Source organism: Uranotaenia lowii, chromosome 3 (assembly GCF_029784155.1).
Source record: "Uranotaenia lowii strain MFRU-FL chromosome 3, ASM2978415v1, whole genome shotgun sequence".
In the NCBI taxonomy this organism is placed as follows: domain Eukaryota; kingdom Metazoa; phylum Arthropoda; class Insecta; order Diptera; family Culicidae; genus Uranotaenia; species Uranotaenia lowii.
The window spans coordinates 106,949,850-107,094,028 of NC_073693.1; the positions used below are offsets into that span (position 1 = coordinate 106,949,850).

The 144,179-nt window shown below is 37.6% G+C and overlaps 5 protein-coding genes across 5 annotated transcripts; 3 read left to right on the forward strand and 2 right to left on the reverse strand.

Moving 5' to 3' along the window:
• The first annotated feature begins 587 nt into the window (after nt 1–587).
• LOC129752497 (probable cytochrome P450 305a1) lies at nt 588–9,951 on the forward strand. Its single transcript, XM_055748270.1, has 3 exons — nt 588–708; nt 8,473–8,722; nt 8,781–9,951. Exons 1-3 carry the CDS (start codon nt 624–626, stop codon nt 9,949–9,951), a joined length of 1,506 nt encoding a protein of 501 aa, XP_055604245.1. The 5' UTR covers nt 588–623.
• Nucleotides 9,952–20,909: 10,958 nt separating this feature from the next.
• Nucleotides 20,910–30,217, reverse strand: LOC129755583 (probable cytochrome P450 305a1). Its single transcript, XM_055752146.1, has 4 exons — nt 30,175–30,217; nt 30,045–30,101; nt 22,284–22,533; nt 20,910–22,162 (listed from the first exon to the last, which is right to left on the reverse strand). The coding sequence occupies exons 2-4, from the start codon at nt 30,082–30,084 to the stop codon at nt 21,019–21,021; spliced, it is 1,434 nt and encodes a 477-aa protein (XP_055608121.1). The 5' UTR covers nt 30,085–30,101; nt 30,175–30,217; the 3' UTR covers nt 20,910–21,018.
• A 612-nt stretch (nt 30,218–30,829) lies between these two features.
• On the forward strand, nt 30,830–61,423 carry LOC129756434 (methyl farnesoate epoxidase-like). Its single transcript, XM_055753310.1, has 5 exons — nt 30,830–30,996; nt 41,937–42,420; nt 42,485–42,665; nt 60,635–61,181; nt 61,238–61,423. Exons 1-5 carry the CDS (start codon nt 30,912–30,914, stop codon nt 61,420–61,422), a joined length of 1,482 nt encoding a protein of 493 aa, XP_055609285.1. The 5' UTR covers nt 30,830–30,911; the 3' UTR covers nt 61,423.
• Nucleotides 61,424–61,750: 327 nt separating this feature from the next.
• On the forward strand, nt 61,751–73,644 carry LOC129756433 (probable cytochrome P450 305a1). Its single transcript, XM_055753309.1, has 3 exons — nt 61,751–62,117; nt 72,006–72,255; nt 72,320–73,644. Exons 1-3 carry the CDS (start codon nt 62,027–62,029, stop codon nt 73,470–73,472), a joined length of 1,494 nt encoding a protein of 497 aa, XP_055609284.1. The 5' UTR covers nt 61,751–62,026; the 3' UTR covers nt 73,473–73,644.
• A 123-nt stretch (nt 73,645–73,767) lies between these two features.
• On the reverse strand, nt 73,768–110,822 carry LOC129751050 (basic helix-loop-helix ARNT-like protein 1). Its single transcript, XM_055746315.1, has 11 exons — nt 110,575–110,822; nt 106,604–107,015; nt 92,991–93,260; nt 81,831–81,902; nt 81,349–81,679; nt 81,167–81,284; nt 80,932–81,105; nt 79,702–80,502; nt 79,407–79,523; nt 74,245–74,487; nt 73,768–74,177 (listed from the first exon to the last, which is right to left on the reverse strand). Exons 2-11 carry the CDS (start codon nt 106,903–106,905, stop codon nt 74,041–74,043), a joined length of 2,565 nt encoding a protein of 854 aa, XP_055602290.1. The 5' UTR covers nt 106,906–107,015; nt 110,575–110,822; the 3' UTR covers nt 73,768–74,040.
• Nucleotides 110,823–144,179: the final 33,357 nt, after the last annotated feature.

Genomic DNA, 144,179 nt, shown 5'->3' on the forward strand with positions numbered 1-144,179 from the left:
TCGAACAAAACTAGATACAACTCTTTCACGAAAAAACAACTCTCGGCGGTAAGATAATTGGTCGATGAAATTTAATAATCATACATCGCGAAAACAGCACAAACAACGTGCTACCAATTAACACCGATTATCTACATATGTGTATAGGTTCTTCTGATTTTCCGATATGTTCAACATTCTGGTAACATCGGTGCGATTTGTTCGATTGAAGAATTCCGTGGCAAAAAATTGAACAGCTTTGAACAACTTCTCTTCGATTATGTTGTTGGATTTCTTGCGAGTTATAAATTATATCTTTCGTTTGAAAAAAATTAAACATTTTTGAAACTTTCCAATTAGGATTAAATTTTAGAATATAAAAACATTGAAAAAGTTTAAAGCTACTGTTTAAAACTTTTTTCACAGTATGTACACTTTTGATTTAGGCAAGTTCCTATGAGTGGATAAAGTTCCACTAAAATTGTTGAGGGTTAATTAAATCTGTTCGATTTCTTCGTGAGTTCACCGGTCGCCGGATCAAAAGCGGACTGAAATTGTATATATTAATGCAATTGTGGTGAACAAATCTAGTGCTAGTCTATTGCAAAATCCATAGGCACGAATTTCGCTTGCAATTTGTCAAAATGTGGCTTGCATTTTGTCTACTAATTGTGGTGCTAGTGCTATGGATCTGGAACAGTGCTCAGCGGCCCAGAAACTTCCCCCCAGGTATGCTATATTCTGGAGTTTATTCTCGATTCTAAATACTGAATTTTTTGAATTTTAGATTTTGAATACTGAATTCTGGATCCTCAAAGTGAAAGCTGAGTTGTGAATTCTAAATTCTGAATTAAGCATTCTGAATGCAGAATTTTTTAATTAATTTATCGGTCTTATCGGTGAAAGTGATATCCTTATGAGTAAGAACATTTCAAGATTATGACATTTTATAGATGGATAGAAAGCTAGAAGAAATGAAATATGTTAAAAATGAGCGAGTAGAGTTTTATTTAGAATCATTTTCATCACATACCAAATTTTTGTTCATCACGGGTCAACTTCTATAAAGTAGTACACAGCAAAAGAAATGTTTCGATGGACGATGTAATTTCTGGAGATGATGATACAGTGAGCGAAATAAGAATAGAACCACTATGTGATTTGCTTGTTAAAATATGAATGATTGAAAATCACCAAAATTTTCTTCTATAGTTTGTTTTGAATTGTTTCACGGATAAATCAAGCATAATTTTCCTTTTTTTGGCCGTAGCAATTGGCGTTGAGGACCAACAATGTGAAAAAGGGTGCGAAATAAGAATAGTACCACAAGTAGTTTGGTAAAGAATTACAGCTCAAATGCTAAATTCTTTAACGCTAGACGAACATCTCTTAAAAGCCCCTTTTAATACCGTTGAAAACCTTTGGAATTCTAGAAAACTGCTTAAAATGCAAATGTTATCTATTCAAATAATTCGTAGAAGCATTATTCACTTTTTCACAGTAAATTTTTAGAAATAATCTTGTCTTTTTTGAAAAAACTCAAGTGGTACTATTCTTATTTTGCACCCTTCTTTTTTCATATATTTGGTCCTTAAATTAACATATACAATTCCAAACAAACTACAGAAGAAAATTTTCGTGATTTTCAATCATTCATATTTTAACAAGCAAAACACATTCTTATTTCGCTCACTGTATTAGGGATTTCTGTTGCGATAATACATCTAAACGATGTACATAATTGTAGAGATAAGATGCAGGATATGCAGAAAATAAATCAAATTTAATAAAAAATAAATTAAAATAATAGCTGTATTCGGCAACACTGAAGATAAGTACAATAAAATTAAATTAATGTCTTTGGCAACGTTTGTTGATTTGGCAACACTAGGCAAAACAAATAAAAAAAAGTCAGTCATTAATCTATTCTGGTGATTAAAAGACGTGTCTGAGTGAATAAGAATCGTGAAATCACGACAATGGCGTGGTTGGTAGAATAAGGACAAAGAGCACAGATTTGTCCTCCGGTAGAAAGACGGATTGGTACAGAGAGCAAAGATTTTCGAGGCTGCTGCTACGAAAAAAAAGTTTTTAATTCGGCCTCCGGTAGAAAGACGGGTTGGTACAGGAAGCTCAGATTTTTAAGGCAGCTGCTACGAACAAAATTGTTTCTGATTCGGCTACTGAAAAAAGACGAAATGGCTTTGGAAGTGCAGATTTTGAAGGCTGCTGCTACTGATTTTTTATTTTAATTTGGCTTTCCGGTGAAAAAAGAAAATGGCTAAAGAAGCGCAGTTTTCTAAGGCTGCTGCTGTTGATTGTTTTGATTTTGCCTTCCGGTGGATAAAGACGGAATGGCTTAAGAAGCGCAGATTTTTGGTACTGTTGCGGCTAATCGTTTGCCTTGATTTGACCATTCGGTGAAAAAAGACGGAATTGGCTTAGGAAATGAAGATTTATTTTATGAAAGTTTAATGGCATTGCGGTGAACTTGATACTACGAAAATTCTTGATAGAAGAATTAAAGATTGAAATTAAATGACGGATAGACAAAGCAGATGCTTAATAGAAGAAAATTGAAAGATGTTGAAAATGAGCCAAGAGCATATTTTATGGAAAGCTTCAAAGGTGCGTTCTAGACCCTTTGTCCCACATCAATTGAATGGCTGAGAGAAGTAATAGCGAGAGGTGCAATTACGTTCACCCATACATCCAACCCGATGGATTGGATGTATGGGTGACGCACCTTTGAAGCTTTCCATAAAATATGCTCTTGGCTCATTTTCAACATCTTTCAATTTTCTTCTATTAAGCATCTGCTTTGTCTATCCGTCATTTAATTTCAATCTTTAATTCTTCTATCAAGAATTTTCGTAGTATCAAGTTCACCGCAATGCCATTAAACTTTCATAGAATAATAATCAACGGTGACTATTCGTTAAAAAGAAATGAAGATTTCAACGGGTGCTGCTCCCATTGGTTTGTTTTGGTTTGGCTTCCCGGCGGAAACAGGCGGATTGGATTTGGAAGCGCAGATATTCAGGCAGCTTCTGCTGATTGTTTATGTACTTTGATTTGGCCTACCGGTGGAAAAAGGTGAAATTGGTTAAAGAAGCGCAGATTTTTAAGGCTGCTGCTGCTGGTTGTTTGTTTTGGTTTGGCTTTCCGGTGGAAAAAAAACGAAATTGGCTAAAGAGGCGCAGATTTTTAGGACTTTTGTGACTGACTGTCTGCTTTGATTTGGCCATCCGGTGGAAAAAAGACGAAATTGGCTTAGAAAGTGCGGATTTTTAAGGCTGCTGGCTGTTTGTTTTGGTTTGGCTTTCCGGTGGAAAAAAAACGGAATAGCTTTGGAAGCTCAGATTTTTCAGACTGTGGCTGTTGTTTGTTTGTTTTAATTTGACTTTCCAGTGGAAAAAGACGCAATGGATTTGGAAGCGCAGATTTCCAGGCAGCTTCTGCTGATTGTTTATTTTGATTTGGCCTACCAGTGGAAAAAGACAGAATTGGCTAAGGAAGCGCAGATTTTTAAGGCTGCTGCTGCTGGTTGTTTTTTTTTGTTTTGCTTTCCGGTGAAAAAAAACGGAATTGGCTGAAGAAGCGCAGATTTTTAGGACTTTTGTGGCTGATTGTCTGCTTTGATTTGGCCATGGAAGAAGACGGAATTGGCTTAGCAAGTGCAGATTTTTAAGGCTGGTGCTGCTAATTGTTTGTTATAATTTTGCTTTCAGGTAGAAAAAGCCGAAATGGCTTTGAAAGCGCAGATTTTTCAGACTGTGGCTGGTGTTTGTTTGTTTTGGTTTGGCTTTCCGGTATGAATGGACGAAATGGATTTGGAAACGCAGATTTTCAGGCAGCTCCTGCTGATTGTTTACTCTGATTTGGCCTTCCGGCGGAAAAAGGCGGAATTGGCTTAGAAAGTGCAGAATTTTAAGGCTGCTATTGCTGATTGTTTGCTTTGATTTGGCTTTCCGGTGGAAAAAGACGGTCTGCTTTGATTTGGTCTTCCGGTGAAAAAAATAAAATGGAATTGGCTTAGGAGGTACAGATTTTTAAGGCTGATGTTGCTGATTGTTTGTTTTGATTTGGCCTTCTGGTGGAAAATACAGAATTGGTTTAGGAAGCGCAGATTTTTAAAGCTGCTGCTTCTGATTTTTATTTTTATGTAGATTTTTAAGGCTGTTGATTGTTTGTTTCGGCCTTCTGGTTCAGAAGGGTGTATCTAAGAATACTATTAAATTATTCCGGCTCTCATAAACAGAGGCAGAGTGACAAAAAAGTACAGTTTTAGAAAGCTGTTGCGAAGAACGTTTGCGGATTGTTCCGGCTCTGGTAAACCATAAAAGAGCGACAGGAAAAGCACAATTTGGGAAGGCTTTTGTGAAGAATATTTCTGGATTGGATGAAGAATATGCAGAAAAGTCAGTCATTGATCGATTCTTGTGAGCAAAAGACGTGTCTAAGTGAATCTCTGAATTGAGATTCGTAAGAATCGTGAAATCACGACAACAATGTGGATACGTCGTGTGGTGTAATATCACAACTTTCTATGTGATATCGCATCAAGTAGTCAGTGATTTCCTCAAATGACGTTCAAATTTTATTCATTTCAAAAAGTAAGAACGGATCTCAGCTGTTATTGTTTGGCTCGTAAGTACTACCAAAGTTAAATATAAATGAAAGCAAATCTATAGCTTCCAATATGATTTCCATATTTATCATTTTTAGGAAATTCGGTCCATTTGTACCAGCAATAAAGAAAATATTAACTGGTTTCGGCTATTTGAAACATACATCGAGACGATGAAATATCAAGTTATGTGCAGTTATTTGATGTTATGATGTAAAAATGAAATGTGTAGATACAGATAGAGTTGAATGCTTCTTAATGAAATTCTACACGTTCATTTTCCTCATCTTTATGTTCTTGAATTCTGAATGTTGAATTCGGAATTCTGAATTTGAATTTCTGAATTCTGAATTGTTAATTTATTTTGATTTTGGATATCGATAATCTGAATTCTAAATTACAATTTCGGAGCTCTGATTCTTTATTCAGATAGAATTATTTGTTAAATCTAAGCAACTGAAAATCAGTCGCTCGCAAAATTGCCAAAAAGAAATTGTGTGTTGTTGACAATAAACAGTAACTCTGTGATTTGCATATATCGGAGTCAGCAATCTAAATTCAAAAGTCAGATCAAAATCTATATATATAAAAAGCAATTATCTGTATGTTTGTTTGTTTGTTTGTTTGTTTGTCTTCTATAGACTCAGCCGTCTTACGAGCTAGAGATCTGAAATTTGGCATGGATGCTCATTAGGACTAGGAATGATGAAAAATGTTATAGATTTTTGGATGACCCCTTCCGAAGGGGGTCGTCCATACAAGATAAATATTGTTTTCGCGTTATTGACGTTATTTTCCGTCGGATTGTGATGAAAATTTGCACATGAGTGTTTTGAGAGACGAACAATCGATTACAGTTATTAAATTTAGGGTCATGGGTCGGCCAAAGGGGTCGTCCATATTCATGATTAATGTTTTTGCGATATTGGCGTTATTATACATCGGATTGTGATGAAAATTTGCACATGTGCGTTTTGAGAGACGAGCAATCGATTACAGTTATCAAATTTAGGGTCAGGGGTCGGCAAAAGGGGTCGTCCATATCCACTGATTAATGTTTTTGCGATATTTGCTTTATTTTACATTGGTTTGTGATGAACATTTGCACATGAGTGTTTTGAGAGACGAGCAATCGATTACAGTTATCAAATTTAGGGTCAGGGGTCAGCCAAAGGGGTCGTCCATATTCACTGATTAATGTTTTTGCGATATTGGCGTTATTATACACCGGATTGCGATGAAAATGTGCACATGAGTCTTTTGAGAGACGAACATTCGGTTACAGTTATCAAATTTAGGGTCAGGGGTCGGCCAAATGGGTCGTCCATATTCACTGATTAATGTTTTTGCGATATTGGCGTTATTATAGATCGTATTGTGATGAAAATTAGCACATGAGTGTTTTGAAGGACGAGCAATCGATTTCAAGTTTCGAATTGCGGATCAGAAGTCGGCTGAAGGAGTCGTCCATACCCAACTTTAATGTTTTTGCGATTTTGACGTTATTCTACATTGGATTCAGATGAAAATTTCCGCATAGGAGTTTTGAGGGACGCTCTTTTGCTTTCAGGTTTCAAATCTTGACTCAGGGGTCGGCAAAAGGGGTTATTATCTGTTCACTGTTTTTACGATATTTTCTTGATTGAGCATAGAATTGTAATGAAAATTGACACATGGGAGTTTAACAGAAAAGATAATCGATTTCAAGTGTCAAGTTTTGAATCGTGGTAAAAAAAAAGGCCATCCATGTTAGTTGCTCACTGTTTTCGCGATATTGTCGTGATCATGCATCGGATTGAGATGAAAATGTTCAGATGAGGGTTATAAACTATGAGCAATTGACTCCAGGTAGCATGTTCCGTGACAAGGGTCGGCGAAAGGGGCGTCTATATTCACTGTTCACTGTTTTCAAGTTCCTGACGTTAATTTACATATAATTTGAAAAGAAAAAATAGCACAAGGAAGTTTTGAGGAACGTAAAATTGGTTTCAATTATCGAATTTCGGGCCATGGGAAAGAAAAAGAGGGTTTCATTGAAAGTTCAGTGTTTCGTGCAATAATTTTTTTTATTGATACCAGTTTAAGTGTGAAGGTCAAGCAAAAGAGTCGTGCACATAAACAAATAGCACATGTTTCTGCCATATTGTCTAGATTTTGCAACCGATCGAGAAGAAAACACTCTCACATAAATTTTAATAAAAAGCCAATCAACCGTTTAATTTGAATTTCAAGCAATAGTAATAGTAGCGACTTTAAACACTGTTGAATTTTTCCCCCAAAATTGTCGAAAGAATGTTTCGAATTCATTTTCTAAACTCATTTTGACGTACCAATGATTTAAAACGAAACGAAGTTCGTACGGGATCAGCTAGTTTTTCATATTTTGAAATTGTATTTGAAAATTTTTCAAATTCTGTAAAATGAAATATAGAATTGTGTGATGATATTTGCTCAAAATTGTCTGGAGTTTTTAAATATTTTCCAGTGAATCTTGAGAATCTGATAATTGTTATGAATATTCATATTCATTTTGACTTTTAAAAAGCGCTTGAAGAAGTTTGTAACTTGAGACAATTGAACATGTAACCTAAGACCTCATGTCTCAATCTCATATCTCAATTCTCATGATTTCACGTTTCACGTCTTATTTCTCTCTATTCACGTCTCAAGTTTTTCTTCTTACAACTCATTTCTTACATCTTACGCCCTACTTCTCACTTCTCTTGTCTCATGTCTCATGTTTCATGTCTCATGTCTCATGTTTCATGTCTCATGTCTCATGTCTCATGTCTCATGTCTCATGTCTCATGTCTCATGTCTCATGTCTCATGTCGCATGTCTCATGCCTCATGTCTTATGTCTCATGTTTCACGTCTCATGTCTCTTGTCTCATTTTTTATGTCTTATGTCTCATGTCTTATGTCTCATGTCATATGTCTGATGTCTCATGCAAGGTGGCCGAAAAATTCTGAATTTCTGTGATTTTACCCAAAAACTCTGTGATGGTTTTCTGTGATGCCATTTCGTTAAATTTCATTGAAAATTCATGATAAATTGAGTATTTTTTACATTCAAGTTGATAAGAATTACCAATCTTATCATACTTTTTTAATTAAAAAAATAAAATCTAAATTTTATATTGGTAAAAAAAAATATAATTTTGGTTGATTATCTCAGGTCTCACCTTCCAAGCTTGAGAGCTTAGATTCTCTAATTAACACATTAAAGACCGCGAAAAAAATCATGCCAAGAAGCACCGAAAATCAGCATTTTATATCTCAGAAACCTCTGAACAAAATTCTACAAATTCAGCGTCTTAGAGCTACGGCAAATAGTGTGTTCAATTTTGTCCAATATAGTTTAACAAATTGATAAGTACATTTGAGTTATGCTTCACAGTGTAGTACACTGTTGGCGAACGAAGAAACGAGATATCTCGTGTTTGGTCCGCAATATGTAAACATATTTCCAAGTGTTTTCCATTAAAAGAACTTTTTTATATTTACTAACAGATACTGTGCAAAAAAAACGTGAATAAAAACCTTGAAAGACCCGTTTTAAAAGATACCTTGGTGTGCTACGGTTTTAGTTAAAGATTTTCAATAATAACTAGATGGAATTCAAAGCTTGTGTTAAAATGACACATCATACTTTTTTTATTTCATAATCCTCGTGAAAAAATCAGCATTGTAACGAAATTCAGCTGAGAAGAATTTGAATTGAAAAAATTGTATTTTCATAAACTTTGCATAAGCGATTTTATACAAAATTCTTCAATCAGAAATCAGAAGATCTCAGGAATAATGCTGCAATAATCTAACTCAAGATTTCTTAAATTTTTTTCCACTATTCTTCAATCGAAGGTCCCTTCTGGTTCCCCTGGTTCGGGACCACGCTGCAGGCACGCCGTCTGGGCCGGAAGTACGGCGGGCTTCACGGCGTTTACCGGGTCCTTTCTGAGCGATACCGATCCCCGGTCATCGGCTTACGACAAGGCTCGGAAAACATTGTGGCCGTGTATGGCTACCCGGTGGCCAAGGAAGCCCTCACCAACGATCTGCTCTCCGGTAGACCGGATAACACTTTTACGAGGTTGCGGACGTTGGGTGAACGGTGAGTATCCGGAGTTAGATTTGAAGAGGAACGTTCAAATTCTTCTGGTATCTTTCAGGTTGGGAATCGCATTTACGGACGGTCAACATTGGGAGGAGCACCGAAGTTTTGTTGTGCGAACGTTGAAAGAGGTCGGTTTGGGCAAGAGTTCCATGGAGGAATCAATCCAGCGGGAACTCCAGGAGCTAATCGATGTTATAAAGTCAGATGGTCAGGGAATGTTCCCTCGAAAGATGTTTCAGGTGAGTGTTTTGAACGTGCTATGGACTTTCGCCAGTGGTAAACGAATCGGAAAAGGCAACATGCATCTGAACGATTTGCTGGACACCTTGAAGAAACGTTTGGAAATGTTTGACATCGCTGGAGGTTTGCTGAACCAAGTTCCCTGGCTGCAATACATCGCCCCGGAATGGAGTGGATACAACATAGTGAAGCGATTCTCCTATAAATTGATTGATTTTTTCACCGACACAATCAGCGAACATAAAGCTAATTTCAGAGAAGATAAAGCAGCCACCGATCTTATCTATGCCTACATGAGAGAAATCAAGGCTCGAGAACATGACCCCAACTCCACTTTCACGGAAACTCAAATGATCATGGCAATTCTGGATCTGTTCATTGCTGGGGCAACGACCACAGCCCTTGTGGTAGAACTTGGACTACTGATAATGATCTCCAGACCAGACATCAACGCTAAAGTCAACGCTGAAATAGATGCCTACCAGGAACCGATAACCTGGGAGAGTAGACACTCGCTTCCCTACATCCAGGCTCTCCTAGCGGAACTTCAGCGTTATTTCCATTCAGCCGCCATCAGTGGACCACGTCGAGCTCTACAAGACACCACCCTAGGTGGCTACAGCATCCCCAAGGACACCTCAGTGTTCGTTGATTTGAGAAGCGTTCACATGGATCCCGAGTACTGGGGGGATCCGGAAACGTTCCGACCAGAGCGTTTCATCGATGAGCAAGGAAATTTCGTCCAGAACGAACGGCTCATCCCGTTCAGTTTGGGAAAGCGTCGATGTCTCGGAGATTCTTTGGCCCGAGTTTGTTTCTTTGTTTACTTTGCAGGGTTGATGCAACGATTCCAGGTTTATCTTCCCAATGGAGTGAGCGAGTATCCTTCGATGAAACTCATGCCCGGAATTACCTATATGCCGAAGGAGTTTCAAGTCTCTTTCAAGGAGAAAACTACGAAAAATGTAATAGAATTGTTTAAATAAAACTCCCATGAACTCGAGACACGTTAGTTGTTATACATATCTAAATATATCACAGAAAAAATACCAAATATATTCGTAGAAAAAAAAATACCGAAAGTTCCGTTTCATTCCCAATAACAAGTGACCTTTGCAGATTGTTCAGCGAAACTTTTTTGTCGCACTGCCACTTCGCAAGATTGCAGTCTCAAATTTGAATTGTTAGATAGGCTCAAATAAAAATGAAAACTTCATTTTTTGGCTCTCTTTTATTGACATTTACACCATAAAGATAATAATTGGTCACTTAGAATTGTATATTGGTTGAAAAGTGATGTTTTTCTGATTATAAAACTTTAAAACATGTATCCGAACTCGTCCGAACTCGGTAGAAATAACGAGTTTGAAATGCCCATTCTTGTTAAGTATTTTCAAGATAGCTCGTTACTAGTTACTAGCAAAGGGACAAACTAAAACTGTACCCAGACATTAAAGCTCTATTGTTGTCTTGTTGTTTTATTGTCGTGATTTTACGATTCTTATTAATCTCAACTCAGAGAGACATTCAAACAGGTCTGTCGATCAATGACTGCCCAACTAACACTTTTTGCTGCATAAACGTTGAAAAAATGTTGTGGTTCAATTTTTAATCAGCAATCTGGCTGAAAGAAGGCCTCAAAAATTCACTAATTTACGTGTCTTCAGCCTTTAATCATCTTGATCTGGAGAAGTTATTCAGCAAACGTCATTAAACGTCAATTGACGGATCGACAAAAAAAACAAAAAATATTGACCAATGTCTGTCAGATGTTTGGCACCCACTTTTCCCCCTCTGTGTGGTTTTTTTCGTTTCGTTTGCCCCAAACCTTAAATCTCCGGCTTGTTGGTCGCATGTCGCAATACGCAGAACCAATCATAAAGTTTGCGACGGGATGATAATTTGTCGATCTTAAGCGACCAAAATGCCTCTCAACCGAAGATTTTTTTTAAGTATGTGTGAGAGAAATTATCTTTTTTGACAGTTTTGGGGACCAAGAATCAAATTTTTGAGAAAATCTACTCTTCATTTCAAAATAAGGCCGGAACAAATTTCAAATCCTTCTTTTGTCACTTGGAGTTGGAACATCGCGAGGGGGGAATAAAAAATGTTGCATAAACTGATCAATTGGAATTAATTGCACAAAATCTTGTATGCAACAATATTGCATAATATATCATTGAACAAAACCTAAATCAAGTAATTTTCCATCGAAAAATTCAATAAAATCAAGAACAAAAGAAGAAATGGAACTTTGTTCCGGCCTAAAACTGAATAAGAAATAATAAAAAAATGTCATTGAATAAGGAAAACAAAAATTTCTCTCTCATTCTAATCAAGCCGTCATCATGCAGGGCAGTTTTACCACAGTTCACAGTCTGTCGAATTCCAATGGTAGTGAATGGTTGAACAAAGGCTGAAAAAGTGTTATGGAAGCAGCTCTTCATTGGCTGCACTGACTTCTTTAAACGCTGAAACATGGTTACAGTTTGTCTTTATTCAACCAGTAAGCTAAAGCAGCAATTACGCCTTAGCTCAGCTTTTGTTCAGCAAATTGCCGTTCTTAAGCAGCCAAAATGTTTATTGGGTGGCCTGTGATTTTGTTTACACATTTCATCTTCTCTTCCATTGTTGCCACATTTTATTTAAATTTATTTTTATACCTTTTTTATGTTGTAAACACTGTTAAGTTAATTTTTTCTAAATTTTAATGTCGGCGTATCGGTGATTATGGATTTTTCCCTGAAATTTGAATCTTTTTGGATGATTCATCTCTAAAACATTACGGGAAATTCCTTTAGGCGCACCGACAGAATTTTCGCGAAAGGAAACAACTTTTAAGCAGCCTATGTTTTGAGTGACAAAAATTATGCAAATTTTCAATAAACTGAAACAAATTGAGCACAATCTTGTATGCAACAACCTTGTTACTAGTTGAATGTTAGAAAAAAAAATGAAGACAGAATCCAATCCAAGTTTCTACACTTTCGCTCTTTCAATTGTTTGAATTTTCGAAGAATTTATCAATTTATTCAATAAAATGCTTAATTTATTCCTCGCTTCGTAATTTTCGAAAAACATCTAATGTGTAGGGGGGAGGGTGGTTTAATGTGGGGTAGACGAAAGAAGAATTTAACGTTTGTTCCGGCCTTATGATTATTTTGAAAACCTTTGAAATGGTTTAATCATCATATATTAATCCAGCTGATAATAAACTTCCCAAATGTGTGTCTACTGTGTATGATCTTTAAAAAATAATAGGGTAAAAAGGTTTTTGGAATGAAATTGTGATAGTGTTGCTGTGGAACAAGCTTTAAATCGATACCTTTGCCTTCTTCTGCAAGATTTCTTTAAAGTCATCACTTGAGCCTTTCAATTCATAATAGTTTTGCCACAATAATTTGACGTAATGATCGAGACCATAAATTTGAAAAATAATAAGATAGAAGAGATGCTAAAATTTTCCTCCTCCACAGTAATCATTAAAAACACTTATTTCATTGCAGTCATGACATTATAAATGAATTTTATCTTCTAGATACTGAATTAAATATCATGAATTCAGCAAATTATTTGGAAATGATTATTTTCAAACTATCATAAAAACGATGTCATAGTTAAGTAGCTAATATCATTGAGTGATTCTTTTAACATGAATATTTCTATGTTTTTAATCTTATCTTTTTCCAGATACTCAATTGAAATTTTCAAGTTTCGCGTTGTTTCTTCAGTTGCTGAAGTTCAGTTTCATGGTTTTTCTGAATTTTGAGAACTCAGGATCATTGTTCAACATACTAAACACATTTGGATTTTTTTACTGAATTTTTCCAATCATAATTGAATCTGTGTTTTAAACGTTTAATTTCTATTCTGAATTTTTTCCAATCGATCATTTTTGTACTTATATCCCTTTGGCTTTGAGGGCATCTAACGAAACTTTTGTCACATTTAGAATCATAATTTGATAACCACTTTTTTGTCTGATGAGAATTATATTCATAAACATCTCATAACATATTCATGACATTGTGTTTCAAAGATATTAAATTGAAATACGCATTTGATGCAATTCCTGCTTAGGCTCTGATTGTAACTTTGAATCTAATTTTTTAATTTTATTTGTATTTTGGAGAGATGTACCGAATAGTGGTATTCGATCGAATATTCTGTTGGGTTTTTAATAAAAATTCAAAAGTGATCATTTCAATTTTGTTCTATTTCTTCCTTCTTAATGCCCCTCATGTTTTTAAGTTGGTTGTTTTTTCAACCAGATGATCTTTTTCAAGTAATCTCTCTGATTTAAAACATGTCACCAATAACTGAAAGAACATCAGATGACTTGACGCTTCTAGGGCCTTTATCACCAAAGAGAATGAGTTCCTGTGAAATCTGGGCTAAACACGCTGAAACAGGTTATTTGATATCGAATTACATGAAAGTCGAGTTTGAGCAAGACATCTTCAAAATGGTTGTAAAAAAGAACGATTATCTTTAACCTTAAGCATACCATACTTTAAACCGCACGTTCGAGCAGTTCGGGACGTTTTTTTTAATTTGAAAAAAAGTGTAAATCTGAGCCAAATTTAGGCAAAAATCATACAAGTTAAATAACTTGAATTTTTAAGTTTTCATTGGATAATAGCAGCAGTATTAAAATAGTATCTAGGGATTAAAGCTTGGGTAGTAAAGGATGTTCGGGCCAAAAAGGGATCAACTTGAATTCGCCGTATTTTTTCTAACCATTTATATATAAAAAAAAACCTCAACCCCTCATATTGTATGTGCATGTGTGAAATTATGCTTCTAATTGGACATTAGATATTCAGTTACGTAAATGGCTTCCAAGCAAGAGAAGCTACGAATCAAAATTTTGTACATGCTTCGTGAAAATCACATGTACGCTTAAATAGCAAAGTCGTCGTATGTGGCCAAATCAATCGTTACCAAAGTAATAAAAGTGATCAGCGAACATTTGTCGAAAACTAAGAAGGCTGGATCTCTGGGAAATCGGAAGTTAGTAGCAGCAGTGACGAACAAAAGAGTGGTAGCGCTTTCAAGTGCAACCCCAACCTCGCCGTTCGAGATGTTGCAAATAAGTTGAAAATATCGTCTACAACCGTTCATTAAGCTAAAAACGATCCGGACTATCGACTTATAATAAGGTAGTGCAACCAAATCCCAACTATTATCAAAATCTTACGGCAAAAACTATCCATCTAGTGAACCTCGGTGTATGCAGCATTATTTTACGCGCGCAAAGCTTATTGCCTTGTACGCTGTTCGAAGATAGCAATGACGTCACTTGTTGTCTACTCGTCGTAGTAGCCTACCCCTTTGACGGAAAAGAGTAGTAGGACCACTAGAAAAATTAGTAGGAATTCTACTTGCCGCCAACTAGCCGTCCCATTGTTTTCTAGTGGAAAATGGCCCAACCGATACAGTAGAAATGACATTCCCGATTTAGAATGACAGCTCTCGTTGACATCTGCTATGGTTTTATTGTATTGGTGTGTTATAGCTCAGTGCTTATGTGTGAGTGTGTTGACATTGATTGCATATGTGTGCGTGCTTACTAGGTATGGCTAGGGTGTTTCGAATTTCAAAATATTATTAAAATTTATGGAAAATAAATTTTATTATTCCTATTAACATCAGCTTAAAATTATACACTTTTAATAATACACTTTTCATCATACACTTTTCACCATCGGCTGCACTCGCGAGGATAGCGTACGTTCTCGACCATCGAACTCATAGCACTATTTAATTTCTCCAGCGTTTCGAGCGGCCTCGACTTTTTCTCACTGGTGATGGAAATCTGGAATTAGTAAAAAAACCTCATTAAAACTTTCAGTGAAAGGAACACCGGTCGCATTCGTAAGGTTTGCTGCTGAAATTCTTACCGTAGTTGATGATCCGATGCTTCTGGTGTAAGGCGCCCGATGCCTTTTGCTCATAGATGCCGATTGCACCAGATTTTGTTGGCAAGTTTTTTTTAAGTGCTGCTGAAATGAATCGCTAATTAATATTAAACAAATAACCAAAAAATCAAAAACTTACCATTTCACGAAGCTGCAGCTAACAAGGATTGAAACGTAATGGCCGTTGAAAACCCAGATTTTTTCCAGGCCTACTTAGAGCACTAATACTCACAAGCAAAAAGTCGTTAAAACGACCATTCGATATTGTGCAGGCGAGTTGTTTATTTTTATTTGTATAATATACACATGTTGGTAATTGTATATGTGCAATCGGTGCAATCAGCTGACTGGACTTAGAGCACCTGCAACGGTTCAGGCGTAAATATTGGTTTTAAGTATACCAGTTTTAGCAAAATTTGAAATTTTAGAATCGGCTTAAACACCCACTCCCCACCGGTGTAGGAGCAAATTTAAAACGGAAACACTTTCATTGCAGACACTCAATAATTGAGAAGAAAAAACCCATTTTATTAGAAAAACTGCATAAGTTTTGAGTTTCACGGTTAATTATCTTAAAATTAATTCTACAAATATTCTTTTTGACAGATTCTACCAGGATTCCATTGATTTAAAAGCAAAAATGACTACACAACGAGGAAAACAAGGTCAATTGAAACAATTCTTCAGTTAATTCAATCAAATTGCTTTGAATGGAATGGAATGGAATGGAATAAAGTTTTGTTAAAATGAAATGAAAAAGCTTTTTTTCAAGTTATTGTAGACAGTGATAAGGAAATGAGAAATGTTTATCCCAAAGTCAAAGGAAATTTTCCCTTGATTTGTCGACATTTTTGTTTCACAAAAACTTGTTTCACTATTTGCAAATTTATGTCGCTTTAGTTACGCTGACTGGATTAACTAATTCGTCGAGCCCTAATGAAAAGCTTCTTATTTATTTATAAAATCGAGGATAATGTGACATCTATTATTTAGACTTGATATGGTTTTTATTAACATCTATTCTCAATTTATGTTACGTATAGGATGGTTGAAGCGAAAAATAGTATCTCAAAAAGAAATTATTATCACACCCAATGTTACCCAAACATGTGTGAAAGAAATCATTGTTGATTAAAATTTTCTCACCGTGAACTAAATCGGTCTGTCGTTTATTTTGAAAATCTGTTTCAAATTTGCATGAATTTGGAACAAAGGCGTATAACTGTTGGGAAATTTGAAATCGATAACTGTGCTACACGCTCATTTTGTTATAACCATTTATGGTTCTTAAATAACCATTTTATGATATTTACTTCAGAACAGTCAATATGGTTATTTTGCAACAATTTTTCTAGAAAGAATTTTAACCATTTTGGCAGTTTTCGAGTATTAACCAGAAAATGGTTGAATAATTTGATATCGCCATTTTGAAAGCGGTAATTGTAGTCGGACGACCATAAAGCAAATTTTTTTCTTCCGCGGAACAGCATCCAGTTTCCAGAAAAATTGGTTCTGGAAATCGTGGAAACTTCGGATTTGTAGGAGATGGAGAAAGGTAAGTGATATCTTCCAATTATTTGTCGATCCCAACATTATAAACAAAAAAAAAAATTCAGGATCGGTATCCGGTGATGACGCCGGTTTAGGCACGACAGATACACCAACAACATTCAATAGGACGAGGACTTACTCACCGGTCCATCGTTACCAGCCACAGCTAATGGAAGTACAACAGGAATTGTGTTTCACACCATCCGGAAGGAACTGGAACGGGTCGGAATGTATGGAAACCTTCACCAGTGAGTCAAAAATTATTCGCCAGACTCCACCCTCACCCCGTTAAGGATAGCAGACTAGTGAATAATGGATTGGCCATTCCGCAAGAGCTCGTTTCCACCCATCCCGGTAGCACTCGTGGGGGAATTTTACTTTTGCTACCAGGTGATTCGGCTACTGTTAGCGTTTGCTTTAATTAAAAGGCTATCAAACTATTATAATGGGCCATAGTTTATAAGTATTATCATAATGTATAAGAAATAAAATTACTATCCTGATGACTCTTGTTTTTCTTAATTCCTTCGACAATTGTTATCAATTTTACAAATTGCATAAAACAGCTCTTGCGGTTGAAAAATAATCATTTTTCAATTTCTACGGTAATCTTTCTAACGGATAAAAAATAACCATATTTCTACTTCTCCCCGAAAAGTCATTTTATGGGTTCTCATGAAGAACTCATAAAATGACATTTCCCGGGAAAAGGTCAAAAATGGTTATTTTTGAAACATATATGGTTTAATAGTTTCTAGCGTGTAAAACAGCAATTTACGCCACCGGTGCCAGCCGAAATGTTTTAGCGTGGTCGAAAACCGTGTTTTGCATCTACCGTTGGGACAGCCCTTATGCACGTTAAGAGTCTTTAAGAGTTGTCTTTTTTTGCCGTGCGTAAGGGGCCGTCCATAAATGATGTCACGTTTTCCTAGACCCCCTCCCCCTCCGCCACTCATGGAGTAAAATTTTCAACCCTTTAGAAATTTGAATAAAAATGTTGCTTTTTTAAATTCATCAGTTTTATTCAAAGAATTGAAAAAAGGTTGATAACTTTTAACAAGCCTTCAACAATTGCTTAAAACACATTTCAATCATGAGTCCCGTGATTATGTTGATGACTTTCCATATCAATGACCGGGAATTCGAGGCAGTAGCTGCAGCATCAGCGACGAAGTCGAAACCATCCAAATCTAGTTCCTCTTCTTCAATCCATTCGCAATCCAAATCTTCTTCACAGGTTAGAATAGCCAAGCAATCCTGTCACGTTTTACCACAATTTTAGTGGGACGGACTTTCCTGAGTGTTGCAGTGGAAGTGTTGTTGTGAACTTTCTTATGCTCATAAAATTTACCAAAAGTGATTACGTGAGTTTTATTGTTCATGAAATGAATGGTGCAAGCACTGACCATACTGACTGGACACTCGATTTCGTTTTCTGGATAATTTTTCCAACAGTACGCAATATCGATTCCAGAGTGCGCATCGATCGATTTGAAGAAATGCTATCCCAGTTAGGAAATGCCACCCAACTTTAGAAAAAAACAGGCAATTTCTACAATAAAATCGGGCTGAACAGATACATTTTTCCTACAGGGCATTTTTTGTCACATTTTTCAGGTTCACCACCTGCCGTCGGTATTGCGAACCTACAAAATCTGACAAAATAAATACACCCTGGTTGACGTTAACCAGGAAATTTACGTGAAAGCGTGTCTTCAAAGCGTTTGCTGCATTTCCTGAAGATAAATGACTTGTCTGTGCTATTTTGGCCGGATTTGACATCTTGCATTATGGAAAAAGGCGATGGAGTGATATGCCGCTAACAACATTTAGGTTGTGCCCAAGTGTAAGAACCCTCCCAATACACCAAAACTTCGTCCCATTAAAAATGTTGGTTGATAGCGGATCCAATAGGCTTCCCTGAAATTTTGGCGACATCACACTAGCGCCAACTAAGGGTTAAAGGGTTGGGGTTCAACCTCTAATTCAAACACTTTTTACGCACACTCGGGCACCAGTGCAATTTACATTACCATCAGACCTCTGCAATGGTACAGGGTTTGTCTATGTTGGTCACCCGGTCACATGTATTTGCTAAGTATAAGTGAATCTCGTTTTTAAGCTTTTTTCACAGAGAACAGACGTACAAGCTCGAACAAAAAATCTTCAGAAAAGTGTGTGAAAATTCAAAAGCTATCAGCAGAAAAATACGTTAAAAATTGACTGGAAACAGTGCCATCTGTTGCGCCGTTCAAAAGTTACAAATCAACTTTAAAGTGCTCAGTTTTCGAAACGGCGTAATCGTATATCAACTCATGAATAAATGAACCAATATCTCAGTTAAACGAACGGCTTCAATTTATTGCTTGATAAATGTGATTATTATGAGCTACTTTTAACTTGGCAAAATTTAACTTTCTTATTTTAGTACTACTGCGGCACAAATAACTGACAAATTTTGGATCAAGCTTTCGCATTTCTTGAACGATTATCGAAGTCAGAGGAGGCATCGGCTATGCCCAGTCAAATAAGAGCAATCTTGACGATCATTCTCACCCAGCAGTACTGATTCTAGGCATCTCAAGCGGGTTTCATACACATATCACATTTGCATCCCATTGCTCAACATTTAGTACTTCTTGCAAGTTTGAAGAAAATAGCGAATAAACTTTAGGATACATTTTTTATGCAACATGACGAATGTGTTACGAAGCTCCAACAGCAATTTTCTTGAGACATTCCAAGTAGCTCATACGACCTGTTTAAAACTGACTCAAATTTTGTTATTTTTTCTCAGTTTTGTTTTGACAGTTCTCTTTGGTGTGTTTGGAGACATCTGGTGTCCCAGCCAAAAAACAAACATTGGTTTAAAAAGGAGGTTGGAATTTTTACACAAGTTCCGTAGGCTAGCTTGTACGTCTGTTCTCTGTGCTTTTTTTTCCTCAGATTTAAGATGTGCTTCACACGGATTCTATAACATTGCAGCCTTATGATTACCATATACCTAAACAATATAAACACAATCATGGTGTGAGTGAAGCTACTTTCGATATTCAATGTTTTAGTGCGATGATGAGCTTTTACTAAAAGCTTGAATGCAAAGCTTTTATGCTTGAGAAGAAAGCTGCAAAGCTTAGATCCCATCTTGCTGAATATTCGTATGAATATTGAAAGAATTTCATAAGACTCTTATGAAAATTTTGTTTAGACGCAAAAAAGCGGTTCATAATTCAGCGGTTCATGTATTTTATGAAATTTGTAATAAGATGTCCTCTGAGTGTATATGCACTGATATTTTTAATAAACAAATATTCGATTTACAGGCAATTTAGTTGGACCAATCCGAACATCCTTTAGTTAGCCTATAATTCTTTAGAGGAAACTAAAGAGAAAACGCTACTCTCAGAAAAATCCTATTATGTAGGCCATAAGACTCTCTTATGAAGTGGCGCCATAAGAAAGGGCAATGAAATTCATAAGTTTGTCTTATGATGGAATGAACTCAAATGATGAACACCGGTTTCAATGAGGGGCTATTGCTTTTCATAAGATATTCTTATGGAAAAAGGAAATATCGCATAAAATTAAAATAATTCAAGATTATTTTACATTTCATTTTATTTTCTGCTTAATTCGTTAGAAAAAATACATGGTGACAATTTCAACACCCGATTGCATAATTAAATTTTATTGCACCTCGGACCTTTAACTTCGCGCTTATTGCCGGTAATCAAGCTGGAAAGTAAATAAAACAAAATGTACCTAGTGAGTTTACAAATATTTTTAACTACAAATAGATTTCAACTCATAATTACCATTTAGAAGATAAAAATCACATCAAAATTTTTAGTAAAAGTAGTAACTTTACAACTTGTGAGTGCTTCTGACGACGATGAAATACATGACTGATAGAATTAATGTGTTCATCATTTTTTCGCAATGCCGCTTCTCCTATTTTTCATAAGAACTTCGAATGAGAATTGGAAGAATTTCATAAGACTCTTATAAAAAACAATTTTACACTCTAAAAAGCGATTCATAAGAAGCATCTTATGAAAATCATAATAAGAATTTGCCTGAGTGTATGTATATTAGACAAAAAGGTGAGCATAACATTTAACTTAAAAGCTTACTATTTCTTGAAAAAAAAAAGTTTACATAAATTAGGCTTAAGAAAATGATATTAAAAATAAATCGATCGTTCTAGGAATAATTTTTTGATGAAAACCAACTTTTCATGTTTCTTGTAATCCAAATCTCATTCAAACGTTAGATTCGTTTTGTGACACTTTCGGACCGATCGGACAAAAAAAGGCTGCATGTTACTTTCTGGTGGCCAAAGATAATTTTTAGCTTGGAACGCTCACTATTTATCACGTCCTTAGAGTTAGATATGCCTGGATAAGATAACAACAGCAACAGTGGAAAGAATAAATATGTATCAGCATTACAAAAAAAATTTTTTTGAGATTTTATTTTGACTCAAGAGTTGCTTGCAGTACAATTCGTTTTTTTTTTTTTCAAACAAAAGAGCTTTTTTATAAACCTGAAAAATTTCTAAGTACATAACACCAAGCACAACTAAACTCGCGTCCTTTCCTTGAAAGACACCAGATAGTCCTTCGGTGTATGAGTTATGCCGGGGATCAGTTCCACAGTTCGCGATGCCCCCTCCGGCAGCATTATTTCGAAACGTTCCATCACTCCAACGAAGAAACTGAAAATACTAGCCTTCGCCAGGGTGTCCCCGAGACACTTGCGCTTGCCCAAACTGTACGGGATGAGTCGCTCCGAATGCACCAGGTTGCCGTTCTGATCGAAGAACCGTTCCGGGTTGAACTCTTCCGGTTTCTGCCAGTACTCGGGATCCATGTGGACACTTTTCAGATCAACAAAAACGGTGGTGTTCTTGGGAATAGTGTAGCCACCCATTTTTATGTCTCGTGTAGCTCTCCGGGGTCCACTGATGGCTGCCACCGGGAAGAATCTCTGGACTTCCATTGTAACAGCTTCGGAATAGGGAAGAGACGATCTGTTGGACCATGTGAGCTGATTTTGCATATTGTCAAGTTCTACGTGAACTTTTGTCTGTATTTCTGGATTGATTGCCATCATCAGTAGAGACAACTCTATGACAAGACCTGTAGTCTGAGATCCAGCTATGAAAAGATCCAGTATGGTCATGATCATTTGGGCGTCAGTGAATGTGCTGTTAGGATCATCTTTGCGAGCTTTGATTTCTCGGATGTAAGCGTAGATCAAATCGTCGGATGAGTTCTCTTCATCGTATGTTGCGTAATGCTCTTCGATTGTTTCCGAGAAAAAGTCCTTCAGCTGATTGGACAAATCCTTAAGCAGGTTGTAGCCAGTGCGATTTGGTGCGATGAATCTTAACCACGGTAGTTGATTCAAGATTCCTCCGGTGATATCGAACTGCTTGGAACGCTTCAACATGGTGTCCAACAACTTTTGCAGACGTCCGTCATCTTTTTCCATTCGTTTACCAGTAGCCAGAGTCCACAAAACATTCAATACACTCAACTGGATTAACTTTCCTGGATTGATCGCTTGATCGGTAACTTGTAGCTCTCGAATCAATTCATGAAGTTCCTGTTGCATCAAAGATTCCATGGGCTTTCGACCAAAACCAACTTCTTTCAGTGCACGCACTACAAAAGCCCGATGTTCCTCCCAATAACTACCGTCAGTAAATGTTATACCCATCCTAAAATGAAACATTTTTTTTCAATTTTGATTTTTTTTTTATTCCAAAATTTTGAAACAATGTACTAAGAGGTCTCCACCAGCCAAAAGCGGTTAATATTCGCCGATCTAGGAATAATTACCGTTGGCCCATGGTTCGAAGTCGGGTGAAGAAATTGTCCGGCCGCCCGTTCAGATCCTCATTGGTCAGAGCTTCTCTGGCCAAGGGATAGCCGAGGATGGCCACCACCCGTTCACTGCCCAGCCGCAGCCCAATCATCTTGGACCGGAACTGCTCCGACAGCTGCTGGTAGACACCGTGAAGTCCGCCAAACTGTTGGCTCAGCTTGCGCACCAGCAAACTGTTGCCCACAAATGGCAGCCCGAGTGGTCCTGAAAAGCAGGGATACATAGTTTGTTATTTATTTAGAATCTTCTAGTGTTCGGCACAAAAAGGCTCATCCGCTAAACGCTAGTTGGTGGGGTGAATTTTGTTAGCGGTTTAATTTTGCCGCTAAATTTTTATTGATCTAACGAATTACAAAGTTCCACTATTTTTTGGTTCCGCTAATTGAAGACCGCTAACTTCCATATATTTGTTTCGAACTCACAGATTATTAATGATAGAAGTACACATACATTAAAGTATTATTGGATATCATTCTGGCTTCAATGCGCTCTAGGCGAAAATTGCCACTTCGATTGTTCTCAATGGAGGAGTGCGTACTGGAATCAGTTTAAAAATAAGATAAAATAGCTATAGAATAAACCAAGCAATCATAACATCGCAATAAAAATGATAACTCAAGCCCTTAATAACGTTACTACGAATCACAATTCCTACAAAATAAGTAAAAGGTCGTAAAAATGTTTACTTGAAGACGGTTTAAATGGATAAAATCGGGTATGATAAAAGGTCTGCCATGTTTGCAGATTTTTAAGACAATTTTGCTCAATTTTTTCTCTCGCGTGGCGATCTGAGAAGAGTTGTCCTATGAGCGAAGAAGCAAATATACAGTGAGGGGCAAAATAAAGTGTCCAAATAACTTTTTTATCATTTCTTTTAAACACATCGTAATCATTTTTAAGATATTGTTTATGATGTTCATTTCAATTTTTGTTAATGTTGTGCTGGTAAAAAAAGAAAGTTTTTCTAATAGAAAAAAAAACAGTTAATATTCCAAAAAAAAAAAACAGGGGCAAAATAAAGTGTCCAGATCAGTACAGCATCAAATAATTCAAACTGAAGGCAAACAAGAACGATTTATTAATGGGTATGGCCTCCTTCAGCCTTCAACACCTCCTGCAAGCGCTTCGGCATACTTTCAACAAGGTTGTGCAAGTATTGTGGGTCGAGTTCTTCCCACGCATGCCCCAGGGCATCAAAATAAGTATTTTTATTTGTCACACCAGTCTTATCAATCACAGCATCGAGGATGGCCCACAGATTTTCGATGGGGTTCAGATTAGGACTTTGTGGGGACCATTCAAGGGGATTGATGCGGCAGGAACGGAAAAATTACTTCGTCAGATTGGCCGTATGCTTCGGATCGTTATCCTGCTGTAAAACGAAGCGCTCTTTGAGGCCCGCCTTGATGAGGGATATCTCGAGGTTTTCCCGCAGGATATTGCAATATGACTCAGCTGTCATGATTCCGTCAATTTTTACCAAATTGCCCACCCCACCCCAATAAAAGCACCCCCACACCATCACGTTACCTCCTCCGTGCTTGACTGTTCCTTGGATATGGCGATCTTGGAGCTCCTCACCCGACTTGCGCCACATATGATCCCGCTTCTTCCGGTTGAATAGCTCGAATTTGGATTCGTCGGCCCACAACAATGTTTTCCAGTACTCGAGCCGTTTATCGGCGTGTTCCTTGACGAACTTGAGCCGCTTAGCCTTGTTCACCTGGCTGATGAAAGGCCTTCTCACTGCGATCTTGCTATGGTAATCCTTTGCATGGATGCGGCGACGGACAGTACGACGCATTACCGAAAATTAGAGCTCTTCCTGTATCTGCCGGACCGTTATTATTGCGTTTTTCTTCACTTCAAGAATGATTTTCTTGTCCGTTCTGGCATCTGTCTTGGGCTTCAGTCCTCTGCCCGGGCGATCCACCACCGACCCGAACGTTTTCATCTTCTTCATGTTTTTTGATACCGCTGCCTTGCTGATTTCGTAGAGCTTGGCCACTTCCCGGTTCGTTTGACCGTTATTCACATCACGAACAACTAGTTTCCGGATGGACAACGGAATGGAACCAGAAATTTTTGCGTTCTCCATATTTTACAACTTATTCGAATGTAGACACCTGTTTGAATACTCCAGACCAAGCCAGTTGTTTATTAAACGTCAAAATACACAAAACAAACAAATTCGAGGGGCCTCGCGATGGAAACTTATCGAAATTATATTGATTTTTGAGTTGGACACTTTATTTTGCCAATTTTTTTTTGGAATATTAACTTTTTTCTATCAGAAATACTTTCTTTTTTTTACCAGCGCAACATTAAAAAAATTGAAAAGAACATAATAAACAATGTTTAAAAAATGATTACGATGTATTTTCATTGAATTTTAACCAGAAAAATAAAAAAATGATAAAAAAATAATTTGGACACTTTATTTTGCCCCTCACTGTAGTAGTTGGCAACGGTTTGCATGCGCTGAAAGCAAAAACTTGTGCTCTCTTGCATTCTTTCAGTATGTACGAATAAGGAATCGAATATCGTTCAATTCGTATAGTTGTTATTGCTTTAGCCTGAAGTTGAAAATATGTATGTGTATTGCCTCCATCTTGGTAGGTAAATGCTGTTTTTTTCGAGTGTTATACGATCATTCTGTAATGTGTATAGAACGTTTAACAAATTTGTTGAGAAATATACGTTCAAAAATGTTAGCTGGGAATTGAAATTTTAGACTGGTCATTCAGCTTTCGTTTGAATTTTGTATTTTTATCAAGCATGTTTGAAAACTGCTTAAAAATTTGGCATTGCACTGGAAACAATAAAAATTGAACTATGTTTGTACAGCATTTGAAGCAAATAATTGACATATGTAAATACAATCACAATCTCTGCTAAAAATAAGGCCGGAATAAATTTGAAACCTTTCTTCTGTTACTTACAGGTGAGATATCAAGAGGAGTAGGAAGGTTGAGAGAGGGTTGTCGATAATAAGAAAAAAATCAAATTTTCTATAAATTGGAATAAATTGAACCAAAACAACTACCTGATTTTATAAAAATAAATGTTTAGATTAAGGAAATTTCAATTTTGACAAACGCGTGATACAAAACAATCATAATCCAGCAAATGGAAACGAAATTTACAAGGTGTCTCTTCGTTTTGCATTTTGTTGCATCTGACCCCAGACAGGTAATGAATTATAAAAATATTAATTTAAAAACATTTGGTGATTGCTCGAAAAATATTTTTACACCAACAGTGTTGGTACATGATGAGTAAACCAGAAAAAAAGTTTGCAGGTGATTTCATTAAGCCAATCCGTCATACTGCGGAAAGTTTTTTAAGGCATCGAAAAATGTTAAAATTTGTACATTAAATGGAATTTTTTTTAACTTTTGAATGAAAATGAAAAACTTTAAAATACTAACTTAAGATATGAGAACTTATGTGATCATCATTTTGTAGTCATTAAAAGATAACTTGATTACATCATATAACATTAAAAATTGTTGTATCTAACCCCGCCTGTTGCATGACGGTACTTTATTACAAATTTTTCAAGAAATATAACGAATAGTTATAACCCGAAAACTTTCCCGATTTAGCCCATTTCACGGTACTGGACTTGATTCTTTTCAAAAAAGCTGACATGATGATTTCAAATTCTTGGATTGATCAACGATAAGTTTGTATTTAAATTCAAGAAATTTTTTCAGCACAGGGTCTCTAGCTACTCCAAAGACGGTAAAATCCTTTCTATTTCAAGATGACCTAAGTAGGAGAAAGGCTAGTTATTTAAACTAGTTACCAAGGTTTTTGAATTCATAACGGGAGAGATGGAATTATGCCAACCCCAAAAACGAACCCCTTTTACACAGACTGACAATTTCGAATTTTTCAAAACCTGAGATCTTAAACGGTTTTTATTAATTAAAAACTCATCCATGATTTTTTTTGGCAGAATTTAACATTAACATGAGTAAATTTTAACTTAAAGATTTGTAAATATATGGAAATTTAATATTTTGTTCTGTAAAATCAACATCACTCATGTTTTTTCTGTGAAACGGAACCTACTAATGGTTTTTTGTGTTGATTTATAAATTTCAAAGAAAATTTTTTACTGAACAACTTGGATCGTATCTTATAGATAAGGCAAAAAGGTTATTCTCTGTTGAAAACAGAATAACTTGCCTTTCGGAATTGGAAAAAATCAAATCAACTGACATCACTGCTGGTGTCTATCGAGGTATCGGTTGAAAATTTGTCATGCAGTATCTTGCTAAGCCCAAGCAGTGATGTCAGTTAAAATGATCCATTTTCAATGCCAAAAGACATAACCTTTTTCATCATCTAATATCAAACTGTGTTGCCTAATAAAAATCAAGGAGCTACAATCTTCAACAAAGTTGTTCAGTGAAAAAATTCATTAAAAGAATTTATAAATTGGCACATACAACCATTAGTAGGTTCGGTTCCGTAGAAGAAACCTAAGCGATGTTGATTTTTCAGAACCAAATTTTAATTTTCCCGTACAAACCTAAAAGTTTAAATTTACTCATGAGCTAATGAAATTGACTTATACGTTGCTTAAAAATTCTGCAAAAAATCTTTAATGAGTTTGAACCAAAACGAAGCATTCGGAACCCAGGGTTTGAGAAAATCAAAATAACCTCAAACTAACCAGAAAATCATTGAAGTCACCACTAGAAAATGAGAGCTAATCGGAATCGGACCAATGTTTCAAAAGGAAAACTAACAATTTCCTCCTTAAGCCTGGTTTACACTTCTCGTGAAAATGAACGTGAAAAGATCTGATATTGTCAATATCTCAAAAACGCGATACAACAAGTGTGTGTAACATAATGAAATCGATGGGAAATGGTTGAAAGATGAAAGTTTAACAGGTCTAGGTTTTTTAAACCTCCTAGAAATGTTTTTATCCGATTTCCCCGTTTTTCACCGCGGAATTTTCATCTTGGCGGGGGAATTGGAATAAAAACAGATCTTGTAGGTTTTAAACAACAAGACCAGTTGGATTTACATCTTTCAACCAATCAGTGCCCATCGATTCCAGCATGTAACAAAATAAAGCTTAGTCGCGTTGTTGCGCGTTGTTGAGTTATTGACGAAATAAGAATTTTCACGTTCATTTTCACGTGAAGAGTGAAAGGGCCTTTATGCATAGGTATTAAAATGATACACTGTATCAAACTTTTGCATTCAAAATGCTTTACTTTCATTGGCGGACAGCTATTGAAAAACTTATCCAGTTCAACTCTGTGTTCGATGTTTACTCCTGGGCTCGAACTCACGGACATCGGCTCAAAAGGCTACTGCTTTTCGAGCTGAGCTACTTTTATCACAAGCACAGAATTAATAATGTTTAGTTCGAATTGAAAGTCAATTTAATGATGCTCAAACACACCATCTGTTTTGGGAAAATGTAACTTAACATTATAACTATACAAGCTACAAAGTTTTCTCAAGTCCATCGTTCGCTCCTTTGGACATTTCGTTCCATATTTATACGAATGATTAAAGTTTTATATGTAGTCAACATAGGTTTCTTGTATTTGGTTGTATTCCTAAACAATTAATTCATGAAACTCAGATTTGGAGGACTGGGGACCATTTATTTTAGCTTTCAATCTCCACAATGTGGCACAATTCTATCCCCCACCATTTTGATGAGCTTTGTGTTGAAACCTAGCTGGCATGCAACGATCTTTTTTCTGAAATTTTGCAAACACTAAGAAATAAGAGTTCGTGTGATACAAGTTTAGGTATTCTGTATTCGCTTAATAAGCTGGAAGGCGAGGTTCATTTAGGTAAAAAAAAACAGTATAATTTTCTTTTATCAGTAGGTAGGTACTTGTGATGTTAGAAAATCCGATAAAAAATGAACACTTAATTAAAAAAAGCTCTTTAACACCATGAATACTTTTTCTGATGCCATAACAAAATTTCTGTAAGTAATATTTCTCGCGTGAGCTTTCGTTACGTCGTATGAAACAAAATGTAAACAAACAGTAGGCCCGTGAGGAACAAAACGATAAAATGTGATGAAAAGTTTTTCAAATTACAATTACCCTTCCGTTCATTTTCAACATCTTTCATCTTATTCTATTCTTCTATCCGTCTATATTCTTTCAATTCTTAAATATTCTTTCTCAAAGAATATAAAAATTTCACCGATATAGCCGATAAAATAATTTCATTAAACAAACAGTTTTATTACGAAAAAATACAAAAACTTACATAAACTAGTCGCAGCTTCATTCCATTTAGAATATGTGTAGCCTGGACAGCATTCTATTTGAAAAATACAAATTTTAACATTGTTTTGATAACTTTTGCAATAGTTTTCTGTGAATTCATAACATGTTTCATACGACGTAATGAAAGCTCACGCGAGATTTGATCTATGTGCTTCAGCTTTACCAAAACAGCTAGTTAAAAAGTTACTTGAACTAAATGAGCACTTTGCATGTCATCTGAAATGTACATTAACATTTTTCCAATTACGGAATTTAACTAAAACACTCTTTTACCTTGACTAACAATCTTAAGTTTAACAAATTTACCGCTTACGTTCACCCGATTTCTTACCTGGGGGAAAGTTCCAAGGACGCCTGACCGTCTTCCAGACGAAAGCGGTAACGGTAAGAAGTCCCAAGAAGGTAAACATTGCTACTGATTTTGGTTACAGCTTACCAGCAACTCACCCCAGTAAACTAACTTCAAACATATGTTGGAGCTGTTGTTTTATAGTATGATCTACGGAAGTCAAAAGATCCCGCTGATCATCTGTTGTTGGAATTTACTATAAGGAACAAAAAATCCGCCACATAATGATACGAAATAAAGAAATCAACAACGAACCCAGGCTTATGGTGTGAATAAAACAAACAAGCGTGGAATCAAATGAAGATAAAAAATTTATCATATGTGAATCAAATGGTACAATGTAGGCCAACTTTAACTGATACTAAGTATGCATCGTTAACTTCTGCGCTTAGCGTTTATGAGGTGTAAATGGCATGAGGTTTATTCAGGCGGTCGTATGGTATTAATCGATTCATCTGAGCACTGATTTGATTATTGACTTTCATATAATCCGTTTCGATTTTTTAATTGAAAGGTAAGTCGGAGCGTATTTTAGATACTTAAAGGACAAAACTGACAATTCTCGCCAGGTAATTCTAAGTTATCTTTGAAGTGTCACTGAACATGTGTTTTTTCCAAACTGACACACATGATAGCTACCATGACAAAGCAACTTAACCTGATACTTTTAAAATAGGTCGGAACAAATGTCAACATTTTTCCACAGATTTTTCTTTTGTCACCCGACATTTGTAAAATATTCGAAGGGGGAAATAAATGAATTTTCAAGAGTTTATGAAAAATTCAATTCAATGTTCAATAAGAAAATTCAAGCAAGTCCAAGAGCAAAAAAAATCAACCTTTCGTATTCGTAATTTTATCAAATTTTTATCTAAAATAACTCTATTTTTTCTATTGTGTTCAAAGGGGATTGTATGCAATTTCATTACATACAAGGTTTTGTCCCACTTTTTTCCATTTAATTGTGTTTTTGGGATTATTTTTATTATTACCTATTCTCACCTCGTTATGTTTCATCTCCAAGTGACACAAGAAGGATTTGAAATTTGTTCCGGCCTTATTTTACCAACTATACAACTTACCTGGAGGAAAAGAATTGTTCCGAAAGTTACTAATATACATTGCACATGAAACAAATGCTGAGAAAAACAACATAAAAAATGTAAGAAAGTCCAGCATCTTAATACAAGCGATCCCTATCGTTTGACTCACGAGTTGTAACTGATGTCGTTAGTTTGATTGACAACACATCTAGCTCTAGTAATTATTTGTACAATTATGGCGGTCTAGTCTAGACGCATTTGAACTTGAATCGAAAATCATTAACCGAACTGAAACTGTAGGTGCTACCTATAAATAAATATATAGCTACAAAAATGTATCACAGCTAAGTTTATCATTATCTAGGTGAGTTAATAACATATTTGGAATAATCGAGACTTTCTTTGATGAATTTTCAAAAAATGGTTGAGGCAGACAAAAAACAAATTTTAGATGAAAATTGGTTCTGAATTTGAAAACATCAAATACGTAAGCAAATTTCCCAATTCACGATGCAGACTTGAACAAAAAGTAAAGTATTGTATTCCACTTTCAACATCCCCTAGAAGTTAGAATGATCACCAAAAAAAAAGTCAGGCATTTCTTTCTCCAGTAGGAAATTGAAGCTCATCGCATCATTAGCATAAGCAGTGCAAGTTCAGATCGGTTTGATAACATCCAACTTATTTCTGGCGAAGCGCGGAAAAGTGCTGCCGATGACGGGAGAGATGTTCCGGTTATTTGTCTTTTGGAGCTCAAGTCTGGACATTTCTGGATACTATTTAGACCTGGTCCCAGATGACGTTCTGGTCAGTCCAATTGGGGCAGTTCATTAGGGTAGAAGTTCTGGCTGAGTGTTTTCGAGGTGTTGAGTAGTTTAACGAAAATATTAAAGTGTGACAAAAAGTATGTGGCAAAATTTGCTTCTAATTGTGGTGATTCTAGTGCTTGTTTGCTTGAGAGATATTCGAAAACCCGTGTTTTTCCCACCAGGTGAATTGAAATTTTTTACATTACTATCAAATATTAGTGAAAGGCACCCTTGCAAACCCGTATAGGTTTTACGAAGTGGTCACGAAAAGAGCAGGTTTAAGGCTTCAGGAAATGACAACGTTATAAAACCCGTAAAAACAATTTATTTAAAAAAACAATTAATTTTTTACTTTCTGTGTGGTAAAAAATTTCCTCACCGAAAAAAACATGAGGAAAACTTGGTTTTAAAACTGACCAGTGCGAAAACTTCGTTCAATCAGGCAGAAGGAGATAAAATGCATAGTGGAGTTGGAATAGCATTGTTAACTATTTTAATCTCATCTTCAGGCTGATTCGAACAGTCATTGAAATTCCTCTAATTCCTCTAAGCCTGGGATATATGTAGTTGATTCAGGATCATACTAGTGATAAAATAAACCATTTTTTCCCACATCTGTATAGTAGTTTCCATGCTCAATTAAAAAAAAAAAACAATGATTTGCTTTAAGTATGATGAAGTTTGTCGTCTAGACAATTTACAAGAAACGAAATCTTCCGATTCCAAAACGTTTATTTTTTCAATTTTTAGTTTTTTTATTTTCTTTAATTTTTTTTTTTATTTATAGAGGACAAACAGTTATTAATTCAACAACTAACAAAAAAAAAACGGATTTTTTTAGCACGATTCGTGAAATTTGCCGATTTGGATAATTACTTCGAGTGCTGAAAAACAAGTTTCGCAACGGGCGTCATACAACATGTTATGCAAATTCGGAATATTTCCTTGAAAATCCATTAATTAACTAACGTTAACATGCAATTATTTGTTGATATGTGCTTCTTATCTCAACAAATAACCGCATGCGAACAACCGTCCCAATGACTGAAATTTTCAAACTGAATGTTTTCAGTGTCGATAAGTTGATAATTAAGCACTGCATAAAAAATTATAAAAATGATGTAATAGTTACCTATGTATGCTCAAGAAAAATACTTACACAACAGAATGCTGTAGAAAATCTCAACGAAAGAGCAGAAACTTTTTTATCTGGGTTACCTAAAAATCGAACAAAGCTGCTTAACATTTAAGAACAGAAAACTACACCCATTGACGAGGTTGCAAAAATCTAATGTCTCTTTAGCAAATCTCTGTACCAAAAATGCGCAGAAAAGTTTACTGTACCAAAGATGATATCATTGAAAAAGCACTACTGGCAAAAGACTCGAGCTTCCAAGCTAAATGATGCATGACCAATTGGGGAGGATGAGGATACTTGATTCCTTAGCTATATCTAGAAACTGGAATGTTTTACTAAGATCAAATGTTCTATATAAATTCTTCTTCTGAATTTAAGTGATCATTGCTGATAACAAGATTACTAATATTTGTCCAATAACTAATATTTATCCAACAATTATCTGAGGAAAAGGGATAAAATAATTAATTTTCTCTTAATTATAGAAAATTGCGCCTTTAAGTATGTAATGTCATTAGCGTTGAGACAAAGTCATAGAATTTTCTTCTTTTGTCAGTAATAAATTGTGAAATGAGAACAAACATGATCAAAAAAGTCAATTGACATTCTATCTTGGAGTTTTGTTTGATTTTTTTCTCCAAGGAATAGGGCTTCCTGAATAAAGGATCAAGTCTCCTTCATCCATTATTGAGTCTCCCTTAATTTAAAAAATATCGCAATTATTTTTACTCCCACGAAAATGCTTCTAATTCATCTGCGGGTTCAAGTATCGTTCAAATTTTTGGAGCATAGAAACTTGAAGTTGCACGCTGTAAGAAAATGTAAAAGGGTGTGAGTTACTAAATTTTTCCAAAAAGATATGGTGAAAATAAGAAAAGGGGATCAAGTATCCCTACTCTCCCCTACATTCACGCGAAACAATAAAAACATTTATTAGGATTTTCATCTATTGGATACTTTATTCAAAAAAATATATTTATATAGTGAGAAATCGAACTCACTGAAACATCTCATCTCGCCTTGCCAATCGGGTATATTACCTAGTGCACCACCTAAGTCGGTTAGCGAACGAAATTTTGTTGTCATATCTGCCTACGCCGATTACCAAAAAAACGTTTTGCATTGGCCGTTTGACGTTTGGCAACTATAATCGGATAAAAAAAAAGTTTTATAGTTTTATTTTTAAAATGTTTAGCCAGTTTGATTACCAAGCTATGATTTTTAAGCTTTCTGATGAAAAAAAGCCGATATCAACATAGAATCCGCTTGATATGTCAAATACCATCTCCTATTATCCTGTTATCTTCCACCTTGAATTGTGTAAATATCATTAAATTATCCCAATGAAAATCCTTTTATTTTTTTTTTAAACTATATTGTACTAATTTCTACTCAAATATGCATAAACAAATTTTTGTAGTTTTTTATGTAATGTGCTTTAAAAAGATTCTGTTATTCAGCAACTATGCCAAAAAATTTTTTTATTATTTTTGAAGTATGTATATTTGAGTATATTTGGGTATTCGCTGCTACCCTTAGTTCATTTGTCCTGTATTACTTAGTAAGTACATCGACAAGCACGGTTTCAAAAAGCCCCTGTGTTTTTCCACGTGTTTTTTGTCTATCTGGAACACATCGTGAAATTAATAAGTTTTTTCTCTAAATATATAATTTTGCTTCTTAAAAGCGACATCTTTACTCCATTATTATTTTGAACAGCCAGCCAACTGAGCCATTAAAAATGAACGTTCGTTGTGCAAAAGAAAATCTTAAATCAATTTGGAAAAAACTCGTCTAAAAACCCGTAATTAAAAATAAAAGAGTTTTCTTTGTCAAAATTTGAAAAAAGGATTGTGTATAACTTTTAAAAATTTAAAAAAAAATACAAAGACTTTTAAAAATGCCCCACGGAAAAAAAATTTGAACTAAAATTTGAAAATCTTTTATTTTGGTGACCAACTGACTAAAATAAACATGCCGCAATGAAGGGATTGTACAAAAAAATAGGATAAATTTTTCAACATTGAAAATATCATGAGTGCGGAGTAAACGGAAGATTTCACTTCTGTACATGGATCATGAAGTTATAAATTTCCATATGATGTAAAATTTGTTGCTGGGACTTGCTGGGAATATAAACAAACCCACTTATTTTACAAAAAAAAAAAACTTTGAAAACTTTAAACAAAAAAAACGGATTTTAAAAATTCCATATACAATAGGTATACTAAGGTCTAAAATGCTTCGTTTTGGTTCAAAACCCATCCATGTTTTCTAAACATTCACGTTTTCTTTTTAAAACGTTTACAAGAGTAAATTTGAACTTTGCATGGCAAAATTGGATGTTTTGTACTGAAATATCAACATCATTTTTGTTTCTTCTGTGGAATCGAACTTTCTCATGGTTATTACGCCAATTTATAAATTCTCAGAAGGAAGTTTTCCGCTGAACAACTAAGTCGAAGACTTTACCTTTGTATCTTATTTGGCAAAAAAGTTATTAGCTGTTTAACAGGGGTATGTCTTTTGGCATTGATAAACCATGAGTTCAATTGACATCACTGCTTGAGCCACGCAAAGCATTGCATAAAAACTAGGCATGCAATACACGGAAAATAATAAAAAGGTAAAATTTACCGAGACAGCAAAGGTGAACGCTCGCAAAAGCCAAAAAGGTAACTTCTACCTCTTCGAGGTGAAACGCACCTCACAGCGAGGTAAAATATACCTGAAACGAAGAATGAAAAAAGGTACAATTCACCGAGAAAAAATGTGAATCCAAAAAAGGTAAATTTTACCTCGTAGCGAGGTGAAGTTCACCTGAATTGAGCTGAATCGAAAAGTATAATCTACCTAGAAAAAAAGGTAAATCCAAATAAGGTAAAACTTACCTCGTAGCGAGGTGAAGTTGACCTGGATTGAGCTAAACAAAACGGTACAAATCATCTCGAAAAAAAGTAACTATTTGACGAATTCGTTTATTGAGGTAAAGCTGTTTTGCCGTTTAGGAACAAGTTTTGCTTCGTGCACAATATGTGAAAATCGGAACAAAATGGTAAGTGTTTTCTTAGATTTCATTAAGTTGTGCTAGTTCTCTTCATAATACTTTGCTTTTGTTTCAGATCGGCCCACAGAGCTTCGTGTTGTATTCCTGTCAGCCTTCAGATATTTTTCCGGACAAGCCGGACCTGACAAGCTTGGCGAACAAAGGACTTGCCTCAACAATTTTTAAAGAACACGGTGATATATTTCAAAAATAAATATTAGGTAACAGTCTCTATTTATTTCAAATAAATACCAATTTTTTCATGAATTGTGTTTTTTTTAAATTAATTTTTATTGAAGAAACCAATCAAACAAACAAGCATTTACCTTTTAAATCAGTGAATGGGAAAACGTTATTATTTACTATTTTGCTAGGTGAATGAGAAAATGGTAAAATCTACCTTTTTGCTAGGTGAATTGAAAAAAGGTAAAATTTACCTTTTTGCTAGGTGAATGAAAAAAGGTAAAATTTACCTCGAAAGAGGGGTGGAAAAAATTCACCTCGCAAAATGGTAAATTTTACCTTTTTTTTATTTTCCGTGTACCTCGTTAGCCACTCAACAGTGATGTCAATTGAATTTATAGTTCATCAATGCCAAAAGACATACCCCATGTTAAACAGCTTATAACTTTTCTGCATAATAAGATACAAAGTTAAGATCTTTGAAAAAGTTGGCGCAAAAACCGTAAGAAAGCTCGGTTCCACAAAATAAAAAAAATGATGTAAATTTTTCAGCACAAAATATTAAATTTTTCCTTACAAACCTTAAAGCTCAAATTTTCTCATATAAAGGTTTCCTAAAAATTCTGCAAAAATCATGGATGAGTTTTGAGCCAAAACGAAGCTTTTAGTCCTCAGGGTTTGAGAAATTCAAAAATGACCGCAAATCGACTCAGTCTAATATACAGTATCTTAATCTTTTTTTTGCAACCACTTATTCTGAAATATAAACTTCTAACATACATTTCAATTCTCCATTTCAAAATATGTTCTTGAGTCATCTCTAAATGAACGCAATTTCTAGACGATGTGCTGTAAAATTCCAGTGGATAAAAATACACGGAGAAAAAGTTTATACTCTATTAATAAAATGTTCAACTAAATTTGAATGATTAGTATTATGGATTCAATTATAAATACTATAGCTTCAACTACAACTGTATGATTGGTTCAACCATAAATATAATAAATTCAACTATATATACTGATTGATGTTGGGCATTAAATTAAATAAATTGTAGATTCAACTGTACAGCTATGGTTGATTTAATTATAAATATGATTGAATCAATTGTACTTCTATAATTGATTTTAAGCGTTTAACTATATTTTATCATTGTTTATTTTTATTTTGGTTTCATACATATTTTGTGTATTTGTATAGTTTTGGCATTATCCAGCCATTTCTGCTTCCCGATGAAACGCAAATCGGTGCCACCCAACCGTAATGTCTACTACCGATGCTGCCGCATCTGGCTAGAATTTAGGGAGGGAGGGAGTAAAAATTTTGTCACAATTTTATTTAAACGAGCAAATGTGCTGTCCAATTGTACTTCCTTTTCTAATTATCTTCTGGTTGGCCATTGGTATACACGAGCTACCTGCTGCTGAAGGCACACTAGCTACACTTATGTACATGTAGTGTTTGGATCTATATTAATTATTCAAGTATCACACAATCAATCATAAAAATATAGTTGAATTAACTGTATTTATATTTGAATGCAAAAAATCAATCATACGATTGTAGTTGAATCTATCATATTTACAGTTGAATCAATAATACTATTACAATTGAATCTGTCATATTTATGCATAAATGTGAAGGCCAAGCAAAAATGTATAGTTGAATCTAATATATTAATAGTTGAATGCATAAAATAAATCATACAATTGTAGTTGAATGGATCATATTTACAATTGAATCAATTGTCCAATTCTAGTTGAAACTATTATAATCATTGTTGATTGCGTAAGGTCAATCGTCAATTTGTAGTAAAGTCCACTATATTTATAGTCGAATGCAAAATAATCAACTACGCGTTGATGATTGGTATAACCAGCTGAAATAATTATAACAACAGTCATCTTTTTTCTCCGTGCATTGAACTTCCGACAGCTTTTGAAAAACTGAATAGTATATAGTGCCATATGTATTCAAGAAGCAAATAAACATAAAAATCATAGTAATAGTTAATTTTTAAATTTTGACTTTTGGCCAGGTTTTAGATGAAATACTCCTGCGTGCGTCAGTCGGTAACAAAAAATGTGTTTTTTTTCTAATGCCTATTTACATACACAAACAGTACTCGGTACATCGAACGACAATATCTTTGATGGTTGATTGCTACCATCCTGCTTTTTGTTGTGATATGGGATAAGTTTCATTTAATTTCTTTCAAACATATGTAATTCAGAATGGTATTATCAGTAAAAAAAAATCCCCGGAAAAAAACCATGGTTTTCTACGTTTTTAATTTGGTTTTCTTGATTTGAAAAATTTATGGGATTTAAAGGCTACCAAATAAAAACTCACCAAATGACATGCAATATTAATGGTTTTTCCTATTTTTTATTATCCTACTAGCTGATCCCATACGAACTCCGTTTCGCTTTCAACTTGGAATATGTCATTAACAGTTTGTATGAAGGCCAATTGCCAAGCATTTTCCAGATGCACTTCTGAATTCATTGCTAAGTAATAATTGCAAAAATTTTGTTCGATCGCATTGAAATCACAAATTTGAAATCAGAAATGCTTTGACCGTGCCAAAAAACCACGTGTATAAATTTCGACTCGATCATTGCATAACAACGCAATTATTGCCAAAAAGCTAAACCCCTTCCGGGGGCTCTTATACAATCTTTGATGACTGAAATCGATTGCCCTTTCCTCAAAAGTCCCGTGCTCAAATTTTCAAAGCAATCCATGGTATAATAACGTCAATATTGCTAAAAAAGTGAAGTGTGAAGTGAAAGTGAAAAATTAATTTATATGGACGACCCCTTACGTCGACCCCTGCAAAGCATTTGACGTCTGAAATCGGTTGCTCGTCCCTGAAAACTACCGTGTGCAAATTTTCATCCCAATTCGATGTCAAATAACGACGATATTGCAAAAATATTGAAAGGTTTATATGGACGACCCACTTTGCTGGCCCCTTACACTGAATTTAATACCTGAAATCCATTGCTCATCTCTCAAAACTCTCGTGTACAAATTTTCGTCTGAATCCGATGAATAATAACGACAATATCGCATCAACAGTGAATAGTTAGTATGGACGACCCCTTTGGCCGACCCCTGATTTTAGTTTGGATAAATGAAATCAGTTGTTTGTCCCTAATAACTCCTATGTGCAAATTTTCACCATAAACCGATGTATAAAAACGTCAATATCACTAAAATACTGAAAATTTAATATGGACGACCCCTTCTGCCGGCCCCTTACAATGAATTTGATACCTCAAATCGATTGCACGTCACTCAAAACTATCGTGTACCAATTTTCATCTGAATACGATGTATAATAACGTCAATATCGCAAAAACAGCGAACAGTTAATATGGACGACCACTTTGGCTGACCCCTTACACAAAATTTGACTCCTGAAATCGATTGCTCGTCTCTCAAAACACTCATGTGCAAATTTTCAACACGATCTGACGAAAAGTAACGTCAATATCGCGAAAACAATATTTGTCTTCTATGGACGACCCCCTTCAGAAGGGGTCATCCGAAAATCTAAAAACATTTTTCATCCTTCCTGGTCATAATGAGCATCCATGCCAAATTTCAGCTCTCTAGCCCTCAAGACGGCTGGGTCTATAGAGGACAAACAAACAAACATACAGAAATTGCTTTTTATATATATAGATAGACTAGCTGATCCCGTACGAACTTCGTTTCGCTTTAAATCATTGGTACGTCAAAATGAGTTTAGAAAATGAATTCGAAACATTCTTTCTACAATTTTGGGGAAAAAAATCAACAGTGTTTAAAGTCGCTACTATTACTATTACTTGAAATTCGAATTAAACGGTTGATTGGCTTTTTATTAAAATTTATGTGAGAGTGTTTTCTTCTCGATCGGTTGCAAAATCTAGACATTTTGGCAGAAACATGTACTATTTGTTTGTGTGCACGACTCTTTTGCTTGACTTTCACACTTAAATTGGTATCAATTAACTGCCTCCAACAAAATTATTGCACAAAACACTGAACTTTCAATGAAACCCTCTTTTTCTGTCCAATGGCCCGAAATTCGATAATTGAAACCAATTTTACTTTCCTCAAAACTCCCTTGTGCCATTTTTTCTTTTCAAGTTATATGTAAAATAACGTCAGGAACTTGAAAACAGTGAACAGTGAATATAGACGCCCCTTTCGCCGACCCTTGTCACGGAACATGCTACCTGGAGTCAATTGCTCATAGTTTATAACCCTCATCTGAACATTTTCATCTAAATCCGATGCATGATCACGACAATATCGCGAAAACAGTGAGCAACTAACATGGACGGCCTTTTTTTGACCACGATTCAAAACTTGACACCTGAAATCAAATATCTTTTCTGTTGAACTCTCATGTGCCAATTTTCATTACAATTCTATGCTCAATCAAGAGAATATCGTAAAAACAGTGAACAGATAATAACCCCTTTTGCCGACCCCTGAGTCAAGATTTGAAACCTGAAAGCAAAAGAGCGTCCCTCAAAACTTCTATGCGGAATTTTTCATCTCAATCCAATGTAGAATAACGTCAAAATCGCAAAAACATTAAAGTTGGGTATGGACGACTCCTTCAGCCGACTTCTGATCCGCAATTCGAAACTTGAAATCGATTGCTCGTCTTTCAAAACACTCATGTGCAAATTTTCATCACAATCCGGTGTATAATAACACCAATATCGCAAAAGCATTAATCAGTGAATATGGACGACCCCTTTGGCCAACCCCTGACCCTAAATTTGATAACTGTAATCGATTGCTCGTCTCTCAAAACACTCATGTGCAAATTTTCATCACAATCCGATGTATAATAACGCCAATATCACAAAAACATTAATCAGTTGATATGGACGACCCCTTTGGCCCCTGACCCTTAATTTGATAACTGTAATAGATTGCTCGTCTCTCAAAACAATCATGTGCAAATTTGCATCACAATCCGACGGAAAATAACATCAATAACGTGAAAACAATATTTGTCTTTTATGGACGACCCCCTTCAAAAGGGGTCGCCCAAAAATCTAAAAACATTTTTCATCATTGCTGGTCCTAATGAGCATCCATGCCAAATTTCAGATCTCTAGCTCTTAAGACGGCTGAGTCTATAGAGGACAAACAAACAAACAAACAAACAAACAAACAAACATACAGATAATTGCTTTTTATATATATAGATTAAAAATTCTTTTGGTAATTTCAAAGCAGGTTAAAACGAGAAGAAAAAAGATAGAGATGTGTGCTATCAATTAGTTCAACAAATCTGGCATGTGAATTTTGAAGCAAAGTACTCTATAGAAGATTCGTATAGAGTCAATAGAATTGATAGAATAAAAGCATCAATAGAATATTTTTCATAAGTCTGAATTTTTTGAACTTAACAGATATGGAAAATATGTTTTAAGTCATGAATGTGTATAAAATCATTAAAATTTAGGTGGCTGACCATACCCCACATTCTGTGGCCCATGATGACCCACAAACTTTAATTTTAATTTAATGATTAATGGCATTTCGGTGAATTATACATTCTAATAGGAAGAATTTCAAATGAAAGTAATGAAAATTATAGACGGATAGATTAGATTAGGAAGCATGAAAGGTGTTGAAAATGAGCCAAGAGCGTGATTTGAGAAAACTTCTTGCCGCACAAGACCATTTGTCCCACATCGTATTATTGTCTAGAAGAAGCAAAGTCGATAGGCTGACTTTGCATTGATCTATACAATGATACATGGATGGATCGAAGCACGTGTTTTTCGTACCCCGATCGGACTACGAAAAACACGTGCTTCGATCCATCCATGTATCATTGTATAGATCAATGCAAAGTCAGCCTATCGACTTTACTTCTTCTAGACAATAATACGATGTGGGACAAATGGTCTTGTGCGGCAAGAAGTTTTCTCAAATCACGCTCTTGGCTCATTTTCAACACCTTTCATGCTTCCTAATCTAATCTATCCGTCTATAATTTTCATTACTTTCATTTGAAATTCTTCCTATTAGAATGTATAATTCACCGAAATGCCATTAATCATTAAATTAAAATCATAAACCAGCGGTGATAAACTGTTAACACAAACTTTAATTTGCATTCTAGTGGTTTATTTAATGAAAAATGATTTTCGCATGTAAAAGAGTACGATAAAACTGTGAGCATAAGCATATTTTGTAAAAAAAACTGCTTCCGATGGATAGCGTTCAAGTCTTCTAGGCCAGCGGTCATGAGATCGAATCTAGGTCACGGCATACATAGACTCTTTCAGTGGGCTCGTGGTCTTAGCATTTGAAAGATAGTAGCCAACATATTTGCGTAAACAAGTCAAAACCTATGTGAAAAAATTGCAGAGCCATGACGAAGACTGTTTGATTGAGAGTTTAATCTCAACACACTTCCGAAATATTTAGTTAGTCAAGATTTCCTCCTTTTTTAACTAATTGCTTAAATAATGTTTTTCAAAAGTTTTTGATGTATTTTTTTACAATTTGAACATGCGAGACTAGTGGGTTTTTCATTTAAGTACGTTTGCTTAGGTTTTGCACATATTTTAACGGCGCAAGCATTATCTGTTGAAACCAGTTTCAAACCTTAACTATTCGGTTACTCCAATAACCGTTAGCTAGAAACCTGACCGACAAAATTGAATCACAATTAGGATAGGTCAGACATTCATCCTTCACACTAATCAATCATCTTCCCAAACAGGTCCACACTGGATCCCGTTCATCGGATGCGGCTGGCACATTGCCCAACTGATCCCCCGTTATAAATTTTATCACCTGATGTGGCAAGATTTGGCCACCAGATTTGGCTCAATTGTGGGCCTTAAGCTTGGCCGGGACAAGGTCGTCATCATTTCGGGTCCCGAAACGATTCGAGAATTCTACGCCAAGGAAGAATTTGATGGCCGTCCAAATGGATTCTTCTTTCGGGTACGATCTTTTAACCGGCGCCTGGGCATCGTTTTTACCGATGGCGAACATTGGGAAACACAACGGAGGTTTGCTGTCAAAACGCTCAAATCACTTGGGATGGGTCGCTCGGTGATGGTACACAATCTGGAGAAAGAAGCCGGAGAAATGATTCACCACTTTAGGAAGCTGTCCCGGACCCAGAAAGTCGTTGGAATGCACAATGCTTTCGATATTGCGGTACTCAATGTTATCTGGACGTTGATAGCTGGCAAGAGGTCATTCTAGTTATGTTGCTGAAATTATCTGAGCAAATTACCTAAATCCAATAGTTTATTCTAGATTTCATCTTGGAGACAAACGCCTGGAGTGGATAACGGAAACCATACATCAAAGTTTCCGCGTTATCGACATGAGTGGAGGCATTCTGAATCAGTTGCCCTGGGTACGTCATCTATTTCCCGTGAAGTCCGGATTTTTGCCGCTGGTCAACTTGCTAAAACCTTTGTGGGAGTTTTTAAAGGTAATTAAATTGATTTACCCTGTGACAGAAATTATGAAATCGTTTCTAAATTTTGATAAACTTCTCGTACGAGTTGAGCTCCTATTCTGTTCAAACATTATATCATAATAAGCCTAGCTCAGTCTAGATAGCTACACGGAGGAGGAAGTGTTCCTAAATGCGCTTATTTGGTAATATTCTCACTAAGCCGAAAGATGAAATGGCCAATATTATAAAATCAGCTCAATGTATGAAACTTATCAGAAATTATAAGCATTTTTAAAAATGCAATGACTTCAAAATCATTCTAATTGGTCAATATTTGCGGCCTGCGGAATTCTCGCAAACTGTCGGGTCATATTAACCCGAACAGCCTAATAACGATTTTTTTTTTGACGGAGCACTTCCGGTGGTCACATGAAGTTGCCGGGTACTACAGATTGTGTATTTTGTGATTCACCAGAAAAGTTTTTTGAAATCAAATTATTGGGATTTTTTTTGGAAAAATTATTATGATTTAAATGTGTTTAGATGCCTTTCTTGCGATCGATGTGCCTATGGTGCCGACATTGACCGAAAAACTGGAGGTTCCTGTCTGTTTCAATATATGATTCATACAAGTGTTTTGTAGATCTCTGATTTATTTGTAGTAGCTGGTAACTTTTTGTATATTTTATTAGTATCTCTCCTATGTGAGCCACGTATGCGCGTGGAAATCAGTACAAATCAATACAAATTGATGCAATTTATACTGATATTTCGGCTGCATTCGATTCAGTGAATCACGATATTCTCCTGAACAAATTGCAGCGTTTGGGATGTTCTGAACGACTATGTGCTTGGATAAAAAGTTATCTTACGAATCACCGTTTAGATGTTAGAATTGGTTCTGCAGAATCTCCTGATTTTATTCCAAAGTCTGGGGTTCCACAAGGCAGCTATTTGGGCCCTCTGTTGTTTACAATGTTCTGTAATGACATTAATTTGCTTCTAATTGGCTGTGGAGTTCTCCTGTATGCGGACGACCTAAAAATATTTTTGGTCATAAACAGTTTAGCTGATTGTTACGAGTTACAAGGCTTCCTGGACATGGTTGTGAACTGGTGTGCTGATAATTTACTGGTTTTAAGCATTGCTAAGTGTTGTCGGAGGAAACATCCATATATGAATACAGCATACTGGGTGAGTCACTGCAACGTGTGGATCAGATAAAGGATCTTGGTGTTTTATTGGACCGTGATATGACTTTTAAGCCTCATATTACTCTGTGGTACTGGGATTCATTATACGCCTGAGTACAGAATTCACCGATCCCGTCTGCCTGCAAGCTTTGTATGGCTGTGCCTGGTTCGCTCGATAATGGAATCTGCAAATCTGGTATGGTGGCGGTTTGAGGCTTTGTGGGTTGCGCGTTTCGAAGTAATTCAACGGCGATTTGTGCGGTATGCTCTCCGTGAACTACCTTGAGAAATCCTGTTAAATCTACCACCTTATCCACAACTCCATACGCTGGCGGATCGTCATTGGTCGATCACTGTTCGTGGCAAAGATCTTGAGAAATGAAATTGACTGCTGTTGGCTACTTCCCCACTTACTAATCAAACAAGTTCAATCTTGTAAATATCTCGGCCTCATTATTGACTCCTCTTTGAGTTGGGAATACCATATCGATCTACTTAAAAAAACGTCGCACCTATTTGTAGAATACTGCGAAAAATATCTCCATACGTTCCTGTTTGCTTGCTAAAAAAACTGTACTTCTCCCTAGTACACTCACGATTACAATATCTTGTATCAGTCTGGGGAAACGAGAGTAAATCTAGATTGCACGAACTACAGACTCTCCAAAATCGTTCCTTGAAAGCAATACATAGAAAACCTCATCTGTTCCCGACAATATCGCTCTATCTCAACGAAAAGGATTCATTTCTTCCAATCAGAGAACTTTTTGAGCTGCAAACGATTGTCCACATGCATTCCATAGCAGCCGGACTTTCAAATTAGCCCAGTGTACCCGTGCAAAGGACTGGTTCAATCAGAGCAACAAGAGAAGCTGGAGAACTAGTTGTCCAGAGATCGAACACTGAATTTGGGAAAAAAAGATTCAGCCTGATAGGAGCAAAACTTTACAACAGTTTTCCTGGTTCTATAGAATCTTGGGCTACTTCAAGTTTCAAGCACCGCCTAAAGCGCAACGTCGCAAGACTACTGGTCTAAGCCTTCGAAACTAGCTGCATTTAATACTTGTACTAAAAGAAAAATGCTATTTTCTTTTAAACTCACGCCTACAGCCACCACCGCCTCCACCCATCGCCTCCATTCATCGTAACCGCCCTCTGCCACCATCAACCGCCAGCTCACCATCAATAGACACCCAACGAAATAACACCCGCATCATACCAAATATCGAATCAAACTAAATCAAATATGAGTTAAATGAAACAGAAAACAAACAGAAAAAGTTAGCCTCCAATAAGTCAGTATAACAAACCCTTAAAAGAACATTATGTTCACTGGGAATGTTAGGATTCGTCAAGTGAATTGAAATAAATGAAATTAAATTCATTAAAAAAACATTTATGCTCCAGAACGAACCCTTCGTAATCGAGACTGGCTCTCATTGGAACCACGAAGTACGCGCTATGGCAGTAACGACCCCCTTCGTTCCGCAAAAATATGCTTCCTCCGTTATTAAACCTTAAATATTCGATTTTAATGTTTCCACTGCGACTCTCAAACAACGGATTGAGCAAAACATGAGTGAACGGTTAAGAAATACGTCTTTTTGTCTCTGGATAATTTTTCAGAAATTACGGTCTTTGGAACAAAATAAGTATCAAATAATTCAAAAAATATTTTCATATTTAATCGACAGCTATATTAAACCCGAAATTCAGCCTCTATTCCAATCGTCAGTAAACAATATCATAGCATCATTGGCATAAGAACAGAACGCGACCGGGGATGATTCAATTTGCGACCGCCGGCATTAACCTCCCAGCGAAACCACATTGCGTATGACTGAAAGAAACAAAATAAAAACTTTTTCACGTCCTTCCGTAAAGGCGCCCGCACAATAGCCCGTCGGACGTCGCGTCGCGTCAGCTTCGCGTTGACATTTCATTTTGGGGATACCGTTTTCCGTTTGAGCCACCACAATGGTGCGTCGCGTCAGTGACAGCATTGTACTAAAACGCTAAACTTGTTCTAAACAGCAGCGTTCTCCAGCGTCGACGTTTTTGTTTTGAAATAGCATAGCATAGCATAGCATGGGGTGACTACACACATCTTGCATTGGCTGATACACGAGGTACAACTGATAATCAAGAGCAACGCAAGATGCCAAAATGAGTATCTGGATTCAATATTCATTCCAAGTGCTGCTCTTGAAGATCAGTGTGGTACCATGATGCACACCGTGACAAGTCAATGTAATCATAGAAGGGATTTTCTGAAACAGCAAAAATAACTCTTTAGGTGCAGAGAACTCATACGACCCATAAAGCTGTTTCAGAAAGGAATGGAAGGGATGTTTTAGAGGGAAATCCTACATGGCAAATAGGATTGACAAAATATGTTTAAATATAATCAAAATAAAATGAAACAATCTCACCAAAGTCCATTGATAGGTGATGAGGGAAGGAGGCAGCGTGGGTTGATTTCTATTTGATGGTCCTGTTGCACTAATGATGATAATCCCTGCACCTTCCAGTCACTGTTGTTTGATAATCCAGCAAGTGCTTATGGATAATTTTTCGGGATTTGAGTGCTTCTTTTCTTCTGCTGATTTTTTTAACACAATCGTCACTGCTATCCTTACACAGATTTCGAAAAAGAAGCTATTAAACAGATAAAAATCACAATATATTCACGAAAACAAACGAGAAAATTTCGAGGTCGGAAAAAACACATCCGTCCTCTAGCAGTGCTTGCTTTGATCCCCCACGTCGACGTTTTTGTTTTGAAATAAATCAAAATTCCAGCGCGTCAGCAGGGTTTAGAATATTTTTTTTATGCTTTTTTGTCGAAGTTTGACTCAAATATACTCAAAAATAAAATTATCGTCGTTTTTCTGTATTTTGTAATGTTAGGCACCCCGAGTTTTGTCTAATAAAATGCTGGAAAGCCTTGTCAGTGGACGCTGTATTGTGCTGCAAAAAATTCCCAGTGCGTAGCGTCAGCGTTTTAGTACTCAACGCCACGTCCGACGTGCTATTGTGCGAGCGCATTAAGGTAGGCGGTAAGCAAAACACAGTTCTCATTCAATGGGTTTCCCGTTTCCTTCACAAGACAAAGGACTACCTTGAAAGGAGCCCAAACGCCAGGAAGCCATCGTTGTGCGTTTTTGAGTGATTGATCGGTGGCAGAAAGCCTATAGGTGCCCGCACAATAGCCCGTCGGACGTCACCTGTCGTGTTGACATTTGATCCAATTTCCCGTTTTAGCCACCACAATGGTGCGTTGCGTCAGTTAAGGTATTGTACTAAAACGCAAAACTTGTTCTAAACAGCAGCGTTCTCCAGCGTCGACGTTTTTGTTTTAAAAAAATTCAAAATTCTAGCGCGCCAGCAGTGTTAAAACCATTTTTTTATGTCCAAGTTTGAAACAAATAATTTTCCAATTTATTGTAACATCATTATCCAAATGTTCGAATCATGCCATAACAATTATTTTTCAACATTTTTCGCATTTTATTTCAGTCCTTTCGTATCATAATTTTTCGGTAATAGTTCCGTTATTATTACGGAACCATAACCAAAATGTTGTCCATACCATTCACGGGATCGTAATTGAATAAAGCTCGCACATATGCGAAGATATGTTAATTAATTTAAAAAAAAAATGAAAACTCGAATTATTTGGTTTTCAAAACAATCATTTTAATTGCTGCCTCCGTTACAATATCAGTACACAATTAAAAAGTATACACTAAACTCATTAACTATTTTTCATTGCTTTGGTGCGATCCACTTCCGGCAGGAGGATTGATGTAGTGGGATTCATTGAAAGCTTCTGCATTGGAAAGTGAATAATCCACGGGCGTTGCCGAGAGGTAATTTACCGTCAAAACGAAAAGATCACACACAGTCCTCGTAGGAGAAAATTGGCGTCTATTCCGCCGGAAGGCGATCAAATGTAATCTTCCTTAAACATTTGATTTTTCACAAAAGAAACGGGATAAAATTGATCACTGATGCTAAAAGATTGAAGCAAATCAAAACAAAGTTTTGGTTGCTATGTCACTCGATGCTGTATTGTGTTGCAAAAAACGTCGTGTGCGTCGCGTTAGCGTTTTAGTACACCAAGACGGCGTTGACAGCTGACGCGACGCGACGTCCGACGCTGTATTGTGTTTCTGCCTTATGACAAATATCCCTCGTCCTGCATCAGGCTCAAGTAGTTTAAGGCTCAAGTCACTGGTTAAGGCCGATGACATAGTAAATGCGATGCGATGCGATGCGATGCGATGCGGCGAATGCGATTAAATGCGGTGAACCACATTTGATGGAAATGTATGTGAATCGCTTAAACCTGACATACTCAACGCGGCGAAGCAGATGTCAATTTGTTCCGCCGCTCGAGTTCGCATAGGCTGCGTCCGTAAATTTTCCGCCAATTCGCATCGCATCGCACTCACTATGTCATCGGCCTAAGAGTCGGAATGGCAAGACAATTTAAAATTGGTGTTGTGAATTCGATTCTCACTTCGCTACGGCATAGTGGTATTTTTTAATTTCTTGTTTCTGGGATGAATAAACCAATAAGGTGAAAATGTTTTTCTAGGTTCGCTTGAATATATAGAGTGGTCATGAATCTTTTTGCTTGGGAGCTCGAATCCTTATGCCAGTAGTGCTTTTTCAAACATATCATCTTTGGCTTAGTACAGTTTTCACTCCTTTTTCGGCACAGAGTTTTGCTAAATTGAAAATCAAACAACGTTGATTTAGCTTGTAAATTAGTTTAACCCTTTAATACATTTTGTTGTTCTAAAACCACACTAGCCAAAATTCAAATATCTTGGAAATGCGTGGATATTTTTGAGTGATATAAAGGGTGTCCAAGATGAAATTGCCACATTTGCAAAATTCGAGTTCTCATCCAATTGCAATCAAATTTTCAGGGGTTGAAAAATAACTATTAAACTTCATTTTACCATTTTACTCGTATTTTATTTAAAGTCCATACGCAAATGCCCGCACCTTGACCTCAACCCCGGCCTAAGATTCTGCACCACTTGTGAATCAACCGTTTTTTGCATGTTAACTCATACTTTCTTCAGTTCCTCGACTGTCTTCACTACCTTAGGTCGTTTAAGGGGGGGGGTAGGGTCTAACACTTTCAAAAAATCGATTTTTTTTATTTTTTTATTTTCTTATTGTAAAACATTTCAAGAATGTTGTGTCAAATTTTCAAGTCAATTGAAGCAAAGCTGTATAAGTTATAGGCCTTTATCTTCTCCTATCTAATACTGCAAGAAAGCAAGAGCAGAAATTTCAAACGCGTTTTTCTCGAAAGCACATTTTTAAAGCCCGTGGACATCGTCATTTGAAAACTACTTATCCGATTCTTTTCAAATTTGGAACATATTTTCTACATATAAAATACCAGACCCCAACGTTTTTCTTTTTTGATTTTTTTACTTTGGGCAGATTTTAGAGGTGAAAAATGGCGGATTTTTAAGTGAAAAATCGTAGTTTTTACTTCAAAGAGCCACAAAAATTTCATAAAAATATTTTTAAGTTAAATAAAAACGTTGGGGTCCAGAAAAACATCTATTAAAAATATGTTGCTCTGATTTTTTGACTTCAGATGATTCTGTGCTGAGATACAGTGTCCACCGCAAATCCTGTTTTCTAAAAGGCATCCTCGAAAATGCTCCGTCACCGGCTCATTTTTCAATATTTTTCTACGAAAAAATTACTAAATGTTCTTTTAACAATGCTTTGTATAATGCGAAAAATTTGAATACATTTGTTTGAACGATAGCTCTAGAAAAAAATCGTGAAAATGGTGTTTTTTTATACCCGTTAGACCCTACCCCCCCCTTAAGAAAGTGCTGCTTCCTGATTTGGACTCATGCCAGTACTCGAAGGACGTGCTAAAGAGGTATGCGGACAATAAGGTCAATTTGCGAAGAGGAAGCAGCCGCTTCTGGAGGCACTCTTTCATGTACACCTGTCCGTTAATCGTGTTCTGGGTATCGAAAGGTGCACTCCGCCTCCCGCACGTGCAGATGGCTTGCCAAACCAGGAATTTCTTCGCAAATTTGGACATCTTCTGAGTGCAGACATGCTCCGGAACGCTGAACTTATCCTTGGCCGTGAAAAAAAGGTTTCCGGGGATCTGTTTGAAGTCGGCCTTCACGTATGTTTCATTGTCCATGATTCAACTTTCGTCAGCATGTTGAGGTACAACTTCCTGGCACGGGTTATGGTGGACTATTTCTGCTTCTCGTCGCGATTAGGGGCCTCTTGTACCTTGAATGTTCGAAGCCCACAAAACTTCGGCTTAGGTGCAGCTTCTTAGCCACATTCCGAACGGAGGCGTTCGGGTTTCGGTTGAAGGCCCCAACTACGCGGTTGTGATTTTTGGCGTTGTACGGAATACTTTTTCCTCCACTTCTGGGCTACCGATCGGTGGTCAATCGTTCCTCGAACCGCTTAATCACTCGCTACACCGTGGAATTCGCGATGCCCAACGTTTTAGCGATGGGACGATGCGAGCGATCCTTTTTCTCGTGATGAATGCGCAAGATTTTATCACACACAAGCTGTTCTTTCGACTCCATTTCCGCGAGTTTTGATCACAGGACTTTAAAACTTGCAGGATGTGAACAATGCACTATAAACTAAATACACTCAAATTTTCATTAAATTCTACCCAACGGTTAAAAAGTTAGGGGGCCGTTCAAATATTACGTAACGCAATTTTCGGTCATTCTCAACCCCCCCCTCCCCCCCCCCCCCCCCTCCCCCCTACGTAACACATTCGTCTCAGATTTTCTGTCCTAAATTCACAAAGCGTAACAAACTCTTACACCCCCTACCCCCCCTAAACGCGTTACGTAATATTTGAATGGCCCCTAGAGCAATTTCATAGTGTAGCAATTTCATCGTGGACACCCTTTATTCTAGAAATTTTTAGAAATTGGCCTATGGTATTTTTTATATTTTAAAGGATGTGTGGAACATCAAACAAAGTACAGACCCCGTTCGATTTTGGCAACATTCAATTTTGGCAACATCCGAGCAAAAACCGTTCGATTTTGGCAACATCCAAAAAAGACGGTTTTTTTGTAACTTTTTTATTTTTTAATTTCATTTCAAATTAATCAAAATTAATTTTTTTTTTTGAAAATTCTTTATTTGAAACGGCTCATACCTTTAGGCTTTAAGGAGCCAAACTCGTTTTGTTTGATTACAATTCTGTGCTTATATCTAGTTCACTTTTTGAAGAGAAGATAGAAGATAGATAGGGAAATGTGAAAATAAAAAGAATTATAGACGAAGATCAATAGCTTTTAGGAAAAGATATATTTCAAACATGTAGTCCAAGTCTATCACAGCCAGCACATCTCTCACTGGAACATAGGGTGGTTTTTCTCGGGCCCTAAGGGAGTCTATAAAATTCGTTCTGGCGACAAAATGGACCTCGCACGACCAAACAATATGCTCGATGTCATGGTAACCTTGGCCGCAACCACATAGATTGCTGCCAGCAATATCAAAACGATAGAGTACCGCGTCTAAGGAATAATGATTGGACATGAGACGGGAAAATATACGAATAAAATCCCGACTCAAGTTCAATCTATTAAACCATGGTTTAAGGCTTACCTTTGGAATAATCGAGTGGAGCCACCGACCCATCTCATCCTCGTCCCATTTGCGCTGCCAGTTGACAAGAGAGTTTCTTCGAACCAAATAGTAAAATTCGCTGAAGACGATTTCACGGTGATACGTGTCGCCTTCCATCGCTCCCACCTTTGCCAGAGAGTCTGCCTTCTCATTGCCCACTATCGAGCAATGAGAGGGAACCCAAACAAAGGTGATGGTAAAGCGACGTTTTGATAAAGCACTCAAATTATTTCGTATCTTCTCGAGGAAGTACGGCGAGTGCTTTCCCGGTTTTATCGAATGGATTGCTTCAACAGAGCACAGACTATCCGTTACAATATAGTAGTGTCCACCTGGCCGTGATGCGATATTGTCCAAAGCCCAGTGAATTGCTGCTAACTCCGCTACATATACAGAGCATGGTGACTGAAGACTGTGAGAGGCGCTAGATATTTCGTTGAACACTCCAAATCCTGTTGTTTCCTCTATAAGTGATCCATCGGTAAAGTACATTTTATCAGCATCGACGTGTCTATATTTAGCTTCGAAAATTCTTGGAATCAGAAGAAGGCGGTGCGAGACCGGGATTCCACGAATTTCCTGCTGCATAGACAAATCAAACTGGACAGAAGAATGATCGTAGTCTGGGCTACAAACACGAGTTGGAGAATACGAAGAAGGGTTTATCTGCATTGACATGAGGACATGGTATATAGACATAAATCTAGTTTGAAGATTTTGCTCAAGTAACCTTTCAAAATTCACAATCACCAATGGGTTCATGACCTCACACCTGATGAGGAACCGGAGTGATAGTAAATTGAATCGATCTTTAAGAGGAAGTATTCCTGCCAAAACTTCGAGACTCATGTTATGCGTAGAGGGCATACAGCCCAGAGCGATGCGGAGGCAGCGGTATTGGATACGCTCGAGTTTGATGAGGTGAGATTTGGCAGCTGACTGGAAGCAGAAGCTACCATATTCCATCACTGAGAGAATGGTTGTTCGATACAATTTTAAAAGATCTTCTGGATGGGCCCCCCACCAGGTGCCAGTGATTGATCGGAGAAAATTGATTCTTTGTTGGCATTTTCCTTTCAGATACTCAATGTGGGCTCTCCAGGTACACTTGGAATCAAACCAAACCCCAAGATACTTGAAACACCTCGATTGAGTGATCGTTCTGCCTAGGAGTTGAAGCTTAGGTTGAGCAGGTCTATGTTTCTTAGAGAAAACAACCATCTCCGTTTTCTGAGGGGAAAACTCAATCCCAAGCCCCAAAGCCCAGGAAGACAATCTGTCTAAAGTATCTTGTAAAGGTCTGTGCAGATGAGACTTAGTAGATCCTGTGACAGACACCACGCCGTCATCTGCAAGTTGTCTTAGAGTGCAGCCTTCAGAGAGACAACTGTCGATATCACTTACGTAAAAGTTGTACAAAAGTGGACTCAAACATGAACCCTGCGGGAGGCCCATGTAAGAGATTCTTCTAACTGCTATATCTCCGTGAGCAAAGTTCAGATGTTTCTCACAAAGCAAGCTGTATAAGATGTTGTTCAATAGTGGAGGCAGACCCCGGGAGTGCAACTTGTCTGATAAAACCTCTATTGAGACTGCATCAAAAGCTCCCTTTATGTCTAGAAACACTGAAACCATTTGCTCACGTTTTGCGTACGCCATTTGTATCTCTGAAGACAGCAAAGCAAGACAATCGTTTGTCCCTTTGCCCCTTCGAAACCCAAATTGAGTATCTGAAAGGAGACCATTTGTTTCCACCCATTTGTCCAAACGAAACAATATCATTTTCTCCATCAATTTGCGTATACAAGACAACATCGCTATTGGACGGTACGAATTGGGATCAGACGCTGGTTTTCCGGGCTTTTGGATAGCAATGACTCTCACTTGTCTCCACTCTTGGGGAACAATGTTGTGCTCCAAGAATTGATTAAATAAATTTAACAAGCGAAATTTGGCGGCATCCGGAAGGTTTTTCAACAAGTTAAACTTGATTTTATCAATTCCCGGAGCTGAATTGTTGCAAGAGAGGAGGGCAAGTGAGAATTCGACCATCGAAAAGCTAGAATCCAGATTGCACCTGTCAGAGGACATATTCCGGACAATTTTTTGGTTTGGTGTGGAATCGGGGCAGACTTTCCGTGCAAAGTTGAATATCCATCTATATGAATGTTCCTCACTTTCATTTGTTGAAGATCGATTACGCATGTTTCGTGCTACTTTCCACAAGGTATTCAAGGACGTTTCTCGTGATAAACCCTCCACAAATGTACGCCAATGTGCTAGTTTTTTCCCTTTAATCAATTTTTTGAATTGATTTTCAAGGGACTGATATGCTTGAAAATGATCGAGGGTTCCATGTTTTCTAAAATCTTTGAATGCTTTTGATTTGTCCTTATAAAGCTTGGAACACTGGTTGTCCCACCATGGGTTAGGAGGCCTTCGACGTACAGATGAATCTGGGATGGGTTTCGTTTGAGCACAAACTGCGCTATCATGTATCAAACAAGCTAGAAAGTTATACTCTTCCAAAGGAGGAAGAACATTCATAGAATTGATGGCTGTTGTAATCGTGTCCGCATATTTTTTCCAGTCGATGTGTCTTGTAAGGTCATATGCCATATTTGTTTGATTCGAATTGCTGGCCCCATTGGTGATTGTGATTTTGATTGGTAAGTGGTCACTACCATTGGGATCAGGGATTACCTTCCACTGGCAATCCAATGATAGTGAATTTGAGCAGAGTGAGAGGTCAATTGCACTTGGTCTTGCAGGAGGTTTAGGTACTCGTGTTTTTTCACCCGTGTTCAAAATTGTTAAATTGAAACTGTCACAAATGTCATAAATAAGAGTAGAACGACTATCGTCAATTTGTTCTCCCCAGACAGTTCCATGTGAATTGAAGTCACCCAGGATCAACCTTGGCTCAGGAAGTACTGAGCACAGGTCCTCTAGGTGACTTCGATCCACTGCAACTCTATGAGGCCAGTACAAACAGACAACGCATAAGTCCTTACCTCTTATAGTTGTATGACATGCAACAGCTTCAATTCCTCCTGATAAAGGGAGGTGGATTCTAAAAAAGGAGTGGCGCTTATTGATCCCCAAAAGCACCCCTCTGTGCAAGCTTAAATTACCAGGGGGAAATCACCCTTAACACGAGGGCAGTACAATACCGGTAAACACGTCTTGTCCGATCAAACGTTGCTACACGAGAGGGCGCATCGACGGTTGCGCAGGAATCATGCAGCTAGTCTGGTAGTGTGTGTGACGGCTCATCGGAGCTGTTACTATTTGGACAGTGGCGTACCACACATCTTCCTTCTTCCCTAAAAAAAACTTGAAAAATAAAGTTTGAATATAATGAAACTTCTAATTCTGTTTGGAGCTGAAAGCACACTCAAAAACAGCTGAAATTTGCATAACCTAAATAGACTCACACAGAATGATTTTTAAACGCGATATACTTCAGAGCCATCTATATCAACCCCTTTTAGTCACCGGAACATACGAATAAATTTCCGGTTTTATTGCAAATGCACTAACTTTCAATATTTCATACGTTTCCTCTATTTATTTCATAGAAGAGAAGCTTGACATGCACTACATGATGTTTCTTTGAAGAAATAATCTTTCTTTAACTCTATTTAAACGTACATCTTTCTAAGTTATGATGGCTGGGATAATGCGGGAGCTCAGAAACCGGAAACTCGGATAAGCGGGATTCTACTGTATATGGTTTCTCCTGACGCTTTGGTTAAATGATCTCAATGTACTCTTTTTGGTGTTGCGGAATATGGTAACCCTAGGCTAGTATCTTAAAATGCTAAAACCACCAGACCATAGAAAGTGAACATGTACACCATGACCGGGATTCAATCTCAGCTTAGATGACTTGAACTTCAACCAGTACGCCAAAGCCGCTCGTGATCTTCATTTACATTTTCAATTCAGAATTAGAGACGAATAAATAGAGTTTCTTTGCTGCTGTCTAATCTTTAGATTCTAAATAGTGTCCTCTCTCATGTATCCCCTTATCTATCTTTCGTTAACTTTTTCTTATTTGATCAACTTCCTCTAATCATCTGTCTCTTGTATTATGTTTTCTGCTTATCATTTTTTTTCAATCTTCAGTCTGCTAGTTTGCTTTCAATCGACTACTTCTCCCTTCATTTATTTATCCTTACCCTTGCATACAGTGTTCTGTCTCCTTATCACCTTGCTCATGTCTCTTTATTCCTGTATTCTGTTTTCCGCTCTCTGCCTTTTTATATGAAGACTTCGAAAGTGATGCAAGATACGAATTTAAGAGTCTGAATTCAATTTAAACATAAATTTCATAAATAGCTATAACTAAAAAAAAAATAAAAATAATCTTTTTCCAATTTATGACTATTCTTTGATCATCAACATTACTTTCATAAAACTCCGATTTTTATAGCCCTTCTTCTCCGCAGTTTTCAATGGAATACTGATGACATAACAAAGCGAAAACGAATTTAACTGCGGTTGTAATCATCTAAACTATTCAATTTATTCTCTCTGTCACTGAAATCGATTAGAGCTGAAATACTGAAAGTGAATGAAATACCGTTCGCTTTTCTGTACGGTTCCATTTAACTGTTGCACTGGCCTAGGAAGTAGAAAGAATAACTGTTCAATAATCAAACCACATCAAACGTAGCTTTTCACAATCGGAAAATAAATCCAAGGTAACCTTCAAGACCTACTTCATCTTCGTTCAATTTCCAATGTTTTACATTTCTTCAAATTGTATCTGAATTTACAGTTTCATATTATATCTACTATTGTAGAATTGCTTCATTTGCACAATCCAAAAGGCTTGCGTCCAAATTGCATTCAAAGGTAAAATTCTATCACATTTTTCATTGGAGAAAGGTGAAGCGTCAAGTTATTACAAGCACCTTAAACCATGTACCCATTAAGATCTTTTACAAACGAGCTGCTGAATATCTCTTTTCCACTGACTCCTTTCAAGTTTGTTCTATCAAAGGCTGATATGCCTATCATATTGCCTTTCTCGTTTTAACTGTTTTGCGCCTGTCTGTTTTCTTTATTCACAAGAACAAGCGCCCAAGAATTTATCGATATTTAAATAAAAGGTTTTAAACTAGAGTTCTAGACGTCTTCAAGATCAATGTTGTTTTTCTCAATACTTATTTAGTTTTCTATATTTTAGGCTCAGTTTTAATTTTCATAACATATGCATTATTCGTTCCTTTCCTATTCCTCCAATTTTAAAAACTCCCCATTCCTTAAGTGAATACGTTTAAATGTTTGAAATCCCATGAGCTCAGTATCAGTATCAGTTTCTGTAGCCTTTTTCTGAAATTATCAATTCATCATTCTGCCATCATGCTTATTCTTTTTCTTTCAACTTACAATATTTTTTTGATTTAACTAAATTTATTTTAGCACCCTTTGTTCGACGTAATTTAAAGTTGACTTGTAGCTAGCATTTCTTTCACTAAGTTCTTAGCACACTCTCAGTGTCCTTAATCATCTTCCCACTTTCTCAGTTAACTTTCATACATAAATAAAGCGGCATCCAAACACACTTCACTAACTGGAAGGCAAGCGGTTTCCCCACACGCTTGTTCTCCCTTCTTGCTTTTTTCGATCTGACAAGCTGACTTCCAGCATGCTTGTTTCCAAGGAAGGCAAGCGAACCACGTTTTTTCTCTTCTTCCCAAAATTCTACTAACGGACTTTTAGCACGTTTTGATTACTGATAGCCAAGCGGACTCTCAACGCGCTTGTATTTCCATCGTTTTTTTTTCCTTTCAAATGAACCAGCAGGGGATCCCCAGCACGCTAGGCTTATTCGAAAACAAACGGACTCTCAGCGCGCTTGCTCTTTAATTAGGTTTACCAGCGGACTCCCATCACGCTGTTTTTTTTTAACGAGAGGCAAACGGACTCTCAACGCGCCTGCTCTCTCAAAATTCTACTAGCGGACTCCCAACACGCTTTGTTTACTGATGGACAAGCGGACTCTCAACGCGCTTGTATTTCCATCACTTTTCCTCTTTTAAATAAACCAGCGGACTCCCAGCACGCTATATATTCATAAGCACAACAGCCTCTCTCGGCTCTCTAGCTCAAGCAGACTCTCGTCTCGCTGTTCTTATTGCCTTCAGAAAAAAAAACAAACACTTTCACAACACAATTCACTGATTTTCAATATAATTAACGATTAAACCCTCGTGAAAGAGTGATTTCCTTCATTGTTTTTCTTCTCCTTTGCCGATTGCGACAAAACTGTCACGGTCGCCAATGTGCAAGCTTAAATTACCAGGGGGAAATCACCCTTAACACGAGGGCAGTACAATACCGGTAAACACGTCTTGTCCGACCAAACGTTGCTACACGAGAGGGCGCATCGACGGTTGCGCAGGAATCATGCAGCTAGTCTGGTAGTGTGTGTGACGGCTCATCGGAGCTGTTATTATTTGGACAGTGGCGTACCACACACCCTCCATAAGAATCGTTGCGATCCAGACGGATAATGTTAAAATCGTGGAAGGAGATGTTTGATTCGGAAGAAAGCCATGTTTCAGAAAGGGCAAAAATATCGCAACTAGTTTCATGAAGAAGAAATTTGAACGGATCCAGTTTAGGGATAATACTACGACAATTCCACTGTAACACAGTGATATCTCCGACCTCTGGGCGTAAATTAGCCATCGAGAGAGATAAACACTGAAATGAGGGGCCAAGTTTGCATCAATTGCTTTAAAAATGTCTTCACTATAGGAAGCATTGAGATTACAATGCCTCTTATTGATTCTGATACGTTGAAAAATGTTAAAATTCCATTCAGAATATCCGACAACTTGAAAAGTCCAGATTGGGAGTTTGATTCCGGGTTGGGGTTGAAGCTACTAGAAGTTCCCGGTACTTCGATTTTATTCTGCGATGTAAAATTCATTTGGAATCCAGGAGGAGATGTTTTTTCTTTCTGTACAGTTGGCGGTTTTTGCCTAACGGCGGCTGCAGGGCTAAATGTTGGAATTTTGTTTGGGATTCTGGTGATCTTAGGTGATGGTTTTGGACGTTTACGCGAGTTAGCTTTGAATATCACTGGTTGTTCTTCGTCAGCTGTGTCCGTGTCTACATTGTCTACTGGCAACGCAGAAAAAATATTACTTGTTTGAGGTTGGATCGGAGGCGCCGCGCTCTTTAATATGGCGGCATAGGACCGTTTTGAGCGTTCCTTTAAAGAGCGCTTTTGATTATCCCAGCGACTCTTAAATGCCTCGCACGAAGAGATTTCATGAGGTGAGCCCCCGCAATAGACACATTTCTGTTCTATTGCTGAGCACGCTCCATCCCCATGATTCTCCCCGCATTTGGGGCACCGCCGCTTGTTGCAGCAGTGCGACGCAGTGTGCCCCAACTTAATGCAATTTTTGCAATCCATTGGGCGAGGCACAAAGAGTCGCACGGGTAGCCTTAAAACTCCGTCAATCAAAACGTAGTGAGGGAGGGCGGTACCCGCAAAGGTCACACGAAATGATGCCGAAGGGGAGTACTTTTTAACTCCATTAACGACGGTGGCAGTGTGGAGTTGGTTACAATCCAAGATATCGACCGAAGTCGAATCGAGGCTCCTAAACTTACCAACGCCGTTGGATTTAACGTACTCCGCCTCTAAGCTCATCTCAGTGATCACGCCCTCGATCTCTACGTTTCGAGACGGGATATAGACGTGATACTCTAGGTTTACGAATTTGCTGGCCACAATCTCATTTGCGGCTTTCCAGTTAGCCACAACAACGCGCAGCTTGTTCGGACGCAATTTCGTAACACTGGTTACAGAGGGCCACCTCGCCAGATCTTTGGTGATCTGTACCACATTTAGCTGTTTACCATTCGCTTTGGGCCGGATGAAAACCACCCATGGCCCAGAGGAAGATGAACCCTCTGTATATTGTCGGAGCCGGTTGACTCTCCTCTCAACTGGGGATGATGCAACATTGTCATCCATTCGAGAACAATTTGCATCTGAAGGACCGGCATCAACCGAATCCTCCAGATGCTCCTCATCTTCATAGGAGACATTTGCATCATCCCCAGTTGGAAGGTATAACCCCCCGCCTTCGCTCATATTTCTCAACGGGAAAACGAATGTTCTCCGTGTTGAAAATATGAGCAAAGCTCAAAATGCTTGAAATATATATATTTAAAGGGAAATAAGACAGAGATAGAAAAGGTGAAAAAAAGAATAAAAAAGACTCACTTATTTTAGCACTTCTTACAGAGGTATCTTTTGCCAGTGTATATCGGTTGCACCAACCACGTGGTTTTTCGTTGATCCTCCAAGATGGCGACGTCAATCGAAAAACCCAACCAAATGAACGTTTGACCACTTTGAATTCACTCAGCTACGGCAATTAGCGACCGAACTTGCCGAGAAACCGCCCTGACGGTGTTGAAAATCCGGATTTGTGGGGCGAACAGGAAACCGCCTGTTGATGAATATGGCCAAGTAGATGGTGATGGAGTCTAAATGCTGCTTCAACTTGGCGTTTGAACAGTTTAGCCAATTGTTCTTGTAAGGGAATCCGGCAATTAACTACCGAACCAGCAATAGCAATTCACTCCGCGTGGTAAAAAAAACTCACCAAGATTTGGCGAGAGAAAAAAAAACCCGGCACTGCAGTCAGCGAAAACACGTCCGCACTGTGCGAGCTACTAGGATGGAATGAATCAAAATTAATGTAAAACATAATATTAGCATGGAATTTTTCAATTTGGCTTATTTATAATAGTTTTAAACTGTTAAAACAAGAATTTTTCCATGTTTTACTGCTTAAAACTAATATAATTGAGTCAAATTGAAAAATTTTATGATTATATAAGGTTTTACATCAACTTTTAATAATTTGAAATAAAAATTTGAAATAAAAAGTGACAAAAAAAACCGTTCGATTTTGGCAACATTCGATTTTGGCAACATAAAATTTACGGGCGTGTTGCCAAAAACGAACGGGGTCTGTATGCGTAAAAATTGCAAATATCATTTTTTTTATCAAAAGTTGTTTTTGGAAATTTGCTGCAAATCTTACTTTTATGTATCTTATGTTTAAAGGATTCTATTGATATTTTCAGGATACAATAAAATTGAAATCAGAAGACCCCACCCAAGGTGAATGTTTTATCTCCGAATATCTTCAAGAGCTGCGTAAGCCGAACCTGCACAAATCATTTAGCAACGATCAGTTACTGTGTCTATGCCTAGATCTTTTCCAAGCTGGATCGGAAACAACAAGCAACACGTTGGGCTTCGGTATTGCCTACATGCTCCACCACCCCGAAGTGATGGCCAACATCCACCGGGAGCTGGACAGCGTCGTTGGTCGCTATCGATTACCACTGCTGGACGATCGACCTTATCTACCGTACACCGAAGCCGTGATCTGGGAGATTCAACGTATCACAAACGTAGCCCCATTGGCTATTGCTCGAAGGACGTTGCAACCCGTTCCGCTGAAACAGTTTGTTATCCCCGAAAACACCATTGCAATACCGTCAATCCATTCGATGCACATGGACAAAGCGTACTGGGGTGATCCGGAAGTGTTTAGACCTGAACGGTTCCTGACCGAAACTAAGGATAAGCTGGTTTACCATGACAATTTCATGCCTTTTGGAGCTGGTGAGTTTTTCTACAATTTAACAGGGGAAAAAATAATTGAAATTGAATATTTTCAGGAAAACGACGCTGTTTAGGTGAATCGATGGCCAAATGGAATTTGTTCATATTTTTCGCCTCTTTCATGCATGCGTTTTTGATAGAACCAGGCCAAGACGGGTGCTTACCGGATCTTGAAGGTGTCGACGGAATAACGTTGTCCCCAAAACCTTTTTTTGTAAAATTGAAGGAGCGTTTAGTATGATAATAGTAGTTGATAGGCAAACAAAAGTTCTGTGTGAAATGACGGCCACTAAGAAAAAAGACACTTTAATTGAAAAACTTAAATTGATAAAAAAAATTAAACTTCTCACAATCTAGAGCTATCCAATATTCACGATTTATTATTTACTGTGCTCCCTTCATTGACCAGATGTCTCCAAGAAAGAAGCGTACGCAAAAAAAAACAATTGAGCTTGGCTGCGATAACGTTCTTTTGCTCTATTCTCATTCAATTCGATCGAGTCGGAAGACTCGAACGAAAGTATGTAAATTAGAATCTCTCTTGGCATCCGCCCGTTTAGTTGCTCGCCACTCGACACCGTGATCAGAACTGTCTGAATTAGGTTATCGTCAATTTAAGATTGAATAACTGCTTTCAGTTCCGTTTATAATCTTGACTTTTAAAGCTCGGATCGTGTTTTTCTAACATAGATAGTTCAATAAACTACCAGGAAAAGTGTGTTTTGAAAAATAAATCCAGTTTATTTTAAGTGTTAAGTGTTTAAAATGGTAGTTGAGCTATAAGTTATGCAATCGAGTGTCAATGAACGTCAAAGTGCTGAACACTAACGATAGTTGATTGAAACATGATCACCTTTTTGTTATTTGGATTTTTGCTAGCGGCTCTGATAGCTGTTTTTCTCCAGGAAATACGCCGACCTAAGAATTATCCACCAGGTAATCAATCGAGACTTAAAAAAAGTTACACATCATCAATCAAACTTGTCTTATTAGAGAGACTCAGGAAGTGATGCTCTGCTACTGTTGCTGACTGACAAAATTGGCTTTGGTTCAACAATTGTAACGTCATCTTTTAGAGCTATCGCGTGGGAGCGATTCAAGTTCCAATAATTCAAACCACTTTGCTTTTGTAAAAAATGGAAAGCAAAAATTATATGACTAACAAAACTAGTTTGATTTGCGTAAATCGAAAATTGACAATATCAAGAATAGAAAACGCTTATGGATAGTATGACTTAATAGTATTAAAGTTATAGTATTTTAAACTGTAAGTTCATGCTTAATTATTTCGGCACTATGAACACGTGTGTATCGTGCGATTTTCGTCCTCATCAATATTCTAACACCAAAAGCCGGGTGTTTAGAGAAATCCAGGTAAAAAACAGGAATCTCACATGAAAAGGGGACCAGAACAAAAGGGATTTTTGAGCCACCGGTATGCTCCGCGATGTGCGCTAACGCTCTCAGAATCATCATAACAAAAACTCTTTCGGTTTCTGCTGATAAAGTGAACTCATTTACATAACCATACATGTTCCGAACCGAACCAAACTTCGGGAGCATGTGCGCGGTTGTTGTTCATCTTCGTCTTCTTTGGCTCGAGTTCTCGCAAAGCCGGCTCAAAACAGCTGTGTTTTTGTTTGAGATAAGCATACCGGGCAGCGTTCTCGATAGAAAGAAACACGAGACTCTGCCTTAAGCAAAGTGAATAGGTAAAGGAATGGAACAAAAACGAAGACGCATGCGATTTTCCGACGACGACGCCACCATGTCGTGGGATGCGCTTATCAACAAACCATGCAATGCAGCACATGTGTACCTTATATGATGAGTAGTTGTTTTGGTTTCCACTGACAGCATGTTTTGCTTCCTCGTTGTTTTCCTTTGCAATGGAACACGCTGCATAAATATTTCCAAAAATGGTAATGCGAGATCTATATTGAAGGTTAGTTTTGATTCAAGTTACAGATCGATGTCTAATTGAAATTTTAGCATTTCAACATATTGAAAACCAAATGTGAAGTATACCGATTTTTGTTTAAGGCTTTTCGGTAAACTAAGCAGAACTACATACTTAAAAACTTGGTTTTCATTGATTTTAATATTTCGTAAAAAAGTTTTTTTTTTATTTTAGCTGATAATTCAACAACCAACAAGAGTTTTCAAGAAAATAATCAGTGCTCTTTCTGTTTTTCTTGTAATCCATTTACGGCATACGATCTCGACTAAATTAAAAACTTTTAATACCGTCAAACGGGGCATCATGCAACAGCGGGGTTCGATGCAACATTTATATAACACTACATTGAATCAATTTTTAATTTAATGTATTGTAATAAAGTTATCTTTTAATGATAACAAAATGATGATGACATAATTTCTCACATCTTAAGCTAGTTGTCTTAAGTTTTTCATTTTTATGTAACATTTGAAAAATCGAGCAATAAATGTACAAATTTTAACATGTTTTGAAGTCGAAAAAAACTTTACCCAGTATGACGGATCGACTTGATAAAATTGCCTACAAACTTTTTACAGGTTTCCTCATGTTATACCAACATTGTTGGTGTAAAAATATTTTTCGAACAATCACCCAATTTTTTTAAATGAATATTTTTAAAATTCAGTTAGGTGTCTGGGGTTAAATGCAACAAAATGCAAATCAAAGAAATACCTTGTAAATCTCGTTTCCATGTGTTGGAATATGAATGTTTTGCATCACGCGTTTGTAAACATTTAAATTTTATTCATCCAAACATTTATTTTTATGATTTCAGCTTTTAGAATTTTTCGTAGTATTATTTAGCCCCTAAATGTATGCAGCATCCTTATTTTCAGAAAAAATGTGAAAATTTGTTTTTACAGACCCAAAAACTACTGCAATTGGTGTTGTCATGCGTAATGGTCTTTAAAGCATCGCAAATATATTAAAAACTATGAATTTTCGTACGTGTTCATAAGATTTTTCATTAAAAACAAAGTTTGTTGCAAGTTACCCCATTTTCTAAGGAGGGTGAAAATCGCATGTTTTTAAAAAATTAAAAATAACTGAAGAAACCAATAATTTTTTTAACTACGCCAATTTGATGTCCCAGCATCCTTAAAACTTTTGATGCAAAAAGGATACGATTAACTGTGAACATAAGTTTTTTAGAAGCCATTGAAGTTGAAAATTGTTGCATGTTGCCCCAGTTGACGGTACTTAAATAAATCTTTAAACAGCTAAATCAAACTGAAATAGTGAAATTTCATTATTCGAATCGGGATAGTCAAAAGCTCTGCTAGGAAACACCATCTTTGTCTTTTGGGTCCATTTTCAGACTCCACCAAAATTATACCCAAGTTTTTAATTTCGCTCTTCACGTGTTGACGGTAAGCATCCTAGCGAAAAGTAATTATCTATCCAGAGAGACAAATGGTGGTTGATTCCATACAATGACGAAGCAACCAAAACAGTACGCCACCTGACGGGGTTCCGTCGATCGTGACCTTGTTATTACTGGACAAGCGGGTTCGGTCGGTCTCGGATCCGCAGGCCAGCATATACTTCGTCTTGGACGTATTAATCATCAACCCAATCCTTCCTGCTTCGCGTTTCAGTTTGCGGTAGATCTCCTCCACCGCCGCAGATGATCTGCCGACTATATCAATGTCATCGGCAAAGCAGATAAGTTGACTGGATCTGTTGAAAATCGTGCCCCGCATTTCGCCAATCGCTCGTCGAATAACACCTTCTAGCGCTACGTTGAACATCATGCAGGATAGACCATCACCTTGTCGAAGCCCCCTGCGCGATTCGAATGAACTCGACAACTCACCCGAAATCCGCACGCAGCACTGCGTCCCATCCATCGTCGCCTTGATCAGTCTGATCAGCTTCCCGGAAAAGCCGTTCTCGTCCATAATTTTCCATAGCTCGTCACGGTCGATCGTGTCGTATGCGGCTTTGAAGGCGATGAATAGATGGTGTGTAGGGACTTGGTGTTCCCGGCATTTTTGGAAGATTTGCCGTAGGAGACCGTCCCTCCATGAAGCCTGATGACTTCCCACGAATTTGTTTGCTTGTGGCGTTAGACGGCGGAGTAGGATTCGGGACAACACTTTGTAGGCGGCATTGAGGACAGTGATCGCTCGGTAGTTCTCACAGTCCAATTTGTCGCCCTTCTTGTAGATGGGGCATATTACCCCCTCCTTCCACTCCTCCGGTAGCTGGTCTATGTCCCAGATCCGGACTATCAACCGGTGTAGGCAATCGGCCAACCTGTCCGGGCCCATTTTGATGAGTTCAGCTGCGATGCCATCCTTCCCAGCCGACTTGTTTCTATTCAGCTGGCGAATGGCTTCCTTAACTTCACTCATCGTTGGGAGTGGCTCGTCTTCGTCGTTGGCTACGCCGGCGATGTACCTTCTCCCACCGTCTTGATCTCCTGCATGTGCGCCGTTCAGGTGTTCATCGAAGTGCTGCTTCCACCTTTTGATCACCTCACGATTGTCCGTCAGGATACCCCCGTCCTTATCCCGGCACATTTCGGCTTGCGGCACGAAGCCTTTGCGGGATGCGTTAAGTTTCTGATAGAACTTTCGTGTTTCTTGGGAACGATGCAGCTGCTCCAGCTCCTCGAGCTCCTCCTCCTCCAGGCGGCGCTTTTTCTCCTGGAAAAGTCGGACTCGCTGCCTCTTCCGCTGTCGGTGATTTTCCACATTTCGACGGGTGCCTCTCTGCACTACTGCCGCCCGCGCGGCATTCTCTTCGTCCATCACCCTCCTACACTCCTCGTCGAACCAGTCGTTCCGTCGAGATCGCTCCACATAACCGATGACGTTCTCCGCAGCACTATTGATGGCTGTTTTGATGGTATCCCAACAGTCCTCGAGAGGGGCTTCGTCAAGCTCGCCCTCTGCCGGCAGCGCTGCTTCGACCGATTGCGCGTAGTCTGCCGCGACCTCAGGTTGCTTCAGTCGCGCGATATTTAACCGAGGCGGGCGCCGGTTTCGCGTGTTGTTCACTACGGAGAGTTTTGGGCGCATCTTCACCATCACCAGTTAATGGTCCGACTCGATGTTGGCGCCCCGACAGGATCTGACGTCGATGATGTCCGAGAAGTCCCGGCTGTCAATCAAAACGTGGTCGATCTGTGATTGAGTTTGGTACGGTGATCTCCAGGTGTACTTGTGTGAGAGGCGGTGCTGGAAAAAGGTACTACGTACGGCCATTCGTTTGGAGGTGGCGAAATCGATAAGTCTGAGGCCGTTTTCGTTGGTCAGCTGGTGCGCGCTGAACCTTCCAATTGTCGGTTTGAATTCTTCCTCCTGGCCGACCTGAGCATTGAAATCCCCGATGACGATCTTGATATCATGTTTTGGGCAACGGTCGTATTCACGCTTCAGCTGCGCGTAAAATTCGTCTTTGTCGTCACCGGTACTTCCGAGGTGAGGGCTGTGCACGTTGATGATGCACGTTGAAGAACCGGCCCTTGATTCTCAACCGGCACATTCGTGAGTTGATCGGCCACCACCCGATCACGCGCTTTTGCATCTTTCCCATCACTATAAAAGCTCTTCGAAGCTCGTGTGTGTTGCCGCAGCTCTGGTAGATGGCACGACCATCTGGATACATTCGTACCATGGAGCCCTTCCAGCATACCTCCTGCAGCGCTACGATGTCGAATTTGCGGCTCTTCAATTCGTTGGAGAGCACGTGGGTACTGCCCACAAAATTTAGAGTTCGGCAGTTCCATGTTCCAAGCTTCCAATCGCTAGTCCCTTTTCGTCGCGTGGGTCTTTGCGGATTTCCATCCGAAATTTGTTGTTCGTTGTTCGTTGCTTATGTTTTTTATAGTCACAGGCTCGCAAGGCCCGCAGCTAACCCCACTATCTCGCAGGAGGACCGTCATGATGTTGCTGTTTTGGGTCCCGAACACCACCAGGACGCTGTTGCACTCCGCACGCCGCCCCTGACATGGAGAACAGACGCGTACGAAGCCCCCTGACTCAGTCTGCATGCGACCAAAGCATCCACCGGGGTTGGGTACCCGATCTCCGCTAAGGTTGCTCGCACCCCAGCTAGCACCACGGGGAGGTAGAAAATCGGAGTTGCAGACAAGAGGTGATATGACCACTACCCGAAGGTTGGGTGCATGGGGTCTCGAGTTGCACATTGTCTACCGTTCACTAGCCATCAAACTAGGCATCAAACAATCGAGGCATTTATTCCAGTGTCGATCGAACCAAGCTGCTGTAAAGATTCTTGAGACAATAAATATTCTTAAAGTCTTTTGTCATGCCGAATAGAAGACCCAGCCATCTGGAAGCTTAATCAATGATGTAGTTTGTGTGGATCTTGAAATCTAGCCGTTTGTCCAGGATCTCACCAAGGTCTTTCACATGCTCAACTTGGGCAACTGCCTCATGTCCAAAAAAATAATCAGCCGATAGCGGGAGCCGCTTGCGTGAAAATTAAATTACCGTACATTTGTTGATCAGGAATGTTATGGGTCCTAGGTAGCTCCCTTGAGGAACGACAGGGAATTGATTGGAAAATGATTCACCTGTTCGTACAATAAGTTTCCGTCCTACCAGGTTGTTATGGAACCATTCCAGTAAAGAGCCTCAAATACTGATACGATCTAGTTTAACCAGTGGTCGGAAAATCGCTCAAGAAAAGCAATCAGGAATGGTTTCTAGCTAGAATGATGCTACCTCCGAGTGCTGTGATACGCACGTGGTAAAAGTACCTATTGAATATATGTCGAAAATCAACACTAACTTGATACAAGAAGATATACCATGCCCCACCGGAGGCTAACGTTGCTATTCGTCACGTGGCTAATCGACGGTGAACGACATACTTGGTGATACATTTTGAACGTCGCTCCCTCAATCATTCCCGAACGTCTATCCTCGCATCATTGTTGATAATGCTCGTTATTGATAGACGATCATTAATGTTTCAAAAGGAAAAATCTGAATAAATACCAGGACCACATGTTCAAAAAAGCTGTAGCACATGCTGGACAGTTCATTGCGGTTACCTAGTCATGATTTTGTCCTTCTAGGCAAAACGAAAAATAAAAAATCATCTGATAGCCTACATAGATCGCTCAGAACTGATACATATCAGTTATGATCCTAAAGGTTGAAAGTCGTTAGGGGAAGGAAATCAGCATCGAGACGTTCGTTGCTGATAGTCTGCGTCCTTTTTTACCTCATCATGTATCGCAAAAGTGTTTCAAATACAGAAGCGTCGTTGTCATGCATGGTTGTTTGTATGATTTGGTTGAAGAAGGAAAATTTGACTGCTTTGATTTTTTGGCTCTGAATGTAGTCAAGCATGGCTCAGTGAAAATGATTGATTTTCGGAAGCATGAGTTTAACGATGGCTATTTTGTGGTTTACCTTGTCGAAAGCTGCGAACAGGTCGGTTTGAGATCCTCTGGTAAAGCTGTCTTGCACAGAAGACGTGAACTTTAACAGTTTTGTTGCCGTAGAGCGCTCAGACATGAATGCATGTTGTTCGTTAGAGAAATAAAATTTGCAATACGAGAAAAATGGATCTAATACAGCCAGCTCAAGCTGTTTGGCAATCGGACATAAGCCAGGAATACCGCGATAAATTTAAAATTTAAATGTTTAAATTCTTCCTGTCATCTTTTTGTAACGTGGATTACGTGAGCGATTCTTGGAAGATTCGTTTTATAGGAGTCAGCAGTTGTAGTGTGTATCGCTTTAGGAAAGTCGCTGGTATGTCATCCGGACCTGCAGAAAAACTGTGTTTCAGCTTAGCCGTCGCCTTCAAGATGGTATCGTCATCGACTACGATGTGATGAAAGGAAGTACTCTGATGTGAGACGTTACTAGCCGCAATAGTCAACTGGTCCGAGGATTTTAGGCCAGAATGAAAAGTACTACGGAATTTGTCAGCGAAGAGGTTACAAATATCGCGGTCCGAAGTTGTCGACTTGTCTTTCAAAAACATATTGGGCGGTAAGCCGGATTCTTTCCGTTGGTCCTTAATGTCCTGTCAAAACGATTTGGGTCTGGTTTTAAAACCACGTTGTTTCCGAATAAAATGTCCTGGTAACAACGCGAGCATTCTTTTTTATAAGCTAAGTTACGATATTGGTTTTTGGCGTGAAGAGACTTGTGCCTCACGTAGTAGCAAAAGGCTTTGTTTTTGAGTGCTTTCATTTGTCGCAACTCTTTCGTAACCCAGGGAGCACGTAGATTAGTGGCTGCTGAGCGTTTTCTTATGTGACGATCGATGATGTTAAGATCGGAAGATTCGAGTTCAGAATCTCAGTCCATGGCGTCAAGCGTTTGTGAAATAGCGACAAAATCGACGTTCTGAAATCGAGAAATAAGGATGCCGATTTCTTGATAAGAGTCACAACTTCAAAAATTTCGAGCGAAAGCAGCAGTGCCGGGTGATGAGGAACAAACTGAACCAGAGGCGCGGGAGTTAGTTCAATCCTAGCCAATTGAGATGCTTCGTCTTCACACTCCCCTATAACATGCTTAATCCCGATTACAGTGAAGTGACCAAAATATTCTAAAAGTCTGTGGATAATTGTATCCCTTGAAAGGTTGTTCTTGCCGGATGGAATTCCAGTGTCTCCACACAGCATGCTCATCATGTGGAAAATCAACGGCGGATTTCCATTCTTTCCAGAAGTTCTGATGTACGAAATTTTTTACTATCCATAAGCTCGGATAATCATCGAAGTTTAGCACGGATGTATCAGGAAACGATCAATGTTTACAAATCAAACTAACTATATCAGTGAATAGCATACCACAACAGATAGCAAAACGGCTAGTGGATACTTGGACATCGCTAAGGCCTTTGACTAAGAACCTCACAGAATCATTTTCGATTGTATTCGTATCTGATGAATCATTAAGGTTTTACAAACATTTGAGGACCTCACGCTCCGGTGCACGACATGAAGTTTGGTGCAGGGTAGTTACTTTTATTCCATTAGTTGTTGAAACTACTGGTTGCTGAGAGCCTAAAAATCTACCGAACTTTCAACTCGAAAGTAAATTCTGCTACGTTCCGATAGGACATTGACATATTACAAGTATGGGGCGAAGTGTACAGGATGAATGATGAAAATTTTTATAAATAAGCGTTTTAAGAACAAGAGGGTCAATTGCCTTCGATTACGAGACCTCTGAAAAAGTAAAAATCATGAATGATCTTGAAGTATCATTTGAACCGAAATCTATCATTTTCTCAACACACGACTACTACAGCTAATGGTTTGATGGATTTCCTACGTCGAAATACTTAATTACTTAAACGTGTAAAGCGAACAAAAACAACAGAAAAATGATCTTAAAGATTTTTTGTAATAGTCAGATAGATTCAAGCCCCAATATCGGTCAAGCTGAATGAATTGAAAATTTCAACCAACGGAGACTTCTTGAATCCCTTCTTTTTGAAAAAAAAAAAACGACTTGACAATTAGGAAAGTGCCATGAATGGTTCTTTTGCTTGTTGTCCAAGCCGCTAGCTTGCGTAACAAATTGCCAGGCATTTAAGGCATACAGTGCATATAAGGTTTGCCAATCAGGTAACACAACACCGAAAGAATACCCTAAGATCCTGAAGTGCTGTGCTGCTCCGCCAGCACGAAAAACATTCCAATGAAATTCTGGAGTGTCGTACGTTATTTTCTTAGGAATTTCATGGGAGAAAACATGACTTTTTGAGAAATAGGTATTTTACTATCGAGGGATACTCTCAGAGTACAGTGGCTCTCCACGGCAGGCGAGCCACTTTTATCAGTGTAGGATGACGTCACTATTGGGAATAGTCCGTCATAGCGTAAAAAAAGTTCGGAGTGCGTCTTGTGACAGCCGTGAATTCAGGATAGGCGACACTAGAACGGCATACGACGGATGAAAAAAAAAAGCCACAGGGTAAAAATCTACGGTGATGGGTCAAACAAGAGGAAAACCAGACGTTCGAGTGGAATTTGTCCGATACAGCCGCAGGAGGAAGGAGGAACCTGAAATAATAATAACTATAGTCGCTAAATCCCCAAACCAGAGTTTTCGTAAACATTAACGATGGCGACATCACTGACAAAATTTCATGTTGACCAGACATCTATCAAACGTCTTCCAAGCATCGGAACCAAACAAAAGAAAGGGTTTCCGATTTCCGAGTTGTTTGATGAAGTTTTCAGCGTCGTTGGTTGGAGTATTTCGCTAACGAGTAATACTCCCGGTGTAGAGCGGCTCTCGATGTCGGGCGAGTCATTTTAGTTGGGGCTGGATGACGTCTTCGCGGCTGGATCATACGAGTTATTTCGTCTAGTCCTGTATGTATTTTCTCCTCGGGATTTTAAACCCAATGGTTTTTTCATCCCAAAAGTCCCGAACGTTTGTTATGACAGGCGGGAGTTCAGGATAAGCTACACTTGATCGGCACACGACGAACATATTAGTGGACCACGAGCCATACCAAGGAGATGCAGAATCTTGTTTGGGATTACCATGGTTCGGCCCTCAAACTTGGTCGCCTAACGGAGCACGCTGAGATTCGAAAATTCGTACCACCTTGGTGACCAACTAACCAAAAAAACCTGACCACAATCTAACGACTAAAGGTTTGACCTAACCTCTCAACAACTTAAGGTCGAAGTATTTCTAACCTGGATAATTTCTGACAAAGAATTAATAGAACGACCTTACAGGCGCCCAAAAGTCGTCTTACTCACTCAGTTGTGAGGGCTTCAGATTACGTAACTGTTGACTTTATAAAAATAAGGAAAAAATCATGAATAATTGTAATGATTGTCTTTTTTTCAATTGCAGGTCCCCAATGGTTACCTCTGGTGGGAAACACTCCGCTGGTGCGGAAATTGGCCCGAGCTTCCGGTGGATCCCATCTGGCGTACGAAGCCCTCGCGCGGCAGTATGATAGCCAAGTTATTGGACTGAAATTGGGACGCGAGTACGTGGTAGTTGCCTTGGGCTATCCCGCTGTGCGTGAAGTTCACAACAAGGAAGCCTTCGATGGACGCCCAAATAACTTTTTCATTCGCCTGAGGACCATGGGCACTAGGTAAAATGTCATTTTTGGTGTTTAAGTCATCGGAACAGGGTTAATGAATCTCTTTCAATTATAGGTTAGGAGTAACCTGTACGGATGGACCGTTTTGGGCAGAGCATCGCAACTTCGTAATTCGTCACCTGAGACAGGCTGGGTATGGAAGACAACCAATGCAGCTGCAGATCCAAAATGAACTGAATGAATTAATCGGGATCATACGGGTTCTTGAAGAAAAACCTGTGTGGCCAGGAAGTATTCTTCCAACGAGTGTTATCAACGTGTTGTGGACTTTTACAACGGGATCAAGAATATCGAGGGATGATAGCAGACTGGTGACACTTTTGCAGCTGCTTCAGAATCGATCGAAGGCGTTTGACATGTCCGGAGGAATTCTGAGTCAGCTGCCCTGGCTTAGATTTATTGCACCGGAATGGACTGGGTACAACTTGCTCAAAAAATTCAACCTGGAGCTGAACGAATTCTTCATGACCACTATCAAGAAACACCATCAAGAATATAGCGAAGAAAAGTGTGACGATGATCTGATTTACGCCTACATCAAAGAAATGAAAAGTAGAATGAATGATCCCAATTCCACATTTACCGATCTTCAATTGACGATGATAATTCTGGATATCTTTATTGCGGGGTCTCAAACAACCAGTATTACAATTGATTTAGCTTTGATGATGCTTGTCTGTCATCCGGAAATTCAACGTAAGATTCATGAAGAAATCGACTCCACCTTGGCCCCAACTGAACTACCTCAGCAGCATGACCGCAGTAATCTTCCTTACACTGAAGCTTTTCTCCTCGAAGTACAAAGATATTTCCATATCGTCCCGGTGAGTGGACCTCGTAGAGCCCTGAGTGACACAACTCTCGGGGGCTTCAACATCCCAAAAAATACAACAATACTCATGGGTCTCCGGACGGTTCACATGGATCCGAAGCATTGGGGAGATCCGGAAAACTTCCGCCCGGAGCGATTCATCGATGAAAATCGACAAATCTTCAACACTGACCGGTTGATTCCCTTCGGTTTGTGCCGGAGACGTTGCCTTGGAGAGTCTCTTGCCAGATCCTGTATGTTCACCTTCCTGGTAGGAATTTTGCAAAAGTTTTCGCTCCAAAAACCTTCAGAACAATCACCGGATCCCGATTTGAAACTTCAACCGGGTATAACGTTGTCACCCAAACCATACCACATTGTTTTTAAACAGAGATGAAATAATTAACGAGCGTTGGTGGTTTTGATTTTCGCAAGAGAATAAAATGATTTGCGCATGACCGTTTCTTGGTGACATCGATGAATCGCAAAGCGAGGAACCCGTTTATCAGTAGAACCCAGTATGAAAAATAATTCTTTCCACCGGTTGGAAGTGCCAAGAATATGTATGTCGGTAGATTAAATAAAGAGTGGTGTAAATTTTCTTTTCATTTTTTTTAGTTCGAAGAGTGGAGTGGAGGTCTAGTTTAAAGTATTCGAATATGTGTAACAAACAAAAAACATTCCGGAACATCTAACAATACAACATAAACTTGTATTCTCAAAACATTACACAACTAAACATTGTTTACCTGGTATACTTTCCACTACCAGTGCCAGCCAGCCCTTATTATCTCATTCACTAATTTGGTAACTATTCGTTTCATTGCGTTGTTGGTATGTGTTTATCATCTTCATACTAAAAATATACACAAAATGATGGGTCTTTTGGTATTAAAATGGAATGACTCAGAATTCTACTATCATTGAGAGAAACACTTTCATACACCGGCTCTGCATAGCCGTCTTTAAGGAAGTGGCCACGGAAGTCCGGAAAAGTCAACCGGACCACCCAAACCGGCATCTGCTTCCAGAAGGCTCATAATTACCGCCATTGCGGCTTCATCGTTGCCATCGGTGCTGTTGTTGGGAGTGTGTGGAACTTCTGAAATAAGTAACCAACAATTATAAATAAAATCAGAAGTTCAGATATTTAAAGTTTAATTATATACCATGTTCCGGACTAACGATGCTGTTGCTGCGGACGTGATTGTACCCAGGCAGGGTACCGTTAACCCGTTGTGGTGGAGCTCCGGCTCCGGCTGCCGAGGAAGTTGGCGACATGTCGGAGCTGGATGCGGCCAACGTTCGTTCGACGGCTGCCACGGCCTCGCTCGAAAGGTTGCTGGCCGCATCCTGGAAGGCGGGGTTGAAGTTTTGCGGAATCACCGGTTCAACCGGATCGGGACTGCTTTCTGTAGAATGTAGAATGAAGAAAAATCCAAGATTATAATAAAAAAAATGATTACTTTTGTGGCCCCTAATCATTTTTATACTGGTCAACTTTTAATCTAAATAAGCTAGTGCGTTTAAAGAAGATAGATACTACTCTGGCATTAGGTCGTATTTCCAAGCAGATACCTGCTATAAATCTTATCTCCTTCCCCCAGACGTAATGCTTCTTCAACAAGACTTAAGTCGTTTTCAAACATATAGTGCTGCACAAAAACTCTTTGCTTAAACAGCCGTTAACTGCCTCGTAAAGTCATAGCGAATTCGGTAGTTATTGAAAACAAAAATAAAGTAATTGTTACCAATTTTGATTTACTATTGAGTAGCACGTTTACATCAATGCTAGTGATAAAACGTCTTTCGCTTATTCTTTTGCCATACCATTTAGGTTAAACTGGTACTTTAGAGTTAAAGATCTCTGCGAATTTAATTACCTTTCGCAGGTGTTTCTACGTCTGATTAGAGAAAACCGTGTGATTACATATATTTCATCCCTCGCAAATTTAACTTCATCTATGTACACCGTCAGCTAGTGAAATCCAAAGATTATGAAAAAGCGATTTCTTTTTTGAAAATCAACTTAACTTTCAACCTTTTCAACGGCATAATAGACGAGAGCACGATAGGTGCAGAATCTTTGAAGATCTTTTGTTGTTGACTTCTTGCATCTGTAAAACCTACGTGCAACTTTGTGCGTTAGCTTTAAGCCTCTCCCATTCAATTTCCGGTTTCATCAAATGAGTGATTGAAGCCATATAGCGTGTCCCATTATGTTTAAGGACGATTTCAAATGATCAGTGCAAACACTATTTAGGACCAATTTTTTTTTTACTTTTATGTTCTCTATAGTCTTCTTTTTCAGTGAATCAATGTAAAATTAGTTTCGTCAATCGTAAGTAGGCCAGTGATCGAAGCTTTTTAATCGAAGACTGCTCATTAGCTTTAGCACAGACTGATTTGCGATGATTTTGGCCACCTTTTTCCAGTTTTTTTGCGATGTTTTTGATAGAATCTGCAGACTTCCCATGTTTTCTCAAATACAATTTGGCAAAGGCCCAAAAAGTTTCAATAGGTCTCACTTGAGGACAATTTGGCAGATTCATCTCCTTCGAAACGATCTGGACTATGTTGGATTTGTACCAAGCAATCGTGTCTTTTGAGTAGTGAACTGACCCAAACACGGAAAAAATAGTACTGGGTGTTCATGTTTGCGGATCATGGGGAGCAGACGACGGTTCAGACACTCTTGGACGTAAACAGCTGTATTCATTGTCTCAGTAGTCACGAACGGCTCGGAAAACAAGCCATACTTACATATGACTGCCCACATCATTGCCATTATGCCAAATTTTTCAGTAAAAATTGATATATTTGCCTCATCAGCACTTTCCGAACAGTGTAGTACTGGTCACCCGGAAGCGTTCTGTAATTAAACTTGCAATAGGTTTTGTCGTCGATGATAACGCACACCGATTTTCCATACATCAGTTGATCAATTTACGAACTCTCGGTTCGGAAGCAGCTTGTTTTTGATTCGGCTTAAGCTTCTTCTGCTTCTTATATGTCTTCAGATCCTATATTACCTTGATACGATGGAAAGTGCTGAGAAGGGATCCACGTTTTCAGCCACATCCTGAACTGAGGTAGTGCCTTACTGGTTTATGCATGCTTGACTTTCCGGTCCAAAGTTTTGTCCACCGGACTCGGATTCCGCCCTGATTTTGTTTTGTCAACGAAACTGCTTACCTTTCCATACTTCCGAATCGAATTTCAGACCGTTCCAATGCTTACTTCTTCTATTTTTGCCAGCTGACTCAGCGAAATGTTGGGAATAGTACACTATTTGTGCACGAAATTTTTCGCGCTTCGGGGGAAATGCTTCTTATTTTCACGAAATGAAAATCATATTCATTATGAAAAGTGGAGCTTATGATACATAGAGTTTTAAGTTAAACTGTAAACAACAACACCTAGCAGAAATCAGCTGTTCAAACGTCATTTATAATGAGCAGGGTTGTATCAAAATCGTGCTAAGACATAATGTGACACGTTTCACGCACTTGCATCTGGTTCAACCATTCCAGCAACATTTTCACAGAGATATGAAGTTTTAATTTGGAACGCGATGAAAGCACATTGGTAGCACACTGAAGTGTGCGGAAACGTGCGCTGGAACGGGCAGAAATTCACCAGATGTGCAGCAAAATTCATCAGATGTGCGGCAGAATTCATCAAGTGTGCGGCAGAATTCACCAAGTGTGTAGAAAAGTTCATCAGATGTGCGTTCCATCTTTGATTTGATAATCTGAGCACTACCCATCGATCCATTTCAGTCTACACAAGGCTTTCCCCCAGCAAAGTTTCCCAAAAGCTCACTCTCATCTCTCCTTCGGAAGGCGAAGGAAGCGAAAGTAATCAGCCTTTTCTCAATAACCGTGAGTTTACGGACGATCGTTCCGAGCACGCAGCGCAGCTTTAACACGTTCGTCGCCACGCTCATTTTGGTAGTTTTAATAGCCGGGCCCAAAGAAATTCTAGGAGCGAGAAAGAAAAGAGGGAGAATTCCAAGATTTGCAACAAGTGTGGCTAAACTGAGCGGCTAACTTGAGTAAGAGAGCGTCACACGTTTTTGATGTGACTGGGCCTCCCAGGAAATACACCCGTTACCCGAATATGGGTCCCATGGCGACGAACGTGTTAAGGTGATTTATCGCTCCACAACTAAAGCTTTTGGACTGCAATGCATCGTAATACACTCTTGCCTGGAGATGATGGATATGGAGACTTTCAGGAAGTTCTCGAAGGATCTCCATATGGACAGCTCGCACACAAAACCAAATGGGGAAACTGGATTCACAGCTATATTTCTCTCAGACAGTTTCAAACTGTCCCAATTCCTTAGAAATATTACAGTCCTCTATTTATTCTCTACTTATATTGTTACCTGGACCTCTATCATCGTATTCGAAGAACAATCTTCGCGGCAACTTTTCAAGACCACTCTCTAGTTCTTTTTACTCTGGAACTTAGTACACACAGAGTATTCCTCGGCGTGTTGGTACAAGCCAAGTAACATGTCACTGGTTATGCCGGTTTGGAAAAAATTAAAAAACTCGAAGTCTTTAGGCTTTCGACCTTTTCGTTCGAAATGTTTTCTCACGGCTTATCGTCACTCACCCTTCAGTTATTTCCAGAACCGTAAGCTACAATTCATGACGAGCGAAGGATTTCAGGAAATGGATGTTACAGCTGAAGTACTGCAAGGGTCGATACTGAGCCCGGTTTTACGGAAAATTACGTACGATGAAGTGCTGACATTGAGCCTGTCAGAGGGAGTAAAGTTGTTGATTTCGTGAACGACGTCGTTAAATACTCCACAGAAATCGTACAGCTAAGAGCTTTAGAGACTGTAGAAGCGGCGGAGAGCTGGATGCACTCCAAGGGATTGCAGTTGGCTCACCACAAAACCGAGATGGTCCTGATATAAAACCTGATTTCACCGCAAACAGGCAAGATTACAGTTGAGTGTGATGATTGACAACCGGTTCAGCTTTAAAGCCACGTTTAGTATGTGGGCAAGAACAGTAACATCTCGGGAATCTCAAGTAGTCAGCGAAGGGTAATTTCAAGTGTGGCTTCGTCAATCCTTCGATATAGAGGGGCAGCCTAGAAATCTGGCCTTAACATTCAGTGTAACCAGCAGAAGCTGAACAGTGTACAGAGGCGAATGAATTTGCGGGTCATCAGTGCATACAGTACCTTCTTGTCGGAGGCAACAAGCGTTGTAGCGGGAGTCATGCCCATCTCGGGTTAGTTGGTGGAGGACTCCTATTTCTGCGCAAATAGAGGCACGCAAAACACGAGAACACGAGCAAGGGATATCTCCATGGCCAACTGGCAGCAGCTGTGGGACAGCACAGAAAGAGGAAGGTTGATCCCAAATATCAAGGAGTGGATGGAGAGAAAGCATGGCGAAGTGGATTTCTACATGACGCAATTCCTGACTGGTCATAGATGCTTCATGAAGTATCACCACAGGTTCGGACATGTGGCCTCGCCTAACATGCGGTGACGTGGACGAGACGTACGATAACGTAACTCTACTTAGCCTAATGAGTCCGAATAAACTACGCTATCAGCATAGCTGATCGGCCACGACGTGAAGATGACCTCGGCCGCTAAGGAAGATATTTAATTTGAATATGAACTTTTGAGCGAGTGTTGCATTAGTACCACGAATATATGCGCGAAAAAGACCTCCCTTCCGAAATATTGCCTAAGGGCAGTTATCAGTTTGGGTTATAGTCTGTGGCCCCAGGTGGAGTTTAGGGCGTATGTATATACGGATGAGTATATACGAGTAGGCCCAATAGCTTCATGGACCCAGACTAGTTTCAGGGGAGACACGGTGGAACAAACTTTCACGACTTTTTCCTTCACGTTCTTAACAAAGGCGTAATCAAGGGAAATGTTTTTTCCGAGTCTTTCAACCTTGAGAAAAATTAATAAATAAATAAATAACAATAACAGAAAAAAAGGAAACCCAAGAGACTAAACGGATAAAACACGGATCAACTATGGCAGAGTTGACGCAACTCTGAAATTACTGACGATTTCCGCAAAAACTAATAGTTGCACTTTTTACTACACTAAACGCTGGAAAACACAATTCAAACCACGTCATTATTTCATCTTCCATGAAATAAGCCGAAGATAAGACCAGAATGTACCACATCATGACGAGGGAGTCACAGTCACAAGTCATTCGCAAGATCCACATTTTGGTAATCCAATGGCTTACTTAATTAATTAAATTTCCAGGAAATTTTCTGCATCGAAATTTTGACCATTCTTGTTTTTGGAATGGCAAGAGTACACTTACCAGAAGACGAGTCGCCGATCCTTCGTTGATGATCAAGAACTTGCTCGGCAATTTGTCGACCAATCTTACTAGCCTCTACGTGGGAGTTAATCATTCGTTGTATCTCTCGGCCGTTTGCTGAAAAAAAAAGTTTCAAAAAAGGTAAATTTTTATACCACCAACTATCTTAGTCATATCGCAAACATCATAACCATAAACTCTAACTACGAACGCTTCCTAACAAATTTTGATACCACTAACGTGTTTGGATTAGTATCTGATCCGATTGCTGTCCTACTTCGAAACTGTTACTTACTATGACTATATAATTCATATCCAACCGTACTTTGACCATTGCTTTCGTTGTTCCCGTTCTCCGTTTCGTTGCCATCGTTGTTATTACTGCTGTTACTGTTGCTACTTCCGTTGTTGTTACTGTTACTGGCTCCAGTTCCGTGGGTGACCACATTTCCTCCCACAAGGGCGTCGCTATTCCCATCGAAGTCCACCAATATCACATTGTTTTTCGCTATCAGGTATTCGATTTCCTTAGTCCACGGATTTCGGAAGGATTTCCACTCGCTCTGGAGCCGCACGAAACCATTCTCCTTGGTCCTTAGCCGGTAGACGGAAGTCGTTACGCACTGATTGCCCTGCAGGGCTGCCTTATGAGATTCTGCCAGAGCCGGAATGTCTTCGTGATGGTAATACTCATACATGCTGGTCCCCAGCAGCTCCTGGGGCAGAAATCCCAGCACCAGTGTTGCTCGCTGGTCCACAAATAGGAACTTGCCATCCATCGCATGTCGCGATATAAATTGTACATTTCTCAGGTTCGGAATGTTGTTTCGTTGCATTGTTTTAGTTACTCCATTGGCTCCACCGGTTGTGCCTCCGGAGCCGGAATTATTCGGAGCATTCTCCGATGGCCGCTGGTTGTTGAGATTGGGGGAATGTTGATTGTGGAAAAGGCTTGGCTGCACCCGACCCACCGCCACCAGACAGGAAAGGTTGCAGGACTCGCCTTCGCCATCGGTTTCGTGCTCCTCTAAGCCTATCTTTGCCGGCGCCCAGGACTTCAGATATCCGGTGCACTGTATTACGGAATATTTTTTGTCTGAAAAATAAAATATAAAAATAAGTCAGAAGAATCCCTTGATTCAGCATACAATTCTAATCCGGATTATAACGGAATTTACAAAGTCAAAGTTGGTTGATATCTCTGCAGTACATTGTTACTCTCAACTTGACGATTGGGATTGTAAACATGGTACTCAATCATAAACTGCTCAAAACACTTCATTTGCTTATTGCAACCAACGAGCGCTCTTTTTTTTCTATTATAAAATAAAAAGTTTCATGTTCAACTGTGTTTTTTTTTTTTTATTTTTCTTATGTTCAGTTATGGATTGAAATCGGAGACACATTGTTGGTTTTGTAGAGATTAGGACTGATAAGTGATTATGAATTAAGTGAATACAATATAATAGTAAAAGACTAAACGATGTGAATATGTGAGTCCTATAGATTGTGCGTAACGACTCACCTGAGTTGACTTTGTTTTTCCTCCGATGGCAGCTGGAAGGCATATTGGTGGTGTCCGCTTCCTCCTTCACCTGGATGCTCGTTTTACACTTCATTCGACAGAAAAAAGATCGTCTCGCCCCTGGACAAAGTCGCGTTACGCCCTGAGGAACGTCCGTTTTGACCGGAAGCATAGCTGCGATTGATACAGAGGAATATAATAAATTGATCGATCTTTCTCAACCAAAAAACCTTACTTTTTGCATCTATGAGTCGTTCTCGAGGACTTAAATCGGACGACGATAACTGTTCCTTTACTTTAGCCACATCTTTTGGATGCAATATGTCGAACCAGCTTTGCCCTAATAGATCACCCTAAAATTTAAAAAAAATTCATTGTAGATTTCCCAAGATAATATTCATTAAAATAAACAAATACCTGTGAGTAGTTTAAAATTTGCGAAACCGATTCCGATACATAGAGAATCCGGCCTCGATCACAGCCCACCACGAACAGGAAACCCTCAGCAGCCTGGAGGATCAACATTTTCAGCTCCTGATCCGACAGGAACGATGGCTTGTAGTGGCCCTCGGTATAGGAATGGACCGCACCGCGTATCGTTTTCAGATGCTGCACCGCCATCCGCAGCACGGTCAGTTTGTCTAGCTTCCGGGACATGGCATGGCACATCGGAATCATGGCCGACAGCTCCGTGATGTAGGTGTTCATCTTGTCCCGTCTCCGTTTTTCGATTTCGCTGTGGTTCTGTCTGATGGAAAATAGTTTTAAAAAAAATCATGTAGGTATAAGTATACAGCAGTTACTCTAGATTAGAAAAACTGCTTTGAAATTACGAGGCTAACTTCAGCCGTTTGACGAAATTGTGAAGCTTCGATAAACCTCCAAGAAATGCTACTTACTTCTTGTTTTCATCTGTCGTCCGAACTGATTTTGCATCATCTCCCGTATCATCCTCGATGTCACTGTTATCACTGAAAACATAAAAAAAACTGTATCAATTGTGATCAAGAAGGATGAATTTTTGAAGTGGATCAATTTAGCATACGAGAAATTTTTCAATACCTAAAGGCCTAACGTGTGTTTCATTTCGAGAGAAAATAGTGGGAACACCAGATTTTGCATTCACCCTCTCAATTCAAGTAGGCAAACAATGCAAGGCAAAAAAATAGCCCATTTAATGGGTAAACAACAATTGGAAAGGAAATTTTTAGTTACGAACCCAAAAGTAGCCTCCCTATGTGGCCTTAAAAAAATCACACGATGCGATAGGCAATTTTTTCCGAATATTTGCAGTCCAACTGAAAAGATGACAGTGTGACTAGTCGAATAAATGAGAAAATACACGATCAATTATGGAAAGAACGTCGAAAATTCGGTGGAGCCAGTTGAAAATTTGATCTTTTTTTCAAGGTGATAGGAAGTTTAAGAGATACATTAGGATCAAAAAAGAGGAAGAACATAAGCCGTAAGTTTTTCGAAAAAAAAACAACGGATCACTGACTGCTGAACCACGAAAATATTTGGGCTTCCCTTAGACGACGACAAGTCCCAAAGAAATTAAGTTCATCTCGTCGAAGCACAGTACGAGGCATTTTCGTACAAGGTCTTGCACGAGACAAGATGTATTTTATCAACGCCACTTTTTCCAATCGTAATGGATGAGATTCTGACTGGATCGATCGACTGTGCACCGAACCGAGGATTGTCGTGGAATCCTTCGACAATGGAACAACTGAACGACCTTGACCTGGCAGACGATATTGTTTTGCTAGCAGAAAAACAACAAGACATGCAGAGCAAACTCGACAACCTCACTGAAAGCTCCAAGGCAGCAGGTCTCAAAATCAATGTCGGAAAGACCAAGCCGATTTAAATCACGCAGAAAATCCTTCCAATTTAAAGGTAACTGGGCAACATGTTGAGAAACCCGGATCCGAACGGCCCGATTTGCGTCTGCGAGTCTCTACGAACGAAGATCTGAACCTTCAACTCAAACGTCTAATCCGTATTGTTGTAAGGATGTGAGACTTGGTGGACATGGTTCACATATGCGGTGACGACGCAAAAACTGCAAGAATTTGCGAATCGCTTCCTGTGGAGTATCATTCGCGTTTGTGGACAGGCAACTGGATTTTAAATGAGGAACTACATCGCCGATGTCATCAAAGGGCGCTAGAAATTAATATTCGGGAACGTAAGTGGAGATGGATTGGGCACACGCTGCAAAAAGATGAGAACGAGATTTCATAGGGGTGCTTGAGTGGAATTCAGAAGGACAAAGAAGGAGAGGCATGCTCAGAAACTCGTGGCGGCTTAGCTTAGCCGCCGAGATCCAAACTGTCGACGAGAATCTTGACTGAGACCAAGCAAGTATTACGGATCGATACTTTTAGTAAAAAGCGCACGGTAATTAACTAATTTAATGGTTTTTATTCTAAGAGCTCAGATTCGCACGACATAATTCTTCTAATACAATAGCTCAACTGCTCTATCTCTACTTCTCAATCTCCAGTATCCATCATTGTGTTGCCAGTGTTCCAATCCAACACCTCCCCTTTTATTTATAGAAGTATGGGTTGTACCTAGTCAGCATTCTCCTTATCCTTGTTGACCTTCTCAGAACAGCAGCAGGACGACTTTTTTCCTTAGAGGCTGCTCCACTCTACTGTGTATCTGGAACCAGTAATTCGTCCTCGCCTTCAGAACTACTCAACCCAAAATCACCAAGTAGAATATGTAACGGAACTTGACGAACGACTTGATGACGATGATAAAAGGTTCAAATTGTTATTAGCCGAAACAAAAACTGTACCTGTACGAAGAACCCCTCAGGGAGAAATGTCACAGTTGAATTCGCCGATAAACTGCAACAGCTGACCCGAAGGTGATCGGGCCCCTTGAGATGGTGGTTTTGTTTCGGGGCTGCCAATTTGTTCCCAGTTCGCTTTGGAGTTGACGGTTATATTCGAAGCACAGTCCAGCTGTAGTTGAAAGCTGACGTCACTAATACCGACAATGATATATTTTCGTCGTTGCTGTGCTGTCAGCTGATGGACCACGAAGATGCCGGTGGATTGGAATTTTTTGACTCCACTTCTTCTTTCGCCCAGGATTGGATGGTATGCACTGGCAATAGCCTTCCTTATGGCTGAATCGATGACACTCAGCACATTGGTGATCTCTATAAGGGCACTCACGGACATAAAACAGCTGGCCACGTTTCCAGCAGGGGGTTTTCGGCTTGTTGTTTACCGCTGTCAGTTTCGGTTGATCACTACTAGTTGTTGGTTCGTCTCGATGATACTGTGGCCGTGAAATAGTATTGACTAACGGAAAGTCCAACGTATGTTCAACGATTGAAGTGTATTTTCGTAGATTGATGATTCGGCGAACCTTAGCAGTTAGTGCGTCCTAACTCATTTGCCTGTTACCTTCCAACTTGGCCAGCAAGGCCGTTCGTATTTGAATTCGTCTACAGAGCAAGTCGGGACACCAAATTCTTCGCAGCTACGGTTGACCATTCCGGCATATGAAAGGTAATCATCAGTCGGTTTTCGGCATAGTGTTAGACAGTGAGCTGAACAGTTCCTTAAGTTTTGGAACGGTTTCGTCGAACTTTAGATCACGAGTGCTCCTTGGCAGAATGTAATTCATGTATTCTGCATTGGTGTGATCACTTAGCTTGCGAAGTAGAAGACGAACTCTAGCAGCATCATTCAAGCTAGCAGCATCAACACGAAATGTATCTTCATGTCGATTGAACCAGTTCTCAAAAGTGGGTTATTTTCTGGGTCGTAGTGAAACTCATTCATGGAATTGGCTAGAGATTCCATTCTAGAATCCGTTGAAGAAGTCCCCGCGGACACGCCTGAAGAAGTGCTTGCAGCAGCAGCAGTAGTAAACATGACACGCAACATCGCTAGCTCTTGGAGAATCTTCTGTTGTGCCCCCATCATTTCGATCATCATGCGCTTGAAGTCATCGTCCAGTCCTCCGGAGGACGATTGTGATTGCTCAGGTTTATCGTCCATCTCCGTTGGATTACACACAGGTGAAAAAAGTCACAAATACTCGTCGCCAATATTACGGATCGATACTTTTAGTAAAAAGCGCACGGTGATTAACTAATTAAATGGTTTTTATTCTAAGAGTTCAGATTAGCACGACATAATTCTTCTAATACAATAGCTCAACTTCTCTATCTCTACTTCTTAATCTCCAGCATCCATCACTGTGTTGCCAGTGTTCCTACAGTAAGGAAGCTGGCTCCGGATCGCCAGCAGTGGAGATCTTTTATCTCATCCCTATGCGTCGGTCAATCAGCGCCTGACCCTTAGTTAGGTAGATAGGAACGTGATGGAAACGACCGTCACGAGCGTACAAGTTGAGCTGCCTAGGTCGACTGGTGGATCTTCCACGGATACACTCCATGTATATCTCGCATGTGTAGGGTAAATGTACCCGACCTTGGCACCTAAGGCATGGTTTACCCTTTTTTTCGACATTCCTACCTTCCTGTTGAGTGCACCATATAACATCCTTTGAAGAATTTACTTGCTAATTTGCGTAGAGTTCAACAAAAATATGTTTTCTCTATGGAACTTTTATTAATGTGAGTAAAATGCATGCAAAGTACTCACTGCGGTGCTCCAATTACTTGGCCGCCGTACCAATTGTTTGCCGTTTCGATGATCCGATTCTTGGCCACCAGCAATGTGCAATAGATCTTTACCAACAATGCTCAATTGACAGTTAACAGAATCGTTGGCTATTCTGATTATAAGGCCACTGACAGAATGACGTCAGCTGAGCGTAAAGTTCTATGCGACGATGGAACACCGGGCGCCACTCATACAACAAAAAGGCTTTTGAAAACATTGATGAAATTTGGTTGAAAGGGAAGCACAAAACAAGCTTTCATTTAAAAAAGTCGGAAGTTCAGAAATTCCGCAATTCGATTGCAACACATAGGGTTATTTTCACTACCAAACAACTGTCTTCATATTGTGGAGTTTGGCTTCATTAAGTAAGAAATTGAAAAATTCCTTGAATGGTATTTAAAAATATCGCCCTTTTGAATTTGTTAGCTGAGATTATGAGCTTCTAGCAAGAGCCATCTCGAATGCCCAGGGCGTTGCGCAGTGGTTTGACATGCCAAATAGATGTTAGAATGTAAACCTTGCTAAAACATTTTTTTTTATTCGACTCACATAAAATATTTTAAGGAATAATTGGAAAGCAAACGATATTTTCTTGAACTTCCAACTTCTGTTTCCATGAAAAAAATTAGAACAAAAATCCAAAAAATTAAATCTGAGTAGATATATGGTTCCCAAGCAATATAAAACGATTCCAAAACTCAATTAATTATGTATTTTATATACTAAAGTCATAAATTGCCATCGATCTAACAATTTTTAGATAAGAAAAACATCTTAAGTCTTGTGAGATGCTTAATTTAAATTAGTTTTTTTTTAATATTTCAAACCACTGTGTTCTGTAGGAGACCACGTGGCTTTTGTTCGAAACTGCAATGCAAATGCTGTTCGCACGCATACCAATGTACCTTCGATTCATGGTTCCCAAATAGCGATTTTTGCATTTTCAATGCTCGGATATGACTTTTAGTTAGTTGAATTACTTATGTTCTCCAACTTATTTCGAAGCTTAAGTTGATAGAAACGGTCTTATCATACAACCCAATTAGTATGAAAACATTTGTGCGCAGTTTTAAATGAAGTTTTAGGGAAAATATCAGCCCAAAAATACCTCTTTAATGAACATGTATTTTTTCCAGCTTCCAACACTGGTGGTGTATTTCGATTGAAGTTGCATGCCAAGAAAGGGAACAAAATAAGTTTTAAATTTTTATTCAAAACCTAAATCAATATTCACTCTTTAGGCTTTCTAGTATTTTTTGATTTTTTGCCGAGTTTAATTGTAGGCATGAGTATTTATTGAAAATTTTTCAAATGAATGTCCGCGTTTGAAATCGCATGTGAATTTAACAGTTGCACTAGAAAGGTGAGTTCATCTGATTTTCATACGGTGATTTCCAACATAATTTCCTCGAATGCTGATCGAAAAAAATTTACTTCTTTATTGAAGTACAAACAATCAAAAAATTCGGTGTGCACAGATTTGAAACAAATTATTCTCTTCGCAATGAAAATATATTCAAAAATTTTTAAGCTCAATTTGGACCTGAAAAACATGAAAAGACATGTTGGCATGCCAAGAAAAGGACCATGCCAAAATAGGGCTCACTTACCCTACTTGCCTCTCTCTCTCTTGTTTATCTATCACCAGTCTCGGGCCCACTCGACCCATCGACTCGGGATTTAAGCCGATCGCGCACATGGTCGATAGCTTTGGGGTTGCCGTTACTTACGGTCAAATTATCAGTGCTGCTCAAAGACCAAGGTTCCGTGCAGACCGGTTACACAGGGAGGGGGAGCTCGGCTTGTACGCTCATGTCGGTCGACTCCATCACATTTACCGTAGTGTAATTGGCCAATGCTCCGTTGTACTGAAGCGGAGATTGCGGGTTCAAGTCCCGTCGGTGAGCCGTTGTATCTTTTCCGAAAAAAATATATTTATGGCATATGATCTTCCGTTTCTTCGATCCTCAGATTTCTCTAAAACTTTCCGTCACCTTGAAAATTTGATTATTTTCAGGTACAAAATATACCACGAAAGAAGCATTAGAAATAGAACAACACCTCTCTGTGTAACCGACATACAAGTGACATACAAAACTTCCAAAACCTTAAGAGATTGTTTGGTTTCACTGAAGGATAAGGTATATCCAGAGGAAAGATCCGGAATCTACGAGATTTTTTGCAAGGCTTGCCAGGCAGTCTAAATTGACCAAACAAGACGCAATTTTAAACGCGAATAAATGGGCATAAAACGCCGTAGACAACAACAAATCCAACGAATCCAGTGTAGCCGCCCACGCATCAGAATCCAACCACTCCATTGATTGGGAGGATCAACTTGCAGGTCGAGGTTCGAATCTCCTGACAAACTTTTCAAGAATTGTTCAAGTTGGATGAAATTTTAAGCACAAAACAGTAGGTAGCCTTCATTGCATAAAAGTGAATGCGTATAAGACAAACATTGCACACAAGCTTGGTGGTCTAAATCCGCATTTTTGGTGGTCTAAATCCTATTTGATTGATATAATGCTATCAAGAGGTGATATAATTTTGTTATGCTTGAATGGATTTTTTGTTATAAATAATTTGAGATATTTTAACAACCTACGAGTGCTTAATTATATCTCATTTTGATAGGGAACATTGAATAATAAAATATCTCATTATGATATATTTTTGTTTTTTTCTTCTGATCGGGAGTTCTTCCGTTGACACAACCCACTAAAGAATGCGCTTTGGTTTTTTAAATAGTTTGATGCGATAGTATTAAGGGAGTTAAAGTTAAGTTAGAGGGAAGTTAAAATCACTGATCACAATAACATGACACTAAAATCCGATCGTTTTCTGGCTACCGTCGGTATTTCGAACCAGCAAAATTGGAGAAAATATGCCCTGTAAGAAAATTGTACCGTAAACTGGGGGAGCTTTTATCTGAAGTTGAAATATCTGCAAACTGCAATCTGAAAACTTCTTCGTTTGAGTTTCAAATAGGTTATATTTGGTTTGTTATTGGAGATTATTTATATTACTTAACATCTAGTTTTAATGTTTTAAAATATCGGTTTTTTTCGAAGACTGACAAACAAACACCTCTCCTGATAAAATGATAGTTTTAGAAGCAAATGGGTTGTTTTATATGAAAATTTAACTTTTTTCTTTGTATAGGTATAGTTTTAAAGTTATGTTTATGGTCATTATATGATAATTTTTTATATTTAAAAAATCGAACATTTTCTATGAGAAGGCATATATAAAATAAATGGCTAAAACCCCTATCAAATGGTTAAGTTTCAATAAAAAAAAAATAAGAACAGTGGGAGGACCTAGGAACTTGCGTGATGGTAAAGTTTCATATGTTTTTGAGGCCAAAAAATAATGAACAATAAACAACAATTTGTTTTTGAAAGATAACGTCTAAAAAATTCAATTGAGTCCAAACCAAATATTACTGTTATTGATGTTTTAAGCCTTTTGTGCTAATTGGCATCAAAACTATAATTTTGAAGATTTTGAGATAGGTTAAAACCATGTGACCATAGTGACCAATTTACATACACCGAAACATGAAATCTCGTTTTGTAACAAACATCTAGTTATAGCCACTAATGTCGTTTGAAAATTCCGCTATCAATGATCATGTTTTATACTCCTAACCTCAGTAAGTATTTGAAAATTTTTGAGCGTTACAAAAAAACAAACCCCACCAAAATATTCAAAAATGAATCAAAAAAGTGATCAATGTTCCCTCAGTTTACGGTTAAAATAGCCTGTTTTATCATCAAAATTGCCTATTTTTCCTTAAAAGTTTGGCGGCACTTTCTTACTGGGATAACTATTCTTTAAATCGAACGATGCGCACTTTGGAATCGATAATACGTTTTGCTGGAAAAATTATCCAACAAAAGAAACCGAGTGTTTAGTCAGTATGGTCAGTGTTAAAATTGTTACTTGGATAATTCATCGTTTATCATTCATCATTCATCATTCATCATTCATCATTCATCATTCATCATTCATCATTCATCATTCATCATTCATCATTCATCATTCATCATTCATCATTCATCATTCATCATTCATCATTCATCATTCATCATTCATCATTCATCATTCATCATTCATCATTCATCATTCATCATTCATCATTCATCATTCATCATTCATCATTCATTATTCATCATTCATCATTCATCATTCATCATTCATCATTCATCATTCATCATTCATCATTCATCATTCATCATCAATCATTCATCATTCATCATTCATCATTCATCATTCATCATTCATCATTCATCATTCATCATTCATCATTCATCATTCATCATTCATCATTCATCATTCATCATTCATCATTCATCATTCATCATTCATCATTCATCATTCATCATTCATCATTCATCATTCATCATTCATCATTCATCATTCATCATTCATCATTCATCATTCATCATTCATCATTCATCATTCATCATTCATCATTCATCATTCATCATTCATCATTCATCATTCATCATTCATCATTCATCATTCATCATTCATCATTCATCATTCATCATTCATCATTCATCATTCATCATTCATCATTCATCATTCATCATTGATCATTCATCATTCATCATTCATCATTCATCATTCATCATTCATCATTCATCATTCATCATTCATCATTCATCATTCATCATTCATCATTCATCATTCATCATTCATCATTCATCATTCATCATTCATCATTCATCATTCATCATTCATCATTCATCATTCATCATTCATCATTCATCATTCATCATTCATCATTCATCATTCATCATTCATCATTCATCATTCATCATTCATCATTCATCATTCATCATTCATCATTCATCATTCATCATTCATCATTCATCATTCATCATTCATCATTCATCATTCATCATTCATCATTCATCATTCATCATTCATCATTCATCATTCATCATTCATCATTCATCATTCATCATTCATCATTCATCATTCATCATTCATCATTCATCATTCATCATTCATCATTCATCATTCATCATTCATCATTCATCATTCATCATTCATCATTCATCATTCATCATTCATCATTCATCATTCATCATTCATCATTCATCATTCATCATTCATCATTCATCATTCATCATTCATCATTCATCATTCATCATTCATCATTCATCATTCATCATTCATCATTCATCATTCATCATTCATCATTCATCATTCATCATTCATCATTCATCATTCATCATTCATCATTCATCATTCATCATTCATCATTCATCATTCATCATTCATCATTCATCATTCATCATTCATCATTCATCATTCATCATTCATCATTCATCATTCATCATTCATCATTCATCATTCATCATTCATCATTCATCATTCATCATTCATCATTCATCATTCATCATTCATCATTCATCATTCATCATTCATCATTCATCATTCATCATTCATCATTCATCATTCATCATTCATCATTCATCATTCATCATTCATCATTCATCATTCATCATTCATCATTCATCATTCATCATTCATCATTCATCATTCATCATTCATCATTCATCATTCATCATTCATCATTCATCATTCATCATTCATCATTCATCATTCATCATTCATCATTCATCATTCATCATTCATCATTCATCATTCATCATTCATCATTCATCATTCATCATTCATCATTCATCATTCATCATTCATCATTCATCATTCATCATTCATCATTCATCATTCATCATTCATCATTCATCATTCATCATTCATCATTCATCATTCATCATTCATCATTCATCATTCATCATTCATCATTCATCATTCATCATTCATCATTCATCATTCATCATTCATCATTCATCATTCATCATTCATCATTCATCATTCATCATTCATCATTCATCATTCATCATTCATCATTCATCATTCATCATTCATCATTCATCATTCATCATTCATCATTCATCATTCATCATTCATCATTCATCATTCATCATTCATCATTCATCATTCATCATTCATCATTCATCATTCATCATTCATCATTCATCATTCATCATTCATCATTCATCATTCATCATTCATCATTCATCATTCATCATTCATCATTCATCATTCATCATTCATCATTCATCATTCATCATTCATCATTCATCATTCATCATTCATCATTCATCATTCATCATTCATTATTCCAAGTTTAGCAGTCATTCAGCGTTCTTATTATGAGGAATTTTAAATTTTCTTAGGCGTTCCCAATAATTTCTTTAAAAAAAAAATATAAACAAATTTGAAAGTACAAATCAATTTTGGTTCTTTGAAAATTGTTATTGTGAATTTTCAGCAGGTCAAAAGTGAATGCTTCCATCCACAAGGATGCAACGTAGCAAAATTTCTGATTCAGCAACCAAAACAATACTTCAAAGCAACGACAAATCTTAAATTTTATTGGCTTCTCAAATCAAACACATTCAAATCGAAACGGAAAACTTTCACCGGTGAGTGGGTTTCTTTCCAAATCAAACGACTTTTGGTCTCGCCTTCACCTCTTTTCTTGAAAAAATGGGTAAAGAAAAAAGTCTACAACGAAAAACTTGGAAGGCAAAAATTGTTACATAAAACAATTTCCTCTGTTTTCCCGATAGCTGTTGGAAATTGTTTTGTCACCACCCCCTCTCCGTGAAAACGCGGCAAAGGATTTCTTAACACCACACTCTTAAAGGTTTCCTCTCCGTTGCGGGATATCCGAAAAAGAAACTGTAATCGTATGCAACGAACAACTTGTTGCTCGCTATTACGCATGATTATTCTTCGAGAACGAGACTATTTACGGAGTGCAACAAGTGTTCGTATCACAACTTTTTTTAAATGGTAAACGTTAAATTCCATTTTTTCAGTTTTTTCTCCCAAAATTCGTGAAATGGATTATTCTTAACTCTAGCTGAACTCTTAGTTAATTTATATACACAAAGAATCTTTTTCTAAATGTTTATTTCGGGTTGAAGGAACTCAAACAAAACAGAGCTAAAGTTGATCCATGGAATAACCCTTTCATTTGAAGTTGTCTTCCAGAAAACAATAATCAACTCATGAAAAGCAAAAAAAAAGTTGTCAGAAACCCGCTAAACATAAAGTGGCGTTCTGGCAAAGCAAAACTTGACGGTGTGACATAACTGTTGACGGATTGGTACTTTTGTAAGGTTTCCTAGCAGCTGGAAACCCCCATAATATTACACCCCCTCACACGCCTACAGGTTTTTCTTCCTGTCGGGCGCAAAGTCTGTCTCGTCTGTCGCCGTTCGGGAGGGAGGAAGAAATAAATTGTAAAGAACACGGCAATTGCACGTTACATTGTGTATAGCTAATTTTCTTGGCAAACACACTTACTTGAAGGAAAACTTCCGCTTCCTTGCCAAGCCATTTCCTCCGGTGGTGCGTAGGTGCTGATGCGATTCATCACAGTCTCCGGTACCCATAACGCCGGACATGCCATGCTGCGATCCAGTGAGATGTCCTGATCCTCCTCCACCTCCCGAAAGGCTCGCCTGGTGCATCGGAAGCTCCAGCAGGGTGACGGCATTCGAGGCCGCTGCCGAGGCAGGGGCAGCAGCAGCCGCCGTGGTCGCCGTCATGTGGTCATTGGCTGGGTTGTTGGCACTGCAATAAAAGAAGATGCAACGGGATGTTAACCAGTTTGACCCTTGACCATTGCCAAGATTATTCTAGCATAAACTATAATACGGATGTACCACAGTAAATCTTTGATCCTAATGGAAATTGTGTTTGTGTCATGCTGACTTAATTTTTTAGAGAAAAATAAACAGATTATTAGCTCGAGGCAGGATTGGGAATTGCTCCGTTTATTAACCGGAGCAAAAGGTTATAATATTACTTTTTTAAAGTTTTGAATACTGGAGTAAAAAATATGGATGAATGATAGCGGACTTATGGCAACTTACAACTTTTCTCCAACATTTTTCTCATGAGTCAATTAATCATGAAAATTTTGTAAAAATATTATCAAATCCTGGAAGAAAAAATGGAAAGATTTTGGAAAGTGGTTCACAATATGTACTTGAATCGGAAAAAGACCAAAACCCTATAGAATTGCCATGCCAAAAGACATCAAACCGATTTTTAGCTAAGTTAGTCGACTCTAAATAACTCTCAACCACCCTTAAAGAAGCTATAAAAAGATATGCAAACATCATGGCATAGTAAAAAATTTTGATATTTTCTTCACATTTGGAATTGTAGGATTTGGCTAGGTTTTAGGGTTGAATACTCCTTTGAGCATAGCTGAGCGTCCTTCGAACTTAGTTCAGATTCTTATATCCAATGTCCAGAGATTGGAATTCAGAGACCCCAGCTCAGAGTGAAGAGTTCTAAGCTCATTATTCAGAAATCTAGAGTCAGAGTTCAAAACTTCAGAGTCAGGAGTTGAGAATTCAGAGTCATTAGCGACAGTGACAGAGTCATTAGTAAGTCCAGTTTCCAGAGCCCAAAGTCACGAATCCATAGTTCAGAGTCCAGTATCGAGAATCCAGAGGCCAGAGATCAGATTCAAGAGTCCAGAGTCCAGAGTCCTGAGCCCAGAGTTCAGAGTCCAGAAAATTCCAGAGTTCAGAATACAGAGTCCAGAATCAAGAGTCCAGAGTTCATAGTCCAGAGTCCAGAGTCAAAATTCCATAATCCAGAGTTCAGAGTTCGGAGTTCTGAGTAAAGAGTCCAGAGTCCAGAGTCCTGAGTTTAGAGTCCAGAGACCAGAGTCCAGAGTCCAGAGTCCAGAGTCCAGAGTTCAGAGTCCAGAGTCCAGATTCCGGAGTCCAGAGTCCAGATTTCAGAGTCCAGAGTCCAGAGTCTAAATTCCGTAATCCAGAGTTCAGGGTTCGGAGTCCTGAGTACAAAGTTTTGAGTCCAGAATTAAAAGTTCAGATTCAAAACTCCAGATTTAAGAGTCCAGAGTCCACAGTCCAGGGTCCAGAGTCCAGATTCCAGAGTTAAGAGTCCAGAGTCCAGAGTCCAGAGGCCAGGATCCAGGATCCAGAGTATAGAGTCCAGAGTCCAGAGTCAACAGTCAAGAGTTCAGAGTCCAGTTTCCAGAGTCAAAATTCCAGAATCCAGAGTCCAGAGCTCACAGTACAGAGTCCAGAATCAAGAGTCCAGAGTTCAGAGTTCAGTTTCCAGAGTCAAAATTCCAGAATCCAGAGTTCAGAGTTCGGAGTCCTGAGTATAGAGTCCTGAGTCAAGAGTACAGAGTCCAGAGTCCAGAGTCCTGAGTCCAGAGTCCAGGGTCCAGAGTCCAGATTCCAGAGTTAAGAGTCAAGAGTCCAGAGTCCAGAGTCCAGAGTCCAGGATCCAGGATCCAGAGTATAGAGTCCAGAGTCCAGAGTCAAGAGTCAAGAGTTCAGAGTCCAGTTTCCAGAGTCAAAATTCCAGAATCCAGAGTCCAGAGTTCAGAGTACAGAGTCCAGTATCAAGAGTCCAGAGTTCAGAGTTCAGTTTCCAGAGTCAAAATTCCAGAATCCAGAGTTCAGAGTTCGGAGTCCTACGTATAGAGTCCTGAGTCAAAAGTACAGAGTCCAGAGTCCAGAGTCCTGAGTCCAGAGTCCAGAGTCCAGAGTCCAGAGTCCAGAGTCCAGAGCCAGAGTCCAGAGACCAGAGTCCAGGGTCCAGAGTATAGAGTCCAGAGTCCAGATTTGAGAGTCCAGAGTCCAGAGTCCAGAGTCAAGTGTCCAGAGCCAAGATTCCAGAGTCCAGAGTTCAGAGTCAAGAGTCTAGTGCTCAGATTCCACAGTCCAGATTCAAGAGTCCAGAGTCCAGATTCAAGAGCCCAGAGTCGAGGGTTCAGATTCCAGATTCCAGAGTAAAGAGTCCAGTGTTCAGAGTCCAGTTTTCAGAGTCAAAATTTCTGAATCCAGAGTCCAGAGTTTGGAGTCCTGAGTCCTGAGTCCTGAGTCCAGAGTCCAGAGACCAGAGTCCAGAGTCCAGAGTCCAGAGTCCAGAGTCCAAAGTCCAGAGTCCAGAGTCCAGAGTCCAGAGTCCAGAGTCCAGAGTCCAGAGTCCAGAGTCCAGAGTCCAGAGCCCAAAGTCCAGAGTCCAGAGCCCAGAGTCCAGGGTCCAGAGTCCAGAGTCCAGAGTCCAGAGTCCAGAGTCCAGAGCCCAGCGTCCAGAGTCCAGAGTCGAGAGTCCAGAGTCCAGAGTCCAGAGTCCAGAGTCCAGAGTTCAGAGTCTAGATTCCAGAGTCCAGAGTCGAAAGTCTAATGTTCAGAGTTCAGATTCAAGAGTCCAGAGTCGAGGGTCTAGAGTCCAGAGTCAAGAGTCCAGAGTGCAGTTTCCAGAGTCAAAATTCCAGAATCCAGAGTCCAGAGTTCAGAGTACAGAGTCCAAAATCAAGAGTCCAGAGTTCAGAGTTCAGTTTCCAGAGTCAAAATTCCAGAATCCAGAGTTCATAGTTCGGAGTCCTGAGAATAGAGTCCTGAGTCAAGAGTACAGAGTCCAGAGTCCAGAGTCCAGAGTCCAGAGTCCAGAGTCCAGGATCCAGAGTATAGAGTCCAGTGTCCAGATTTCAGAGTCCAGAGTCCAGAGTCCAGAGCCCAGAGCCCAGAGTCCAGAGTCAAGAGTCTAGTGTTCAGATCCCAGAGTCCAGATTCAAGAGTCCAGAGTCCAGATTCAAGAGCCCAGAGTTGAGGGTTCAGATTCCAGATTCCAGACTAAAGAGTCCAGTGTTCAGAGTCAAAATTCCAGAATCCAGAGTCCAGAGTTTGGAGTCCAGAGTCCAGAGTCCAGAGTCCAGAGTGCAGAGTCCAGAGTCCAGAGTCCAGAGTCCAGAGTCCAGAGTCCCGAGTCCAGAGTCCAGATTCGAGAGTCCAGAGTCGAAAGTCTAGTGTTGCGGACGGAATAAATGAAAACGCCGATTTCTGATAGCAGTTAACACAGCTTCAAACTGTAAATATATTTTACATGTTATAATCTTTAATTTAGGGGTTTGTTATTCTAATTATCGGTACTTACAATATCAGTGTTCTAATTTGCCTTCGCGCCCGAACAATAAGTTTGTTTTCGATTGAGTGCGTGTTTGGTAGACTTAAGAGACCCTTTCACAGAGAGTCGTTAGAAGTAGCAAACCCTCTCTCAGAGAGTCGACAGTTTCGAAATCTGCGTTAGCTGTCCAGTGTTGCTGATGTCAACATCCTCCCCCTCGTGACGTTGACCGATAAAAGGATCAAGATCACCTCTAAGCTGAACATCCAACACTCCTGGTAGAATCGCTAGATAGCTTTCGAGCCGAACGCTTCAACATCCCTCCATTTGTCTGAATAATACCACTCTGAACTCGCTCATAAGCTAGATAATCACTTCTAGAGTCCGACCTTGCACCCACCCATTTCTTTTAAAGTCATTATACTTCAGAAAGACGACTTTCGTTTTGCACCTAGTGCACACACGTAACCCCCGGCCATATTTGGAACACGGAAGTATCCCACAGCAGAACAAGCATTTTTGCTTATCCATCTCATAATATTTTCGCTCCTCGTGAATCATTTTATAAACAGTGGAGAGAACTCTCCATAAATGCACAGCCTAGTCTGATCTTGGCGATTATCACCTCGTGCATGCGGCCTCGCATTTGTGTGTAGTATTTTGCAGTGTATAGGCACTGCATTCTTATCAGTCTTCACGAAAACATGTACCGAGTGCGAACTTGAGTTCGGAATTTCAGGCGCAAGTTTTCTCTGAACTTGCACACAAGCTTGTACTTGGGTTCAGTTCGAACCTGAACTCGAGCACATTTATTGTACCCGAGTGCGCGCCCCGATGTTCGTACTCTGGTTCGCTTCGGGTTCGTACCGAGTTTTGTACTCATAGTGGTTGGCTGAGCTGAGATTGAATGTGTCTGCCTGGGTATGCATGGGAGTTGAATGCAGTTTTCTTCAGTTAGTTTTTCTATCGTTTGTGCGTATGTTATTCAATTTCACTGCTGTTTTTTGAGCATTTTGGAGTTATGCATGGGGTGCTAAAACCGAAATATATAAATGGTTGGTTTTTGAAAATTGTTGATAAATTTTTTTTGTCCGTTAGCAAGAAAACGAAGGAAAAAATTGGCCGAAAATTTGTTTGTCTGGAACTAGATGGTTTTTCAGAAAACCGGATTTTATGAAATAATTGGGAATTGCCGTTTCAACTCTCGCTCTGCAAACTTTATGAAACAATATTTATATTTATGAGGCATTAAAAAATGCAAACATAAAATGGATAAACAATCGCATGGCGAGTAGAAAACATATAAAATTATGCAAAATTTAAATGATTGAAAATGAAAAAAAAAAAGATGAAATTGACAGAAATGGAAAACGATCAAATATTCAACATTTCAACATTGACAAAAATATTAAAAATGCCTAAATTAAAAAAAAAAGATGAAAATTTAAAAAATGCCAAGAATATTACAAATGGCAAAAATTTGCAAAATATTAACCTTCCAAAGCTGTTCGAAAAACATCCGTTTCGGGGAAATTTGAGTTGCAGTTTGATGGCGTTCCCCAGGCCGTAAATGTTATTCGAATTTTATGATATGATATTCATTGTGTAGGTTACTTATTCAAACAACTCAACATTTCAAAATTAAGTCGATTTGTATTACCTGCTTTTAAGAAACTTGTTCAGACAGAAAAAAAGTAAAAAAAAAAAACAATTATATTTTCAAAATACTCATACTTTCTGACAGCTTTGCAGTATTTGAATGTTTCATTGATGTTAGGAATTTTCAAGAATACATCTATCCGACAATGTTTAGATATGTTGGGATCCAATGAAAGTTGGATCTTCCACTAGAAAAAAAAGTTTTACTTTAAAAACGACATATAATTTTGGCTTTGCTTAGCTATATTTAATTTCTCCGATGTTTTTAAATTTAATTTTAGTTTTTTGTTGTTAATTTGATTATCATTTTGAAAGTACATATATGGTCTTTCAAAAATCCCAGTTCTTCAGTATATTGGGATGATGTTCAAGATGTTTGAAATGTGCGCTTCGGTTCATATTGACCCGAACTTGAAGGGTTAGAAATGACAACAAATATTTTAACTATGAAACTGACAAAAATGGAAAAAAATAAATATCATAGTAGTTTAGAAGATTCGTTGAATAGATTTCATAGTGGTAACTTTCCACTGGTAAGATGTTGAAAAAAATTAATACCTCATTTTATTGTACACCTATCAAATTGAGAATTAAATATAATTTTTTTTATTTGTTCTACAATTAATTCATTATATGAATTATAAAAGCCCTGTTAATACCAGGACAATAAATTGTTTTACAATTGTATTTTGCATCATCTATTTATTTAATTGTTTTTTACGTAATTACTTCATGGAAAGATTATGTTCATCATTCTCAAAAGTTCATAATAACTTTTTTCATCACTGGCCGGTTGCTTTTTATGGATAATTTTCTTAAAGCCTGAATTTAGAAAAATATTTCACTCGAAGACTGTAATCCGAATGGACTTAGAACAGAAAAGTTATTGCGATGGTAACATTCTTATATTATTTGTTTTATACAGAACTTGAATGTTGATATAAAACAAAGATTTTAAGTTCTTATTTATCAAAAATCGGTTGAAAGTTGTAGAAGTTATGGTCAAGGTTGCCGAAATCACAGAATAATCTATAATTTCACAGAATTTTGAGCATATTTTCGTCACAGATTCTATGTCATAGAACAAAATATTTACAGATTTTTGGTATTTTATACTTTTCCAAACTTATAAATTTTCATACCAATACTTACTTTGGATTTCTGAATCAAATTCACGAAAATGTTATAAAGTTAACACTGTTTTGTGATTTCTATGATATTTATTGTAAAAATAAGCATATGCCAAATGTTTTTCAGAGAAAATCGTATTAAAACATCACAGAATCTTGTCACAGAATTCTGGAATCAAATCAAAGAAATATATAACTTTTTTTTCAAAAACACATAGTTTTTTTCCGGTTATGGTTACTTTACGTAGGGGAAGAGGGGGCATAATGCCCACGTTAAGAAGAAAGCCTTGTTTTAGAATACATTTGAAAAGATTAACTTTAATTTTCGATTGTGTTTGGAAGTTTGGTTTATTTTTTGTCTAAATCTGATAGTTAGAATAACTGGAAGGTCAGAAAAGGCCACAAATTTAATGAAGTTTGAAGAGTACGTAGAAAATTGGATTTCAGATTCAGTAGGGGCATAATGCGCATATGTGTGTACCCAATCGCGCCGTTTAACGTTTAATAAATGTTTATTGATCCAAGTGCCTCCGAAAGTGTTTTCCAGGTAAAAACACTTCTATTCTACTTCACAGATGGAAAAATGTATTGCTACGCGCAGTGCTGCCAGATATACTGAAATTCTTGTGAATAGTTATTTAAATCTATATTAAATTTAGGAATTTTAAATATATTCGTTTATATTCAAGTTATGTTTTCCAATACAACTTATAAATATCTTTAAAATTGTTGTGATGAAACTGCATATAAATTTAAACAAATATGAAACATGCTTAAAGATAAACGGACATGGTGCGTTTTGCCCCACCTAGACATGTTTATTAAAAATCGTTCAAAATATCATAAAAAATAATTGAATAAGGATATTTTTCGTTTTGTGGTGATTTTCAAGACCAATGTTCATCATTGTAACAGATGTCAGGTAATTTTTTTTGGCGATGGATGCCGTAATTCCTTACGAAAGTCGAGGCACAAATTGCAAGGAATATGGCTTGAAAAGTATTTTTGGATTTTTGCAGGGATTTATCGCATATTTGATGCTAATTTTTTGTACAAAAGGTTTCTACTGTTAATTAGAAGGAAATAGTGTACCGAATTCTTAAAATAAGTGTATATCTAGCTAGATATCGCAGTGGGACGTTTTGCCCACACTGGGCATTATACCCCCAGTTCCCCTAAGTAATATAAGCATGGGAAGAATAAAACATGGTAAATCTAACCAGCTCCAAGATAAAATTAAACATTGCCTTACCAGAAGTTCACAAGCCTAATTAAGCAAAATCTGACCATCGGAAGGGGTTGCGATTGAGCCTCACGCGTGAATAGGATTAAGAAATATTTTGCTCGAGAGATGCACAAAAATCAGATTTTTCATTAATAATTTTTTTATCCACTAGCCGATTGATTTTTTAAATAATTTTCTCAAAGCCTAAATCAAGACAAACATTTTACTCGAAGACAGTATCACGATTGGAATTGAAACAAAAAAGTTACCTAAGATTCAAGCGCTTACACTTTCTGCATTTGATCCCGTTTCCTGGATTCTGAACATCGATGCGCGCACACGGGTTCGCACCCGAGTTCGAACACGAGCTCGAACTTGCACCCTACACTTTGAGTGCGGTGAGTTTAAATGGGTGCGTGTTGAACTTGCGCCTCAAAAGTTGTGTGCAAGTAAGTACAAAAACTTGCGTGCACTTCGCACCCATGTTATACCGTGAAGACTGATTCTTATAGCTGATCACCCGAAGTCCTTTCAGGTGTGGATAATCGCGTACCAGAACCGGATTCTCGTGAATTAAAAATTTCGTTCATACGTTCGGCATGTAGAAGCGGATGGTGGCGGACTGAACAACCGTTGACACCACACCTACCGCTGATGCGACATGATCGTTTCCCGTGAAAGTTCAAGCAGTTGCGACACAGTCCTTGTTGTTGCACGAATTTGCACCGCTCGTCAACACTCATTAATTTTAACTTGTTACGCTGCTTGATTGAATGATGGTCGCAAAAACAGACTGGACAGAGTTTTCTTGTCGGCACTTGATCCTCCTCAGCTACCTCCGAATGCACGTACTGCGGCTCACGTTTTGTTTTCGGTTTGTCATCTCTCGCAACTGCTCCATTGTACACGGCCACACGGCTAGCAGTTTTTGCAATTTTGGACACAAACCTTGTGAATGTTTTCAGGTTCACTGTTTCTTCGGATTCAATGTACTCTACCCACTTATACTGATAATCTGGGGGGAGCCGATTTACTAACTCATTCAATAAAGACGGATTCGATAAGTGAGCTTGTTGATTAGCGGCCTCCAAATGACTGCAAAGACTTTGGACTGCGATCCCGAAATCAATGAACGTCGCAAGCTTATCCGCTTTCGGCGCGGCGACGGAACGAACTTTATTCAGTAGGGCATTGATAAGAAGCTCTGGACGCCCATAAAGAAAACGCAGTGTTTCCATTATAAAAGGAACCGATTCTGGGGTGTGTAGTCGGCTTCGAATTGATTCTAGGGCAGAGCCCTTAAGGCAGCGTTGAAGTCTACCAAGATTCTCAACTGGACTATAGCCACAAGCTAGCGTTGAATTAGTGAAGCTGCTGATAATATTGGCCACTCATTTGGATTACCATTGAAAGTTGGGAGGTCCTTAGGATAAACCTGACGAGCCAGTAGTTGAGAGGGTGTTGGTTGGTAGGTGTTAAGGAAATAAGTACAATCCGGGAGTTCATTTGGACCTAAGCCAAGTTGTTTGATGAGGGGTGCGAGGTGGTCTATGTTATTGTTTCCATTATGGCCAGCATCATTCGCAGCATCATTAATTGGCACATGATTATCATTACATGCAAAATTATTTGCAGCATTTAATGCCGCGTAGTATGTTTTATCATGAGCTTTGGTACTTTTATGGGCAATTTGTTTATGATCGTAGGCAATATTGGGTGACACATATTGTTCGAAGGTAGAATAAAATGGTTCGGCCTTACCTTGAGCTTGATGGAGGGAGGGAGAAGTTGTTACCGATGGCTTTGGGGGTGCAAGCGGTGGCTACTTGCAAGACCTTGAGGAAGGTACCGGTTGAGTCGACCAGACCATCGACGGTAACCTTGTCGATCGATCCGTCTCCGTTGCTTATAGGACGCCTCACCCACATTTCATGAATGTCGCTCTGCCACTACCTGCTTTGTTTTTGAATTGAAACCCTGCTGCTGATGAGACACCACCGAAAAAGGTTGCGCCCAACACGGTTTGGGCAACGTTGTGTTAGCTGTGAACCTGGAAGACGTCGGTTCAACATTCATATTCGATTGCACTTGATTCGGCGCCGATTGTGTCGCAATTGGAATAATCTCCGGCACATGTTGTGGAACACCAGAATATGAAGGAAGTACCTGCGGCGGGGTCGATGATTTCGAATTTCGTTGAAGTTCCGGCTTATTCTTAATTATCATATTGGAATCCTGGACCGTATGATCAATAACCGGCGATTCGTAAACCGAGTTACGATCTAGCGGCCCTTCTTTCGGATCTTGCATGTGAAAAACGTTCTCTCCCAGCAATAATGATTCCCATTGGTGCATGCCTACCACCGAAAGAGAATTACAATTCGGCCAACCCATTCCGGACTGACGTGGATCCGTGTGCTGAGCTATAGTGAGGTGCTTTGAAAGTGCACCGGTACACCGCTGGGAAGAAGTGGGTATTGGTTCATTATTTTTTGATTCGATTTGAACCGCGCTGCCTTCACTGGCTTGCTGCTGATTCGGCTTTTTATGGGAGAGCAACGATCCTACCCAATCGTGAATACGTTTTGTGTCGTCGATTTTGGTATTTAAAATCGACCTATCTCCTTCTTCTTCTTCTTCGCTTGAAGAATCATCCGTTTGCAAAACAGAAAATCTTTCCGAAATGTATCGCTTCTGGGCCTCAATTTCTTCCAAAGCTGCATTTAATTTTATTTCCCTCGCTTGACGATCCAGTGCGCGCGTTTGAGCTAGCTGCTGCAACTTTAGGGATTGTCTGCGAGTCCGGGAGCTTGTTATGGAAGATTTGGAGCTTGCTGTCGGTACTGATGAACAAAGTCGACAACTCCAAGGGCTATTTTCCACCGACGGGGTTACTCCTACTCACGATTAATGCCACCAGCGTTGGCAGCGAACACACTGGACAAGATCGCAAATAGCACCTGGTTCCGAACACGCTGCGCAATTGTTACCTTCTCTAGATTGGTTCGGTGTACCGACGGGAAATTTTCCGGAAAAACTATACATCCTGATTAGGTTGATATTTCTGAAGTTTGTTGCGGACGGAATAAATGAAAACGCCGATTTCTGATAGCAGTTAACACAGCTTCAAACTGTAAATATATTTTACATGTTATAATCTTTAATTTAGGGGTTTGTTATTCTAATTATCGGTACTTACAATATCAGTGTTCTAATTTGCTTTCGCGCCCGAAAAATAAGTTTGTTTTCGATTGAGTGCGTGTTTGGAAGACTTAAGAGACCCTTTCACAGAGAGTCGTTAGAAGTAGCAAGCCCTCTCTCAGAGAGTCGACAGTTTCGAAATCTGCGTTAGCTGTCCAGTGTTGCTGATGTCAACATCTAGTGTTCAGAGTCCAAATTCAAGAGTCCAGAGTCGAGGCTCCAGAGTCCAGAGTCAAGAGTCCAGAGTTCAGAGTACAGTTTCCAGAGTCAAAATTCCAGAATCCAGTATCCAGAGTTCGGAGTACAGAGTCCAGAGTCAAGAGTCCAGAGTTCAGAGTCCAGTTTCTAGAGTCCAGATTCCAAAATCCAGAGTTTGGAGTTCTGAGTGCAGAGTCCAGAATCGAGAGTCCAGAGTCCAGAGTCCAGAGTCCAGAGTCCAGAGTCCAGAGTCCAGAGTCCAGAGTCCAGAGTCCAGAGTCCAGAGTCCAGAGTCCAGAGTCCAGAGTCAAGAGTCCAGAGTTCAGAGTCCAGTTTCTAGAGTCCAGATTCCAAAATCCAGAGTTTGGAGTTCTGAGTGCAGAGTCCAGAATCCAGAGTCAAGAGTTCAGAGTCAAGGGTCCAGAGTCCAGAGTCCAGATTAAAGAGTCCAGAGTCCAGTTTCTTGAGTCCAGAGTCCAGAGTCCAGAGTCCAGAGTCCGAAGTCTGGAGTGCAGAATTCTGACTTGTCCTGAGGCCAGAAGTCAAAATCCGCAGTATGAAGTCAATAATCCTGCGTCCTGCGTCTAGAGTTCAGACTCAAAACTTCAGAATTCGAAGTCCAATCTAAGGTCTTATTAAGCGTTAAAGAATCGAATCCCAAAAGACCCCTTAATCTAGTCCAATTGAGCTAAAATTTGAACCCTACGTTTTCAACCCGCGACTTTTTCTGACCATCGTGTGCCGCTGATCGCTTATCCTGGATAAGAGACCACTTCTTTCACGTTACGACTTGATTTTAACCCTCCAAAGCCGTTCGGGTCAATATGACCCGAAGCGCACATTTCAAACATCTTAATCATCATTCCAATATACTGATGAACTGGTAGTTTTGACAGACCAAGTATGTTCTATGAAAATAATGATCAAATTAACGCCAAAAACCTAAAATTTGAGTTTTTAAAATCGGTTCATTGAGAAATGAAATACAGCTAAGCAAAGCAAAAACTGGATGTCGTTTTTTTAAAGTAAGACTTTTTTCTACCGGAAGATCTGTCATAGCGGTAAAAACTTTCATTGGACCCCAACATATTTATACATTGTCGGATAGATGGATTCTTGACAATTTCAAACATCAATGAAATAATTAAATACAGAAAAGCTGTCAGAAGTTATGAGTATTTTAAAAATAAAATTGATTTTTCGGACTTTTAACTTTCTGTACCAGTTTCTGAAATCCTGGTGATACATATCGACTTTATTTTGAAATGATGAGTAATTAGAATAAATTACCTACACAATGAATATAATATCATCAAAATCGGTTAACATTTACAGCCAGGAGAACGACATCAAATTACAACGCATATTTCCAGGAAACGGATATTTAGCGAACGGCTTTGGAAGGTTAAGTATCCTGAAGATCAGCCCAATCTTTTTTAAATTTTTAAACACAGATTTGCCTTCGTCAAGGCCCAAAAAGATATTGGACGAATCTCTGGACGTTTGATGGGTTCGCGTCTTTCGGTAAACATGTGACCTTCATACCACTTTAATGAATCCTTAGAGTAGTGGCACGAAGCGAGATCAGGCCAAACGGTTGTAGGATTGTTGTGATGTTTGGTTTGAAGGGTAGCAACCTTTTTTGTAAACATTCTGGCTCGAAAAATTTTGTCATTCATTGCATTTGTAGTTAAGGATGGGCGAGACATTTTACCGCATTCACAAATGGCTTGCCACACCATAATCTTGTTTCCAAATTTTCCAGTGTAGATGGTTTTGACTGATGCAGTAACATCCTTTCCCTTCGGTGAGGTATAAAATTGTGGTCCAGGCAGAGTTTTATAGTTGAGTTTATTGAAGGTTGCATCATCCATAATAATACAACCCGGATTCTTGGTCCGAAGTTTGTCGTAGAGCTTCCGAGCCCTCGATTTCACGGATTCAACCCATTTGGTACTCCTTTGGCTGTTTCTGCTTTCGATGGGTCTGCTGAAGTTCAATTCTCTCTTTGGCACGCATAATGTTAGTCGATAAGGTACCTAGTTTTTTAGCCACACCCCGTACTGAGGCCAAAGAATGCCGTTTTGTAGTAATCCTTGAATTTCTTGTGCATTGTAGGGTCAGCAGGGCCAGGTTTCCTAGCGCGTCTCGAGGAATCTACGAAAGGACACTGTTCTCCATACTTTCTCAAACGGTTTGAACTGCTCCGACACTCACGTCTTCTTCCTTAGCTAGTTTTCTGCGCAGTGGTCACAATCTCTTCTGCGTACATCTTGTCTATATAGCTTATACTGTACTACTCCCTTATTTACGTGACTTCACGGATGAAGGTTAAAGGTTATACACCCACAAGAGATTTTTTTAGTTAAAAACAACCTAAAACAGCCTCCCAAAAATTTTCGCATTTTTATGGGTCATACTGTATATAAAGCTTAAGAGTGATATCCAAAAAACTATTTTCGAGACAAATATGATATTTATAAGAAAAGTTCATTGTGAAAGTATTTTGGCATCTAAATAGTTCCTTCAGAAAAGTAATGACATAACAATAGTTTGACCATCAGTAAACAATCAAACAAAAACATAAATCTAGAATTGATTACTTAGCCGGCGATCGTGCAGCAGCGTTGATGTCGTAGAACACGTTATGGTGATGATAGTTTTGCAGTAATCCCCCGGTGCTGATGACGGGATTGGTGATATCATCGGCCAACACCGGAACTAACGGACCACCACCACCACCACCTGGAGCCGAGGAACCCGGGGGTGAATTAACGGAAACGCCTAGCTCGGTCAGTTGATGTGGTTTAAGTTCGTCCAGCGTTAGGAACTCTCGTTCCTCTTCCGGCACTTGCAGCAGGTGATTGTAGGATAGATCCTGCAAGGAAAAGTTCCTTGCCACCATGGTGTTTTCTTCTGTTTCGTTTTCAGGGGAGGCCTGACCGTTCACTTGAAATCACTTAATGCATTTTTGCGATTTTTATTTCACTAGTTTTGTGAGTTTACCACAATTTCCTTTAAAAAAAATTAGTACACGTTTTAACTAATGATCGAGTAATGGATTCATTGTTTCCGTGCAACTGACAGAAATACTCTACCGGGAGCTTGTAATTATTGCCTCATACTACTGAGAACGGGTAATAATCGTGCTGAGCTGCAGAGCAAAACAGTTGAAATTGATACTCCAGGTGATGATTTAAGCCATTTGGTTGGTTATGTAATAAAGCAGATCTTTTTATTTTTTCTAATATACTATTTTGTATAGAGGCTTTTGAGTATCTCAATATAAATTTCTCATGAGAAAACTTCAACATTTTAGTAAATAGTTTAAAGTTTTTAATATGTTATAAGGCTGGAACAAATATCAATTTCTTCTTTTGTCACCCCACCCCCTTCGAAATACCCGAAGGGGAGAATAAATGAAGTTTGAAGAATTTCATGTTAATTCTGAAAAAAAATTCAAATATCCGAAAAATTAAATCTAGACTAGAAATCCAAAAATGATCCAAATTCGACTCAGTTTAATACCACAAGTTTGGTCAATTGTCATTAATAAAACTTTTTAAAAAATCTATTTTTATTTTTTTTATTTTTCTTTAACTGTATTGGATGTCAACTCGTTTAGCCTTCCACCTTTTGCCCATATTGTGCAAATTAATTTGATTATCAGTAGATATATTTTTAAGTTAAGCTGCCATCTTGGATTTCAAAATGGTGTGGATAGTTAAATTCAACTTCTACTCGTTGAGCTCTTCCACCCAGTACCAATTTTATGGAGTTTCATGCAATTTTAAGTAATTTAGATCATTTTTAAGCAGCGGAAGCCGCCATCTTAGATTTAAAGATGGCTTCGGGTAGCCAATTTCGACTTTTCCACAATGAGCCTTTCCTATCAATACCCATATTGTGGGGGTTACATTCGATTTTAAGTCATTTAAAGCATTTTCAAATTAAGCGGAAACCGTCATCTTGGGTTTCAAGATGACGCCAGATAGTGAAAAATGACTTCTACTCGGTGAGTCTTTTCACCCGATATTCATTATTCAAGACCATCCAATAAGGTGTCAAAGAGATAATGAGAGGACTCGGGCTCGATTCCTGGTCGAGGCGATTTTTTTTCATTTACCGTTCGGTGAGTCGTAGATCCATCAAACATATAGCAATAACAAAATAATAAATGTCTGTAAGTAGAGTACAAACAATTTACAAACACTCATACATTATGTTTCTGGTGTTTTGTTTGGCGGATGATGCTACTGACCGTATAACGCAACTAACAAAATAATCGATCATGAATGATAAATGAAAATCACCTTGACCAGGAACCGATCTCGAGTCTTCTGATTGCCTCCGACACCTCACCCCTAGGCTAAATCATCACATGTAAACGAGTCACCCATAAAACAGGTACAAAAACGCTTTCTCAGCCTCATCATTGATATGAAATATGTTTTATGCAGCTCAAAATTTAAGTTCTTATTGATACTTTCAAGTTCCAAATCAAGTCTAAATGATCTTCTATTCAGCCTTTTAATTCAGCTTCAAAAAATCGTAAAATGAGCAAAAAAATCTCTCTCTATCCCAACTGCACCCTTGATATCTATTCATTTCACTTTCTCTTGATTATTTACTATGTTCTGTACATAGTGCCGCCATGATGCCACACGCCACTTGACAAATTGCTCAATTGCTTCTTTACTACATCTCCTTCATATATCGCATCAGAATGGTCACTCAATTACCAATTTACTTATTGAAAAAAAAAACTTGCCCGGCTTGGGGATCGAACCCCGACCTTCGTGGTGAGAATCGAACATGCTACCACAAGACCACGCCTAGGTGTTGTTCGAAATGAAACTAAAGCTCGAAGTGGTGATTTGATTTTGAAAGCACCTCAATGCACATGATGTGACTTACCAAATCCCGTTTTGAGCACTTCTGTGCTCTTTATGTGACTTCAGTCCCGTACAACGTACATATAAGTCACTTTTGCACCTTTCAAGTTCCTTCCATATAGATTACTCATGGGAATTGGGCAAATAAGTCACATACAACGTACATATTAGTCGCTTTTGCAACTTTCAAGTTCATTAATAAGTACATAAAGTTCACTAAAGCGAATTGGGCAGTTGATTCTCTTTGTCAGCCAATATGTAACTTTCAATGCCATTATTCAAGTAAATATGTGACTTTTGGTTGCTTGGGATGTTTTAAAATTGATTATAGCGCAAAATCAAAATCTAATGATGGTGAAAATTGAGGAACAATAAGTACATCATGTTACAGTGCGTACATTATAGATCAAGATGATTTAACGATCATAAGAGCTTATTTTCCGGTGCTCAAAAATTTCGCCACCTGAGAGCCTAGTTGTTGTTTTTAAAATATCTCTGTATATAAGATGAGTGGCTTTCTATTTTGCAGAAAAACTAATACTGTAGAAACTATGAAACTGTTCCTCGTGAAAACATATTTGAGAAAATACGTGTTTTCTTGGAAAAAAAATAGCGGCGCCCAGATCGCCCCGGGTTCTCAATGTTCCTTAATCCCCCCTAATTTGTTTGAAATAAAACTAGAACTGACATTTTCAGGTTATTTGAAAAATAAGCAGTCAAAAAACTATAGTTTTTAAGTAAATGAGACCATCTCATCTAACATTTCAAATATTTCTGACGGTTTTATAATTTTCAATTTTTTAAATGAAAACCTTGATCAAATTCATGGTCTTGAATCCATACCATCATTGTATTTTATTTTTTCTTTTTTTATAGGAGTTTAACCCGTTAGGGTCATTCTTCCTCGTTAATTGTATTCTAAGGTTTAGGTTCTACTTCTAAGAATTGAAAATCCTTATTGATAGTTTTAAAACATCAACTCATGTAAAAACATTCAAATATTTATCCATCATTTCTTTGTTTGTAAAATAAAGCATAAACTCAGATTGATTATGATAAGTTTTGATTTTTTGGAGTCAATTTCAGGAAAATAGGCACACATACGATTTAAATCATTGAATGCCTGCGATCTGAATTCTGTAGATAGCCTAGATTTTACAGCTCTTTTCATTTCTAGAAAACATAATTTGAGCTTCAGATTTAAAACCACTGTATATTTGTTAACTCTGAAGCATAGCTTTCTTACGTCGTTTTCAAGTCTGTTATTACAAGTTGATACTCTAGAGCTGACATGTTTGGCTTGGTTCAGCTACCAGTATCTTAAAGTTTTTCAGAATTAATAAAGGATCATAGAAGATACAGTTTTCCTGCAAGCCCATGACAAAAAAATTAAAATCATCAGATTTCTAATAGTGACCAATTGATACTGTCCAAATGGGGCTTGACATTGTTTTAAAACATTCCATATTTTCCACAAGTGCAAAATATATTTATTTCGCAAATAAAACCATTAACTAAAGGTTCTTCTCTACCACATTCTGGTCAGTCGAAATCCCCCTTAAATTGTGGCTTCGTGGCAGTCCTAATTAGATTACGCAACGGCAAAGGCCACACTCCAATCTGCATTAGCCTGATCAACTTCCTCCGCTTCTACACTACTTTGTCCACTTTCGACCAACCCAAACAGCTGTTTAGTGCAACCCCGAATCTGCATACACTTCAATAAACTTCACTTCCGCTGGATTCACTTTTAACGGGTTCTATTCCAATCACTTTAATCCTCAGGTTTTAATCCGCTTTGGCTGTGTCCATCCATGTATGGTGCTGCTTCCAGGTATTATGGATATGGTTAGTTAGGGGATGTTCCTCTCTTGAACGCTCGCTGACATTCTTTTTCGATGGAATCTCGCGACGGACTGTGCCACATGCGAACTCCGAACCTTAGCTAAATATTGTTTCCTGGCATGTTACCTTTCCCCCAAAGGTGGGCACAAACGATAAAAACGGCCAACTGAAAAAACTAAGAGCATTCCTGAGCAAGCGAATGAGAACAACCAAATACGGAGCGCTGTGAGCGAATCCTTCGTTCCTTCCTAGGATTCGGTTTTAGTCCTCCCCCTTTTTGTTGTCAACAGGTTTGTTCGGGAGACGAGCTTAAAGGAAAATTTTTGGTATGTGGGAAAACAGCGTGGATGAAAAACCACGCGCCAAAATTTTACGTCACCGATAATTCTGTTACTGCATTTTCTCCATTCATGTTTTTTTCAGGCATCGTTGCAGAATGCAGGGCAAGAAAATGAATGAAAAATGTTACTTTGTGTTTATTTTTCAGATGGCTCGAAGATAAATCAGGCTTTAGCCTTGAACTTTTGATTTTTATGTTCGTCTTCTTAAGTTCGACCAACAAAATTTAAAATAATTATCAAGTTTTGGAAATCATTACTATACCTAAATTCGATTCCGCAACGTTGAAATACATATCACCAAAGAGTTCAATTTGGGATACTGAGAAATATTAAAACGTAGACAAACAACATGAAAGTTGATAAATGTTATAAGGGTCTCTATTTGCCACCATATGTTAAACCGTAGGGGGTAAAACAGCGCGGTGTTAAGTTATAAAAGTTAACCTGGATTTTTACTTCCTAAAATAAAAACTTTCCGGAGGAAATGTCAGATTACTTACAGTGGCCGGCACAGATAAAAATCCATTCCTCTTATAAATCTTAAAATGCCGATATTATAAGATTCTCAAAATCTTTACGAATTTCATTAAGTTCGTTTCAAAGCTCAATATCATTTTACCATTAATATTTAATTTTTATTTTCTTAACTCATTAGAAATAACTGACTGATGTTTACAGACTATTCCGAAAACTATAAATATACTTTCTTTCTCAAATAAAAGAAACAAAAATTAATAAAAAAAACCTTTCATTTTCAAACATACTGCAAAATGGTGTTTCCTTCCAATTTATAATCCATTAAGCATTAGTTTTTGTAGGGTAGTCAAGTAATCTTTCTTTTCTCTTAACACTACTCATGAGCTTCTACAATTTTTACCACTTTGGGCCATTAAACACTTTCCGCTGGTTTAATGTTTTTCCTCAGATTTACTTTCCTCAAAGCCCAAAACGTTTCGATCTGACGAATCTCTGGACAGTTTGGTGGGTTCATGTCTTTCGGTAAACATGTGACTTTGTTGACTTCATACCACTTTAATGAATCCTTAGAGCAGTGGCACGAAGTGAGATCAGAGCAAAAGGTTGTAGGATTGTTATGCAGTTTGGTTAACAGCTTTTTTGTGAACATTGCTGCAAGTAAATTTTGCCATTCATTGTATCTGTGGACGATACATTTTACCGCGTTCACATCTCTTTATCTTTTCTCGGTAGTAAGGTCACAACAAGATGGTGATCAGTAGATCGCTCTTCCTCCATGCATCGTGCTGATCGATGGGGGAAGGTCACTTGGGTATCCCGAGATGGCCGAACAGAAAATCAAATTGACCACACTGCATCGACCGAAAATGGAGAAGGAGCCTTCTTGATGTCCGCAACAAACGAAGCGCAGACATCGCAGGCGGTATCGATACGACGTCCGCCCGATCGGAGAATCCAGAGGTTAAAAGGGCATACGTTGAACAGCTAGAATCCCGAGGTTCGGATCTGCCGACAGACGGAACAGTCGAAGAACAGTGGTGTGGAATTAAGAATGCCTTTATCACGACGAGCCATGGCATTCTCGGTAAAGTTTGTGAAAGAAGAATTGAATGGATGTCGGATGAAACCTGGAGGATGATCGATGATCGGAGAAAGGCGAAAGTCGGAATTGAGCAGGCATGTACCGGGTCAGTCAAAGCAGCCGCCCGCTTACGATATGCGGAGCTGGAAAAGGCAGTTAAACAAGCTTTTAAGGAGTGTATCGAAAATAAGTTATAAACACATTTTTTTAAACACAAATAAGTTATAAACACATAAGTTATAAACACATCCAACACACCGTCTGGATGCAGGGTATCCCAAGAAAGGAGACCTGACAGAGTGCAGTAAATGGTGAGGCATAACTTTGATATTTACAACTCTCAAAATACTATTCAAAGCGATCCTGAACAGGATCCAGTAGAAAAACGACGCTACACTCCGACGGCAACAAGCTGGATTCCGATCCGGACGATCATGTGTGGACCACATCACAACGCTACGAATCATACTGGAACAAATCAACGAATTCCAGGACTCTCTTTTCCTGTAGTTCGTTGATTTCGAAAAAGCATTCGACCGACTGAACCACGAAAACATCTGGAAGGCTCGTCGACAGTTCGGATTACGGCGGCTAGGTTTTGCCGTCACGAGTTTCTTGGTCAGCCTCTTATTCGACGTCCTCCTGGATTCCATTCAAGCGCCTCTCTGCAAATCTCGTTCTCATCTTTTCGCAGTGTGTCCCCAATCTATCTCCACTTACGCTCTCGGATCTCAATTCCTAGCGCCTTTTGATGACACTTATCCTTAGGTAAATAGGTAATGATTTTCACATGGTTTTCATTTTCATTCCATTTGGCCGTTTCCTTTCATGTACTCTCAAACTATTGAAATTGACTGTGGATACCGTGCTAAAACGTCTTTGGAACACTTTGACGGTGGTTCGTGCTCAACAAACCAAACGTAAAAATTGGAACATTGGACCGGTAACTATGAGTGAAAGTTATCAGGGCAATCCGGAATAATCCTGGAGACCAAGGTTCATAACATGAACAGAACTAGAACCTGATTACCATAACGCGAGCAAGAAAGCTATACGACCAAGTCCTGCCGAAGTACAGCGACTGTACTTTAATGGACGGTTGAACAAGAATACCTTCGTCAAAATACACGGAAATTTAACCTTGCTAACCGTAGGGGAATGCTCCAGTTAGGTTATATATATGAATTTATATGGATATATGAATTCGCGAAAAAAATATGCCAATGATATCGTGAAGTGATGGACAAAACATGGCCGATATGGTTGATGTTTGCCACTGTGATGGGAGGTATTCAAAGAAAAGTTCGAGATTTCATAAGTACAGCCGACAATTAATTATCCTATTATTTTCCTTTTATCCTATTATCTTTCTTTGAAGTTTAATAAAAAATTCTGGAAAAATAGCGGAAAATTTTGTGCGGTAAAATTCTAAATGGAACAAACCTTATTTGGTTTTAAGCCGAGATTATCAGATTATCATTAATCAGAAAAGATTTAGGGTACAACGGTGGGTTAAAAATCTCCTACATAGCGATCGTTCGTAAAGGTGAAAATGGTTAACACGCAGAGAACTACAGAGGAGTGGCTATACTTTCAGCATTACCCAAACTTTTTGGAAAGCTTATTTAGCAACGGCTTTATCCTATAATCGAACACAGGGTTTCGCCTTGCCAACACGGTTTCTTTAAGAAACGGTCAGTGGTAACGAATCTGTGCGAGTTCACTGCCCCTGTATTGTATTAGATGGTTAAGGGATATCAAGTGGACTGTATTTACACTGACATGTCAAAAGCCTTTGACTTAGCAGGAATCGATGAAATTTTGGAAGCGTCCTCGAAAATAGGTATTGGAGGAAGACCTACCTAATGAACAAACGACCATTCGTATTGGTAAATTCAATGAGTTCGGAACCATATAAAACGTCTTCAGGAGTACCTCAAGGTAGTCACTTGGGGCCCCTCTTCTTCATTCTATTCATGAACAGCTTACTATAAGTGCTTTCGGATGCATTCGTGCTTATCTATGCTGACGATGTAAAATTATCCATGCCTGTTAAAACAAATAATGATTGCGAAAAACGTCAACTTGATTTGAATGCATTCACAGGTTTTACGACCAGAAAAAAACTGAAACTGAACGGCTCAAAATGCGCAGTCATATCATTTACGAGGAACTTCACGCCGATACTTATTCTTAAGGCGGAGAAGACATAAGCAGAGTTTATAGCGTACAAGATTTGGGCGTTAAACTGGATTCCGGATTGACTTTCAAGGACCACATAAATAGCCTAGTATCAGACGGACTAGCACTTTTTGAAGTGGTGAGGCGGTTTGCAGGAGAACTGGAAGACCCCTACACGATAAAAAGCCTGTACGTAAGATCTAAATTCGACTTTGTGAGCATAGTTTTGAGACCAATGTACCTCGTGCCTATAAATCGATTAGAAGCCGCCCAGAAGCGATTCGTGAAATTCGCAGTTAGGAATCTTGGTTGGGCAGACGACATGCCAGAGTATGAACATCTGTGTCACTTTTTGGATCTGGATTTGTAAAAGAACCGGCATTGCATCAACGATCGTTTGTTCTTTTTAAAAATAGATCGAGGCATCGTGAATTCGACCTTTTCGAGTTCCCGATTGACGGCTAACTTCAGTACTTTAGTTCTTAGACGACGTAGACGTTACGCTCTTGAAAATCGAAGAACAAATTACAGTCGCAACGAGCCAGCATTTGGATTCATGAGAGAAGTTAAAAGCATTTATAATATTGTAGGGGTTTTAGTGTTCAAAATGTGAGAAATCAGTATGTACACTGCCGGCCAAAAGTTTGGGATCACCCGCTAAAAAATATGCAAATTTTGATCGTTCATATCTCAGCCGTCTTAGGACATATTGCAAATCTTCTGATCTTATTTGAAAGATAATGAGCAATAGCTATTTCGGAGGTATTTTGCCCAGAAATAATGTTTTAGTTTTGCACCTAAAACTTAACCTAAAGTTAGAACATTTTCAAAAAATTGCACCTAATATTCAAAGCCGATCATCTCGGGATAGGGTAAACCAAATTTCAAAATTTGAGTTGCATTAGAATCCTTATTCTATACTTCTCAAAAAACAATCAAAAATGTTTGTGCTAAAATTTATAAATGTACTTTTAATTAATAAAATAGACAATGAAATTATCGTCCATCGTCCGATTTTTTGAAAATGTTCTAACTTTAGGTTAAGTTTTAAGTGCAAAACTAAAACATTATTTCTGGGCAAAATACCTCCGAAATAGCTATTGCTTATTATCTTTCAAATGAGATCGGAAGATTTGCAATATGTCGTAAGACGGATACGATCAAAATTTGCATGTTTTTTAGCGGGTGATCCCAAACTTTTGTATTTAAGGAGGCAACTATATATAAGATAATTTTTAAGATATCGGGATGAACGGCTCAGCCCATATATCCATCAATAAATCAAATTAAACACGTCGTTGTACCCTACACCTTTTCTGATAACCATTTCATAGTGCATACTAGGGTCCCGCCAGGCTAGGCACTGTATTTCAATAATTTCATTATATGTTCCAATATATTCTTTCCTTCTTTGATTTCCCATGTTTCTTTAAAGTCTTTGCATTACTTTGGAAAATTTGACAAATTTCAAATACAAAAAGTTGCAATAGAATGATAAAAGAATATTATTTGCTCCTGAAAAACTTCATTTAGGGTACAACTAATTAAGATGGACCTTGAAAAATGGCACTAGAAAATGTCAAAGTCAAACATCTAATAAGTGTGTTAAGATAGTCGAAACTTTTAACAAGAAAAATCTGCACAAATTTTGCAAAAGATTTCCGACGATTTGTCTAGCATAAGATATTTGTTTACTTATTTCCATATCATATAATTTAAACTTTTCAATCAATTCTGAAGTAAGCGTCTGGTCTGGAGTCAAAATTTAAATACTGAATCTTTCTAGGATGTAGACTCCACCCAATAAACAATTTCATCTGGAGCTATTGACTAAGACCCATCGATTCTCTGCGCTCAGAACCAGTGGTTGAGCGTCTGATTCACCAGTTTCGTGTATTAATTTAAATCATCAATCGGGCTTTGGGTTAATTTTAATTCCAAAATAACAAGCGTTTTGTTCCGAACGCGTTCGCTCGAACCAAATGGCCAAGGCTCGGGGAACGTTCTGGATGAATGTCAGCAAAAGATTATCGGCCGATGTTGGCTGGTTGGTCCATCGTTTGACCGATTAATGCCCGGTTATTCCCCTCGCAGTAATTTTATGCGTGATGACAAACGATGGCAAAGGAAATGACGGCGGACGCGTTTGTTGATTCCTACAGACAGATTTCGTATCCAGCTGTCTGTCGAATTGATGATGAGTGTGCTCCTCTTAGAGAAACAATCCAACTGGGCCGATGATTGTTTGAACCTTCTGCTACTTTTGTCTACTGGAAAAAGTGTTAGGTCATAAAATGTTCTGGTGGGGTAATAGGCCTCGTTTGGGTCATCTTCGGCCTCTTAATTACATTACATTACATTACACAATAAATTTATCACTTAGATGATTTCTTTTTGATTATTTTTTTTAGTTTTACAGATTTTACCGAATCAACCAACTGGCAAAAGCTCCTGGAATTGAAATTTTGAGACAGCAAAATGAGTGTAGTCGTAGTTTGTGGTGATGCAGTATTTAGTGAAAGAAAAGAAAAATAAATATTCTTTACCATGAAAACATTTGACGTCATCACATTACGTTAAATTCACTTAAAATTCACGAAATTTGTAGGTGGTTTTCTGACTTATAGGGCGCGTTTACATATTAATTTCGTAGCATCTACGCGAAAATCAATTGGATAAAAATTATGTAGTTTTTCACGTAACAATGACGTGCAGATTATTGCGTGTATGGTTTATTCTGGTATTCGTCCTGCAACATGGGTTGATTTAACAAATTTTCAAAAATAAAACTTCAATGTTTAGTTAAAAAACGTTCTTTTTGAAAGTGATAGGGGGGAGGATCCTGCACACTGCCCCTTCTGCAATTTTATGTCATTGAACTATTTATTTGAGAAGTATTTTGAAAATTTTCAAAATTAGAGAAGTAGTTGAAACTGTATATCTTTCCATGCAAGAAAATGTTGATAAGATATGATTTTCGTATTTTGTATACTAAGGGAGTTAAAAAAACGACTTTTGAGCTGATTATTGAATCTCTCGATAAAAATGTCATTTTTAAAAGAAAATCATACACTTATTGTTAAATGGCAGAAATTAAAAGAAATTTTTTAATTAGAATTACACATCCATTTTTCTTGAGCTTCTTCGTATCAGCGAAGGTTAACACAACACAAATTTAACAATTCTTTTCCCATTTTGCAATTATACTTTCAAAAAGCTGATATTTGAAATAAGTTTTTGATAATAATTGCTTTGAGTTCAAAACAGATTGGATAACTCAGATTTTTTTACTATTCTGTTATATTTTTCTGAATAGTTATTCAGAAATATTGTGTTAATTTTATCAATTCTGAAATTCATTTATCATTGTTGAATGTGTTAGAAGAATTTAAATTTTAATTCTAAATTTGATTTTTAAATAAAATTATGAAATGTGATTCTGATTGATTGATCTGACTTTGATTGATTTGTTCTTGAATTTCAAGCTTTCTACATAGATTTTTAACTCCATGAAAAGAATTAAATAAAAAATTTAAAGCTTTCGTTTTGTATAGTTAAAAACTGGCAACAAATAATGTATGGTTAAAATAAAAAAATTGTATTTCTTGAAGGACACATTAATTGCAATTTAAACGGCTTTAAAGAAATAATTTGGAAAAATAACGAATGATACATTTTTGATAGACAACAAAATTCACATATTTTCAAAAGCAAAAAATCTTATTTTAACTGACTTGACTGACTGTTAATGTTACAAAAATATTGAAAATAAAGGTTTGTGATGACCAGCTTTTTCGATGGCTGCGAGTAATTTCGACTTCTGAGAAAAAGTTAGATATGGTTGTTTTTGTTTTTTGGTTTTGGTACTTTTTTTTGTTTTTTCCCAATTAATTTTTTACCGTCAAAATCACGATAGCCGTTCAAATCATGAAAATAAGCTTAAAGCATTAATTTATAAGTTTTTTTTTAGAATTGTGCGCCTGTGATTATATGAAAAGATGCCTCCCACCTATGTAAAACTGAAAATAGCCCATAACATTCCAACAGCAAATTTTAAAAATCAACAAATCTCACTACAATGCACTGTTTAGAGGGAATTTCAATCAAGGAATCCCCAATCTCAAAAGTCATCACGAAACAAAAATCGTAACAATGTTCATAATTTTTTTATTATTTTTTCTTAAAAGTGCAGTAAAAACCATACAATTTGAGCACAAAACATTTTTATTTCGTTTACATAGATCCGAGATAGACCCTTTTTAATGCGTCCAGATTTGTAGTGATCCATGCTTTAGTTGTTAAATGAGTATGAAGTTGTGATAACATAAATAATCTGATTTTAAGGTTTCTACTTTTAATAACTATTTTATAAGTAAGTGCAAGTCATAAGCTTCCAAATAACCCAAGTAACCAAAAGTTCCATAAAACAGGCTCTTAGAAGCTTACTCAGCTTTGTTCAACGAATGAATAGCATTCTACTCAGCCATAAATTTAAGTTCTTATCGATACTTTCAAAGTCCATAGTTGAAGCTGAGTAGAAGGCTATTCAGCCTCCACACGAGACCTCGAAAAATAAAAATTTATGAAAAAAGAATCATACTTTTCCTTGCTTTGGATTGTTATACCTATTTATTCTAATTTAATGTTGCTTTAACTGTGAATGAGTTTTATACTTACTTGAAAAACTTGCATGCTTGAAGATTTGAACCTGAACCAACGAGGTGAGAACTGAACACGCTACCTCTGTACCATGGCCAATACTTAGATAGCTGTTATTTTAAACATCAATATAAAAGAAACTTAGAATTATCGCTTTTTCAAAGCAGGCGATATTGTAAAAATGTAAACATTCGTATCTATTTACCAAAAGATGTATAGTTTTTTTCCAAAACAAACTAGGAGGAATCGAAATTAAACGTGAGTAATTTATTTTTTATTTTTGTTTTTTTGATTAATTTTCTAACTATCTGTTTCCAATTTTAGTTTAAAAATGGAGAGGGCTTTCATGTGATTGCTCATCAAGGTTTTTCCCAATCATGACAATCAAGATTTGCCGAACTGTTTCAAATTTGGATTTATTTGAAAGATTAATTCGTTGTTCGTATATTCGTGGCTCTGATATTTTTTTATTCACTCTTGGGCAAAATCTTAACGCTAACGTTTGCAATGAAATTCTATAGAAGTTCCTCATGGAACCAAAAAGTTCGTATCAAGTTCTGCAAGGAACCAAAAAGTTCGTAAGGAGTTCTGTATGGAACCAAAAAATTCGTTAAAAGTTCGTAACGAAGCACGATAAGCCAAAATGGATCCTGGATTATTTAAGGTACTTGCAACGCACAAAAATGTTCTATGCTACTTGTTTAGACTTTTTTTGTTCGTTCAGAATCCCAAAACAAGCACTTATTTTCATTTCTCTCGAGTACCTTTTATCCAGCCAAATGTGAACTTTTGATGCACAAAATTAAGTATATATGCGACTTTTGGTTACTTGGGAAGTCAATCCTTTCTGCAATAACTTGTAAGACAACTAAGTTACGGTTAAAACAAATTGGCATATTTTTTTAACGGTCGGGCTATTTGGTGTAAATCATCAGGAAATGAATCATCGGAACTTTAGCCAAAGTTCAAAAGCAGTTAGTCTTCAAAAATATTTCATCTAAACATCCATAAAGCAAGTTCAACTCATTGGCTTCCAAATCAGCTTACCAGATAAACAATGAGTTGTTTGATAACAGAAATACGTGTGAAATAAAAATGCATGTTTAAAAAGACTGATCCTAAACTTTTGGCCGTTACACCATACTACAGGGTGATCCCAAACTTTTAAACGATTATTTAAGTAGCTATTTTATATATTTTGAGTACAATGTACAATGTACAGTTTAAGTACAATGTAAAGGATTCAAATGCAACACGAATTTTGAAATTTAGTCCACCCCACTCTGAGATAATAGGGTTTGAATTTTAAATTCGTTTTTGAAAAATGTCCCAACTTTAAGCTAAATTTATGTCATATAAACTCAATATTAACATTTTGTCGAATTCATACAAAGAAGGCTTCACGATCTCTTGAATGAGATCAAAAGAATTCCAATATATTATTACATATTACATGGCTGAGATATGGTCATTCAAAATTATCATGTTTTTCAGGGACTGGATCCCAAACTTTTGACCGGCAGTGTACGTTCCAAATACATTACAGAAAGATCGTATTAAATTTGAAAAATCAGCTTTTACCTGCCAAAGTGGAGGCAATATTCATACATAAATTTCATTTCTTACTTAAGCGACGAAAACTACACCAAATAGGCGTTATCCGACACCTTATTTGTACTTATCGGAAGAATGCAAGAGAGAGCAATATTTTGCTCTCACAGTCTTCAAATCGTTGCCAGCGACAATATTTTTCAGTTCTCTCATTGGTAAAAATTCCTCAATTCCCATCTGATTATTAGCCATATGGATGCACTGCTGGTTGCAGAAAGAACATGACGATAATTTTCTCTTTTTGACTTGACTTCAGACTTTTTGACACTGACTTCAGACGACATTTTATACGATCTTTTCACTATGCAGTTGGAATTGCGATCCGCAACACCATGGTAAGCGAATTGAATTATCATTTCTGATACGATTTTATGTTCGCTGGGTCGAGGGGATGTTCCAACCAAATTTAAGTTTGTTTTGGCGACAAATTTGCACAAAAAAATTGATTTGGCAGGGAATTTGCAGCTGTGGTTATCAAAGCATCAATCCGATGAAGTCCTGGTTGAATAAGATAGCTAAATTGATGGACGAAGAAGGTGTGCGCCGCCTAATAAGCCGTGTTACAGGAAAAATTCGAGAATTCTTTCGAAACTGTAACGAATAATTTTATCCGTATTTCTCCTTAAAGTATGAAGAAACGCTATATTTGAATAAAAAATGATCTTGAATTCAATAATAAATTACTGAAAAACAGGCATTTTTTTGTTACAATTCTATCAAGATTTACACCGTCTTAGCTGATTTAGGCTTTACAGGCTGAATAAATGACGTCGAAAATTTAAGATTTACATATAACACCCAAGACCGAGATAGGAATCGAACCCATGCTATCAGTTGACCTGCGATTATCGTCTCATCACGCTAACCAATCGACTACAGAGATAAACGAATTGAAAAATAAAACGTGGAAAAACTCCCAAAGAGGTCTTTAGCTATCATTTTTAACGCCATAGGGAAGGATTCAATTAACTGAACATTTTGCAAAACTTTAAGATGAATCGATAAAGAAAATGAAGAAAGACGATAATTTTACAATGAAATGTCGCAAGTGCCAATGAAGTGTCAAAAATATGTTTGCATGTAATTTAACATTACTATCTTTCATGGAAAGTTAACACAACTTAATTATCTGTCTTGATTTATTTTTACTAGCATTTTGAAAAATGTCCATTTTTGAAAGCATACTTTACAAGTTTTCCTTCCGGATTATGTTCAAAAAAAGTGATCAAAATAATCTAAGCTTTGAATAATATTTTTAAAACCTAACTCAGTTTCTGAATTATTATTCTGAAATTCGAGTATGTATTTGAAGTTTGTCATCTGTTCTTGAACCTGTAATCCGGATCCGATAAAAAGTTTAAAAATTTTTACATACAACGCAGTCCATAAAAATTTACTTTAATTTTAGTATTCCCTACATTCTGATGTCATGAATATCAATAATTTAATCTATTTTTGTCTAAATAATTCGAAATCCAAATATGCAAATTGTTTGTCTCTCTATCAGCTCTAGTGTTTTAGTTCCAAGCATCAACTTCCAAAAAAAGATAAAAAAAAATTAATTAAAAAAGCGTAAATATTCTTGGAAACACTGTAGAAATTATAAATATGATGAACTCAATGATTTAAGTCAAGTAAAAAAAGGTTACAGAAGATTTCCGTTTGTTAACGGAAAGTGTTTATTTTTAACTAATTTCAAAACTCCTTTAGCACTAACTACAACAATTGTAGCTCATACAACATCAGTTTCAAATAAATTCATCATATTTATTAAATTAAATTCTAATGATGCTTTTCCTAATATCAACTGCTTAATTAACATCTCTCAGCTACGTCCGGGTGAATATATTTAATTTCACTGAGCAATTAAAATAGGTACTTAGTTATTCATACGAAATTAACCTAAAAACGTCATAATGCGTCATCATCCAAGAAATTCGTTTTTTTTATAACTTCGATGATAAGAAATTATAAATATTTATAAGATAACCGCTTTGTTTTCTGCTTAAACTGATAAGCTTATTTAATAGTATTTTAAATAGTTTAGGCTGTCTAATAATATTTAACGAAATATGACGTTTACAAACGAAATGTGTTGTGATTTTTATCAAATTAGCATAGATTTCTAGAAACATGACATGTTTACTGTGGCTTGTGTGTGATATAGCTCAGTTGGCAAGTCTGTTGTCTCCTGAGCCGATGTCCGCGAGTTCGAGCCGGATAGTACTGGATAGTTTTTCAATAACGATCCGCCAACTGCAACGTTGATAAATTCGCGAATGCCATAAAGATGGTTAAACGACTATAATCGAAACAAAAAGTAAAAAAATGACATGTTCACTTCTGCGGGTAGCATAAAATCACCTTAGTTCAATTATATTTAAAAAAAAACTTGCAAGTAAAATACTGTTCTCAAAATTTGCTTATATGGACAAAATCAAGAGCTACAAAATACCCCAAATTACCCGACTTGTCCGACTTTTGATCTTGTTCCCGCGTGTTTATTCCCCAGAGACGTACATAGGTAGGCTACTCTTGCATCATTCCGGTCAAACTCATTTGATCTTTTGCATAACGATTGGCTCTGCGGTTACAAAAGGATTATCGGTATTGTCCACTGTAAGGATTTATTTTCAAGGTAGGAATGATGAATTCAAACGATTGATTTTGCAGCAAAGGCTCATATGTGACGGAAACTTCGATTGTTTTTTTATCCGGAAAATTATTCAGTTAAAAAATAATATTGTATTTCAAATACAACTAAAATTAACTGTTAACAAAGTATATTCAAAAGTGCAAATAATCACTTTAAATAACTGTAGCTTACAATAAAGAAAAGTTTAATGATACGATAGTCTGGGAACAAAAATTTAATTTAAAAATAATTTTTCATTTTTATCAGTATGGATGATTCAAATTCCAATAAACGACTTAGATCCAGAATCGTAAAATTGAAAAAATATATAAAATCTTTAACTTATAGCTTTTGGAAAACAATTTGACACTCAAAGATAGACTTACCTTTTTGAATAAATCATCCTCCCATCACTCTCGAGGCATCATCACAGCATCTGTAAATAAAACAAACCGTTGCAGTTTGAAAATAGGTATGTTACAACGTTTCTTCAACATAAAAGTTTCCAATCCCATTCCCCTTTCTACCGAGTAATTGTCAAGCAATGGCATAATAATAACGTCCAAGGGCACCAAGCTAAAGGTGAGAAATCAAAGAAAATGGAAGGAAAAATTTACACCTGATCAAATTTGCCAGCATTCATTTTGCCCGTGATTTACCTACAGTTTATTTTTCCCAATTAGCCTTTGACAGACGACTCTTGCACAATGGTGACGCTTTATCCGAATGGTGCGAAAGAAAACAACCAATCTGCTCGAGTTGCCTTACAATGCACTTTCTTTCGGATCAGTAACGTTACCATTCATCATAATCGATAGGAACGAGGTTTCACAACATTAATATTGACTTTGGTTGGAAATGGTAGAATAAATAGTTGATATTCTATAAAGATCTAAAAAACTAAAAAGTCATATGAACTTTTATAGATTGACTAGCTGACCCGGTGTGCTTAGCTACACCTTCCAAAAATAAATAAAATTTGTAAAAATGGTTGAAGTTTAGTTTTATTTCTAGGCAGCATTTCAAATCAAATTTCAACATAGTTTAGAAGCAAACGCTTTTCAAAAAGATTTTCAAGTGGAGCTTCGAATTTCAGTACAAAGATGATTGAATGATATTTTCATAAAATTGATGTCTTAATATGTTTTTCAAGATCTGAAACTTTTAATCTGTTTTATAAGCTTCATAAACTACTATAAAATAATTTTTCAGTGTCTAAATGACGTAATATTTTGCTTCATCTGTCTGATAAGTTTTCAAATTATGCCAAATATAAAATGATTAAAGACTTGTCTTCTTCTTTCCGACTCCACCCAGAAATAAGGGATTATCCGTACGCAAACAAACTCTCACCCTTTTCCTTGATAAGTTCTCGATTCAGGCCAAAAAACTTGTTTCAGTTTTGGGTCAACTCATAAACTTTGCACGTTATCTAGTCAATTTGGATTTGGTGACCCACGTCTCCCCACAATTTTTCAAAATCCAAAAAAATATATTTTTTTAAACAGTCAGAATTTGGGAGATTAATGTTTAAAAAATAATAATAATAAAAATGCTTAATGATACCTTAAAAATGTAGAAAACCATTCCATTTATTTTTTTTCATTTTATCTTTTAAAATAAAGAGGTTATGAAATAAAGAAAAAAAGTGGCCCATGATACCCCACTCTCCCCTACTAAATTCATATTTTCAGACAACAATTGCTGTTTTAATTAACACGCAATAAAAATAGTTAATATTTTTAAAATCATTTATATAGTTTTGATTTGATCGGCAAAATTTGAATCTGGGTCACATCTAGGCGTTATTAATTAATATGTGGTGTACAAATGAGATAGGAATCAAGAAGAAAAAAATCACATCTAGGCTTCATAGCACCACCACGTGCCTTGACAGTATGCCTGGTTGAGAAATATGCGCCCAAATGTTTCCACTAATCAGTATGCTATGCCATGGTTTCTGTTCTCTCGCGACGTTTACTCGCGACGCCTCGATCATGGAGCCGAAAAAACAAACCGCCCAAAGGAAAGAAAATCTCGAAAAAAAGGAAGTCATGACTTTTATTAAAACTACATATTTAATAATTACGGACAATTGATGCAACTTTGTGTTTTTTTTTATTCCATATAAACCGATTCGCATGGCTACAGAATATTCTAAAAATGATTTCATTCGAATCGTTTGCGTCATTTCGGAGGAGTAGTACTACAAACACCGTTACTAGACAATTTTACACAAAGCAACAAAATTTATACTTTTCTGAGATGCAAAAAAACTTATGAACTGATTTGAGGGCGCTGAATCCAAATATGCAATTAGTTTTTTTCTAGCAGTTTTTGTCTTCGAAATATGTAACTTTGGAATTATATCACAAGTGATATTGCAGTTAAAATCCATGTTCCAGAACTACTAATTTTTTGCACAGTAAGCCAAAAATTATGAAATCTATTATTAATTCTGGAAACACTGTAAAAATCCAAAAACTATATTGAAGTGAAGATTCTAAGCCTAGTTAAACATTTAGGAAGTCAATAAGTAGTTTTGAACCAAGCGAAAAAAGTAATAAACCTTTTTGTTCATATTTTGCCATACATTATGTTTTTTTTTTGTATTATTCGCTTTTTTTAAATTTTGTTTCAACATAGGCAAAATTACCCCGAACTCCTAAACTTTTAATTTTGAAAATAGAACACTCAGAAACGTTCAAAAGTATTTCCAAAAACATTTCAGTAAGAATTCTCACTCAGTTCTTGAAAATATCGAAAAAATTACTTACTCAACGTATTGACTAGGGCTTACTTAATTAAACCTTCCCAGCAAACAAACATAAAATCGCATTAGAAATGATAGCTCAAGTCATTGCTACCAAATAAGAAAACGATCGTAAAAATGGTTACTTAAATTCGGTTAAAATCTGATAGGAAAGAAAGTCCGCCTTTGTTTACAGATATTACGGCTGTTTGACGGAATGGCTGACTAGACAACATATCTAATCAATGCATTTTGAGGGTAATACGCTTAGAACATAAGGCAAGAAAGAATTTCATGAATAAACCAACTCTAAAAAATTTAAAAAATTCATATAAGGTTTTGATACTTTTTTGATGTAATATTTTGACTTTAAGTAATTATACGTAAAGAAGCTCAAAACAAAAAGTTGGGTGGTTTTTGACTCTTATTCAAATGTACTTAAAAAGATGAACAAATGTAAGCTTTTATGAAGGCCAAATAATGATTTGATAGTGAAATATGAGAAAGTTTTTGTAAATATGTCCCTATCATGTTTGTAAAATGCCTCTATCCTAAAATAACAGGTTAAATTGAATAAATATATGATTTTTATCATTAAAACTTAAAATCTAAGCTCTAATTGACACTTTAAGAGAGAATTGAAGATTTTTTTTATCATTTATCATTTAGCATTTATCCCGCACGGTTTGAGGTTCGGCGTTTAAGACAACAGTTATAATAAAATCATTTTCTAAAAAATTTTAGGAGATTTCAACATAAAAATTACTTCAATGTATAGAAAACAGATGCCTGCTGATGTGTATATAGTTTTTGTAGACATATTCGATGTAATATTTGAATAAATCAGTATTCTGCTTAATAAGCGAATTATACTGCCCCAAATTTGTACGGGAAATTTAAAACCTGTGAAATGTTATGCGCTGCAGGCTAAAATTAATCCTAGGCCTAGCACAAGATCTCATGCCAAATTTGGGCCAGATCGGATCACGGGAAGGGGTCGCTCAACGAATCTAAAGTTTGTATGGGATTTTGAGACATTTTGTTCGGAAAGAACATGGAAAACCAGCATTTCATCAATAACTTTAGTCTCCTTCAGCCGATTTCTTTTGAATACGGCTTTTCTTAAAGCTTGAAATATGGCATAAATTCCATCCGAAGACTGCGTTTCGATAAGATTTAAGATAATGAAGTTATTAGGCTTCATTAATAGGATAACTTTTTTAAGGGTGGTATTCATCACTGTTATTGAGTCGGGGCGCTCGAACATACTGATACGTTATTCAAAAAGATATATCATCAATGAAGCCTAACAACTTCTTTATCTTTACCCAAAAGAAACCGGTTGAAGGAAACCAATGTTATTAGCTTAGCTTAGCATATTTGACTACTCACATTTCACATCCATCAATCATTAAGTCCGAAATGTTTCTTACAATGAAGAATGAATTATATGACATTTTTCTTCTTTTTTTCCTAAATTCAATGTTAATGAAGATAACTTCTATCTACATTTCGAGTTCCAAGATCAATGGCATGTCTCAGTAGGATAAATTCCACATTGCCAATGGTTGCTACTCCATGATTGACCAAGGCCATCAATTTTGTTCAAAGGTCAAAGGAATGGTGTCTGGAATTGACAACATATTCTCTTTGCATAAAACTGATGCTATCTCTTTAAACATCAATAACGGCGCCGGCCACGTTCTAGTAGTCAAAGGATAGTTTGGAAAAGAGAAAAAGGGATGGAAGAACAATATTATGTTTTAGGACCGAGGTCACCTATGCATCCTAGCAAAAAAAAAATGTTGCTGGAAGTATGAGTAAAAGGATAGGATCAGGAGACACTTTTGACTAGCGCGATCATCTAGAATAAGAAGGCAACGGAATTGCCAACTGAGCTATATCACAAGCCCCAACACTTGTTTAGGAGAAAAAGAAGGATAAAAGGGGAAATATGAAAGTTTAAAAAAATGTTACTTTAATTTATAGGCCTTTTCGGTAAAATGAGATGTCTGTTTTAGTAGGGACATCTTAAGATTATAATATTTTATAGATGGATAGAACGTTAGAAGAAATGAAAGATGGTGAAAATGAACGGGTAGATTTTTTTTAGAAGCATTATCATCACATATCAAAATTTTGTTCTGCATAGTAGTTGGCATGTACCTCTTCATAAAATTATTTAACAAAATTTAGGCGAAAATCAATAGCTTTAAGGAAAAGGTATCCCAAGCAACCAAAAGTCACATATTTACTTGAATGAAGGCATTGAAAGTTACATATTTGCTGACAAAGAGAATCATCTGCCCAATTTCCTTTAGTGAACTTTATGTACCCATTAATGAACTTGAAAGTTGCAAAAGTGATTAATATGTACGTTGTATGTGACTTGTTTTGCCCAATTCCCTTTAGTGAACAATATGTACTCATCAACGAACTTGAAAGTTCACAAAAGTGCTCAAAACGGCACAGTCACAAAAAGTGCATTGATGTGTTTCCAAAATCAAATCATCACTTCGAGTTTTAGTTTCGTTAGTACAACATCTAGGCGTGGTCTTGTTCGATTCTCACCACGAAGGTCGGAGTTCGATCCCTAGTCCGGGCAAGTTTTTTTCTCAATAAGTAATTTAGTAATTGAGTGACCATTCTGATGCGATATATGTAGGAAATATAGGAAAGAAGCAATTGATCAATTTGTCGAGTTTGGAATCCGGCGCGTGGCATCATGGCAGCACCGGTGCAGAACACAGTAAATTATCAAGAGAAGGTGATAGGAACCGAAGCCAAGGGTTCAGTTGAGATAAAGAGAGATTTTTTGCTCATTTTGCGATTTTTGGAAGCTGAATAAGGAGCCCGCTGGAAGCTGAATAGAAGATCATTAAGACTTGTTTTGGAACTTGAAAGTATCAATAAGAACTTAAATTTTGAGCTGCAAAGAATGTACTTCATATCAATGATGGGGCTGAGTAAGCGTTTTTGTACCTGTTTTATGGGACTTCTGGTTGCTTGGAATACTTCGAACATGTAGTCCAAGTCCATCACAGGTAACACATAGAAACTTATTCAAAACAGTGGCTAATAAGTCAATTCAAATCACAAAGCAGTTAATTTTCAAATCTATGTGCAACCATTATGTATTTTATTTATTTCAAAAACCTCGTTTGAATGTATTTTATAAATTTTGCAAATCCCTATGCTTTTCAAGAAAATAGATCGATTTTCAAGACGTGAATTCAGTTTGAAAACTGTTTTGATTTCACCGTGAGAAATTAAATTATGTGTTTCGCGTTGATTCTATCCATGCAACCATAATGATACCAAAACTTTCATTTTCTTCTTTGAAAATATTTCCTGAATTTTTATTTTACACCGGAGGACATATGGTCGGAATTCGACCAGGCAGAACTAAACGCCATCAGCATATTTTGAGTTTTCAAATCAATCCTTCAAGAAAATATCAGTTGTTTTTGATCCAATAAACTTATTTCCGTCAATCATATACATACGTACGCTATTTCAGTCTTGAAAAGAGATTTAAATTCTGTTATTTTAAAATTTGCTCATAGCGATGGCGCTAAGTTCGGGCTAGTCAAAGCCAACAAAATATTCGTTAAAAGGTTTAGAAAGGTCCAAAATGTTAAATTATAACATAACTTAAAAGATAGGCTCAAAGCACGAAACTATTCTAGGCATTTATTGAAAGTTTATTTGTTTTTAGTATGCACGTTTTTTCTTTTGAACCATATTTTTATTTAAATATTCAACGATTCAAGAAATCTCTCTTAAAAAATTATGCCAGAATGCCCGGTTTTACCCGAACTTGCCTGGACTTGCGAAGTTCCAATTTCTATTTTTTGGTTTCGACTATAGTTGTTTCAACATCTTTATGTCATTTGCGACTTATGTCAACGATGCAATTGGCGGACAATCATCGAAAAAATTATTCGGTACAACTGTGATCGATGTTTACTCTTGGGCTCGAACTCACGGACATCGTCTCAGAAGGCAACTGACTTGCCAACTGATGTATATAACAAGCCTCCAATTTCTAATGCAATTTCAATTACACATAGGTAACTGGTTTAAAGTCGCGAATGCCATAAAGATGGTAACACGACTATAATCGAAACAAAAAAAAATGGTAACTGGTAATTTCATTAATGTGCATAATTTGTTGATATCCAGAATTTTGGCTAGAGATGTACCGAATAGTGGTATTCGGCGAACGGCCGAATACCGAATATTGACCTTTTCAACTATTCGGCCAAACGAATATTCGGCCGAATATTCGGCCGAATATTCGTTCGGATATTCTTTTGAATTTTCAATAGAAATACTTCAATTTCTACTGCTTTTACTGATAGAAATCTTCTATTTCTGCCATCTTAATGTCCCTCAAGTTTTAGGTCGATTATTTCCAATCAGACCCTATAATTTTCAAAATATCACTATAAGCTGAAAGAACATCAGATTACTTGTCGCTTTTAGAACGTTTATCACAAAAGAGATTGGTTTCCAGTGAAATCTGGGACAAAACACGTGAAAACATGCATCTGCTTTTTTTCTGTCAAATTTTTGCTAGATGTCTTCAAAATAGTTGCCAAAAAAGAGCGAAGATCTTTAACCTTAAGCATACAATACTTTTTACGACACGGCCAGGTCTTAACGATTTAATGAAAAACTTGTATTAAAAAGGAAAATCTGAACAGAAACTAGGCATTTTTTTCTCAAACATACAAGAGAAAAAAGACATAAAATTACTTGAAATTGAAAGTTTTCATCGAATTACAACAGCAGTGTTCAAATCGTATCTAACAAATGAATTTTCTCTGAATAATCGTTTTGTAACAGAAAATTTTAAAATTTTCAAACAAATATTTGATTTTTTTTTTTATTTTTTTTTTTAGCAAAAAATCTGAATAAACCCGGGTGAAATTACTAAAAAAAAAAGGCTGTGTGGTGGCGGCTTATAGAATACTACCACTGGGATACTGGTCCACGTCGTAAAAGGCGACTTATCCAGTACTTCCCATATGCGTTAGTCATTCTTCAAATGCGACTATCACATTGGGAGGGGGGAACCTTGGCTTGGTTCCAAGCCAAGTTTCTTCAGGGAGGATTCACCAATTGTGCTTATTGCTATTAATGCGCATGCACAAGTTGTATTCTCCTAAATTTTGTAAACACCCGCTTCAAGGTGGTTCTGTGCCTGCGGGCCCCAAAGTGGGGGTAGGAGGGTGTATAATAATCCTATCTTAAGCAGAACGTTGTTAAGGTCTGCACTATAGCCAGGCACTGGTGCAAAGGGCCGTATTTTTCCTGGCAACTCGTGGGATTCAGATTATACACACGATTTTAAAATTTTCATCCTGTATGGGATACCCCGCTTCATGCGTCGATATGAAGGTGCAGAGGTTCTTGTGTGTGATGGAAATATGTGTGGAATTATTTGATAGAAATGCTTTCTATTAAGGTTGCACAGATAAATCTGCAGCACAAAAGAACCGCTACACTGAACTTATGTCGTTTAATCCTTAATGGAACTGCATCAATCGCCTTGGTCCAAGAACCCTATTTCCGAAATGGAACTTTTTACTTAGGGAATTTGCTCAAACCAAACTTTACTGTATTCAGTGTAATTGGAATGACTAATGCCCGAATAATGCCTCGTGCATGTATATTGATAAACAATTCTTTAAATGCAACACTTATACCCAATCTTACAACAAGAGATATTTGCGTCGTTCAGGTTTCGCTGCCTGATAGAAAATACGTCTACTGTTCAGCATACTCACCATATGAACAATCATCCCCTACGGATGATTTAAAAAATGTCATTTCATTCTGTGAATCACAAAATATACCTCTTGTAATTGGCTGTGATGCCAATGCCCATCATTTTGTATGGGGTAGCTCAGATATCAATCTGAGAGGCTTAAATTTAATGGAATATTTAAGCAGCACTGATTTAGAAATTCTAAATGTAGGAAATAAACCAACTTTTGTTAGGTGTGACAGAGAAGAGGTGATTGACATCACACTTTGTTCTAGAACAATTTCTCAGGAAATTTCAAATTGGCATGTGCCTAACGAAGAATCGATTTCTGACCACAGGTTTATCTATTTTGAACACTCAGGTGAGTTTTTAGAAACAATTACATTCAGAAACCCAAGAACAACTAATTGGGACCTATATTTGGAGCATCTTGCTACTAAATTTCATGGATATACACCTGAAATTACTACTCCTTCTGAGTTGGATGAAGTGGTTGCAAAAACCACCGAAATTATTTTAAATTCTTATGAAGAAGCGTGTCCCTTACGAACGTTGAAATTCAACAAAAACAGTACACCATGGTGGAACTCAAATCTCAGTAAATTACGAAAAAACTGCAGACGCTCTTGGAACCGAAGGCGCACGGAAGGTTTTGATGCCTTCAAGTTGGCTCGCAGAGCTTACCGGAAAGCAACAAGAGCTGCCGAACGCTCAAGTTGGCAGAGCTACTGCACAAACATTTCAAGCTTGCACGAAGCAAGTAGGTTAAATAAAGTCTTAGCCAAATCAAAAGATTATCAGGTTTCATACCTTAAAACCCCTAGTGGTGATTATACATCAAACGACGAAGAAACATTAAGTTGTCTATTCAATACTCACTTTCCAGGATGTGTTGATCAAGATTCATCGATAGAGCCTGAGTTCTTTTCTGGAAGTCTAGATTCCTTGCATTTTGCTCGGAAAATAGTTACTACAGAATCGATCAAATGGGCAATCGATGGTTTTGCTCAATACAAATCTCCTGGAAGTGACGGTTTATTTCCAGTTTTGCTTCAAAAAGGTTTCGATCATTTCAAACACATATTAAGAAAAATAATGATAAGCAGTTTTGCTCATGGATATATTCCTAAACTTTGGCGGCAGATAGCCGTGAAATTCATCCCTAAAGGGGGACGATCATCATACGACGAAGCCAAAAGCTTTCGTCCTATTAGTCTAAGTTCATTTCTATTAAAAGCACTTGAACGTTTAATTGATCATCATATCAGGCAAGAATGCCTTGTCCAACATCCGCTTAATGCGACACAACATGCATACCAAACAGGAAAATCAACATTAACTCTTCTGCACAACGTAGTACACAATATTGAAAATAGTTTTTCACAGAAAGAATCATGTCTAGGAGCATTTCTAGACATAGAAGGAGCATTTGATAATGTCTCGTTTACATCAATAATGGATGCGGCACTACTTCATGGAGTGCCTAGTGTTATAACTAACTGGATTAGCGCAATGTTAAGTAACAGGAATCTTCATTCGTCTTTAAGACAGGCTTCAATAACAAAAGTTAGCACACGTGGTTGCCCACAGGGAGGTGTACTATCACCCCTTTTGTGGAACCTAGTTGCAGACGGCTTGTTGAGAAAACTCAATGACCGTGGAATACCAACCTATGGATTCGCAGATGATTATCTTCTGCTGGTAAGAGGTTTGTGCATAAGCACATTATTTGATATAATGCAACAAGCTCTGCGCTCTGTTGAACGATGGTGTTCTCATGTAGAACTGTCAGTTAATCCTCTAAAAACTAATATTGTATTATTTACTAAAAAACGTATCACCCGCGGGGTGCGCCCTCTGCTGTTTTATGGTTCCGAAATCACCGTGTCTGATCAAGTTAAATATTTGGGTGTCATTCTTGACTCCAAATTAAACTGGTCTGATCACATCGAATTCAGAATCAAAAAAGCATGCATGGCCTTCGGACAATGCCGACGTGCAATCGGGAAAAACTGGGGAATCAAACCCAAACATATTCACTGGATTTACTCCACAATAGTAAGACCAATTCTGGCCTATGGGTGTCTAGTGTGGTGGCAGAAAGGAGAAGTTGCAACAGTTCGGACTAAACTAAATCACCTTCAAAGAATGTGTCTTTTGGGGATGTCCGGATCGTTCACTACAACTCCTACTGCAGCACTAGAGGCTCTGTTTTCTATCAAACCTCTACACTTGTTCCTAAAACAGGAAGCCTTCTCATGTGCTTTTCGTCTACAGGCAGTTGGTCTCTGGCTGTCAGGAAATATCGAAAGATCATCGAGTCATACAAATGTGTGGCCTGAATTAGTTAGATTAAACAAGTTTAATTTAGCGCCAAACGATTTAACACTCTCGAGTAGTTTTCCCTACATGGGGTTTAAAGTCAAATTTCCTTCTCCTCAAGAATGGTTATCAGGTTTCGTAGAGGACCAAATGTCCTCTCATATTGTATTCTATACTGACGGTTCATTATCAAACGGCCGTGCAGGTGCAGGAATTTACTGTCACGAGTTGAACATAGAACATGCTCAACCTCTAGGAAAATATTGTACAGTCTTTCAGGCTGAGCTATATGCTATTATGTATGGAGTGCAAATTGCACTTCAAAAGAAGATTATGTTCAGAACAATTTATTTCTGTTCAGATAGCCAAGCAGCTATCAAATCACTTAGTGCTTCCAGTTCTAGATCAAAACTGGTAATCGCATGCCGGAAAGCAATCGAAGAACTTGCTGAAGGCAATGGATTAAACCTTCTATGGGTACCCGGACATAAGGGAATTTTTGGAAACGAATGCTCCGACGAACTCGCTAGAGCTGGGTCGGAAAAGGAATTTTACGGACCAGAGCCGGCTGTCCCAATATCACCATGTTGGTTCAGAAACCAAATTCAAACTTGGTCCTCTAACCAGCATGAACGATACTGGGAAGAGTTGGAAACTTGTCGTCAAACTAAATTATTTTTAGAAAAACCATCTCCAATCATATCGAGTTACTTATTAACTTTAAATAAATCTCATTGCAGCATCTTGATCAGAGCACTCTCCGGTCATTGTAAACTCAACTATCACATGCACAACATTCAGCTTGCTGAATCTCCAGTATGTGGTAGTTGTGAATCAGATGTGGAAGATCCCTTCCATCTTATATGTAACTGTCCCTCATTTGCCAGACTACGTTTTCGTACTCTGGGATCTTACGCTTTAAGCGAATCTGAGTTTAAGAAATTAAACTTTAAAAACATTCTATCATTCCTTACCGAATGTAGAAAAGAGCTTTAATGCTAATAATCCCTAGTGGAAAGGCTTTATGCCATCTTAAATAGATTGAATTTATTTCTTCCTTTTATAGGTTTTTCAGGTTTCTCAGGTAAATGATGAAATCTTGGATAAAAAAAAAGGCTAGACACAATTTTCCCGTATGTTTGGATAACGTGCCGCTATTAAGCCTACCCCCATTCTGATAGCTCAACTATTCGGTGAGCCGAATATTCGGCTTAACGGTTTTTTGGCGGTATTCGGCCGACCGAATATTCGGTACATCTCTAATTTTGGCTAGGACATTTTATTACTTAAACCAAACAGAAGATGCAAGTTAAACGGGAGTTGACATATTAAATATTTAACTTTTAACCCTTTTAACATCAAACGATGATAAATCGTTGTTGCGATTTTTATACATTTTTTTTTTCTCATGTCATGAGACCTATATTTCAAAATTGAAAAAATAAATAAAATAAGTGCATTCAAATCCGTCATTCTCTGTAAAAAACATCACTTCGACTTTCGTTTTTATTTGATTGGTTATAAATCTCCGCAAATGCGGCGATTTGGCTAGGTATTAAAAGGGGAAATTCATACCGAAAAATATCAGCTTATTCTCGGTAACAACTGGAAACTTACATTGTTGAGTTGCTCGAAGTTTCGAGTTTAATTTTTCAGAACATGGTTTGGAGTTTCAAAATGTTTCAGTTATCCTGGAAATATAAAAAATAAATACACCTACAAAAATGATTCCTGAAATACTGATGCAAATTTTTTATGATTGATGAAAGACGAAAAGAAAAGGAGTCTCTTTCAAATGCCTTGTTTATAAAAGATTGATTGTTTAATCAAAAGAAAAAAAAATTGTTAAATAGAACCAAAAAGCAAACCTGTTATCTCAAATATAAATTAAAATTATATTTTTTGAGTTGTTGCACTTTGGGGCCGTTCAGATACCACGTGGACAGAAAAATGAGATTTTTGACCCTCTCCTCCCCCTCCGTGGACAAGCGTGGACATTTGGCAAACCCCTACCCCCCTCCACCGATGTCCACGTGGACAGATTTGAAATAGTTTTTTTTAAATACCTATGTTTTGACAGTTAAAAAATATCACTTTAAGCCTTTTTGTAATTGAAATGGCTGATTTTGAAAAAAAAACCGAAGGAGAATTTCCTGACATAAAATAATTTTAAAAATTTTAAATTTCTTAATTATCACTTGATTTCAAGTAGCTACTAATTGTTTAAACTAAAACTTGAAATTTTTTGGAATTTTAAGATTTTGATTTAAACATCTTAATATTTATTCACCTTTGGAAAATATTTTGAAAGTAAGTATGTCCACGTGGACATGGCCCAAACCCCTACCCCCCTCTACGTGGACATGCGTGGACATTTCCATACCCCCCTCCCCCCCCCTAAGTTGTCCACGTGGTATGTGAACGGCCCCTTTGTTTGAAACATCTTACAAAATATGACTTGAAGATCTTTTTATCACTTTAAAATGTTTCCCACACGAAAAAACTACAATAAAAATATTCATTCCATTTTGTCAATCGTTAAAGTATAACATGAATTTCTTAATGCCATATTTTCAAAGCAATAGTTAACTCTCAACACTAAAGAATAAATTTTCCAAAATGTATGTTATGGGTTCACTTGATCCCTTGAGGCCAAAAAAATATATTTTTCTTCTGAATGGCAGGCACTGAATAATTTCAATTTATGCAATGACTGACTGCAATGATTTATCCAATAATTTTCTATAAAAATGACTCAATAAAGTGTTTTATCTAAAAATTAGAAAAATGCGCCTTTAAATATGTATTGAATATAGACATACTTTTGATTTTTTTTGTCTGACACTGCGAAATGAAAACTAATATGGCCAAAAAAGTCTATGGAACTTTTATTTTTAGATTTTGGAAGATTTTCGCCAAAGCTTAGGGCAGGCTACTTAAAGGATCAAATCTCCTTTATCTTTCAAAATATAACAATTATTTAGTTTCACGAAAACGTTTCCAGTTCATCTACGGCTTCATGAATCAATCTAACTGTTACAGCATATAAATTGAAATTGAACGCTGCTGTCAGAAAATGCAAAAGACGGCGATCTGCAATTTTTTTTTTCCAAAAAGTTACGATGACAATAAGAAAAAGGGATCCAGAATCCCCGTTCTCCCTACATATTTCTACAACTTGGAATCAGCGTTGCCAGATTGAAAACCGCTCAAGTCCGTAGATTAGAGGAAAATCGAAAAATGTACTGATTTCGCCAAAATAAAACATGATGACCTTTTTTTTTTGGTCGTGAGGTAGAATTTTCATTTATCCGCAGAATCCCTTGAATTTATCCGATAATCCGTAGAAAATCCGTAGGAAATGCTGAAAATCCGTAGATTTCGAGCATCGATCCGTAGCTCCGTAGACATGCTTAAAATCCGTAGATCTGGCAAGGCTGCTTGGAATCATGCGGCACCTTACTTGTTTCGTTTTTCGAGTTGAAATTCAATGAATTGAACCGCCAAACAGTATGGGAAGTAAGTGAAATGTCCATTCCAATATTTGAAAATATCCTTTTTTGTTTCAAAAGGTATACACTTTTTTACCCGGTTCATTCCCGTGTTACGAAAAATATCCACCCAAACATAATTTCTTTCCACCTGCTAATCGCAGCTGATATCAATATCGAAACAAATCCGCAAAAGGAATATTTTATCACCTGATGAACAGCTAGTTGAATATTTGTCAAAAACAGAAGAAGGTGCACAACACCCACATTCGCTCGATAGGAAAATGTGTTCCGTCTTGGTTCGCTATCTTTTTTCCTTCTTTCTCTTATCCCGTCTGTACGAGATTAGCTCATAATAGTCAGTTTCAGATATCCGGGACGTATCAACCACCCCCGTCCTGTCTTTTCCTGTTTGCTTGTCTCTGTTTAGGATGAACGAGGAAAGTTTGGAAAAAGGGAGGAAAGAAATTACCTTTATCCGTGGAAATGTGCCAAACAAGTTGTACCGGGGCGGGGAAGCATTGTTGGGAAGTTTGAAGAGTTTTAGACAACAAGTCGTTTTGTATTAAATAATAATCGAGCGCGGGATGTTTCGAGCAGCGTCTGTTTGTCAATCAGTAACAATCCCAATCGTACCTAAATATGGGAAAGTAAAATTTGAAGTGAGGTAAGACTCGACGGCCGAATCAATATGTTTTGTGTGTCTAAAAAGTCCTTTGTAAAGTCAATAAAAGATACATATATCTTTTTTTGTAAAGAAATGAATCCAACTTAGATGAAATTTCAGGGACTAGAAAGGGAAAATTGATGTTGAAAAACATGCGAAAAAAATTCGCCTTGTCTCCCGGTGAGACTTGAACCCACATCTTGCGCCTCTCCGGGGCCCATGTATTAACATTCTACTACAGGAGACCAACCTGGCGTATGAATATTATACTGGTTGAGTGTCGACGTCTATCGGAATGAAGGGAATAGTTCTCCCATGTGATCATAATCATTTTTCTTGGTCTATTTCTATTCCCATCTTTTCATCTTACGGTAGTTGGACTCAAATTTGGATATTTTAGGCACGGCAAGATTTGCATTGCCTTCTCATTCTTTGGGTCACAGTTTAAAGATACATATATCATGTTCATTTTTAAGTATTTCAATGCTGTTTACATTCGGTTAATGGTAAAGTTCATGCAATGAACTCAACTGCTTAAAAATTCTTGTCTCCATATTTCGTCACTTTATTTAGGACTGAATGTACATATGTAAATCATTCATAGAAAAAGCTGAATCATTTATCGCTTGAACAAATGAATATAAACTCGTCTCCCATTCCGTTTCCTGGACAATCAACAATTCAAAACATCATCAGTTGATCTACAACAGACGACAACAACTGCTACTAGTCTCTATTTATAGCTAAGTCGTGCTAACAAACGATATTACAAATCAGCAACTGTGGAATCCCAGCAATATGAGAAGGGAAAAAAAATCATTAAATACGTATTACGCAACCGGTCAGTCAGTCAGAAACGCGCCAAAACAAAATCGTGTAAAAATCTCACACGCGACTTCAACGCTTCCAACACCACTACGATAGTTGCGACTTGCGATCATCCACAAAAACAAAACTACCAGCTTCTTCTAAGCCAGAATGCAGTGCATCCATCAACCTGGAACCGGAAAATAAACTGCACCTGCTGATTCAAACAAACAGCGCCGGTTCCAGAACTTGTAAAGACGCAATACAAGCAACTGCTAAGGGCTAGGCGCGTGTCTACTGTTTCTCTATGTACCTACTGATAACATTTTTTATTTGGTAGATAACTTTAATTAAGGATTTATAAGAGTACCTGATATTGTTAAATTTCAAAATTCTTAAACTTTACTTGACCTACTGGTCCAAAACATTACAACTTTCAATATTCCAGAAAATGTTTTTAATTTTTTTTTATGTTCAATCTTTAGTTTCAAAATCAGAATAATCAGATTTAGATTTGCCCTTTTGATATGTTTGTCCATAATAAAACCACTTGCTGTAATACTAGCTCTTCTCAATGATGTAATAATGCAATAACAACCCCTGATCAGACGATGGCAGAATTCTACTGTATGTGTACCATAATTGACTCAAATGTGTGAATTGAATAAAACGTTGTTCTTTGCAAAGTCAAGTGCGCTCGTTTGCTCGTTAGTATAAGTAACATAGAGCTACGACTAAACATAAGCCAACTACTAACGAACTAGTACTAACCACAATCATTTAAACGGTCATAAACTTGAACTTCGATTTAAGGCTGGTTTTTAGCCCTTTTTTGCAAACCAAATACGCGCCGTCGTCGTCGGTTCGAGATCCAGCGCCATACAGAGATGATCAATTAAGCATCGATTATTCATTCAAACAGAGAATTGCAGTCTAGCAGCAGGATGAGCCGAGCACACATCATTGTATCGAATTAATAAAACTGACTATAGTTGTAACTATAGAGTTAGATTATGAAAATTGATCGATGTTAAGATGCATCTTGCAGCGCACGAAACAAGTTCCGGAACAGGTTTTCATTAGGCAGGTAACGCGACGTGTGAGTTATTATTTAAATTTTTTCCTTAACAATTCATTGTGATAAAAGCTTCATTTACTATTGATTTTTATCAACACGTGGAAAAGGATTTAAAAATTATGTATGGGATGTAAAAATATCAAAAATGGGATTTTAAAAATGGTTTGGTTTTAGCAGTGACCACACTGACTTGACACTTAGAACAAAAATTCAACCATTTTCTGTCTAATTTTTTGTTGTCAGCTTTTGCAGGTTCGCAATACCGACGGCAGGTGGCGAACCTGAAAAATTTGACAAAAAATGCCCTGTAGGAAAAATGGTCCTGTTTAGCCCGATTTTATCGTAGAAATTGCGTGTTTTATTTTTAAAGTTGGGTGGCATTTCCTAACTGGGATAGCATTACTTCAAATCGATCGATGCGCACTCTGGAATCGACATTGCGTACTGTTGGAAAAATTATCCAGAAAACGAAATCGAGTGTCCAGTCAGTATGGTCAGTGGTTGAACTTCGAAGTACAAAAGTTTGTGTGATTTTACCGTGTTGCAAGAATTAATAACGATTTTTTTATATGGAAATATTTACTATTTTCTTTGAAAGTTCCATACATATTTTAAGGTCTTTGAGAATCGCCTTCGAGTTGGCATGACGTGACGACGGGTTTTTTACAGGTTTAGCATAATGTTTCTATTCTATCATTCTTTGCCAGAGAAACTATACATATTCCTAAAGATAATAAAATTTCCTATCCAACTAGCTAAAGTCTGTTTCACATAGAATCTGGTCGCATCCTTTCATTTACTACAGCGCCCCAAGTTGTCACATCGCGAATCTATTTCCAGTGTTTTGATCCGGATGGTTTGTTTACTTAGTGGTGAAAATTTCATCAATATTGAAAAAGCCAGTCAAAAGTCTCGACGATGGAACGCGAAAGGCGAGAGAAAATTCTGCACACTCACGTAGAGAAACCGACGTGGTCAGGGGTAAACATCGCGAAATTTCTGAAATAGCCTAAATCGACTGTAAATTCGGTGCTGCAACGTTACTGGGAGACCCTTACGGTGGATCGAGCAAAACAAACCAGGCGTAAAAGTGGAACATATGACCGGAAGCTGCGAGGAAAGGTAATTCGATCAGTTCACAATAATCCTGAAATCTCCTTGCGTGATTTGGCGAAAAAGTTCAAGACGAACCTCAGTACAGCTCGACGAATTTGTTTGCGAGAGAGAAGGCTTGCGGTCGTATCATGCAAGCAAACACCCCATCAGGACGCTGAAACAAAACCTGGTTGCCAAAACCAGGGCAAGGAAGTTGTACGAGAAAGTGTTGACCAAGTACAACGGATGCATTTTGATGGACGACGAAACATACGTCAAAATGGATTTTGGATAAATACCCGGTAACAAATTTTACCTTGCGATGCGTAAAGGGAATGTTGCGGGTAGATTCAAGTTTGTTTTCGCAGATAAATTTGCTCGAAGTTGATGATTTGGCAAGGGATCTGTAGTTGTGGGAAGAAGACTAAGATTTTCATCACTGGGGACACAATAAATGGAAATGTTTACAAAGAAGAATGTCTCCAGAAGAGGGTTTTGCTATTCATTCGGTCCCACAAAGGTCCGGTGAAGTTCTGACCGGACCTGGCAAGCTGCCACTACAGCCGGGATGTCGTTAAGTGGTATAAGAAGAACAAGATAGATTTTGTTGAAAAAAGTATCAATCCACCAAACTGTCCGGATTTTCGTCCCATCGAGAAATATTGGGCAATCTGTAAGGGCAAACTGAAGAAATGTGCCAGAACCATGAAAAAACCCGCTCAAATGGAAAAGTGGTGGAACAAGATGGCGAATGAGGTTACCATCAGTGCAGAAAATGATGGGTGGTATTACAAAAAAAAGTTCGAAAATTCATCCGAAAAGCATTCTGAAAGCAGGTAACTTCGAATTTCTTTACTCCAAAAATAAAAAAAGCTGTTGATCCCGTAAATTTTCTTAGTGAGAAAAAATTGTGTTTTTTTTTCTTTTTAAAGGAGACTTGAAGGACAATCAATCGTTCACTCAGGGACGCTTCAACTTTGTCAAATTTTATGTTCAAGTCGAAAAATAAAAGGTACACCCACAAATCAGACTCTGCTCCAATAATGACCTTCCTTGGAGGTAGAATTATCGGCATAAAAATCTACGCCGGATCGGCATTAACAAGCTTTCTCATCGCTGACATTGTCCTTCGAGCTCAACCGCAATTCATATGTCCGAAAGAAACCATTGAAAACATATCCCGTATTCCATCACAAGACAAGGTAGGATGGAAACAATCAGCCAGAAAGAGCGCCGTGTGAGTATGTAAACCGGAATTAGAAAACAAATTCATTATTCCCATCCCCCGGCCAACAACCACCGGCTAAAATGTCCGACAGGTAATCCAGCAAACATTCTCCTTCTTGTCTTCCCTGAAGATTATAGGTTATTGTTCGGTATACTGATTGCTATTTACCGAGCCCTTTTCTCAAAACCGATATTTGGTATTCGATTAAATATTCGAATCATAAATCAAATATTTGTCTTCAAATGAGATATGAAGAAATTTAAATGATAAAATGGAAATCCCATGAAATGTTTTTCTGTTTCCGCTTGAATGTTTTTATGTGTCCTGCATCATTTTCCCCGTGAGCTAAAGTCTTTATGCCAGTGACAGGAAAACACAAACCAATCACATAATCTTTGGCGCAATACGAATACACGTTTCAGCGCATTATCGGCACAAAGTAAGCTCCGATCGGCATTGAAATTTCGTAACATCTTTTTTGGGTGTAATAAAAACACTTGAAGTACACCAAAGACGTTGAAAAATCAGAAAAAAAGAACGATTTGAAAATGTTTAATAATTCCTTTCTATAAACCCTTTCAAACTATTACATAGCATTCGTGTTCTTATATGATCATTACAAGTTGTTGTAGATCTTCAAAAAAGTTATTTAGGCTTTTAACATTCAAGTAAATAACTTATCGTGGCATCTTCAAACCGTTTATAAGGGACCAAAACTTTTATATTTAAACTATGAGAGTTTTATGAAAGGTATTTGGTCAAATAATAAGACGTAACGTAATGTAAACAATTAGTTTTTTTTTCGATAGCAATATTAAATGTTCGTTTTCTTCACATATTCTGGGAACAAAACAGAACTTAAAACGTGAGAAAAACAGAACCAGGGAGAAAATTTGCTAAAATTTGTTGGAAAACCTCTGAATTTTCCTCAACTTGTACTCCCTATGAGGTTTAAAATCTATTGAATATTTCTTTGCAGTCTACAAAGCGGAAAATAGAGAAAATCGTTATTGTAACAAATAGAGTAGTTGTGTTTCATAAAAAGAGTCATTGACATTGACCGTGAAATGCGTCAATGGCAATATTCAGAATTATTGTTGTATTGAGAAAATTACTTTTCAGTTATTCAAAATACGATTTTAAGATTTGAACTTCAAATCAGAAGTTCGGTTTGTTCTTGGACTGCTCTAATTAACTCCATCAATATTCATTCATCATGCAATAAATACATACTAGCA

What these genes read in the sequence shown, in the direction of transcription:
- LOC129751050 (XM_055746315.1), bottom strand. Translation starts at nt 106,905, where the DNA reads ATGGTGGCAAGGAACTTTTCCTTGCAGGATCTATCCTACAATCACCTG. An exon ending in ACGACAGATGAAAACAAGAA is followed by an intron (nt 81,680 to 81,830) that starts GTAAGTAGCATT and finishes ATTTTCCATCAG; the next exon opens with ACAGAACCACAGCGAAATCG. An exon ending in AAATTTTAAACTACTCACAG is followed by an intron (nt 81,285 to 81,348) that starts GTATTTGTTTAT and finishes TTTAAATTTTAG; the next exon opens with GGTGATCTATTAGGGCAAAG.
- LOC129756433 (XM_055753309.1), top strand. Translation starts at nt 62,027, where the DNA reads ATGATCACCTTTTTGTTATTTGGATTTTTGCTAGCGGCTCTGATAGCT. An exon ending in ACCTAAGAATTATCCACCAG is followed by an intron (nt 62,118 to 72,005) that starts GTAATCAATCGA and finishes TTTCAATTGCAG; the next exon opens with GTCCCCAATGGTTACCTCTG. An exon ending in CTGAGGACCATGGGCACTAG is followed by an intron (nt 72,256 to 72,319) that starts GTAAAATGTCAT and finishes TTTCAATTATAG; the next exon opens with GTTAGGAGTAACCTGTACGG.
- LOC129756434 (XM_055753310.1), top strand. Translation starts at nt 30,912, where the DNA reads ATGTGGCAAAATTTGCTTCTAATTGTGGTGATTCTAGTGCTTGTTTGC. An exon ending in CTTTGTGGGAGTTTTTAAAG is followed by an intron (nt 42,666 to 60,634) that starts GTAATTAAATTG and finishes TGATATTTTCAG; the next exon opens with GATACAATAAAATTGAAATC. An exon ending in TTTCATGCCTTTTGGAGCTG is followed by an intron (nt 61,182 to 61,237) that starts GTGAGTTTTTCT and finishes GAATATTTTCAG; the next exon opens with GAAAACGACGCTGTTTAGGT.
- LOC129752497 (XM_055748270.1), top strand. Translation starts at nt 624, where the DNA reads ATGTGGCTTGCATTTTGTCTACTAATTGTGGTGCTAGTGCTATGGATC. An exon ending in GCCCAGAAACTTCCCCCCAG is followed by an intron (nt 709 to 8,472) that starts GTATGCTATATT and finishes CTTCAATCGAAG; the next exon opens with GTCCCTTCTGGTTCCCCTGG. An exon ending in TTGCGGACGTTGGGTGAACG is followed by an intron (nt 8,723 to 8,780) that starts GTGAGTATCCGG and finishes GGTATCTTTCAG; the next exon opens with GTTGGGAATCGCATTTACGG.
- LOC129755583 (XM_055752146.1), bottom strand. Translation starts at nt 30,084, where the DNA reads ATGTATATTAGTAACTTTCGGAACAATTCTTTTCCTCCAG. An exon ending in GAACAATTCTTTTCCTCCAG is followed by an intron (nt 22,534 to 30,044) that starts GTAAGTTGTATA and finishes CCTGCTTTTCAG; the next exon opens with GACCACTCGGGCTGCCATTT. An exon ending in CTTCGAACCATGGGCCAACG is followed by an intron (nt 22,163 to 22,283) that starts GTAATTATTCCT and finishes GTTTCATTTTAG; the next exon opens with GATGGGTATAACATTTACTG.